Here is a 136,868-nt window from a genome sequence, read left to right as displayed (position 1 = left end):
AAGGAGGCGGACCCCGGAGCCATGCGGCCACAAGCCCAGGGACACCTGGGGCCACCAGCAGCTGGACAGATTGTCCCCTAGAGCCTTTAGGGAAAGTGGGTCCCGCCCACACCTTGATTCCAACTTCTAAATTACAGCACCGTGAGCAAAGATCTGTCCTGCTTGAGGCCACCAAGTAGGTGGCACTTTGCTACGGCCGCCCAGGACGTTCAGACACACCCCGGAGGGAGCAGAGGAAGTGGCCGCACCACGGGTGGCTGTCCTCCAGTTCATCAGGGAGGCGTGGACCCCCTCCTCCTGGAGACAAGCTGAGAGCAGGGCAGGGAGGGTTTGGGGCCACCTCGGGGGGTGGGGGGCTGCCGGGGACACCCTCAGAGGGCACCAGCGAGGGCAGCAGCCTCAGCGAGCCAAAGACTCTCCCAGTTCCGGGTGGGTCCCCCAGGACCCACGGGCAGGAAGCCCGGGCCCCACCCTGTTTCAGACACTCCCCGGCCCGGGTCCCGACTTCTGCTACAAGCAACCTCACAGATGTCCTCAGGCTGTCCCGCTGTGGGGAGCACTCCCCAGGGTGTGGGGCCACTGTCCAGAGCGGTGCTGACCCGAGAGAGGGGGACAGACAGGAGCGCGGAGAGCATGGGGCTTCCGAGGATGGCCGTGGCCGTGGCCTCGGGGCCGGTAGGGTGGGTGCCTGGTGCCCCTCCAGCCCCCACCCCAGGTGGGTCCCATTCCCCCCTCGCTGGGCTTCTGGGAGCCGGCAGATCCCGGGGCACCGCCCACGCGTCAGCACACTTTCCCTGGAGCAGCGAGGTGGCACCCACAGGGCTCTGTGACCCCGGGGGGACAGCTTCCCTCTGCAGGCCTGGCTCCGTCTCCTCCCACGGGAAGAGGCTGGACCAGACGCCCGGTGCTGTCTCTGGACCCCAAACAGTAGGGTTCTCTGGCCTCGAAAAGAAAGAGAAAGGGCCCCACCGCCTCCCAGGACCTACCAGATCTCAACCCTCAGACTCACCTCCGCACCCACCCCACACACACTGGCCCGGGTACGGCGGGTGCAGGGGGGAGCCGCGGGGCACGAGTCAGGTGTGGGCAGGGAGGAGCCCGGGCCCGCTCGGTCATTACTGGCCCCAGACTTGGTCACCGCCCATCCCTGCTCAAGGCCGCCCCGGGACACCGTCTGGGCCAGCCCAAGTGTGTTAATTCCACCCACGGTGTCACCTCGCGGAGGGAGAGCCTGGGGACAGAGCGGAAAGCGTTTAGTGTGACTAGAAATGTCAAGGATTGATGTTTTCACCAAAGACGGCGGGGAGGGCGTCCACGGCGGGTCCTGGGCACCGCGAGCTGAGTGAGCGTGTAGGCAGGTAGGTAGGCACAGTGGCTCCAAAGCCATCGGGCCTTCTGCTGGTGCCAGAAAGGCAGACGCTTCCCGACGGGGTCAAGGCTCCCTGGAGGGGACTCACTGCCCTGCCTGAAGACCCATCGGAACCCAGGTCATGGACCCTTCCCGCAGAACAGCCCCTCAGCCGGGCACCCGCCACCCGCTGAACGGGCTGCGCCCCCGCTCGGCCACAGGCACTCTCGGGCTCCAGGACAGACCAGAGGCTCCTCTGAGAAGAGGCTCCCAGTGCGTCTTCAGAGACCGTCCATGCCGCGGAAAAGGACGGGCCCTTACCTGGTCCACCAGGGAGGCTTCCGGAAACCCCCAGATGCCCAGAGAGGAGCTGGTCCTGCCGGGGCTCCACATGCCCCCCTGCAGCTGCACACCCGCCCGTCAGGGAGGCCGTTTCTCCTCTGCTTTGCAGGAACTCCAGTATTCGGACAGCGCTTCCCAAACGGGGTTCCGGCACGTCGGGGCTGGACTGAGGCTGGGTGTGGATTCCCTGGTTCTCTCCTCACCATGTAGCTGGGAGCCGGGTGCCGTTAAAGGCCCTATGGCAGAGCTCAGGGCATGGAGGCTCAGAGAGGTTGAGGGGTTGTGCCAGAGTCACACAGCCAGGCAGAGCTGGGCCGCGAGTTGAGCCAGGTAGGCTTCCAGGATCAGGGCCCTTCCAGGCCGGGTGAGTCCTCTCACCTCGGGAGCCGGTGCACAGGCAGGCCTCCTCCCCGGGGGTGCATCCGAAGTCCCCGGGCAAGCCGGGGCAGTGACAGATGAGGGCAGCCCGGACCCCCCGCCGGGCTCATTACCCGCCAGCCAGGGAGCTGCCTCCAGCCTCATGCTGATGCTGACGGGCTCATCGAATATGCACGACTCCATCAGCATGGCAGGAGACGGCCCCCCGGAGGCCCCGCACCATGAAACTTTAAGCAGAAATCAAAACCAGCTCTAGGAGGGACCGCCTGGGCCAGACTGGCTGGTGAAGGCGGGACCAGGAGCCAGGAGTCCCCTCCCGGGAGCTGCCCCACGGCTGCCCTGATGGCCCCACGGACGGCGAGGTCCAAGGAGGGCTGGCCTGGGGCCCGGTTACACCCCTCCAGCTCCCCGCGCCTGGGAACGCGTGGGCGCCCGGACCCTGTGAGCTCTAGTTACAAGGCACCCCCACCCCAGGAAGATACCACGAGGCACCTCTGGTCCTTGGGGACCCAGGTCTTTGTCCCCTAACTCTCACAGGGTCAGTGGGTGCCTCTGCACACGACCCAGTGTCCCTTTCTCCTCGGTCACCTCACAGCGACATCTGTCACAAGCCACCGCCTCCTGTGGTTTGGGCTCCACCCCCACTCTCCTGGGCCTGCCCGCTGGCCTCTTCCTGTGGGGCCCCAGGACCCAGACTCATACCGTCTCCATCCATACGGCCCCACCCAGGCCCGGTTCCAGAGCCCATCCGTGGGCACGACCCCGGTTTTGGGGGCCAGCCCGCCCACCTGAGCCCCGCTGGCCTCCACGGCCTCCGCGTCGGGTATCTGCTGGCCTGAGTCAGGGCTCTGGCCCCCATCACCCGCATCTAGGCAGGGTTCACCCCCCCAACACTGTCCTCAGGGCAGAACAGGAGACAGGAGGGGCTCCTCCACTGTCTGCCTGATTTGGGACCCCCCGGAGTCTCCCCACCGTGTCTTCCTCCTCATACACGCCCCCGAAGAGCCCTCAGGACCTGAACCCTGCAGCCCTCCGACCCCCCCAGTGGGCCCGACCCCACCTGTACCAGCCGCAGCCCCAGGAAGTGGCTTGGGACCAGAGAGAAAAGCTGGGGTGAGGACAGGAAGCCCCGCCCCGACGTTGGACGCAGATGGGCCCCCAGACCACCTCCCCCTGGCCTGAGAGTGTGGGGGCCGAGGGAACGTTCCGGCCACTGCCCAGCTCTGGGCCTCTGAGCGGGGTCCTTGACATACCGCTGGCCACACCGGGGAAATGGCCTCGGGGCACCATGGCGGTTCCGCCTGGACCAGCTCCTTGCACTGTCCTACTATGTACCGACGACGTCCCCGGGCACTGGCCTGTCTGTGGGGGAGGTGGCTTCTGGAGGGAGGGGGGAGCCTGGGGGTAGCTTTTCTGCGTCCATTCCCAGGTCACTTCTGCTTCCAGTTCTACCTCCCTCTAGACCCTCCGGCCACACACCCCCACACCCAGTTCCAGCGGTGGCAGTGTCTGCCCCCAAGTCTGGTGTCTGGGGACACTCCAGAGTGACTGGCACCCTTAAGGTGGCCCCTCTGTGAGTCATGGCCTTACGTGAGCCGTCCCCTGGCATGAAGCACAGCTGGAGCCTAGGATGTGACAGAGGTGACGGTGGTGACAGAGGTGACGGTGCAGTCACCCCCAATTCGGTCACATTAGGCAAGAAGGACGCATGTGAGCCTGAGCAACAGTCCCCTGCAGGCCCTGGAGCAGGGCGCCGCTGTGCTGGGAGAGGCCCACGGGGCAGGGGGCTCTGGGTGGCTTCCACGAGTGACCCCTGGTCAAGAAACGAGGACGTTTGCCTATAACCACAGAGAAAAAATTACTGCCAGCAGCTCAGTGGGCTTGGAAGTGGGTCCCTCCCCCAGCCGAGCCCACAGATGAGAACACAGCCCGGCAGACAGGTCCCCGCAGCCTGGTGACCCAGGGAAGCCATTCCTGGAGCCGGGGCCTCTGGAGACTCTGAGACACTGAATGTGTTGTCTGAAGCCACCAAGAGGGAGGCGATTGCTACACGTTAGGCCAAGTGATACAAAGAGAAGGCAGTGGGGGGCGGGGGGCGGGGGTGGGCACCGGGTGCAGCCCACGACAGACTTCCTTCCCCCGAGAGTCTCAGAGCACGCCCCCCCCCCCCGTTACCCTCCAGGGGGCAGAGTGGCCGCCTCCGCTGACCCACTGTGCCTGGTGCGGGGCCCAGCCCGGCTCACGTGCTCTGTGGAGGGCCACGGGGGCGTTGTCCTGGAGGCTGAGCGGTGCCCCCCCACCCCCCCACCATCCACCAGGCTGCCCACCACTCTGCCCAGCCGTCTGCCTGTCCCGTCCTCGCTCGGGCTCGCAGCCGCGGGTCTGCGTCTGCCGTGTCTCCCACGGGAACACCGCCCGCCCACCGCCACCGGCCGAGGGCCGCTCCTCCTGCCGGGTCCCCCGGTTGCTGCCTCACCTCCGGAGCCCGTATGGCCTCAGCTGCCCAGTGTGCCCCGCACTCAGGACGGGCAGTCCCCACAGCCCAGAGCGGACGGGCCTGTCCCATACTTGGGGGAGGGGCCCTTGCTCCCACGCGGGCAGAGGGGGGGCTGGAGACTCTGGGGCAGCATCCGAACAGGCGGCAAAGGCCAGCCAGCTGGCTGTGCCAGGAGTGAGGGAAGGAGCCCTGCGGGGACACGGGGGACACGGCGCCATCCACGGGCCGGGCCATCAGGACTGCGGGCCGCCGTGGAACTAGGGCGGGCTGGGACCACCCCCCTCCCCAGAGGCCCTGGCGGCCGGCCAAGACTGCGGCCTGGTGTCTCCAAGGGCGTGGCCAGTTCCTGAGGACAGCTGAGCGGTCCGGCCAGCGTGGGGCAGTGCAGAGGTGACAGTCAGCAGGGGGAGGAGTGGGCAGACGCTGGGAGCCCGGCCTCCCGGAGGGGTCGCTCCCCTGCCCCCACTATGGTCACCTAGTACCCCAGGCAAAGGCTGCGGGGAGCCCCTCTCCCAGGGGTCCTACGGTGCAATGGGGTGGGGGAGGGAGGCTGCCCCACGGGCCAATGGGACACCCCTCACTGGAGGGGACGGTGGGCACTTTTCAGACAAGACCTGTCCGCGCACCTTCGGATTAAGCTGAAGCCCCTGCCATCCTGCTGGGGGAGGGGTGGAGACACCCTCTCCCCAAATGACACTCCTCAAAGGGCATCTCCACCTGTCCCCCCAGCACCGGGCTGGCCCGGGGAACAGGCAGGGGGCAGCGGGGCCATCTGTCTCCTGGCTTTCTGAAACCCTGGGCAGTGAGTCCCATGGGGACTGAGACCAGCACTGACCTCGGGGGCCACAGAGTCCAAAGGGAGGCCGGGCCACTGCCCGCCCAGGACAGACAGCCAGGCCACAGCACCCCTGCCTCCCCCCGACCCTGGGCTGGTGCTGGGGCCCTGTGTGAGCAGGCCCCTGGGACACCTTGACATGTGGATGTGTGGGATTGTGGTGAGCAGCATGTCACGGGAGGGGGGCCGGAGCAGGCCGGGCTGGGGGAGTACCCCTCATCCAGGATGGGGAGATGATAAGAGATTGGCGTTCTGTCCCCTTCTCCTCCCCCACCGCTCCGTCCCCCCATCTGCCCCTCCCCCCTCCTGCCCCTCCTCAGCACCCACCTCCCCCCGCCCCGCCCAGCAGGGTGACACTAACCGGGAGGGGCTGCAGGGGCGCCAGGAGGGGTCCCTTCCGGCCCTGGCACAAGCGTGGGGAGAAAACAGCAGGTGAGGGCTGGATTAGGGGGAGACGCTGTGGTGGGGGCTCCGAGCCCAAGTGCTGCGGCGGGCCTGGAGGGGGGACCACGCAGGAGGACAGCGCAGGACGTACAGGCGACAGGACGGCCCAACGTTTGGCTGGGTCAGCAGGTGGCCGCACAGAAAATGAGTCCCCGGGGCGGCAATAATTGTAAGTGTCAGGGAAAAGTCAAGGTCTCGGTAGCCCTGGTCTGTGACGACTTCTGACCACAAACAAATATATTTGAAAGTGATCGCCCCGGGCGCCAGCGCTGATGCGCGAGAAGGCTTAACCCCCGAGTGTCCGGGCGGCCAGGGCAGTGGGGCCCAGAGCGGCAGCCCTCCCCGAGATGGCTCAGGGGCTGTGCCTTCCAGGGGCACACAGGCACAGTCTCCCAAATGCCCCCACGCCCGTCTGGAGACCCCCACCCTGCCCAGGGCAGTGCCTGCCTCGCAGACACAACGGCCCCCCAGCCTCAGCTCCCGGGAGGAACCAGGCTGTGCAGGGGGGGTGTCGCTCCGGGAGTTAAAGACAAACAGCCCAGGGATGGGGGCGGGCTCCCTGCGTGTGGCAATCCTGCCCCCCTTATGCCCACTGAGATGCCCCGACACAGCAAGCAGATGGTGCTGTCGCTAAAAATGCAGGGGTCTCCATGAGCATTCACAGAGGTCACCTGCCCGTGGCCTCCAAGCGGCGTCCAGAGTAATGAGCTCAAAGACCACTGGGCCGGGGGTGGGGGTAGCAGGTCACTACCATGGTTATTTATTAGTGTGTTCATTTACCCCCTGCTCAGTTCCACCAAGATTTAGGACAGTGGCCGCCGTGCACATGTGTGTATCATAATGGATGCAGCTCGCACGTGGTCCCGTGGTCCCCGCGCAGGCCCCGCGGCACTCGGCTCCAGGACAGTGCCCTCTGGGGCTAGCTGGTGTCCTTCTGCACACAATTCGCTGCCCGTGTCTCTCCGAGGGAAGAGCCCCGGCCTCCTATCACCCTGACGTCCTTCCTCGGCTGGCTGCTCGGGGAGAATAAGGAAACACTTCCCACAGACGGACAGGTTGACCGGGGTCCCCCCAAGTTCGTCTACCCCGCACTCTAGAACGAGATCTTACTGGGGAGTAGGGTCTTACAGGTATAATTAGCTAAGGATCTCAAGATGAAGTCTTCCTGGGTTTAGGGAGGGCCCCAGTGCCACCGCTGGTGTCCTGGGAGAGGAGGAGACACAGGAAGCAGGCGGCCACGTGACCACAGAGCAGAGGCCGGAGGGTCACCTGGAGCCCCCGGAGCCGGCAGAGGTGGGCACGAGCCTCCCTGAGCTCCGGAGGGAGGGCGTCCTGCCGACACCCGGGCTTTTGGCCTGCTGGCTGTGGGGGAGTCCACCTCCGTAGGGCTGTGGGACTTTGTCCCCGCAGCCCAGGACGGCCCTACCCAGGCCTCCCTGTGCACCTGCGTGGCCCCGTGAGTTCCCCCTGGCATCAGGGTTCCCTCGAGCCCCCCGGTCACAGGCCACACAGCAGCCCCACCCGGCCCCTCACACAGAAATCAGCAAAGACCCGTGGAATATTTTTGACGGAAACTCGTCTACCCAGTGCCCAAAACAGACCCGCCCTGCTCCTGTTCCCCCGAACACAGGGCTCCCCTTTGCTATGCTCGTTTGCTGTGCTGCATCCTGGAGGGCCCCTCGCAGCGTGGTTCCAGCTCCTGAGAGGGGACCGTGCATCTGTTCCCGGACTCACAAATGCACAGCACGCATTGGTCACAAAGACAGGAGCCCTGGGGTTTCGGGAGGGGCCAGCCACCGCGGCCACCCCATCACCTCCCAGCGGCCGGGAAGTCACGCACGATGCTCATTCCGTTTTCCCACAGGTGGACCCGAGGCCGCGGCCACGCTCTGCCTCCCTGAGCGCGACACCTTCCTGTGTCCTGTCCCTGCTGGGGGACACCGATTGCAAGTGAAACCGCGAGTCTGAGCTGGAACACTGTTTTCCATAATGGCTTCTTCTCAACCTTGAAACTACTTTGTGTTTTGAAAATTATCTGACATCTAAAAATAAGCCACGTTTGAGGACAAACGCTGGCCAGTGTCCCCAAGACTGAGGGACCGTGAGCAAATAAATGAGTTTTGGGTCTGCTGATCCGGCTGTGAAGCTGGACTGCTCTCCAGATGTGTCTGTGTGCCTGCCCCTGCTCAAAAGCCTGCCATGGCTGCCACCACCCCCACCTTGACCACGTGGACCAGGAAGCCACATTCTGGGGCCACTGACCTCCGGAAGCAAAGACAGACCCCCACCGGTGACGGCCCCAGGTCCAGGAGTCAGGCAGCAGGGGATTCCTTGAGGGTGACTTTAACTGCCCTGGGTCATAGCCTGTGATGGGCACACGTGGGCATGCATAGGCACGTGTCTAGGACACACGGGACACGCAGAGTTCCAAGACCAGCTCTGAGGCCTGAAGGGGCCGATGAGCCAACCCCACCGTGGCCCGGAATGCGAGGAGGGCAGCTTTGTCTGTCCCCAGTCGGAGCCCAGGAGCTGGAGCCTTTAGGGCTCTGGGCTCAGCGCGTGGAAAGGAGCAACATGAGCCTTAAAGGCGTGGAACAGCAGAGCCGAGTGTTCACGGGCTCTGTCCCGCCTCTACTCAGACCTTGGCCACGTGGCTGGCCAAGAGGGCCTGTCCTGTCCCACGGAGAGGGGCCCAGCCATTCAGGGCAGCCTGGCCCCCGCCCGAGAGGGTCCCTCGGGGGCTCTGCAGACGGGTGAGGCGCTGACAACAACCAGACAGCGGGACACACGGGCGGCGCCCACCCTGGGAGCCCAGCCTGCCGTCAGCAGCGTGGGGACAGAGGGACACCAGAGTTTCCACGGTGGCCGTGCAAAGCTGAGTCCCAGCTCCAGCCGCTCCCATGAGAGTGGCCCCCGGGGCACCAGAGACACGGGGGACACACGTCCCCGGGGGTCCAGAACTGCGGCGCCCGGGTCGGGGTCCCGAACGCGGGCCCACCGGGCCCGACTGGCTGCTGGCCGTGTCCGCCTGGTCGCGCACAGGCTGGGCGGCCACTTGCTATTTTGAGTTGAGGGGCGCAGCGGCCGAGGCACTCAATGTCACCGGGAGCCGGGCGGGGGGAGCAGGGCAGAACCTTCAGAACTAATGTCAATTTTCTGCATCAAATATTTTGATAATTAAACAAAGCTGATCAAGGGAGGCGAGCGGCGCGGCTCTGAGCTCAGGAAGCAGCCCATTAAATAGAGGGCCCGGAGCGCCCGCGGCGGCAGCCCCAGATTAATGACTCGGCGGTAATAGATTTTCCCAGCTCAGCCGCACGGGGCAGCTCCGGCCAGGGAGGGGCTCGCCGCCCGCGCCCGGAGGAGGCCGTTAAAGGGGCAGGGACGGTAAATCAAGGTGCCCACGGTGGACCAGCTGGACGGCCACAGGCCGTGACCTGCCTGCCCGCCGCCGACCCTAGGTGTCCCCCTCCCCCGGGGTGACAGGGGTCCGCCGCCCAGGCGCTCTGGGAGGCCCCCCTCGGACCAGCTGGAGATGTAGTTCCAGCTCACATGGATGCACGGCCAGAGGGACGGGTTCGAGGGGGACAGTCCCCCCCCCCGCCCCCACCGTCAGGGCTCTCTCCTTCCGGGCGCCTGGCCCTCGGTGGTGCGTCGGGGCCGCCTCACCCCACAGCGCCCCGCCGGCCGGCCCCTGGTCTGGCCGGAGGAGGGCCGGGCTGGATGGCGCTGACCGGGTTCTGTCCCCAGACCTCGTCCACCTGACTCCTGCTCACGCCCACACAGCTGGGAAGCACGGAAACCAGATGAACGAGGCGTGTTTTCAGCCGCAGAGGCCTGATACGATCACACGGCAGGGATGGGTTACTTTGGAGGTATTTTCCAGGGGGGGCACTCGGGGGTAATGAAACCCAGGGCTGCCGACCCGGGAGCACGGGATGTGCGTTCGGGGCAGGCGCCCACGCCGCCCTGGTCCTCCGTGGGGAGGCCCACCCTGACCGCTGCGGGACAGAGCAGACCTAGTGGGCCCCACGAACCCCCCACGGGGCTTAGGAGCCCCTCAGTGACGTGCGGTGCCAGCACGTGGAGGGCACCGTGTGCTCTGGGAGGTCCCGTCCCTGCAGACTCACGGGGTGCCCTCTGCCCTTGACGTCTTGGTGGGACGTTCCACACACAAGGGACGAAGATATGTCGCTCTTGGTTCTTTCATTCCACAAACGTACTGGGTAACTGTGGCCAGGCTAGGAAGACGGCAGGGGCCTGGGGGACCCTGCTCTGAGGCTCGTCTGCTCGGACCGGCCAAGAGAAGCCTGGCACCGGCCGCCGGCCCCGGGCCCCAGTACGCGGCCCCAGCAGAAAGGGGGCTGGGGTGCACGCCCCCAAGTCCTGGAAACCCTGGCCCCTCGGAGCCCCCAGCAAGGCGGCCTCAGCAGAGACCTCCCTGAGGTCAACAGGGTCAAAGCGGGGTCCTTGCTGGGTGTCCCAGAGCCTCCCGGCTGCTCGTGCTTAGCCTGGGGTGGAGAAGGCCTCCCCGGGAGCGGCCGGCAAGTCCGCGGTCCCTGCCTTGGGGCCAGGGCGGGGGGAATGTCCCCCACCAGGCTCAGTCCTCACGAGCCCGGGCAGTGGGACCGGCCGGGGGTGCCTGGACCTCGCCAGGGGGCCCAGCTGTCCGGCTGCAGCTCCCCTGGGGACACTTGACTCTCTCCCCTTCAGCTGCTTTCCCACCTTGCTCCCGGGATGCGGGACGGGAGGCCTGAGAGGGTGGGTGTCCTTGCTTGCCGCCCGGCCGGGACCCCATCCGTGCAGCCCCTGCCAGCCGCTGCCCGCAACGCCCACCGTCCCTGCTGGACACAAATGCCGACCAAGTCATCACGTGGCCTTCTCGGTGTTGTTCCAGAAGCCGGGGTCCGGCCACTCAAATAGCTCGGTCCCTTCTGTTTCCCCCTTAAGGAGCAGAGCTGCCGGTGACCCTCTGGGTACGATTTCTCTCCGTGGAGACGCACGCGATTCCCTGTACGACGATCTACCCGGAACACACCCCAGTGTGTAACCCGCGCACACGGGTTGCAGCCGGCACAGGCTGGGGGCGCTGCAAGACAGAGATGTCGGCGGCAGGGGTGGGGCGGGGGGGAGGGCTGCGCGCATCAACACCACCCTGTGTTTGCACCGCGTGCGTGCACGAGCGTGTGCTTCCAGAGTGGTTGTGTGTGCACAAGTGTGCGTGTGTACAAGGGTGCACACGTGGTGATGTGTGCCCCCCTGAGTGTGCGTGCATGAGTATGGGCGGCTGTGTGCCTGCGGTTGTGTGCGTGCACAAGTATACCAAGGGTGCCGTGTGCACGAGCATGTGCATGTGTGTGCATGGTGCTCACATGAGTGTGAGCGTGGGTGCCTGCACGAGCATTCGCTCGTGTTTGTGTGTGAACGCGTGTGTTCGTACAAGGGTTTGTGCGTGTGCCGCCACGGTTGTGTGCGCATTGATATTCGTGTCTGCTCAACTGGAGCCTGGGGCCTGGCACCCTAGAAAGAGCCAGCTTCCGGAACCGCCCAGATGGCGAGGAGGTCACATGGCCTCCGGCAGGGCTGCCTTATCCCGTGTCATCTGTGCGTCCAGCAAACACTTATTTGGCACCTACTGTAGCCCCAGGATTTCCCTGCTGGACGTGCACATCCGGTCACTGTCTCTCTGGCCCACTGTGGCGTCTCATGGGCCAGAGGGGAACGGGGCAGAGCGGCCGAGAATTCACCCAGTGTGACCGTCTAGGCAGAGGGCAGCCTCCGGCCCCCCCCCCCAGGCCCTGCCCCGCTCCCCCAGCTCACAGCTCTGCCTGGCCCACCCGCCGGCCTCCCCCAACCTTAGCCTGGCACCGCGCTGGTATGTGAGGCCACTGTCACCCTGCACCCTTCCAGGCACCGTCCCCTCTGCCCCCAGACGTCTGTCCTTCCTGATTCACCCCCACATCAGCTTCTACTCACCCTCGGGACCTGAGAGCCGGCAGCTCCCCCATGGAGACCCTGGCCCCAGGCCTCACTGCCCTTCTGCCCCGGGGGCTGCCTTGGGGCTCAACTGTCCTGGCCCGTGTCTCCTTGGACCTAGAGCCCAGAGCAGGTGCTGTCCCCGCCCACCAGGAGCCACGGCGGGGGGTCTGGGGGAGGCACGGCCCAGGGTCTGCCCTGTGAGTGAGCTGCCCCGTGGACAGAGGTCACCCCAGCACCCCTGCCCCACCTGGCACAGCCTGGGTGCCAGCTGCACGCCTCCCCCCCCCCCCCCCCCCCCCCCCCGCCAACAGGGCTTCCGCTCGAGCCTGGATCCGACCCTAGAAAAGCTGCTCTCCCGCCCCTTCCCGCCTCTTCCCTCCACAGCAGCTACGGGGGGTTCCCGACCCTCCGTTACCCCTTCCGCACAGTCAGTCATGGTAGGCCTGCTGAGGAGGGGGCTGCCTGCATCCGGGCCACAGCTGGGTTCTCCCCGCGAGTCCCGTGGGGGCACAGAAGGCACAGAGGGGCCTCCTGGGTGAGATGCGGCTTCTCCCTCACCCACCGGCACCCGGCTGGGCACTTGGCCCCGGACACCCGGGGGCACAAGAAATCTGTGGCCTCCAGGGTCCCCGCATCCCACCACCTCGTCCCCAGAGCGGCCCGTTCGGCTTGGGGAGCAAATCGGTACAGCCCCACGCAGGCTTTGCTGGGATTCCGGGCTCCAAGGATCCGCGCTGGTTCCAGACCAGCTACCGCAACCACGCAGAGGGGTCGTGCGGGGCACCCCCGGCCAGTGCCCACCATCCCCGGCGACAAGAGACACATGGACAGCAGTAGGTGTGGCTTTGGAGCCTAGGGACCTTCACCGTGAGCCCCTCAATTCAAGATGGTGTTCGTGGCAATCAAGGACCCAGAAGGGCCCAGGGCTCGGAACGAAGGGCGGCAGAAACCCATCGGCAGATGACGCAAGGCAGGACTCCTGCAGAGCGGCTGGACAAGAAGCAGGTCAGGGAGACAGCGGAGAGGAGAAAGGGAGGGCCAGGCTCCCGTGACCAGAGCCCCACCTGGAGGGGGGGGGGGTCCGACAAGTGGCCAAAAATTATGGGCCAGAGGGACAAGGGGGGCATGTTGGTTGGGGGGCAGGACTGGGGAGCCCTGTCTTCACTCAAACCCACACCTTAGCCTCCAGGAGCCCAGGGACCCAGCCGTCCCCTGAGCCAGGTCCCCCAACCCCCCCTGAGTCAGGTGCAGCCCCCACAACCGGGCTGCCGCCTGAAGACCCCACATTCCAGTCACCCCAGCCCTGGATGCCCCACGGGGCCACCGAGACGCGGCCCCCATTTGTGTTGGGGGGGGTCCCTGCTGCGGTCACAGGCCCTGTTCAAGGTCAAGAGCGGCCCTGTGAGGTCTGCCGAGGGGGGACCGTGGCGCATCTGGCCACGCGAGTGTCGCCCATACATCACGCGTGTTCCCCTCACGGCTGTCACGGTAACTACAGTGACGCGGGCAAGGCCATATTTCTATTGGTAACGACAGCAGAGATAAATCTGCCCCGGCCAACCCAGCGCGGGCAGCGGGCCGTATCGGAGAAGGTGGTGGCCAGTGGAGGGCGGGTGCGATGGGGCCAAAGACCCGCAGCATGGGGGCGGGGGTGGGGGGGCGTGGGGCGCGACCTTGTGGCCGCTGTCACTGACGGAGCCCGCTTCCTTCCCGCCGCCCGTCCTGCCCCAGCAGCAACGCCTATGTGGGGTGGGACTCGGGCCCCTGGAGCCCTGTCTTAGATGTCACTTTCTGGCTGTGTGTCCCGAGGCCGGTCACTCACCCTCTCTGGGCCTCCTTTTTCTCACTTTGTGCCCGGCTCTGCTCTGCGGGTCACGCCCCACATGGGAACCCCGTGACCCTCCAGAGGCCGATTGACGCCAGCCCCCACTGCTCACGCCCCCCCCCCACGGGGTCTCTCGGCACCCCCGGCCTACCTCCTCTCCTGCCCGGCCACCCCTTACCGGCCCCTGAGAAGCAGCACCTGCCGTGTCCGGACCCCCAGCGGCACCCCGAGGGTGGGCCACACAGCCGGGCGGGCGGGCCGGAGCCGCCCCCGCTGTTGGGGGGTGGATGGCGGGTGCCATGGGGTCCTCTGCATCTCTGAGGCTCCCCGAGCTCCGGGCTCTGCACCCCCACAGAGGTTTGCCGAACAACCACAGGAGCCGGGGTGCCCCCTGTCCGGTCCCGGGGTCCCCCCACCTCCCCGGTGGCTCGAAGCACCGGGTGTCTGCAGCCCGCTCAGGGGCGCCCCACATGTCCTCCCGCCTCCCCGGCAGTCAACGGGACCCGTGCCGAGGCCTCGGGGTCTGCAGGACCTTCGGCATTGCAAGGGAGCAGACCCCGGGTGCAGTGCCTGGCCAGCTCGGCCCCGTCCTCACAACTTGTCCCCGACTCTGCCTCATCGACACCATCACACCTCCGTCCTTCCCCGTGTCCCTGAACCCGGTCTTCCCCCCCTCCACACCACCTTTGTTTTCCTGGATGGTCCCCCCACACGGCCCTTCTCCCCGTCACCCGACCCTGCCCCTGGCCCGGTCAGCCGGACCAGCCTCCCCACGTCACCTCTGGGTCCAGCTCAGGAAACCCCCGGGTCCCAGCAGTGAGGACCCCGGTGTGTGGGGCGGGATCTGCTCAGGCCTCAGCACAACGCACCTGAAATGTGTCCTTGGACGGACAGAAAATGCCTAGGAGGGCCACAGGTGGCCTTCTGGTCAGCTGACCAGGACGTGTGCACAGAGCCAGGATTGGGACTCGTTTACTGAAAAGACTGCAGGAGAGGGGGAGGTGACGTGAGAACCATGTTTTAAAGACTATGCTGTAAATACCAAGGATGACACCCAATTCATCAGGCAAAACCACTCAAAATGAAAGGAAGTCCCCCCACGGAGGCGGGGCCCATCGCCTTCCACACGCCAGCCTCCCTCTGGATCTCAGGCAGCCAGGACCCCCAGGATGGAGGTCCCCCGCCCCCCGTAAAGGTGCGCCTGTAGCCAGGGAGGGGCCCAGGACCTTGGTCACCTGTGCATCCTCCCACACAGCCCAGACACGGCTGTTCCCCGAGACTCAAGCTCCGAGGCCACGGGGGCGGGAGTGCCTGCATCCGTGGGCACGTCGGCAGTGGGCACAGCGGCCAGGTGCGAGCCCGCGGCCCCGGGGCCGTGGGGACCCACAGGCCGACAGTCCGCCCAGCCTCTCCGGCGGGAGCAGGGCTCTCGGGGCCCGTGGGCAGCGGCTGGTGGTGATACTCACGCCGCTCCGGCAAGGAAAGCGGCAAACCTTCCCCGGCGGCTGGCGAAGGGGCGGGCAGGGCGCCCGCTGGGCTCCAGCCCCTTCCTCGTGCCCTCGTTCGGCGGGACTGACCTGGCTGACCCCCGCCCCCCCCCCCCCGCCTCGCCGGGAGACAGGGCCACATCCACTCCCATCTGTGCCCGTGCGGACACGCTCTGGCCCCTCCCCATCCTTGATAGATAATGGTTTAATAAGCGATCTGGTTTTTATTTAAAGGGTCGGCAGTAAAACCCAGATCACATTTCTCACTTGGTGGGTCAAGAAACCGCTTACGCTCATTTCTGCCATGTAAAGCGACACTCTATCAAATCAAACATTTCCAGATGCGCCCAGCTTGCTCGCAGGAGCCGGCCGGCAGGCACGGGCCGCAGCGCCCGGAAAGCAGGCCGGGAACACCACCTACTGGCCGCCCGCTCCGTCCGGGCTGCCTCCCGCCGCACGCACGGCTGCGTAGGCCCCGCGGACGGATTCCTGTGGGGTCGGACCGGAGGACTAGCCTCCCATCAACACCGCCCCCGGCGAGGGGAGGGAGCAGCCCGCCGTCTGTGGGGCCCGGCCTCCTCGCTGCCGCCGGCCTGGCCTCCCTGGCCACCTTCTGCCGCCCGCGGGCCACCCCAGGCCGTGCCAGCCCCAGGGGGACCTGGCGTCCGCTCTCCCAGGGGAGTCTGGATGTGGGTCGGTACCGACACCGAATGGTGTTCCGCGATCATCCAAAGAACCAGAAGGAAGGAGGAATCCAGAGGGACTCGCACAGCCCTGCTGCTGAGCCCGAGCCCCATCCCGACGCCCAGCAGGCCCGGGGCCCGGCCCTGCACCCCGACTCTGCTCTAAGGAGACAGTGGGGGTGTAGAGACACCCCTCTCCGCCATAGAGATGCAGACAAACTCCCAGAAAGCTCGGCTCCTGTTCAGGACGGGTCTGGAGCCCAGCAGCCGGCCCGGCCCCAGCGGGCGGTGACCACCTCTCAGGCTCCCGGCCTCGGCACCGAGAACAGGGCGGCTCCCTTCACAGCATCGAAACCCCCCGAGAGCGGTGGCGACCGGACTGGGGCTGCACCCCCGGCCGCCCAGAGCAGCAGAAGCCCCAGTGAAGCTGCCCGAGCGCTTCTGGGCGAGGGGCTCCGGAAAGCCCGCAGTCGGGGTCTCCCGGACCCACCTGGGCCGTGTCCCGGGGAGGGACCCCTGGAGACACGCCTGCTGGCAGTGGCCCGAAAACGCATTCCGCCAGCCCCCCCACAGAATGCGTTTTCACTCCGAATTAAAACCGCGGCCAACTTTAAATTTAATAATAGAGTTATAAACGCTTGAAAGTGTATGGATGGCCGACCGACCCCAGAGAGAAGGGGAGGCTCTATAAATAGAGGTCCTTGTAAGCAAATTTCGGGATCTGGTCCAGAGTTTGTTGAATTACCTTTTGTGAAAACTCCGTGTGTCTGTGTGGGTCACGGGTGGGGCTGGGTGGCCGGGGATGCCGGCCTGCCCCCCCACCACACCCCGAAAGCAGCCCCGCCCTGCGGGCCCTGCCAGGCCGTTCCTCCCAGAGGGTCCCCACCCCAGAGCACAGACACCCACGGAGGCCCAGGGCCCACGCCAATCTCTGCACCGTGACAAAAGGCAGGGATGGGGGCACGGGAAGCAGAGGACAGACGACAGACGGGAGCCAGCTGGTCTGGAAAGCACTGTCCTGCCTCCAGCCGTGAGACAGACCGCCCCCACCAGCCTGGGGTGGACTGGGGGGAGGGGGGACCCAGCCAGGGCAGCAGGAAGGGCCACCCCGCCTTCGCCCAAGACCAGCCCCTTCCGGCTGCCCCACGAATGTGAATGACGGGGAAACCGTCGGGGGTGGGGGGTTCCCTGGGAGCAGAAAGTCTCCCGGTCCCCTGATGGGTCCCCGCCCCGTCTCTGTAATGTTGAGTCTGCAGGACGCAGGCAGGCTGGTGGCTGTCACTCACTGGTCACCCCCAGGAACGTCCGGAAACCAGGGTGTCACGGGAGCGCAAAAGCGAGGCCCTGGGAATGCCTCACCCCTCCGCCCCGCCATCCCTCACTCGTCCTGGTCCTATAAACCCCGACCGTGGGCCTGGGACATCCGTGCCACCCCGCCCTGGCTCCTGCTCCAACAGAATGGCCAGACGGGCGCCTCCCTCCGCCTTCCTCACCGCATCTCGGAGCTTTGCCCCAGGGCAGCGAGGGGCCCTCCCCCTGCACGCTGGGCTTAAATGTTCTGAGGAAGGAGATACAGCACGCATTGTACAAGTGACACTCCAGGCTGCGCCTGAGCTCAATGCCACCTCCTCCGAGAAGCCTCCCGGGTGTCATACTCCCAGTCCTGACCACTGCCTGACTACTCTGTGTTTTATTCACCTGTTGCCCCTACAGCCCGCCACCGTCACCCCCCCCACACACCCCCAGCCCCCAGCACACAGAAGGAGCCTTTCAAGGGGCCTTGTCTGAAATGACTCAGGATCAATGTTTCTGCCCTTGTCACAAATGAAGCTGACCCTTTACACGAGTTCTGCTGAGCCTCCCCTCACCCCGACACAGAGCCTGTCGCCCCCATGCAGAGCTGGGCGGGCACACCTGGCTGGCCACGTCCTGGCTCTCGGGGTCTCCCGCAAACTCAGCAGCGGGGGCCGCCCTCGCCTCTGCCTTCTGAGGTGTGTGCCCGCCTCCCTCGGACTCACATCAGGACTCTTATCGGCTGCCTCCAGCACGGCTCCCCGGGGGCCGGCGGTGCAGAGCAAGGCCTCCGAGTCCCCGTCGGTGACAAGGGGGTGACAGCACCTGCCTTCGGGATTAAATGGGGCGGTGGGGTCCTAACACGCCCCACGTGCAGCGCCCGCTCAAGGGCACATGACTGAGCCCCACCACAGGTATGGGTGAGTCACTGGCCCCGTGAGCCACCCAGGCTCACATCCCCCGGTCGCCCCTCCACGCTCGTACTCGGCCTGTGGGGTACAGAGGCTGGGGGACTGGACGTGTGTGGTGGCCCCGTCCCCCTGACCAGGGCGGCCTAGAGGGGGCAAGGAGCAGGGCGACCCTCACACAGGAGAGAACACCGTGGCCCTTCAGGGACTCGGGAAGGAGATCTGGTCCAGTCTCGGGGATTCCGAGAGGGCTTCCTGGAGGAGGTGTCCCCGCAGGGACAATCTTCCTGGGGTAGGATGCCTGAGAACCTCCTCCAGACACCTCCAGGACAGGGAGAACCTCCAACCTCAGGCTCTGACCCGGACAGAGGGACCGGCAGACAGATGGACAGACAGACAGCAAGCATTGGGCCAGGGTGGGGCCGGGCCGCCAGAGGAACTGCCAAGGTCCGGCCAAGGCATGGGGATGGGGCGATGGGGGGGCGTCCCCGAGCTCTTCCCAGGATGGAGTCACAGCCTGGAAGCTGAGGTCCCACATGCCATGCCACCTCGTAAACGGAGCTGCGGTTTGGGACGCCACATTCTTTAGCACGATAAACCCCCGCAGCCAGGGGAGTGTTGCAGGGACATCAAGTTTGTGCTCGGTGGTGGGCGGGGTGAGGCCGGCTCCAGGGTCGGCCCTGGCGCCTGGGAGGGGACGGGAGCGTTCCCCAAGCAAACACGGGGACGGCTGGGCTTGGCCTTGACCCTTCCTTCCCTCCAGCCAGGGCCTGAGAAGGAAGACCGTGTCCCTGGGCCCACGGTGCCCCGTCTGCACCCGGCAGAGGTCGCAGGCCCTGAGAGGGACGACCTCCAATTGGGGAAATGGGGCGCAGGGGCTAACAGCACCCACGGGGAGCCACACTCAGCAGTATCAGGAGAAACTGGGGCCCGGGCCCCTGGTTTACTGACAAGGTACCTGTGCAGATACGTTCTCCTCCCCGAGTGCCTGGCGTCCCAGCCTGGCCGCGGGCTCCCGCCCTGGGGGCTTCCCTGCGAGAACCCACCCGCCTGGCTCCTCGGGCCTTGTCCCCAGAAGCCTGTGACGCGTAGACAGGAAAGGGACCTTGCGAGGCCTCGGCCAGCCCTCTCTGCCCCTGCCCATCCTCGCGAGAAACCCCAGGCCGTGACCAGGCTGAGGGTCCCCCCACCCACCCAGAAAAGCTTATGCAGGACAGGTGTCTTGTAAGAGGGGAAGACCCTATAATGTCTTGGGGATGTCACGGGACTGACTCGCCCTCGTGAGATCAGGGAAGGCTTCTTGGAGGAAGAGGCGTTTATTTAATTGGAAGCGGGAGAACAGCCGGCTGGGACACAGGAGCGGGGCAGGTGGGAGGGCAGATAGGACACAGCATCCGGAAGACCCCAAAACCCCGAGAGGGCCAGAGCCGGAGGCAGCTGAAGGTGGGGGACAGGCGGGGGGGTCCAAGCCGGGCCCTACTGCCTCCTCGCAGGTGAGGGCCGGGGCCTCGCCTCCTCTGGAAAGGGGCGCTAGCCCAGGGTGGGGCAGAGCTGAGCCCAGCAGGCAGCGGGTGCCTGAAGAGCGTTGGTGGAAGTTGGGGCAACAGAGACCCCCCAGGGTGAGAGCCAGGAGCTTCACACACGGAGAAGGGGCTCTCGGTCCCCATTCGCAGGGTCCTGTTCCCAAGGCCCTTGGTACCCCATGCCCTCCTTCTCCCCCCCCCCCCCGCCCCGCAGGTGCCCGCCTGCTCCTCTGGGCGGCGGGCTGGGCTCTCCGTGTGGCACAGGCACGAATGCTGGGCCAAGCCCTCCCTGGGTTCTGAGGACGGAGCCCTGAGCTGCCCCTCCCGGCCCAGCGAGGAGAGGAGGCTGGGACCCCCTGTTGATGGGCCCCGAGCTCCCCAGAGCCCCCTGCCCCAGGGAATGTCCCTCCCACTGCCATTTTCCTGGGGCAGGGGGGGTGTCGTAGCGAGGGCTGAGGTGACAGCTACTGGGAAGGTCTCGGCCGAGAGGGCAGAGAGCCGCGGGAGGAAGGGGCTCCTCCTGCCCGTGGGCGCCAAGGGGACAGCACCGCCCCCGCTGGGCCAGCCAGGACCCCGGAAGCTCACCCAGCTCCCAGGAAAAGTGGGTGGGTTTGGAGACAGGGGCTCCAGGGGACCCTCACCCCCAGTTCTCAGCCACTGAGCTCTTGCTCTGCACCAGGCTCAGTTCTGGGTGCTGAGAAGTCACAGAGAAGCAGGGAAGGTGGCCCTGGGCAAGGGGACGTCGTGGGGTCGGAGGGACCCTGCTGGCCTCTGCACCTTCTCCCGGCTCCGCCCGGCACCCCTTCTTCCGGTCTTCAGTGGCTCCCTTGGGCTCGGGCCAAGAGCCCGCCTCCTCTTCCCCCTGCACCCAGACGCCCATCCCCCACTGCCCTGTGACATCCCTGTCCCCTGCTGGCCCTTCCACTCACCCAGATCCAGCCTCCCCACGCCATGCTCCCCGGAACACCCCCCCCCAACCCCGCTTCTTGACTCCAGGCTTCCGTTCACACTGAGCCCCTGCCTGGACACGCCGCCTTCCTCGGCCCCGGGGGAGAAGCAGGCCCCGTCGGGCAGGAGGCCTCCACCCCTGGCCCACAAGGGAGGAGCTGGCCAAGGACCACCGAGGCGGGTCCAGGTCGAGACACAGGGACAGCGATGCCCCGTCCAGGGGCACAGCCGCAGCGCCTCCCACCCCCACCCCCACCCCCCTGCACGGGCCGCCTTCTCCCCGGGGCCGCTCCCCCTGCCCGCCGGTGCCGGCCGGAGGGGCCGGGGTCCCGGGCTTTGTCGATGAGCCGCTCTGGAAACTCAGCAAGCTCTGTCAAAATATTTTTAGCATTTGTGCTGTTTAAAAACCCTGAGGTATTAGAGTGCACTAATCTTTAAAAAGGTTAATTTATTCATAGAGATTTTGACAGAGATGTATGGCACCGTGCAGCCTCAGCCCCTTCCCGGGGGGAGCGTGCTCCGGGGCGGGGGAGCCCCTGCACAGGCGGGCCGGACGGCGCCCGCCGGGACCTGGCCTGCCCGCCCACCCCGGCGCTGGCAGGACCCCCGTTCGCTGGCCGACCTCCGCCCCACTCAGGGGGAGGGACTCAGTCAGCATCCCCTGCAGGCCCGGCTGAATCTCAGGCCCGGGGGCTTACTTGTGACCCGAGGGCCACCCCTTCTCCGCCAGCCCCCAGGGCCTGGGGCAGCCGTACCCACGTCGTCGTGCTGGGGGTGAGCTCTGCCTGTGGGCCCCACCAGGGTATTCATAGCACATGGGGGGGGGTGGTGGAAGCCAGTCTTCTCCCCGGCCAGACGCCAGGGGGCCCAGGGCAGCCAGGAGTGGGAGGGGGTCCTTGGGGACCCCACAGGCAGGCTGAACTCCGTCACCCAGTGATGACCAACCCAGTGGGAGCGCCCACCCATCAGGCACTGGGAAGGTGGCTCTGGGCTCGGCGTGTCGTTAACACTTTGGGGGAAACAAAGGCGCTGTTCCTCCAGCAGCAAGAGGGGTCCCACGCAAGGCTTTCGTACCTCTGCCTGGAACTCCTGCCCAGACTTCCCGGTGCACAGAGGCCCAGCCCAGAGCCCGGGGCGCCCGGCGAGCTCAGTCGTGAGATGCGTGGGGGCCTCTGTCAACCCCCTTGCCGGGCCCCCACCCACAGTTCCTTCCCCCCCGACGGGTGAGGCCGGGAAGGGGGTGCAGGTGACAAGTCCCCTCCTGCTGCTCGTGGGGCGCCCTGGGGCCTGGCCCGCACCCCAGATCCAGAAGGGGGCCGCGTGTGCAGCCCCAGCCGAGCTCGACCCCCGGGCGCCCCCCTTTGGAAACCTCTCCGCCGTCCTTGAACCGAAGGGCAGCGGCCGCGGTGCTGCGGGAGACAGATGTGCTCCAAGCCGCCGTAAACAAGGCAGGAGAGGGCGGGGATTGGGTTACGCCGGTGAAACATCGTAAAATAAATACAAGGACGGTTGGTATACTTCAGGTAAATTAGCCTGATTCAAGCTGTCAGCTTTAGGAAAAGTCTAAATAAACAGGGCTTGCCGTCTCTTCCCGGCATAGGAAGGGGCGAGGACGCCGAGCCAGGCCACGCAGCCCGGCTAATCCGTCAACCTGCAGGCGGGCGGGCGAGTGGCCTTGGCCCAGAGGGCTGTGGGCACAGCAGCCTCCCGCCACGGAGGCGCCCGCGCAGGGGGAGCCCGCCCCGGGGTGTGCAGAAGGGGGCCCCCAGGAGCATCAGGGCGCCTCCCTGAGCCGCCACCTTCCCCTCTGCCGGTGGGCGGGGGCTGTGCAGGGGGTCGGGTCGGGTGCGGCCTTCCCTCTGAGGCAGCCCGGCCACGGTCGCCATCACGATGGTCACCACGGCCGCCAGCGCTCGAGAGAACCCGCGAGACTGCCCCCGGGGGGCCAGCTGGACTCGAGCAGGGCAGGCCCGGCCGAGGCCTCCAGACACCTTCCCACCTCACCACCACCTCCCAGCACTGAGACGCGGGGCCTGCCTTTCCACGACGGCCGTCTCCCCGGAGGAACCTGTCCGGAGCCCCAGCCGCAGCCCCAGACGGGGCGGGAGAAGCCCAGGGGCCGGGGACCTGATCGAGGGTCTTTGAACCACCCTCTGGGGCAGTGTCCTCCCCTGCCCTCTGTCTCTCTCTGTCTCTCCCTGCCCCCGTCTCTGTCGCCCCCAGATCACAGGCATGCCCCCACTTCCTGTGCCCATCGGCAGCGGGCACACCCGGGTTGAAGGCCAGCCTGGCACCACCCCCCTCTTTCTCGTGGGTAACCCGTGAGCTGGTCTCCCGTGCACACAGCCCCTCCCAGGGCCAGTCGGGGAAGACCCCGTGTCCCCCATTCTCCCGGGGCCTCCGTTGGTGACCGTTCAGCCCTTTCCTCACCGCGGCCTGTCCACACGGCCCCCCAGGTGGGAACCGCAAGCCCCCTGCCCACACTGGCAACACGGGTCCAGGGGCACCTCTCCGTCCTTCGTCCTTCTCACGACCCAAGGCCCCGGAGGGAGCCCGGCAGCCTTACGTACGACGCGCCCCCTGTCCCCAGAGCTCCACCACAGAGACGGGGCCTGGCTTTGCCAAGCTCGACTCGGCCCCTCGCGCCACAGGGACCCCTGACAGCAGCAGCGTCCTCGGGAGGCTCGCGGTTTGATGTCCTCTGCACTCCACACTCGCTGGCCTTCTGAGCGGGGCCCTGATGGGTGATGTTAAGAGCTGTGCCCCGCAGCCCCAGAGGAGACAAGCTGACTTTAGGGAGAAAATCCGAGTCTCCCGGCTTCAGAACCCAGCGGGTCTGAGCTGAGCCGGCCGGACCCTCGGGAGCCACGCGCTGGGGGCACAGAAGGCTGTGCCCGGGGACCACGTCAAACCCCACAGCGCGGGGTGCCGAGGGCGGGGCTCAGAACCACAGCCGCGCTTGGCCGGGCGTTTCCAGAGGCCCCTGATGGAGGCGGCCCTGGTCCCCGTGGGCTCCTCACCTGGACCCCAGAGACTGGCAGGCTGGCCCGGCCCCCCTCACCCACCACCCTCGAGCAGGGCTGAGACGCTAGGGGGACGCAGGCTGGGGGCTGGGGGCAGGGGCCGGTCAGAGGATTCGAGACATCCTTGGGGCCGGCGGGAGGAAGCAGTTTGATCTTCGGGTGGAAGTTTGTTGATATCCATTTCCCGTCCTGGAGAAAGCGCAGTCCGTCTGAATTCAGGGAAACAGGCTGGAGCCAGCAGCCGGGCCCCCGCCCCCCAAGTGGTTCAAAGCCGAGATGGTGGGGCTCCGGGTGAGGAGCAGGAAGGCCCCTGTACGAGACCCCAGGGCCTTGCCCACCTCGGCGGGCCCAATTAAGCTTCAGTGGGGCCCCACCCTGGCCCCCCGCCCGGCCCCGCCCATGCCCGGCTAAGGCCCAGCTCCCCCGGGCGCCCCGAGCCCTCCTACACAGCTGCCCTTTTACGTTGGCATTTGGCTCCCAAACCGGTTCAGAGCCCCTGCCCCCCGTGCCCCCAGCACTTGGATCCTGTTGTCCAGTCCCATCCAGACCCGAGGGAGCGCTGTCTGCTGGGTCCCGGCTGCCCCACACCCCCCTCCCTGCTGGCTGTCCAACTGAAGAAAGCCGGTCGCAATCAGGTGGCCTGGCCAAAGACCACGCACCTGGCCTGGGTCAGGCCACAGCTCGAGGGAGGGGTGTCCCTGGGGACGGGGTCCCCGAGGACAGGCGTTCTGTGGTCCCGGCCCCACCTCTGGTTTGGGTTTGTGGCCACTTCACCTTGGCCGAAGGAGGCAGAGAAAAGGGTGCAGAGAAGGTAGTCTGGGCTCGGGCTGTCCCCCACTGCCTGGTGGCCGAACCGAACATGTCCTCTGTACAAGTCACAAACGCACTGGAACCTTGGGGAACACCACACGGGACACAGATGAGTGGGGACGCTGTGTGGCTCCCTGATGCAGGGCCCCGACGCTCCTGGAACCCAAGCCCGGGCTGGTCCTCCCCGGGAGCTGCCCACCCGTTTGTCTCACAGATGGGGGACCGCCACCAGAAAGAAAGTTAGGGAGGGGCCCAAAGCGCTGCCTCCCGCTGGTAAACTAGTTTCCCGCAAAGGGTCTGAGCCCCAGCCCGACAGGAAGCCACCTCCCTAACCACCCCCACACACACCCCCCACCGCCGACAGCCTGGGGCGTCCCCTCCCCCAGGAAGCTGGGGTGACCACCAGCTGACCACCCAGCCGCCTGGTGGTGAGACGCTGGAGCACAGGACCTGCCCCGCCAGACGAGGGATGGGGCCCGCCCTTCAGGCTGCCGCTAACCCAGTGAACATTACTGCATTTTCCAGAAAGAATTTGCAGCTCAAACTCTGAGGCACTGTTGTTCCAGCCCCGAACGAACAGAACCTTTAAAATCGCTGATCGATCGCACCTGAAAGTTGACAGCAAATTTAACAAATGAACCCTGCCGCAGCCCGGTGCGCCCGCGGACGGCCAGGACCCCCGTGCCAGCGACAAGACCCACAGGCCGACAGGACCCACAGGCGCGTCCGGGCCACCCCGCCCTCAGACGTCCGCGGGTGTCACTCGGGGCACGGAGCCCAGCACAGATCGCCCCAGCGGGAGGCACTCGGATCTCGTTTCTGCCCGATAAAGAATTCGACCTCCCTCCATGTGGACGCGACGCTGGATGGAGCCCACAGAGGAGGCAGCCCCAGCCTCTGGGGGGACGTTTACGGAGAGACGAACGTGGGTTTGTCGCCCCAGAAAACATCTGTCCCGAAGGCCCTGTGCCCGTGTCCTCTGAGCCGTGCGCAGACACGGGCAGGCCCCCTGCTCCCTGCGGCCCACGCCCAGCTGCCTCCAACTGGGCCCCACGTAGGGAGCAGCAGGTGGGGGGCGGGGGTCTACGTCTAGGGTCACCCGCCATCCGGCTGGCCCCCAGCTGGGACAAGATGCACCTCGATGGTCCTGGGATGGGGGTGAGTGACAGCTGGCCGGCCGGGTGGGTCAGAGGACGGGCCCCGCCCACACTTTCTTCACTTCCTTCCACGGGGGGGGGGGAGGGGGGGTGGCGCGGGGGGGGGGGTGGCGGGGGATTTGCTGACACTGCTCCTCTCTGGCGGCTTTGACTTTCAGAAGGAGTAAGGTCTTCAGCCTGAGGAGGGGCTCCAGGGAGCCAGAGCCCCTGAGAGCACCAACCTCCACCCAGTGCGGTGGGCGGGGGGGCTTCCTGGGCCTGGACGTGACCCCCAGAAGAAAGGGCCACTGTCACTGAATATCTAGGGGTCTGGACCTCACAGAGCCCGTCTCTGGAAACCCCACGCCTCCCTCCAGTTGACCTCTCCCAGGCCCCGGGGCGATCACCCCGGAGATTCCCCTGCGCCCTGCCAGAGTGGGAAGTTCCTGAGCACCTGCCCACCCGGCTCCCCCCCTCCTTCCCCCCCCCCCCTCCCCGCAGCCACTCCTGGGCTCAAGGCCTCGGTGTCAGATTCCCCCTCCCCCAACCTCCTCTGGGTGGGAAACAGCCCGGGGACAAAACATGCTGCCTGTGCCCACCGGGTAGCACGTGAGAGAAGAAAGAGAAGCCACACTGTTTGTCATGGAGAGATGGTGACGACTGGGGGACCGTCTGTGTCCCAAACTCAGAGAGCACCAGACTGGTTTGGTTTATTTTTAAGGTCTCTGAGGAAGAAGCTCTGAGACCGCGCTTCTCCGGTCAGCCGGGAGGGGGCAGTGCTCCCTGAGCGGCCGGTCGGACCTGGGTCTCTCGCTCCCGGCTCGAGAGGCAGACCCCGGGTCAGTGGGCAAGCCCCTCCGGCCTCCTCGTCCCACCGTCCCTGCGTCCTGGCCCCACCGCCGGGAGAGCTCTGAGGGAGCTATGTCCCCCTGGTTTGGGGTGGAAGATGTGCTTCTGATGATTTTCCCAGACACAGGAATAAACCTGCAGATAAGCGTGTGCATCCAACAGTGAGTGTCCCCGCTGTCCCCACTCGTCCTGGGAGAGAGGCAGACAGTGAGTGGGGGGCGTGCTGGGGCCGAGGCTCCACTGTCTCCGTTCCCAGCCGTGTGGCTGTCACCCCCAGGACCCTTCCTAGGGCTGGACGGAGTGGACGGTGGGAACCAGTCTGTCCAGGACCCCAGGCTGGATGGTGTGGATGGGGAGAACCAGCCTTCCCAGGACCCCGTCGCTGTGTAGACCGGTCCCTCCTCAGACAAAGGTGGGAAACACCTTCACTCTCTTTGCAAAACAGCTGCTGACCATCATTATGTGACACAAAGAACACCATCAGCGACCGGTTGTTCTGCCCCCTGCTGTGCCCCTCCCCCCCCCCCCCCCCCCCCCGCTGCCTGGCTGTGGCCGGACGAGCACTATCATCCCATCTCGTGGATGCGCAAATGGGGGCAAAGACATCCCGCGGCTCATGCGGGGCCACCCAGGGCACAAGCGGCCGGCCGGGGCCCCAGGTGAGGTCCCTGACCCAGGACACTACGCCCTGCCCTGCATTCGGCGGGCCCTGGGTCCTGGGGACACTCATCACAGGCCGGGCCAGCCCTGCGGGGTGCTGCCCCTCACACAGGAAACCCACGAGGGGCAGACACCGAGGTTGGAGCTTCTGTTGGAGGAAACAGCCGGAGCCCTGTGGTCCGCGGCAGGACGGGGGCGGAGGGACGGCCAGACCGCCCGCTGCGTGACCCCAGCCAGGCGGCTCTGTGTCCGTGGCCTGGTGGCAGTGGCGGCACCTGTCAGAGGAAACGGCCCCGCGGGGCCGTGCCCGCCTGGGTGCCCGGGGCCACACTGTGAACAGCTTTCAAGTTTGCAGACTGCGGCCATCCTTGCTGGGTGGGGGGGGGGCAGGGCGAGGCCGGTGAGGCAGGTGGGCAGGGGCCCGAGTTCCCGGCCGCCCGAGGAGGCCAGCACAAGCCGGGGCCACCGCCTGTCGCCCCCCTGCCACTTACGGGGCCCCGGGGGCTCCGGGCGCTGAGGACCAGCCCCCGGCCTCCGGGCAGCCTGAGTCTGACGCTCTGTCTCTACAGGAAGCTCCTTTCTTTCTTCCGCCCTGCGGGGCCGGTGAGGAGCCTGTCGTCTCCTGTCTCAGCCCCTGTCCCGGCCACCAGCTGTCCCCCAAGACCAGGGGCCATGCCTGGTGTGGGACATGCTGAGGAAAGTACAGGGCAGCTCTCTGGCCCGTGTGTCCCACCCCCCACACTCGGGTTCCATCAACATCCAGTTCATCTCCCAGAAGGGTCCGCTCCCTGACCTCCCCCCCGAAGTTCTTCCTGGTCCTGGCCCTCCCTGCCCCCCGAATCCCCGCCACACTCGCCCCTCCCACCCCAGCGTAAACCCACCGCCTGCAAAGTCACCCCTGGCTCCCTGACCCCACAGGGCCTCCCCACCCGGCACCCCGTTACGCCGCTTGCCCCCAGCTGTCTCTCTGTGCAGGTGCAAACCTCCCTCATGGACCCTTGAAGCCCCCCCCGACCCGGCCCCGGCAGCCACAGATCCGTGCGTATTCACAGGTTAGTATGCACACGTCTGTATACACGGGTCCAAACACACGTATATACCAGTTAGTACGCGAACGCGTGTACGCGGTTCGTCAACACACATACGACTTTGTGACCACACACACGCGTGTACGCGGATTGGCGTGCACGCACGTCTTCCCCGGTTCCGTCCCCCGAGAGGCACGGCCGCGGCAAGCACACCGGGTGCCCGGTTCGCGGTTTCTAATTCCATTTGCCAATGAAGGAAGCAGGAATGCTTGAGGCCGCGGCGGGGAAATGCGAGATGCGCCCGGGACAGCCGGCAGTGAGGAGGGAAGAAGGGACACACGGGTCAGCGTGAGCGGGGGACAAAACGCAAATAACGTAGTAGGGACTAGAACTCAAACGTGAGATAAATACCCATGAGCTCGTGCGGGTACCGATGAAGGATGGAAGGGAGGACAGACCGGGCGGGGGGGGCGGTGGAGGGACACATCTTCCTTGTTGAGAAACTGCTGTGTGGACACCCCTACAGAAGGCGTGGCTGCATCTTCCCAGCCGCCGAGGAGCCCTACAGAGGTGACACCTGATGGACACCGCCTCCACCGGGTGACCCGGCTCGGCAGCCCGTGTGATGTCATGCAGACCTCAGGTGCCCTCCAATGACGCGACGGAGGGGAGCCTCACCCCAGAGTCGCTCTTTCCTCCACCCACGACCCAAGTCTACCCGTAAGAAACACATCAGACAAGCCTGGAATGGGGACGTTCTCCAGGACCCCTGGCCAGTCGCCCTCAAGACCGCCAGGGTCGGAAAACACGAGGAAAGACGGACGCTATCGCGGCCCAGAGGAGAGCAGGGCCGTCGTGCCGTGGGGTCCCAGGACGGGACCCTGGGGCCGAAGGACATTAACAGCGCCTGGACACAGAGGAGCGCGGGTCCCGGGCCACACCCTCCCGTGTCTTCTGGCCGCACGCGGCCGAGGTGATGCTAACAACCAAGGTGCTGGCAGGGGGTGTGAGGACGGCCTCCAGGAGAACTGGCTGGGGGTCCCGGAGAAGATCCCGGGTCTGGGTTTGTCTGACGTTTGTCTCAAGATGACCCTGCAGTTACAGGGCTTGGGAAAGAGTCCGGAGGAGGAGACGGTGTAGGAACGCTCCGTTCTCTTTCTGCAGCTTTTCTGCTCACCGGGAATTATCCCCAAATAAAACGTTGATTTTCAAAAGTCACCCCAGCACAGTGCCTTCATGCAGCCAATGCTCAAGTCTAGAAGTTGGCCGGCCGGGGGCCCGTCACTGATTCGTTCCCTCTACTCTCTGAGAACCTGGCAAGGGCCAGGCACCTTGCTCCCCGGGGAGACCGAGGTCAGAGACTGTAATCGCTGTGAGGCCAGGACCCACGATGGCCCTGGACTCAAAGGACACTGAGGCTCCTGGCCCCGTGTCTGCGGAGCATGACCACAGACACCAGGACAGGGAGGGCCCTCCCTGCTGTCCCCTGATGGGCGACCAGATGTCACCCGGACCACATCCCTTGGCTCCCGAGACAGAGGTGCCCCTCCGCTGTGGGGCGGTGTGGGGGGGGGTCCCTCAAAACCAGAGCCCCACACACACCCAAGCAAAGTGACCTCGAGGTGGCCTTCGGTGAGTGCAGCCCTCTGCCCCCAGCAAGGAGGCTCCCCAAGTGTGGTGTCGAGATGGATGAGCGGCCCCGTTTCAAACGAATCCCACTAATGACTGTTTCGCACGCCCATAAGTTCCCCAACAAAACTCAGCCTGCGAATCCCCGACGAGGCTGGGTCCTTGATTAATGCTAATGGCTTTTCTCACCAGCTGTGAAAATGCATTTTCCGTAATTTAGCTGTCATTACAATGGGAAGGATTTATAAAACACACGAGCACACTACGTGCTTGAGGGGCCTGGAGGGGAACGGCCCGAGGAGGTGCCAGGAAGCAGCTGGCCCTGCCCCCCACGGGCAGGCTTGGGCACCTTGGCCACACCTGGGCACCTACCTGCCTCTGGCTCCCAGACCTGCACGCAGGGCCGGACACAGGCCCAGGGTCCACCTTGGAGCACAGCTGAAGGACAGAACAGTGACCCACTGGCTGGGATCGGGATGCCCACCTTCTCTGGGAAGGAAGGAAGGAAGGAAGGAAGGAAGGAAGGAAGGAGGAATGAAGGAGGGAAGGAAGGAAGAGAGGGAGGGAGTGAGGAAGGAAGGAGGGGGAAGGAAGGAAGGAAGGAAGGAAGGAGGCTGGAAGGAGGGAAGGCGGGCAGGCCGGCACAGCCCCTGTGCTTGGGGTCCTGGTACAGCACCAATGGTCCGGGCACGCGGGGTCTGAGCCCCGGGAGGACACGGGGTGCTCCATCCAGGCTCAGCAGCACCCACAAAGCCCTTTTAAAGCTCCCGAGTGAAAGCTCTCTGGGGCCAGGCGGGGGGAGGACCAGCACCGACTGCGGCCAGAAGTGACCCCGACACCTGGGCCTGGGTCACACGGTGGCACCGGCCGAGGACAAGAGCCCCGGGTGAGGCGGCCGGCGAGGGCGAGCCACTGCCCCCCCAGCCCCCCCCCCCGAGATCTGGAAAGGCCTTGGGGTGGCGGGGTTGGGGGGGAGGACGGCCGGGGAGGGCCCGAAGCAGAGCCAGCGACGAATCAATTAACGCGCGTCCTTCCGAGCGGCCCGCGCTCGCTTCGCTTCAATTAGTGGCTCTCGCGGCCGCTGCGGGCCCAGAGCCACCGCCGCCGAGACTTTCTCCTTCTTGTTTTAATCTTGCACCGAGGCCGGCCTTTCGCCTCCAGCCCGTCTAATTGAAACTAATCTTCGCGGGCAAGGCCTGTCTCTTCCCCCTAATCCCCCTCGGAGGAAGTTCACATGGTCCCAATTACGGCCACACCGGCCCCTTTTATTCCCGGCCGCGTCTCCCTCTGCCAGCCTCCTTTTTTGAAAGTCTGCATTATTAACTCCATGCTTGCGAGTTCCTGCCTGTCACGGGGCCGCGAGATGCTATCGCTGGCTGCCGTGGATAAGGTTACCACGAAAGCATTTTATGGATTACATTTCTCACAAAGGCGATAGAGGGCATGATAGCTCAGAACCGGTGAGCTCGGCGGGCAGGGGGGGGTGGGCGGAGGGTGCTGGCCGGGGGCCCGGGCTCTCCTGCTGGCAGCCCACAGGCCAGGGTCCGGGGGGGGGGGGTTCTGGAAGCTTCTGGAGGGCGGAGGGGAGAAGAAGGGGAGCCGGGCCGCCCCACGGGGCAGGAGTCCCCGCTGCCCACACCGTGGGGGGGGGCCCCGACGAGGGCGGCTCAGGGCGGGAGATTTGGGGGGGGGGCCCGGAGCTGGCCTCGGTGCCGCCACAGGCCAAACGGAAATCCGACATTTCCAGGCTGCGGAGAACGTCAGGTTTCCGCGCTTGGGGCAGGAACCCCATCACCGCCGGGGGCACGCTGGCTGTTGTGGCCAGTCAGACCCCCAACTGGCAGTGGCGATGTCTCCGATCAATTCTTTTAGACAGAAACTGAAACGATCACTCCTTGAAGAAGGGGGGGGTGTGTTTTAAGCCCCCGAACTCGGGGACTAGAGCAGAAAAACCAGGCCAAGGCCACACTGCCGGTGACCAGGCAGGGAGGAGGCCAGGAGAGACGGGCCCCACCTGTCCCCCACCAGCTGGGGCCCAGGCTCAGCCAGACCCCAAGACGCGGGTCCAGTCGCCAAGCGCCTCCTGCCACCTCGCAGGGCCTCTGGCAAGGGTCTGCCGCTCCCGGCCTGGACTCACGGCCTGCTTGCAGAGTTCGGGGCTTAAAGCGAGAGACGCGTGAACCACTCACCTCCGCCCACCATGCACACTAGCCAGCAACACAGCTTTTCCAGAACAGTCCACGTGGGGGGGAGGGGGGGGGGACTCTCCACTGGAGAGTCCCAACCTAGACGCCACTGAGTGGAGCCCTCCCTCCACGCACGCCCCCCGGAGACTCGACACACCTCTGTCCCCCTGAGGCAGGACGCAGAGGCCTGGGTCACAGGAGGCGGCTTGGGTCAGCGCCTCGAAGTTCTGGCTCCCGGACGGAGCTGTGGGGCAGCCACGGGGGTGAGTCCCGGCCAGGCGACATGCCGTCACAGAGACCCTCCTCGCTGGCTCTCAGGTGCTCGTGGTGCTGCCCCCGCGGGCCCTGGACCCCAGACCCCGTGAGCTGACTCCACGTGCTCCCCACACGCACACAGCCCCTCCCAGAAGCCCGCGTGCTGGCCGCTCCCGGCCTGGCCCCCACCCCCAACCTGTGATGTGAAGCTGTCCCTCCCAGCCGGGAAAGTCAAAGGCTGGGTCAGAGAATGTCAGCCCTGGGCCCGAGTGGGAGGTGCACCATCCAAGGAAGTTGCCCCCTCCCCCTATGTCTGTCAGAGGCCTCTGAGGCCTCCGGGTTCAGCATCATCCCCGCCTCCTCCGGGCAGCCCCTTGAGAACCAGTGCGGAGTCCCAGCTCCCAGCAGGGTGTGAGCCCCGGACAGCAGGACCAGATCCCGGCCTCACAGCCCCCGGGCCTCTGGCATCGAGCAGACACCTCCACCCAAGCCAGAACCTTCCAGGCCTGGAGGGGCGGTGGCGGGGGGGGGGGGGGCGGTGCAGATAAAGAAAAGCAGGAGGCCACAGAGATCCTGCTCCAAAGCAGAAGGAAAAAAATACGGGGAAATACAATGACGTCAGGCCGGCTCAACTCAAAGAGCCTGGGGATGCCCAGTACTGAGGAGGGTATGGGGCCACTGGGACTGAGCGCAGCGCGGCACAGCCTTTCTGGAAAAACCTAAACTCACCATAGACCCAGCTATCCTGCCTCTAGGCATTTACCCCAGAAACGGAAACGCCTGTCCACCCAGGGATGCGTCAGTGAATGCCCCAAGCAACTGTATTCGTGGGAACCCCACGGCGCGAGCCACCCAGGAGTCCGTCGCCGGGGGCACGGGGGACCCCCAGAGTTCCGCCCTGCACGGCCGACCCCGACCGACGCGGGCTTGAACCGTGCGGGTCCCCTTAAATGCTGATTTTTTCCTATAAATACAGTGCAATGCCAGAAATGTATTTTCCCTTCCCTGTGATTTCCTCAGTAATGTTTTCCTTCCTCTAACCGACTTTACTGTGAGATTATATGATACGCATCACACGCAAGATAGATGTTCACCGACTGTGTTACCGGTAAGGCTGCCTGTCAACAGTAGGCTGTTGGTTAAGTTTGGAGGGAGTCCAAAGTCACACAGATTTTCAACTGTGTGGGACGGCTGGCGCCCCTAACGCCTGCCTCGTTCAAGGGCCAACTGTAATGGATATAAAGTATCAATACACACAGTAGGTGAGCTGGAAGATACAGCCTATGCGTGTGTGCTCCAGGTACAATGCACGCACGATGTATCACAAAGGTTTGTGCGATAGTTATAATGCATTGATGGATGGATGCGATTGGTACAAATGTGTCAATATTTAATGGGTACATGTGATTGATACAATGTGTTAATATATACAGTTGATACGTGGGGTTAATAAGGTATTAATATGTAACGGAGGCATCGACGTTTATAATATCGATACATACGACGGATACATGGGATGAATACCATGGAGGGATCCTACTCAGAATACTGCCCAGCAGTAGAGAGGGGACAGCATGGATGTTCCCAAAAGAAATATGCTGAGAGAAAGGAGCCAGGCCAGAAGACGACGTAGCCGTATTCTACACTCCGATCGTATCCGTCGTGCTAGGAATCAGACCCAGGCTTGCCCGGGGTGGAGGCTGAGGGGGGGTTGCCTGCAAAGGAGAGGGGAGAGCTTTCCAGGGGGTGGCAGGGCATTCTGACTTGCTCTGGGAGGTGGTTACACGATGGATTACACATTTGCCGAAAGCCGCCCAACTGGACACTTTAACTGGGTACGTTTTCTAATGGCGGTCAAACATACGCGACGTAAAACACACTCTTTTAACCGTTCGGTATACAGCTCAGTGTCATTAAACACACACGCCTGGTTGTGCAACCATCACCACGATTCGCCGCCGGAACTCTCCGCCTTCCCAAGCTACAGTTCCGTCGCCACTCGGCGCTAACCTGCACCCCCTCCCCCAGCCCTGGCGCCCTCTCTTCTGTTTTCTGTTTCTGTGCATTCGCTGCCTCCGGGGGCCTCCTAAGAATAGGATCGGGCAGGATTTGTCTTTCTGTGACGGGCCGACCTCACTCCGTGCGACGTCCTCAAGGTCCGTCCGCGTCGCGGCCCGTGTCACAATTTCCTTCCCGTTCGGGGACAAGTGACGCGCGGTTGTCCGGACGGTCCACGCCGGTGCGTCCATCCACCCGTCGGCGGCCACTTCCGTGGCTCCCGCGTCATCGCTCTTGTGCACAAGGCTGCGTGAACATGGGCGTGTGCAGACACCTGTTCGAGTCCCAGCTTTGAAGCCTCTGAGGACGCACCCAGAGGCGGAAGGGCTGGCTCACGCGGTAATTGGGTATTTAAGTTTTCGAGGAGCTGCCACGCTGTTTAGCACGGCGGCCGCACCTGGTCACCAGGGCCCCACAGATGGAGAGACGCCTTCTCCACGCCTGACACACGGGGCAAAGGGCAGCACCTCGGACCCCACGGCATCTGAAACAGAGCACCATGGGGTCGCCGAACGCGTCTGCCCGTAAATGAACGACGACGCCCACGGCCTCTGTGCGCAAACACAATGGCAGCGTTTGGCAGACGTGGTGAGCCTTGTCCCGGGGAAGCCCAGACTTGCTCCACGGGCACCCCAGGAGGGGAACCGGGTGGCGGGGGAGGGAGGACCAGCGGCAGCTGGGGCGATGTCTCTGCCCCGGGCAAACGTGAAGATGCCCGCGACCGCCCGCCTGCTTCGTCACAACCGTCACAGAGCTGCGACGACCCAGATGTCAGGGGCACAGGCTGCAGAAGCCTCTGCAGGAGAGGGCGGGCTTCAGGAGCCACAGCGGTGGGACCTTGTGGATCTTCTGCTTAAGGTCTCCCCTAAAGAGCCACGTCTAGGTGCTTTTTCAGTTGTAGAGCAGACCAAAGCCTGACACGTATTGCTTGATTTTTGCCACCGAGGACGTGCGTTCTGACAGCTCGACCATGTCTCTGACGTGTGTTACCAGCCCGCTAGCTCCACGGCAAAGTTCTTGGACATTTATTCCCTCACAGTCTGGAGGCTGGAGGTCCGAGGCCCAGGGGTCGGCAGGGCCATGTCCTCCCAAGCCTCTCTCTCTGGCGGGTGGACGGCCGTCCTGTCCCCGTGTCCTCATGTGGTCATCCCTCCATTCGTGTCTGTGTCCCCAGCCCCCCTCTATATAAGGACAGCTGTCCTCTTGGATTAGGACCCACCCTCGTGACCTCATTCTAACTTCATGACCCCTGTAAAGACCCGGCCTCCAAACACAGTCACATCCAGAAGTGCTGGGGATTAGGACTCCAAACCCTGAATATGGGGTGGTGGTCACAGTTCAGCCCATATCTTTTTTTATTTATGTTTATTTATTTTTGAGAGAGAGACAGAGCACGAGCAGGGGAGGGGCAGAGAGGGAGGGAGACACAGAATCCGAAGCAGGCTCCAGGCTCCGAGCCATCAGCACAGAGCCCAAAGTGGGGCTTGAACTCACAGACCGCGAGATCATGACCTGAGCCGAAGTCGGACGCTCAACCGACTGAGCCACCCAGGCTCCCCTTTTTAATTTTTTTAAATGTTTATTTTTGAGAGAGAGACAGAGCACGAGCAGGGGAGGGGCAGAGAGGGAGGGAGACACAGAATCTGAAGCAGGCTCCAGGCTCCGAGCCGTCAGCACAGAGCCCGACGCGGGGCTCGAACCCACAAACCGTGAGATCATGACCTGAGCCGAAGTCGGACGCGCGATCGACTGAGCCCCCCAGACACCCCCAGTTCAGCCCATACCTTGACGAACATGGTTTTTCTCCTTCTTCCGGAGCCTGGAGACTTGCCCTCTCCCCTCCTCACTGCCGCACGTGTATATCACCGAAGCCGGCACAGCAGCTCTTTCCGTGTTAAAAAGCTCAAACCAAACGGCGGCAGAAACTATCGCTCGTCCCCAAGCATCCCATCCCGTGACCGCCATCTCCCAGCCCACGGACAGCGTGGTCACATGACCGGGTCCCACCAACAGAAACCCAAGTGGTATGAGGCCGTTAGGAGGGGTTGGTACCTCTGTCCCCTCCTCAGGGCCATGCGCTGGAAGCAAAGGGCCGCGTGTGGCGGAAAGAATCAGCCCGGGTCCCCGACACACCAGCTGGGAACACCCACCCAGGACAGCCCCCAAATCTCATAGGACTGTGACATGAACAAGAACCAAACGGGAGCTGTGGTGAACCATGAGAGTTTCGGGCTTTTTTCCCTTAATCTTGGGTAGGCAGCCGGTCCAGAAGGATTATACAAACTTCAGCTTCACATTTAACAAAAAAAGGAGGAAGAGAAACGTTGAAGGATTCTTCTCAACCAGCTCTGAGATTAGACCCTAGATGCTGCTTCCCTGCGCTGGACGTTTCTGGAAGCATCATGGCGGAGAATCTGGGTCTCCTCAGCTCAGGCTGGAAAGAAAGTGGCCCGTGTGAGCTGAAAACCAAGCCCCACGTGGGACTGTCTCTGGGGATTCGGTGTCAGCTCTGTTCTCCACGACACAAATTCCTATGTCTAGACCTCAAAGCTCTCATGTGCTCGGAACTCTTGCTAAAGTAGAATGATAAGTGAGAGGTGAAGTCATTAGTGGAGCGGGTGTGGAGGGGGGAGGCCGGAGGGGCGGGGCCGTGGTCACCAAGAGCCAGCCCGGGGGGATATTGCTGGTGCTTTCCCAGGACAGCCCTGGCTGGAGGCACCAGTCAGGGCCTTACCTGGTTTTTGTCTTTATTTCCACCGAATCAGAAATTCGTCCTCAGCCTGCACTTGGGGTTCCAAAGGAAAGTTCTGGATATTCAATTTTGCCGAAGCTGTTGGCAAACGTCTACGGAGTGCTTACCAGGTGTCAACCCCCCTGTTCTACAGACGCCTCGCACACACACTTCCTCCCCGCAAGAGCCCCATGAGGTCGGGGCCATCACCACTGAGGAAGCTGATGTGTAGGTCAGTCGCGCAGCGGAGGCCGTGGCGTCCAGGCCCCGGAGCCCCCTCTCATGGCCACACCGTGCGTCTGACGAGGGAGGTGGGTGAGGTGGTTGCCAACCCCCCTCAGTCCCGGAGGCTCTCCGAGTGACTCTCCGTGCTGTGCTGCAGAATGCATCTGTACTTCTAGAATATGCTCAATAACTTGTCGGGAACTCATTTCTCAAACAATTGACGACAAGGAAAAAGATCGACCTTCGGCACTTGAATCATTTGTACCACGGTTCAACTCTGTAAAGAAATGACTATTCCATACTCAGCATTCAAGTAAGTTTTATTTTATTAGACAATCACTATACGTTATGATACCCCTCCCCTTCCGCTGCGGCTTACGGCAGGCCAATCCTCCTGCTGTATAACGGAAAACGCTGGAACGTATGGATCCCGGACGCACAAGAACAAGATGAGGAGGCCACATGACTATGGAAACAGAGATCGGCGGGAAGGTTGGAGCCACCAGAAGCTGAAGTGGACAAGGAACGAACTCTCCCTTAGGGCCACCCTGCCAGCACCTTGATTTTGGACTTCTGGCCTCCAAAGGAAGGAGATCCTGTCCTCGTAAGCCCCCAGTTTGAGGTGATCTGTTACAGCAGCCACAGGACACTGAGACACACGGCCAACCAGAAGGCGAGAAACAAGCACAGACAATAGAAACAGACCCACAGGTGACACGCGTATTAGAGGCCTCAGAAAAGGCTTAACAAGGCGTCTTTCAGAAAATGGAGAGTTTCGCCAGAAATTTGGAATCTGTGGAAAGTAATAAATGGAAACTTCGGAACTGAAAAATGTCCTTGAAATAGCAGTAAGACAGAAACAACAGAAGCCAAAGGCGACGTGGTGTTCTCTTTCAGGTCCTGAAATAAAATAACTCCCGACTTGGAATTCTGACCCAAGGGGCAAACCTCACAAGTAAAGGCCAACACTTCCTTAAAAAGTGAAACATGGACCATGTGTATGACCCCACAGTTCCACTGCCAGGTGAACACCCGGCAGAAATGAAAACATGTGTCCACACAAAAACTGCCCAGACAAACATTTATAGCGGCCTTACACCCAAAAGCCAAAAAGAAGAGACTGCTCAAATGCCCATCAACCGTTGAATGATAAACAAAATGTGGAAGATCCAGACAGTGGGATATTAAGCCATAAAAGTACCAGTTCAGGCTCCAACATGGATAAGCCTCGGAAACCTTACTGAAAACACCAAACACGGAAGGGCCTGTGTCATGATACAAGATGCCCAAGAAGTCAAATGTGTAGACACACACGGAAGACCAGCTGTCGCCTGAGGCGGGGGTGGGGAACGAGGGGTGGTGGCGGCGGTTGTATAATCCTACAAATACACTAAAACTCATTCACACCATGAATTTAATGGTGTGTAAATAAAGCTTAATAAAGTTGTTTTCAAAGAAAGCCGAAAACAACACTTGCAGACAAATAAAAACTAAGAAAACTGACGTAGCGGCAACACACACACACACACACACACACAGACGCAGTATCACACACATGACATCACACACACCATTACACACACACACACACACACGCATACACAAATATTAAAAAGAGTTCTCAGACAGAAAGAAAACTGTTCCAAACTGGAGAAATGAAATGCATGAGACCATTAAATGCACAGAAAAGATAACTAGGTGAATAAATATAAATGAATCTTGACTATACAAAACAATAATAATGTCTTACGGAGTTTTATTTATATTTAGGATTAACACATATCGTAGCAATAACACAAAATGCAAGGGGGGATAAATGGAGTTAAAATACTCTAAGCTGCTTCCATGGTCTTAGAAGTGAGAAGTCATCAACTATGGCAGAGTTGCATGTTTTAATTTTTAGGGTAAAGACTAAAAGAAGAAAATATCTACGTGTCTAACAAGTTAACAGAGAGAAAAGAAGAAAACAGGAAATAAGAAAGAAAGAGAAACTAGATGTCTTCAATAGAAAAGCATAGTCACATGGTAGATTTAAACCCCAAAATATCAGTAATTATATGTAAAAGTACTAAGTGTTCCAATTAAAAGATAAAAACTGTCATCGTGTATTTTAAAAAAACAACAACTGGGGCGCCTGGATGGCTCAGTCGGTTAAGGTCCGACTTCGACTCAGGTCACGATCTCGCGGTCCGTGAGTTCGAGCCGCACGTCGGGCTCTGTGCTGACAGCTCAGAGCCTGGAGCCTGTTTCAGGTTCTGTGTCTCCCCCTCTCTCTGCCCCTCCCCTGTTCATGCTCTGTCTCTCTCTGTCTCAAAAATTAAAAAAACGTTAAAAAAAATAAAAATAAAAAAACAACTATATGCTGCTTGTGATACACTTTAGCTGTAAAGACATACAAAAATTGAAACAAAAAGTATGGAAAAATCTGTGCCCTATACAACCAGCCAAAAGGACATTCAAGTTTTGATACACTAACGTCAAACAATGCAAGAAGCTGTGCTAGAGATCACGGAGATGCTCAGTGAAGGCAGAGTGGTCACCTTTTCAGGAAAACACAATAATTTTAAACTTATATGCACCTAATAATATAACCTCAAAACATATAGGGCAAAAGTTGACAGATATAAAGGGAGAAGAGAACAAAATTATAACCATAATGGCAAAATTTTCACCTATCTCAGCCTGAAACGGAAAGAACCAGTAAGTAGAATTTCAGTAAGAACATGGTTTGGAAATGTAATTAGAAAGGGACCTGGTTTACAGATACGCACCACTGTATCCAACAACTGCAGGTACACAAGGAATATTAACCAAAGTTTATCATATTCAGAGATAGAAAACACCCCAGAAATGTCAAGGGAGGGCCAGGATGAGGGTGACTCAAGATGAGGCTTCCAAGACACAAGATATGAGGGGACACTGGCTTCCAGTTTCTTGGAAGTACAGATCACAGTGGAATTAAGCTAGAAACCAATTAACTAAAGATACTAGAACGCAGAGTAGTTCCTGGGTGGCATAGCTGTTGAGCGTCTGACTCTTGATTTTGGCTCAGGTCACTCATGATCTCATGGTTGGAATTACCTGAGAGGCTAATGTTTAAAACGGTTCATTTTATCCACAGATAAATTACTATATGATCAAATAAATGCAGGGGCACCTAGGTGGCTCAGTCGGTTAAGCGTCCGACTTCAGGTCAGGTCACGATCTCACGGTTCGTGGGTTTGAGCCCCATGTCGGGCTCTGTGCTGCCAGCTCAGAGCCTGGAGCCTGCTTCGGATTCTGTGTCTCCCTCTCTCTCTGCCCCTCCCCTGCTCATGCTCTGTCCCTCTCTGTCTCAAAAATAAATAAAAACACTAAACAATTTAAAAAAAATAAATTCAGTAAGTGACTGGATATGAGGTCAATATATGAAAGTCAATGATGTTCGTATATGCCAGTGTTATAGCCACCGCACACAAGGAACAAGATCGATCACCCCACCCCATATAAAATTTGGTTCAGATGCTGATACCGATAACCACATATACCCCCCCCCCAAGAAAATGAGAAGGTTTATGGCTCCCACAGTGAGGCTCCGGGGAGAGGGCAGTGCTGGCTCATCTTGTCCGAAAATGACTTGAAGGGGCTTGGAAAGGAGACGGGTCTGGGTTTTTATGGTGGTTTGGGAGTGGACGGGGTGAGGGCTCCCACATGCTGGCCAGGAATCAGATGGACAACGGACAATTGAGGGGCACCTGGGAGGCTGAGTCGGTTCAGCGTCTGACTTCGACTCAGGTCATGATCTCGCGGTTTGTGAGTTCGAGTCCTGCATCAGGCTCTGTGCTGACAGCTCGGAGCCTAGAGCCTGCTTCAGATTCTGTGTGTGTGTGTGTGTGTGTGTGTGTGTGTGTGTGTCTGCCCCTCCCCTGCTTGTGCTCTCTCTCTCTCTCTCTCAAAAAAAATAAGATAAAATCTCTCTCTCTGTCTCTCAAAAAATAAGATAAAATGTTTTAAAAAATTAAAATTAAAAAAAAACACCCAAAGTGAAATATCAGTAACATTTAAAAAATCAAATACCTAAGAATAAATTTAAAATGTGCAGCTCCTCTCAAAAACACAGTGACGCAGAACCTAAATAAATGGGGGACCACACCACGTTCGTGTACCGAAAATACAGCATTGAAAGATGCCAAGTGTCTCCAAATCAACACACGGGTTCAATGCTCATCTTAAAATTCCAGGAGGCTTTCATTGGTGGGAGGCAAGATGCCAGTCTTGAGGTGCCCGTGAAAATGGCAAGGATCAGGAAGAGGCAGGACAATGTCACAGGAGACCAAAGTGGAAGGACCCTTTCTTACGAAGCTACAGCCAGGGGACTGCGGTCTCGGCCTTGGCACCAGGACAGACAAAGAGGCCCATGAAACAGACGTACACATAGATGGTCCCTTGGTGTAGGACAAAGGCCACACTGCAGTATGGCAGGGGGAGTCCAACCTTTTTGGGAAATGGTGCCTGATACCCTATGGAAAAGAAATCCGGATCTCTCCATCGCACCCACACACATCAGCTCCTAGGACAACACGAATCTAAATACGAGACGTAAAACAGCAAAACTCCCGGAAGGTGACGCAGGAGAAAATCCACACACCTTGGAGGGAGGCAGACTTCTTAAGTAGAATACGCAAACACGGACCGGAAGACAAGAAAGTTAAAACGCAAACCGTGGACCGAAAGCAAATATATCTGGTAACAGACTCGTACCCAAAATATATACTGACCATCTGCAAATCGGCAAGAACCGAAGACCAACAATCAAAGTGTCCAACAATCAAAGAGTAAGGAGAAGACTTGAACAGGCATTTCGTAAGTTATCCTATAAACAATTGGGGGTGGGAGGTGCTCCGTGTCATTGCTCAGCAGGGAAATGCAGATTAACCTCCCAGTGAGACCTGCCTACCAAAATGACTGAAGTTGAAGTCTGGCTTCCCCAGCGCTGGGGAGAAGGCCGCCCTGCCCACGTGCCCCGGACGGCACGCACAACGGCATTCACGCAACGCACTCGGCGGGAGCCCCGGGGTGGACGCAATCTGGTGTCCATCCAGTGGGATGGCAAACGGTGCTCTAGGCAGGACGGGAGACTGTGGCTGAAAATCACAGCCCCGCGTGTTGTGGGTTCGTGTCACCAGCAACGCTGAGAGGACGGAGCCAGACACAGAAGAGGCCACGCGTGTGACTCCAGGCGTGTCAAGTTCAGAAAGAGGCAAACCCCGTGCGTGCCGTGGGAAGTCTCCAGGGAGGCGTGCGGACATGTGACTGGGAGTGGACACGGGCCCGGGTGGGGGGGACACTCTGTCTCCTGGTCTGGGTGCTCGCTCCTCGAGTGCATTCGGGGCCACCGTTTGGCCTGCTGCACACACGTGTGCCCCAACGTGCACTAGCGGAGGCAGGAAGAAAGCTGTCCTATTGTCCCCCTCGTGCTCGGTCCACCAAGCCACACCCGAGGATCACGGGAATCAGGTTTACTTACGTGACTGGGGTCGTGGATACACTTTTGTCCCGTCCCTCACTCCCCACTGGCTCCTCCCCTGTGGGTGTGGGTGAGCTGAATGCCGTGTGACTTTGTGTGTCTTTGAGCGTCAGGCCAAAGAGCTCAGCACCTCATTAGCACAGCGTGGTCCCCGTTGGCCTTTTCAGACACGTGGTCAACTCCGCAGCAAGACCAGAAGGGGTCTTGAGTCGCGAGTCTCCTGCGACGACAAAGGTCAGGAAGCGCTCCTGGGCAGTGAGGCCAGCCGGGCCCCAGCTCAGAGTGAGGCCGCCACGGGGACGCTCCGCGCGCCCCTCTGCCCCTTCCTTGGCCGGCGCCTACGTTCGCTTTGTGGTTTGTCCCGCGACCTCCTTGGGGCCAGGGCAGCGGACTTAACCGTATGCAGCCTTGATTTCTTCTCAGCCTTTAGCAACAAAATCTTACACTTAAATCTGAAAACGCTTTGCAGTTGTTCTGGGGAAAGAAACACACACACACACACACACACGCACGCACGCACGCACGCGCGCACGCGGTTGGTTTTATCCAGAGGTCCCCGAGCTTTCTTTGGAAAAGGTGCAAACGCATTAGGGCTCCGTGCCTGTATCTGACAAAGTCTCATAACAGATAATGCCCTGGGGGTCGGGGAGTTGGATCTCTGGACCCTGCAGGCCTCGAGGCTCCTGCAGAAGAAAATGATTATTATTTGCATAATGGGATTTCTGTGGAAGTCATGACTAATCTTCAATCTCATATTAGTGAATGCGTGTGGACTTTATGCTTCCCCACCGTTTGGTCCGATGCACCCCACACCGCCTGAAGACCCCTTAAGGTGGCCGAGCCGCCGGTGGCCCGTGGCCCGGGCTCCAGGAAGCCCAGGAGACAGGGCAGAGGCTGGCGGGGGACAGGGGGAGGGCGCTGGTGGCGGGGGCGGGGGGGGTGGCGAGACTGGGTTTTGTATGCAGGGCCCGAGGTGGCCGAGCCGGCTGGGAGGGGACAGCGGGGCCAGGTGTGGGACCACAGCGTCTGAGCAACGACCTGGAAACCACCTCCCCTGGTTTTCATGACCCCGGGGGGACATGGAAAGGGGCTGAGGGCGCTGCATCCGTTCTGGATGTGCCCGCTGATTTTTCCCAGATGACCTCACAGGCTCTTTGGGGACACTCCTGGCCCACCACCCCGGGCACAGGAGCTAGACTAGCTCCTGCTCTGTCCCACTCCCCCAGGCACCACTCAGGCCCCCCTGGGGCTTGGCCTTAAAACCTGGACTCCAAACCCTGGCTCAGAATCCCTGGCTCCCCCGGGCCTCACGCCCCAGCCACACGGCCGGGCCAGGAGGCGGCCGCCGAGCTTCTGGAAGGCTCCAGGTGGTGGGATGCAGGGTGGGAGCCACGTGCTGCCAGGGCGGGGCGGCGCCGGGCTTGGGGAGAGGGCTGTGCACAAAGCCCCCATTCTCCTCTCCCTCCCTTCCCCCCCCCCAACCGGAGAGCCAGCCAGATTTCCAGGGAAGGTTTTCTGTCCCTGCTCTGGCCCCTCCCCCAGCAAAGCCTCTTTGTCCCCTGCTTCCTGGCCTGCCACCATCTATAAACACCTCCAGCCTCTGAGGTCTGGGGTCCTGCCCCAGCCTGCAGACCCGGGGGACCCTCCACCTCCTCCCCACTCTCTGTGCCCAGGACAGCCTGGCATTTGGGGGAAGCAGAGACCGATCGGGCCTGGAGAGGGTTCCCCACGGCCCCAGACTTGACCCCTCTGTCCCCACCCGAAGATGGAGTAAAGTCGCCTCCTCGGAAGCCTCCCGAGGGCCCACTGAGGCTGCTCCACGGGGCTCCTGGCCTGGGGCGGGGGGAGGGGTGACGGCTCTGCTGGACAAAGGTCACGGCACGGCAGCCCAGGCCCGGTCCCCTTGTGGCCTTTGTCTTTTGCTGGAGGCACGGGGACTCCTGAGTGGCCCAGGCCCCCGCCGGTCACCCCAGACGCGCCACATCTTGGGGAGGCCCCGGGGGCACAAGTGACACTGACTGGGGCTCGGGGGTGGCAGTGAGCAGTCAGGAAGACAGGCAGGCATGGAGGGAGGGCGGCTTCCCCCGCACAGGCCTGAGAGGGATCAATGCCATGTCCCTGGACGGCCCCCGGCTGCACTGTCCATCCTAGCCAATGTCAGGGGTCCCCGCGCTCTCTCGACAGCCCCAGTGTGGACAAACGATTCTCAGCAGCCCCACGATGGGCAGCGGCTCAGCAGGCAGCGTGGCTACAGCATGGGGGTCGGGAGGGGGAGGTGCAGGGGGCCTCCCCGGAGGTGAACTCAGGACAGTGACACCCCCCCCCCGCCTCACTCCCCACCGGAGGCCGCCGCCCTGCTCACCCATGCAGAGCCTGGCGGAAGCCGGCAGGAGCCTGGTGCTGCGAGGGGAGAGAGGGGCCAGCGGACGCCCCCGGTGCTGCCCCCACACCCGGCCCGGCGGGCAGAGAGCAGAGGACGGTCACCCGGGGGCCATCTTCCCGCTGGCTCGCCCCCAGCCTCGGCTGGCTCTATTAGGGAGGGAATGTTTTATTAATATTGGATATTAAAGTTTAATAGTGTGATTACAGCGGAAAAATGGGACTTCACCTTCGAGGAGCATTAGAGGATCCCGAGGAGAGCCTGTGAGTGAGAGGGACATTTGTCACGGCCTCGCAGGACGGTCGCCTCCATCCATCACGCCCCGGGCGCGCCTCCGCGGCTGGTTGGCGGGCCTCGCCGTGACCGCCCTGTGGTGCCAGCTTCCACCCAGGGGCTCGGAGGCCACCAGGGAGGACCGGAGGGTGATGCGGAGGCCCCGAGACCCCCAAAGAGGGTGCTTCCGCTCAGCCCCCTGCACCTCTCTGCCCGACCCTGGCCACCTTCCCCGGGCTGAGGGGAGGCCAGACACCCCTCCTCAGCTCTCTGTGGATGAAGGAGGCCTGGCCAGCCCTCCCGGGCCCCTCGGACACCTCTCCGGTGCCCCTTCCATGGGTGTCACGGCCAGAGGGCAGGGTGGGTGGCGGGGCCGCGGACGAGGGGTCTGGGAGGGGAAGGCACTGCCGAGCACCCGGTTCCCTCCCTCCCTGCACCCAGGGCAGAGGCATTGGGGCGCAGACCAATGAGGCACAGGGGCTCGTCAGCCCAGTGCCGTCCAGACAACTCCACGCGTCCGTCCACAAACCCAAAGGCTCCCTCCTGCCTCCGGGCTCCCCACACCCACTGGGGGCACCTGCTGCCGCCCAGCCCCGCCCATGCGTCCCCCTCCTTGACCCGGGACCCCCAGCCCACCCCACCCCACACAGCCGCACTTCCTTCTGCGGACGCTGACGGGTGCATGCCGTGGGGCGGGGAGCATTAACGCACATTTTGGGAAGAAGCCACAGGTAATGGAAAGGCCTGGTGACCCAGGGACAGGCCCCGGGGCGGGGATCCCAACGGCACCCGTGCTCGAACACGCAAGGGCCCCGCAGGCTGAGAAGCGGCGACGCGGAGGGTGGATGCCGACCGCCGGGGCTCACTCTCCGGCCCACGAAAGACGCCGCCGACCAGCCGCCCCCGACCCAGGCAGCCAGGGGTGATCAGTGACACTTGAAGGAAACCTGGCCAGGCGGCTGACACCCCAGACGCAGCGCAGGGTGGGGCAGCCTGGGGTCCTCGGTCCCCTGGGAAAGAACACAGATTTCACACAGAGCCTGGCGCTCGGCGGAGCTCATGCGCCCCACCCCAGGCCTCAGGGGCCCGCACAGGCCTGGCATACAGCAGGTGTTTAATAAGTGAGCCCGGAAGACCACTCCGAACCAGGCAGACCCCTTTGGGCCCAGGTCCCGAGAAAGCAAGGAAAAGTGGCTACAATGAGGAATCCCCCCACTCCCACCCCCCCCCCCGCCCGGTGCCCCTGGGAGCTAAGCCTCCCCGGGGGACAGGAGTGGCTCATCCGGGCTCCTCTGGAGAGGATTCGGGGCCCGGCCGATGACAAGCCGCCTGGAAGCCTTGCAGACGGGAACCATTATGTGCGGCCACCGGGCCCTCCCTGGGAAGCAGTTAGTGTAAAAAAGTAGCAGAAACAGTGAATGGAAACATCCTCCCGGCAAAGTGGCCCCACGGGGAGTGACCTCACCCGGAGGTGACCACTCGGCCACAGTGCACGGACAGGTGGAGACCCCACCGGGGGGCGGGGCGGGGGGGCGGCCCGCTCCCAGCCGGGAGGGTCCTGAGAGCCGAGGCCGTCAAGGCGGAGCCAAGAGGGGTCGGGAAAGCTGGGGGGCAGAGGAGGGCACCCTCGGTGTCACGTTCCCAGGAGCGTGGGGCAGGGAGCCCGGGGATCCCCCAGCACCTCTCCACTGCGGAACAGCCCGTGGCCTCCATCAGCCCTGGTGGGGACCCCACAGCCCAGCAGCTCAGAGGCAGAGAGAACGGGGGCGCACGCCCAGGAATGCACAGAGAAACCCCCTGAGGCCTTGGTCTGTGTCCCCCTCCTGGGAGTCCACCCACGGGGGTCACAGGCACACGTGGACGGGGGTGGTAGCTGACGACGTGACTGTTCTTTGGTCACAGGAAACTCAGCAGCTGCAGCAGGTGCCTGACCCCCCGTGGGGACCCCCACCCCTTCACTGAGACTCTCAGGGATCAAGAGGAACCCCCAGGGGTGGGGGCGGCTGGCAGCCGGGCGGGGGGACCTTGATTCGTCCCAGACGCCGTTGTGCACTCTGAACTTTATATTATGTTAAAATTTTTTGATTAAAAATAAAAGTCGAGGGCGCCCGGGTGATTCCTTTGGTTAAACATCCGACTTTAGCTCAGGTCACGATCTCACGGTTCGTGAGTTCGAGCCCCGCGTCCGGCTCCGTGCTGATGGCTCGGAGCCTGGAGCCGGCTTCCGATTCTGTGTCTCCCTCTCTCTCGGCCCCTCCCCCGCTCACCCTCTGTCTCTCAAAAATGAATAAATGGTTAAAAAAATTTTTTTCTTTAATAGAATAAAAATAAATGTCCTCATGCTTGTCTGGTTGAATTTATCTCTCACCCAAGAAATGCTATTTCCCCCCCCCAAAACTGAGGACAGGGTGTGTATTACGGAGACACGGAGGCCTCCTCTCTCTGTGTTGAAGACTGTTACACGTGAAGATGTCACCAGAATTTCAAAGACTCCTGTGCAATGTGGCAGCCACCAGCCAGAGTGACAATTTCAATTTAGATTAATGAAAATAAATAAAACTGAAAATTCAGCCCCCGAGTCACACTAGCTCCGTCTCAAAGGCTCAACATCTACACGCGGCCACCCATTCCTGGCATCGTGGCCACCGAGGCAGGCTGCACTGTGGTCCCCCCCCCCGCCCCCCCGCCGGGACCTCCTAGGCCTCCCCGGCGCACCGTAGGAGCTCAGTAAATACCGCGCCCTCATTCACACCCAGAGCCGACGCAGGGAGTGGGATGTGCGAAGGAGGGGGCTGGTCAGGGAGGGCTTCCTGGAAGAAGCGGAGCTTCGGGCATCGGGAGGATGGAGGACCCGATGGATGCTTAGGGAGGACGGTGGAGGCCCCTGGTCAGAGACCACAGCACAAACCTGGGAGGAGGCAGGACCCCTGCTGGAGGACTGGCACGCAGGGCTCTGACCCCAGGGGCACAGACTCTGATGAACCGTCTTGACGGCCCCGAGCTTCCGGGCCGGCAGCCTTACCGATGATTCTGGTGGGCGGAAACCCTTTCTGCAGGGCCGTCTAGACCCCACGGAAGTGAGAGGGGAGGGTCTGGGACAGACTCGGCGCTGTCTGCACCCCGTGGGGCCGTGCACGCCGCGCGCTGCACGGATGGGAGACCCCGGCTGGCTGCTGCTGTCCTTGCCCGGCCCCCCGGAGCCCCGGACACAACCCCCACGGCCTGGCGTCCTCTTTCCCGCCTGAGCCTAGTGACCGCCACTCACATCTCGAAGGAGAAAATAACGCACCTACGGAAACCCCTTTCCTTGTGTTGTGTTTTTTATTTAATTTTCCAACGAGCACGCTCTTTTATCATCCAAAACCGTGAAAGTAAATTAAGGAGAAATGGGTTTCTTTCAATTAGGCTCAGCGTTGCTTTGAGTAACTGCCTATAATTCTATTTAATGAAAAAATAAAATCATTATTCCACGTCTCCCCCTGCCCTGTCACAAGCCCACAGACGGGCCCCATTAGCGTGCACCGTAGATTTATTTAATTAGAAAAATATTTTGTTTTCTCTGATTCTTTGGGAAAAGAAGAAAAAAAAACCCTCCAGGCACAAAATTAATCAAATCTGTTACCTGGCGGTTAATGGCTCCCGCACGCGGGCACCTCTGTGTCCGCACGGTTGCTCCCACCCCCGGATTTCCACCCGAATTTGGGCGCATACCGCCAACGGGCGGCCACCACGCCCGCCTGGCTGTGTCTGGCAAGCTCCAATGCCAAGACCCTCGCTGTGGGGTGGGGCCCCCATGGCAGGCACGTGGGGAAAGCGGCCAAGTTGTTCATTGCCAAATGCCCGTCCTCGGGGCGCGCGCGTGATGTGCAGGAAGCCGGAGCCCGGGCCGCGCACGTGCTGCTGGTTAGACCAGGGCCCCTGTGACGGCCTCATCCGGCCCCCAGGTTCCCGAGCGGGGTCCAGGGTGGCCAGGGGAGTGGGGACAGGGACCAGCCTGCCATCAACAAGAAGCTCCTGTTTCTGGGATTCCGGCCCCGATGACCCACCTCACAGGGTGACATCGGGTGACCCCCACCCGCACCTCAGTGCTCTCGGCTGCCCAGCCGAGCACACCCTGGGGGATGTGTCCCTCCCCTGCCCTCGTTTCTTCCTTCTTTCTCCTTCCGGATCCCCGTGGAAATCGTCAGTAGAACAGGGGCGGGTAAGCAGGGAACTTGATTTAGAGGGACTGTGTGGCACCTGCTTTGCCGTGGGGACCTGGAACCCCGCGTGTGTGAGCACAGGGCCCCCGAGGGAATCAGAGAGAAGCCACTATCCCGCCTCCTCCCTGTGGCCGTGTGGTCCCCGCTCATCCCGCGATGTGGACGTGCGTCCCCGGCCTCGTCAAACCCTGATTTGTTCCTTCAACAGCGCTGAGGATTCAGAGGCGAGTTTTGTCTTTGCTTTTGCTTCCGTTCCTTTTTCCAAGAAGAGGAGCTTAGCTTTGCTGCAGGGAAACCAGGGAGGAGCGAGGGAGGGTCTCCATGGCGACCCCCAGGTCCCGAGGGGGGCAGCCCGGTCCCACGTCTGTCTTGAGTTCTGCTCAGGAACCACGGGCTTCATTTTGCCAATAGTCACCGAGGCTGCAGAGGTCCCACCCCTTGGCTGGGGTCTCCGTCAGGCCAAGTCCAGCAGCCTGACCTGCGACCCTCACTCCCACGTGCAGCCTCTGACCCCAGGTCCCAGGGTCGCTGGGGCACAAGCCCTTGGTGTCCGCCCGCACTCAGCCCCCGAGGGCTGCCCCAGCACAGCGGCTCAACGGAATAGAAGCAGGTGACTATCAGCGTGTCCCCCGCTGTCGAGACCCTGGACCCAGGAGGCCCCACCAGGCGTGTGCTCGGCTGGCCCCTGGCCTGAGCTTCGCGGGGAGGGCTGAGCTGCACGGAGCCACGGGCTCAGAGGGACAGGCCCCAGCTCCCTGTCCCAGGCGCCCGGCTGACCCTCCCTTGCCCTCCCTGCGACCCAAGATGCTCCCGGGCAGAGCAGACCACGCCGACTTCAGAGATCCGGCCACAGGCCTGGGGAGCCTCAGTTCGGGGGAGCTCTGAACTCCCAGGCCCGAGGCTAGCCCACCGGGCCCTCCCAGGCTCTGCCTTCCCTCTCTGCTAGGATGTGTGATTTGCACTTAATCTCCCCGTTGAGACAGAAAAGGCTGGAAACAGACACGTTGAAACAGACGGCTCTCGCCCGGAGCCTCCAGAAGGAACATAGCCCTGCCTGTGCCTTGATGTTAGGACTCTGGTCCCCAGAAGGCTAACACAACAAATTAGCGTTGTTTTTAGCCACTAAGTTGGAGGTAATTTGTTACAGCAGCCGCCGGGAGCTAATACAGGTGCCCTGTTTTGTTTCTTCTTGCCCGCGAGTTTTGTTAGCCGCAGAGGGTTCGTGTTCGGGCCCCACAGCAACTGTCCCGTGTCAAACACATCTGGCGTCGTAAACGCCGCTGTGACGGCCATCTGGGACCCCCGCACTCACGACGCTTCACGTCACGTCCTCTGCGTGGATCCCACACAGACCCACCGGTTCCAGACGTTTCTAAGGCCGCGGCCACAGCGCTCTCCTCAAGCGTCGTCCCGGCCCGACCCCATCAGCGGTGGACAGGGGCGCTCAGGCTCGCTCTCCGCGAGGCGTCCCTGCCAGCTTCGAAGGGAGGCTTGCTTCAGCCTCGGCCGTACGTGGGCAGGGGGCTGTCCCTCCCTCGAGGCCCTGCACCAGCGTCTGTGAGGCCTCGGGGCCCCTGCCCTTCGCATAGACTCTTGCGCCTCACAGGGCTCCGGCTTCTCAAGACTGATGTGCCCGGCCCAGTGCCCGCTCTGCGGGGCCACCTCCCGGGCTCTGCCTGCTCTGAGCTCCCAGCCAGGAGCGATGTGGGCCCCAATCGTGGAACTCTGGTTCCTGCAAAGACACCCGTGTGATCGGAAAGAGACAGGGCAGAAAACCGGTCTCTGTGGGTGTTAATAGTCAGGACCGCCTCTCCATCCCTGGACCTCCCTGCGCGCCCCCCCTCCCCCCGCCTTTGTGAGCCTGAGGGCCCAGCCTCCCTGCTTCCTGAAGGCACCTGGGAGGGAGTCTTTCCCGCAAAAGGCCCGGCTCTGCGTGGAGCGCGGCCTCCCTCTGCTGGCGCCCATGTGCAATGACCTCAGGAGGTAATCCCAGGAGGCCGCCTCCAGGATGGCTCGGGATCCTGGGGCCACAGGCCCTGGATGGTGGGGGCCCGTGGGGGCCGAGAAGGCAGACGCCCTCCACTCAGTCGGGGCTGCAGGCCTGGCCCCAGGGCGGAGCCAGCATCCGCTGAGCACGCGCTGTGAGTCGGCAGGTGCCAGGCCGCCCCAGACGGCAGCCTCCCTGATCCCCTGTGGGCTCAGAGCAGATACCACGAAACTGTTTCTTCAGGAAGGAAACTGAGGCCCAGGCACGGACAGTGATCCGTAGGTGAGGCCGTGCTAGGGTAAGAGCCCTGTCTCTCCAGAGGTCACTGCCCACCCTGGGGGGACAGCCAGCCTAAAGACGATCCGGCCACCCTCCCCCACTGCCCAGACGGAATCACGGAGGCACGGGACGCCCTCCGGCCCGTCCTGGAGTGTTCCCTCTGCAGGCTGCCTGGCTGGGGCCGCCTTGACCTTGACTGGGCAGCCCTAGAGGGTGGGGCCCAGGGACAGGAGGGGCTGGGGCCCGGCCGCTGCCCTCCCACCCCACAAGACTTCCTCCCAAAACGACTGGGGGCAGGAGGCCAGGAGGGGCGGTGAGTGAGAGGCGCCAGCTGCCAGGCATCTGGGGTTGGGCCAGACCCCAGGGCCCCTCCCTGCCCGGGGCTGAGCCTCTCCCTGAAGCCTGGCTCCCCGCCCTGCCCACCCTCCGGTCAGCTCAAGGCCTGACCCCACCGGAGCCCAGCGCCCGCGCCCCGACGCCCGGCCCCCGCCCCGAGAGGCCATTGGAAGCCCCAGCACCATCCCGGTCCCCCTGGGCCTGGCTCACAGGTTACAGCTTCCCGGGCCCTCCCCGCCACCACCCCCCAGACGCCCGGGCGCAGCGGCACTCGCGGCCCAGGCAGATGAAGGGCTTCTCTCATCACCGTCGTGAGCGGCTCCCCTGGCTCCAGAGAGAGGGGCCTGGCGGGCTCAGCAGGAATAAACAGCAGGCTGACTGTTTATCTGCCCTGACGGCGAAAGCTGGGACATTTCTGTCCACCGGCCCGTCGCTCCTGGGGGCCTGGGGGCCTGGGGGGCTGGGGGGGGCTGGGGCAGGAAGCCGGCTGGAGCTGGGCCAGACCCAGAATCCAAGACTGAGCTCGCCTCGGCCCCTCCCAGAGGCCCGGCTCACTGGGAGCAGGGGGTCATCACCCTGCAGGGGTCCCGGCCCCCTGACCGCCCGCCAGCCCCCAGCCCCCGGTCCCAGCCAGAGGGCCTGCCCTCCAGAGAGATGTCGATGTCGAAGGATGGCACGGTGCAGCCTCCACTTGTGACCCACACCGCTCCCCATTCCCGGGCTCCTCTGGGCCTCAGCTCCTCCGCCGGGAGATGGGGGCAGGGGAGGCCCAGGGCTCGCGGGGCCTGAAGCTTCTCGGTGTGGGGTCCACTCTGCAGAGAGAGTATCAAGTTAGGCCCAGGGCCTCGGGGACACCCTGAAGCTAGCTCTCCCCGTCTGCCCCAGCGGGGCGGGCACAGCCCCTCGGAGGCACACGGCAGGGTCGGGCAAACGAGCCCGCACGTAGTCAGGGCTGGGCAGGCGCTGGCGTTACTGAGTGCCTGGGGCACATGCCCACACGCGCGCTGTTTTGCACGTGTGCACCCACGTGGATACGCACCTATGTGCGCAAAGAGCTTTCGTATTTGTGGTACTCTGAGAAGCTCGGGGCGTCCTGGGGAGGAGGCAGGAACGGGGCTCACGGGGCGGAGTGGGAGCTGCGGAGCCTGGTGGGGGCAGGCCCGAGTCGGGGGCGCCCTGTACCCAGGTGCCTGCATTCCCGGAGCACCCCCAGGAGGGAGGGCCGCAGAGAGAGGCTGTGGGTGGGCCTGGGTCTCTGTGGCGGTCAGAGCCCCAGCCAGCACCCCAGGGCCGGTCGGAGCACGGGGGCAGCAGCGAGTGTGGCCCCAGCCCAGGCCCACGGCCCTCGCGCCGCTCACGAAGGGCCTGGAGGCAGCAGGGGGCCCCCCCGTACCACCTCCGAGGGAGGGAAGTCCCAGAGGACCCGGGCCCTGAGGCCCCCACCAGCCCAGATGAGAGGGAGGAGGTCGTTCTGTTTGAGCCCAAGAATAAAAGGCATTCAGATGATTCCGGCACAACCCGGTGTCGTGGGATCAAGGTCAGAGCCGCCACAGCAGGCCGCGGGGCCTCCGTGGGGAGTACGGGCCTTGTCCCGGGGGCCGTGGGAAGGCACTGGACGGGGCTTCTCTGGGGGGGCAACATCCCGCAGGGCGGGGGCTTCGTGGACCCACGGGCTCAGCCCAAGCAAGCCAACCCTACTTTCCAGGACATCCCACGGTCCTGGCATCCCATAACACCACGCTATTTTTAAGGACAAGACCCTGGAAGGTGTGCTCGTGTGCGGCCAGGGTGCCAGTATGTTTCAAAAATCCAGAACTCATCTTTGACGTCGTCGGCTCAGACTTTGACATCGTCATCGTCAGACAGAACCCGCACGGAGCTGCCCGGAGGCCAAGGCGGCCCGTCCCACCTGCCGCTTCTAAAGGTCCCGTGCAGGAGCCTTTCCAGCCCCCATCCAAAGGGTTTCCAGAAAGATGAAGGGTGTGCTTGCTGGTAGGGGGATGAGAAGTTTATCACCGTGTTAGGACGGGGACAGCCTGCTACGGGGACAAAAAGGGCAGTCAGTCCCTTAAAAAATTAGTTAGAGCATCTCAAAGTCCAGAGTGACAGCACAGCAGGGAACGATCCTTCGCCCCTCGCCTCCCTCGCGTCGTTTGCACGGCAGTGTTGCACGCGCCCTGCAGGAAGGGACGGGGGAGATCTCTGAATCCGCGCCGACCCGCGGAACACGGCAGCGTGCGGCTCCAAGGGTCCGGCGTTTCGTGTTTTCTCTCCGAACGAACTCAAGCCGGCCCGTCACAGGTGAGACCCCAGCCGCCCCAGCCCACGGCCGGCCCCCAGACACGGGAAGACCGTCCCTGACCCGCTGCTGACCAAGGACATGTGAACAATTACCAGCACTGAGTGGTTTAAGACCCTGGGGTGGCTTGTTCCGCGGCTGTAGCTAACTGAGGCGGACGGCATCGGGGTCAGAGACAAATATTTCGTCAGAACATCCTCACTATCTGCTAAAATATCGAGACTCAGAAAGAGCTTTCGTTTTATCACATGATGTTTCACTGTTGTCTGCAATACTTTCGGGGGGGAACCAAGGTGTCTGCTAATACGGAATTTTACGATAACGGCGTATGTGGGTTTGGTTCTGCAAACTTGCATTTTCTGCTCGCTTTTGTAATATGCGTCAACGTTTGTATCCCTCGAACGCGGAAAACATCGCACTTCTTCGATTTTGCTAAATGAAACGTGGACGCCACTAACACACTAGGCTATTTTGGCAATGCAGGAAATCAATACCGAGACCACAGAACTGCCCTTCTGCTGTGGCTCTGCAGCCACGGCTGTCACGGGCAGGACAGTCCTCCCAATGGGGAACAAATCCCTGGCTGGGGCTCCGTCCGATCCCAGACCCCTGTCCCTCGCCTGGCAGGGAGGCTCGGCTGCACCGGCACTGCTGGGGTCTGAGCTGCGTGACTGGACCCATTCATCTGACCTCGGGGCGGACAGAAGCCCAGGACAGGCTGGCAAGGGAAGGGTCAGCCACGGCTTGCAGTCCAGAGAGCCAGAAGCAACCTGGTTCCGGGCGCAGGCACCTGCCGCCAGCTTCCCCGACTCAGGAAACCTGTCTCCTGCCCGCTGGCCCCCCAGTCCCTCTTGCTTCCCAGGGACCTTGCCCCCGCTAAACTTTCAAACCCCGTTCTTCCTTAAGCTCTTGATCACAGAGAAATCGTACTATTCTTGTTCTGATTTTAAAATCGCAACCACGGGGGCGCCTGGGTGGCTCAGTCAGTGAACCGTCCAACCCTTCGTCTCGGCTCAGGTCATGATCTCACGGTTTTGTGAGTCCGGGCCCCGCGACGAGCTCTGCCCTGACAGCCCGGAGCCTGCTCGGGATTCTCTCTCTCCCTCTCGCTCTGCCCCTCCCCTGCTCTCTCTCTGTCTCTCTCAAAATAAATAAACTAAAAAAGTTAAAATCGCAACCATCGTTTTCCAAAGGAGGAAGAGCGATTACATGCACGTCAACATTTTAGACATTTACAAGGAAACAAATTTTTCGTATTTAAGTGCTTCCGTTTTCTGATAAGACAAACCTCCCTGAAGACTTGTTGAACTCTCATAAGTCCAACGAATTAAACTGTTAAATATCGACAAATCTTTAAAGTCTCTCCAAATTCCAGGGCTGTTCACAAACTCACTAAAGTCCTATTCAACTTAAAATTATAAATCTGGGGACGACCGGGTGGCTCAGCCAGCTAGGCTTCTGACTCCTAATTTCATCTCAGGTCACGATCTCACAGTTCAGGGGTCCGAGCCCTGCGCTGGGCTTTGTGCTGACAGTGTGGAGCCTGCCTGAGACTCTCTCTCTCTCCCTCTCTCTCTGCCCCTCCCTCATTCATGTGCATGCGCGCTCTCTCTCTCAAAAATAAATAAGCTAACTGAAAAAAATTACAAATCCGGATCAGTCATTAAAGTTTTAAACTAGAAGCATAAGGCTAGTCCATTGGATGATCTAATACGCCAAACTCTTTTAAATACATAGCGAGTACCAACATACCAAGCCCACGGCGCTGGTTTCTAAATTTAACAACACGATATGCATAGGAGAGTCCTGCTTTCTAGTGTCATCGCTTTGCTCGGTCCCCATGCTCGAGGGGACAGAGATGGTTACTCACCAGGGAAATGAGGGGTTGTGACACCCCACCTCCCTGCAAGTGCCCTTTCTCACGATCTACCCAGCCAAGCTTTTTATAACCACCGTGCGATGGCCTCCAGACCTAAAAAGGGCCGCTCTCACAGTCCGCGCCTGTGGGTTTAGATCCGGTCGGCATTCGGGGCCCCTCGGGAGGGCCGCCACCCACGCTCAGGCCGGAGCCGCAGAGCCCAGGGAGGCCGCGGCCAGCCGCCAGTCCTCAGGCAACGTGGCCAAGAGGTGGCTGTCGCGAGCCACCGGGAGCCTGGGCTTGTCTGCTTCCGCTCGCCTCTCGTTGCTGGAAACGTCTTCCCAGCGGGCGCGGCAGACGCCCGAACGCCGTCCACACCGCAGGTCGGCCCCGCGCGGCCCTCGAATGTGGGGCCTTCCCCTCCGCCCGCCTGGGGGTGGGACCACAGCCACAGGCAGCAGCGGGCATCGAGTTCCGCCTCTGCCCTTGGCCCGAAGCCGGGCGGAACTTAGCCACACACAGTACGTGGGTACAAGCATGTGAGTCACTACACAATCGATCCCGAACTCGCTCACGTGACGCGGTGAGACACGGGGTCCTAAGGGCCGGGGGTCGGCTTCCCATCGGAGGCGTTGGGACCGGCTCTGCTCGGGAGTCGCAGCACATCAGCCCAGCGACGCTTGGAGAGGTCCCACACGGAGCGTGTTTCCCAAGCAGGTCACGTTGTGCCCGCGTGACCCTGCTGAGGACTGTATGGTTTGGGTCACGACCCCCGTTTGCTCCCCTCCTTGCCCAGCCCCCCAGGAGTCAGAGCTCCGCCACCCTCCCGACTTGGGGCTGCGGCTGGCCAGATGGCTTTGCCGTGCTCTGGGGAGGGCGGCCCCTGCCCCCCAGCACCAGCAGTCCCCCGCGTACCGTGACCAGGAAGGGGCCTGCTGGGAGACACCGCCACGCCGGGCTCTCGGCTCCTGCAGCCAAAGCCGACCGACACAGAAACCGGAACCAGAAGCGGGTCCCGCCCCAGCGATGACGGCACGGCGACATCGGCTTCGGTGGAGAGAAAGTTCTGGGGGGCCGGAAGCATGTCATGTCACGACACAGCAGAATATTTCCTAAACGATGCCCGAGACAACCGGGACCGCAGGTCTGCGGGGAGGCAGCGTGTGGCTCCGGGGAGGACGCTCTGAGGCGGGTCCGAGGTGGACAGCGGGCTTCGGCCGGTTGCCTGGGAAACACGGTGCTCGGAGAGCTGATGGCCCGTCCCAAGCGGACACGGCGGGGGAAGGGGCATCCAGAAATCCCCGGACTGCACGGTCAGAAGATGAAATTCTTCCTCATGGGTAAAAGTAGAAGATTCCAGATTAAGACCCAGCCTGGGGACAAAGCCCGAATCGGGGGACGGGCCTCATGCCTTCCGGGGGGACCACTGGTGGGGCAGGGATGGCTGGGGCCAAGTCTAAAGAGGCAGCACAGGGGCGCCTGGGTGGCTCAGTAGGTTGACCATCCGACTCTTGATTTCGGCTCAGGTCTCTATCTCAGGGCCATGGGATTGAGTCCCGAGGCCGGCTCTTCCTTGACCGTAGAGCCTGCTTGGGACTCTCTCTCTCCCTCTCTGTCTCTGTTCTCCCCACCCCCAAATAAATTTAAAAAGTTATCTTAAATCTGAAGAGGGAACACACCTAGGAAAGAGCGATGGGTGTGGCTTTGGGAACATGGAACTGTGTCAACTCAAATATATATATATTTTTAGGATTTAAGACAGTAGAACTGGCCGGAGAGCCACCAGCCTGGATTGACTGCTAAGGATAGAAAACAACCGTTGGCCCCAACCTGTCCACAGTCGGGGGGGCAGGCAGAGGAGGCTCCTCAGCCACCGGAGACGTGATCTTCTCAAGGCCCCCGCAGATGTGTCCAGGAAGATGCCGGAAACAGGGGCATCTCCCCGGGAGTGGGACCAGGAGCCCGCAGTGCACGGGTCGTGGCTCCGCCGCGGCACCGGGACCGCCGGGGTCCCATCACTCAGCTCCGTGGTCCGGAAGCCACGTCCAGACATAACGCGCATCACAAGAGCCTGGATTTTGAGCTTGATGCCTTTCAGGGGCTGGAGCGTCTTGCGTGTGTCAGAGGAGCGTTTGTGACCAAATGTTGGCACAGGCGGTGTTCCCACCGTCACTCGCTCCCTCCCACCCGCGCCCTGCTTCCCTGCGGGAGAGCCCCCTGGCCCGGACTACGGGACGCGGTGGGGGGTGGGGGCGGGGCAGGGGGAGCAGAGCCGCCCTCAGCCCCAGCGGACGCAGGTGACGCACACGTGCAGGATTGGTCTGTCCCTCCGGTCGCTTCCCCCTCCATTAGTCTCCTGAGGCTGCTGCCAAAGTGGTCACAAACCTAGTGGCTTAAAACAACCGAAATGTGTCCTCTCACTGTCCTGGAGGCCAGAAGTCCGATCTGGGTGTCACGGGGCTAAAACCAAGGTGCTGGCAGGGCCGGGTCCCTCTGGAGGGAGAGGCGTCTGCGTCCCCGGCGTGCGGCCCCACCTCGGTCACCACAGCCGGCAGCAGCTGCTCTCTCCTCTGACTCGACCCCTGCTGACCCCTGACGACGTGGCCCCACGAGGAGAAGCCAAGTGGCAGCCACATCCGCAAGGAATCGGGGCTGGTGCGGAGGCCAGGCTGCGTCCTCCTGGGCCTCCCGCGGCGATGGCACCTTCTGGAACCATGCGGGGCTCCCCACGGCCCGCTGCCCCCACCCTTGCCCCCCACAGCCCTCCCCGCTGGGCACGGGGCCACAAGCAGGTGGCGCTCATGCCCCCCCCACGCCTGTGGCTCATCACTGGCTCCCAGGGGGCTTTGCAGGGACGGGGTGGCAAAGCCCGCACGACGTGCTGGAGAGAGAATACGAGGGCGTCCCGCTGCCCGCTCAGCACAGACAACGGAAGCCCCCTCTGCGGTCCCCATGCTCCCGGGGGCCCGCTCTCTGCTCTGAGGACCCTCCGCGACCCAGCACTCCGGCCCTGCCCCCCCCCATTAGACACCGGGCCTCGTTTTCAGCGGGGTCTGCCCTGGAAAGGGGTGGGGATCCGGCCCCAACCATCACAGAGGCTGCCGGCTGCCCGGTCGGAGGCTCGTCCAGGGTCACACCTCAAGTAGCGTCACCGCCGACAGCGCAGCCAGGGTGACGAGGAGACCCCGCCACCATCCATCAGCACCGTGCCAGCGGCTCGGCCGACGCTCCGGCCAAACGGGACGCGTGGGAACCAGCGAGGAGGAAGAAAAGCCACGTTGCTTCCAGCCGGCACGACCCCGGGCCGTGAAAATGCACTGGTATCAGCTGTAAGGCCGTTCCAAGCCCCGGGAAACATCAGTCCGTGACTGGGGACGGAATGAACGTGGAGAAACCCAGAGCCGTCACGGGCCCAAACGACACGTCCCCGTGTGGTAAGATGTCCGTGTAATAGGGAAAAAGGTGAAGTAGGTAGGAGCGACTCAGAAGTGAGGAAGGTCTGCAAATGACAAACCTTCCTAAATTAATCAATAAATGTAAGAAAACTTCTAAAATATGTCGCACAGCTTTTTATGGGAACCAATCAGATTCTAAAATTTGTTTTAGTGTTTATTTATCTTTGAGAGAGAAAGAGAGAGAGAGAGACAGAGCACAAGCAGGGGAGGGGCAGAGAGAGAGGGGGACCCAGAATCCGAAGCACCTCCGGGCCGCGAGCTGTCCGCACAGAGCCCGACGCGGGGCTCGATCCCCCGAAACCTCGAGACCACGACCTGAGCCGAAGTCGGACGCTCAGCCGACTGAGCCACCCAGGCGCCCCTGGAACCGATCAGATTCTGAAATCCGTGTGCAAAAGACAACCTGAAGGAGGGGCCAACGCCGGCCCTGAGCTGGTTGCACAGCCCGGGAGCTGACACAGGTGTCTTCACTTCGCGGTGGCCGGAAAATGTCAACAGACTTGTCTTTTGTGACCCCTGGAAATGGCGGGACGTAACTGTTCGCAGCCATTAGTGAAGTCTTGTGGGCACGGGCTCCCGCCGTGGGTGGTGAGGACGTGGGACAGAGCCAGCCTGGCCGGAAGTGACCATTCCTCCCGGGGCCAGCCCTGTTCTGGGGCGGCGCGCGGCCACGCTTAACCCCACCCCCCCCGGGGCTCGCCGAGTCCGGCTGAGCGCACTGGAAGGCGGTGCTCAAGGTGCTGGGTCCCTGCTCCGGTCCGCTGACATCCCAGCCGGGGACGCGGACGGTCAAGGGCACGAAGGGGGGCGTCTCGGATGGGGTGGCCGGAGCGCGCCTCTGCAGAGGAGACTCGGAACGGAGGCCCGAGCGTCGCCAGCGCCTGGAGGGAAGGTGGGAGAGGAGAGGCCAAGGCCGCGGGACAGGAAGCACCCGGGTCCGGTGCGGTCAGAGAGGCGACCCAGGGCTCAGCAGACACCACAGCCACCCCCCTCACGGGGCTGTTCTGCAGGGGTGTGGGGGGGGGGGGGGTGTGAGGCAGGGGAAGCCGGCGCAGAGCCCGGCACATGGCAGGAGCCGAATGAAAGTCCCCTCTTTCGAGGAGTGAGACCCGATGTTCGGCCGAGCTGCTGCGGGTCCACGAGACGAGCAGGTGCAAACACAGATACTTTGCACTTGGCGACGAACTTCGGGGGGGGGGGGCGCTCGGAGCCCCCCCACCCCCGCACGGGCCCCACCCTCAGCCTGCAAGGTGCCGCGGAGTCGTTTGGCCAGAAGCCCCCTCCCCCGATGGCTACTCTTGTTGTCTCCCCCCCCCCGCACCGAGTGCCCCCGGCCCCGTCCCCGCTGGTAGCTGCTCCTGTCGGGGCGGCCTCCAGGCTTGGCTGCGCCTCTGTCCCCCCCTCCCCCGGTGTCGCCCAGCCGGGCCGGATTCCCGGCTCCTCCCGTCCACCCCGAGCCCACCGCCCAAGGAGGGGGGCGGGAAGTGTCCATCCAGGGCCGGTGTCGACGGCCTGAGTCTCGGGGGGACGGCTCGCGGGGGCACCCCGCCCTTCGTGCAGCACTGCAGCCAGCCCCGTGTCAACCCCTAATCGCGCCCTGCTGGTGCACGTCACCGGGGCCACGAGGCCGCTGCGTGGAGGGCACCCCTGCCCCAGGAGGGGCAGGTCCGCCCGACTTCATTAATCTGACACCGGCTCGAGTGTCAAAGTGCACGCGATTTCTTGTAAAAATGATCTGGTTGCTAATTAGGCTGTTTATAACTTGTTCCCTGGTCACTAATGATAATTAACATGCAAATTAGCTCGGGGAGGGGAGGCTCTGGGGCCCCAGTTCATTACCCCGTTAATTACTGTTTGCATACTTAGACAGCACAGATATAAATGGCGGCGGTTAACATAACGGGCAGGATGATAATTACACCAACGACATCTCGAAAAGTCATCTCGTTGTGTTATTTCTCTGCGTGATTAATGATTCCGTGCCTGCTTGATAGACTTCGTTTATTCAAACCAGGATACGTTCTGTGCACAAACCAGCCAGCAGGCCCATTAACCCCCGCGCCCCTCCCCTGCCGGCTCCCAAGTCCCGGAGGAAGGGGAAGGCAGAGGAGAGAGTTGAGTGGCTTTGGGGGAGGAACTTTCCAAACTTTCCCCTTCCTTCCTCCTTCCTCCCTTCCCCTCTCCCTCCTTTCCTTCCTTCCTCCCTCCCTCCGTCCTTCCTTCTTTTGTCCTTCCTTCCTTCCTCCCTCCTTCCCTCCCTCCTTCCTCACTTCCCCCCTCCCTCCTTTCTTCATTCCTTCCTCCCTCCCTCCTTCCTTCCCTCCTTCCTTCCATCCTTCCTTCCTTTCTTCCTTGCATCCTTCCCTCCCTCCTTCCTCACTTCCCCTCTCCCTCCATTCTTCCTTCCTCCCTCCCTCCCTCCCTCCATCGTTCCTTCCTTCCTTCCCTCCTTCCTTCCCTCCTTCCTTCCATCCTTCCTTCCTTCCTTCCTTACATCCTTCCCTCCTTCCCTCCCTCCTTCCTCACTTCCCCCCCCTCCATTCTTCCTTCTTCCTTCCTTCCTTCCTTCCTTCCTTCCTTCTTTCCCTCCCTCCTTCATCCCCCACCTGTCAGGTACCTGCTGGACAACTGTAGCCCAACCTTGCTCTTCGGGAGCCAACATCCCAAGGAAAAAAGCCAACATCAGGCAAGCACACTGTGCCAGGTGGCAAAGCAGATGAGGCGGCAGGGGGGAAGAGGGAGCTGCTTTAGATGCAGGGGTCGGGGGGAGGGATGGTCAGGGAAGGTCTCTGTAAGGAGGAACAATTGAGCCCAGACCTGAAAGAAGCGAGAGAGGAAGTGTCAGGGAAGAGGAGCAGGCAATGCAAAGGCCCTGGGGCAGGACAGGCTCCTGGAGAAACCGGTGGGGTTGGGGACCTCGAGGGAGCCAGGACGGCTGGGCTGAGTGACTGGCGGGGGCAGGGGCAGTCCCATGGGCAGGAGCTGTTAGTTCAGGGGAGCCCCAGAAGCCTCCTTGATAAAAACACCTCCCATGTTTAGCTGTCTCCACTGGCGCCTAAACCGAGGCTTCACCCACAACAGCGCCCCTGACGCAGAGACGGCCTTCAGCCAACCGCCAGACCTGTAATTGAGACTGAAACACGCAGAGCGACAGGTGGGCGGGTGGGTGAGGGGAAGGTGGGGGCGCCCCTCCCCCGTTGCATTATTGATGGGGAGGAGCCGCCCCGTGACAGGTGTGGCCTCCGCCTGCCAGGCTGAGGGACAAGGGACAGGGCCAGGCCTGGGGGTGGTGCCCCGCGAGGAGGAAGCCCCAGGAGGAGAGGGCCTCCCCGCAGGCTCCAGGCTCCAGAGGACACCGACACCCCCTGCATCTTGCCTGTTTGGCCGCAGGGACCAGAAGCTGAAATTTCATCTGGTGACGACCAGGTCCCCACCCACTGCCGTCCCCGGATCCCTGCCGGTGTCCAGCCACTGTGGCCACAGGTAAGCCCCTCAGGGTGAAGTAGGGGCTGCTCAGAGTCCCGAGGGCGTCCTGAGCCTGGCAGCCAGGGGGGCCCCCGGGCGGCTCACACGCCCTCAGACAGCACCCCGGGGCTCACGGGATGCTGGATGGATTCTGAGCCCAGAGAAAGAACGGAGCCTCGAATGGCCGCCCGGCCAGGAAGCAGCCCTGAGCGAGCCCAGAGTCACCTGTTAGGGGCCCAGGAGCACCCTGCCCACCCGCCTGACACGAGGCGAAAGCCATAGAACTGTGAGGTCAATCCCAAGGCCACAACCAGCAGTCCGCATCCCTAAACCACTTCTGCTTCCAACTTCCCTGCCATGCTTCTGCTCACACCGAAGAAAATTCTGGTGACGGGGCTCAGAGCTCCCTTTCCAGCTGGTGGGTCTTTATCCCCGAGTCGGCCATGACCGGGACGGCATCCAGAGCGGGGACCACGTGCCCCCGCGGGGGGTCACGACATGGGTGCCCGTGTCCCTCGGAGCTGCCACTCCGTGGCTGTTTCAGGGACAACAAGGAGTCCTGCAGGAGACCCCCTCCCTCCCTCTCCGGGCCGGGTCTGATAAGCCCGGGGCGCCTCTGGCGACCGGGAGGGACAGCCCCTGCGGCCCCTGTTCCCACCAGGCTCGTGATCCACACAGCGCTTGTGGGCTCCTCACCGCGAAACCCCGTTTCCCCTAAAGCTGGGGATGAGCCGTGGCCACCTGTCCTGTCCTGTCCTGTTCTAGAGGACACAGCGGCACAAGGGCTCCACCTGACGCTGGTCAGGGAGTCAGCTTCCTGTCGAATTCGGGTCAGCCCACGCATACGTGACACCTGCTCACGGTCCTGCCTCCTGAGCCCCCCGCCCGGTGGCAGGAGGCAGGGGCCCTGGGCTTATCCGCCAAGTGTATGGCTCTGAGGCCGGGGGGCCGTGGCCACGGCTCGTGGTCCACTGAGATCACCGGGATCGTCTGGCCTGCGCCTGCAGGCGTGCGGGCTCCATGTGCAGGGCGGAGAGGCAGGGGGCCCATCAGAGCTGACGTGCTGGTGAAAGGCCTGCCGCCTGTGCGCCCCGGGCCCCGCACGGCCCCATGTGGCGGCCCCACTCTATTATGGCTTTTGCCTAATTAGGGTAATTTAAGTGAGAGTAATCAAAGCGACGGGAGAGCTCTTCATAAACTGTCACCACCGCGTTCGTTCGCGGCTCGGGGGCTCTGCCCTTGTGAAAGTCGGGGGGACGGGGCCCTGCCAGCCACGCCCCCCCGCCCACCGCACATCTGGATCCCAGACTCTGCCTCTGCCCGTGGTGCCCTCCCTGATGGGCCGACAGGCCACATCCCAGGAGCGGGATCCCCGGGAAGGACGTCGGAGATGCGACGGCCCCCACTCCCAGGGCCCCCACCGCCCTGCCTCATGGCACCTGTGTCGCCCCCCCACTCCGCCAGAGGCACCCCCGCCTGTTTCCCTGAGCCCCGCAGAGGAACCTGGGTTTACCTGGCATCTGAGCAACCTGAACTGGGAGGGGCCTCGCCCAAAGCAAGAGGATCTCTCCAGGGACATGCAAATCACCGACTCCCCCCCCCACCCTCCCTCCACCAGCCACCTGGGCAGGGCTCAACATCTCAGAGCCTTGCTGCTACCTCCTGCTGGGGTAGGGAGGGCAGGAGGTGGCGGGGTCCCTAAAAAAGCACCTTCCTCAGCTGCAGTCAGGTTGACCCTGGGCCAGCAGGCTGAGGTCGCTGCTCCTTAGAGCCGCTGGACCTCTCCCCAAGCAAGGGCAGGCCCTCTGCTCAGCACGGGTTGTCTGGGCCGGACCCAGGAAGTCAGCAGAAAGGGGCTGGATGTGCAGATAAGGGTCCACCTGCAGGGTGTTGGGAACAGCCCGCGGGAACACCCACAGGAGCCCACGTGGAGGGGGTGGCCCGAGAGCCGGCTTCCACGGAAGCAACCCGCGGGAAGAGGGGCCGGTGGGGGAGGGGCCCCGAGGCAGCCAAGGCAGAGATCTGGGCGGCCAGGCCTCAGGCTCTTCTCCGTAGAGCTCCCTCCTCCTCGGTGAGGACGGTGAGGATGCGGTGAGTGCTGGTCCCGGTCCCCAGTGGCCCGAGCCCCACCTCCCGCAAACTCGGGGTTCTCTGCTCGGAGGCTGCCCAGACCCTGGCCCTGCAGGGCCGCTCAGCCCTCCTCCCCCCCGGACCCTTCCCGGGCCAGGGCCTGGGGGCGGGCGGTGTCTGGGGTGGAGCGGGGGCCCAGGGCGGGGCCAGGGCCTGGGGGCGGGGCGGGGCGGGGCGGGGCGGGGCGCGCCCGGCCGCTGGGGGCGCCGCTGAGCAGCCGGGATGCCGGGTGTTGACTTTCTCCCGGGAAACGGACCCGGCGACGCAGCCCACCCCCCCCACCCCTCCATGAGGCTGCGCGCGCCCCGCTCAGCCACGGAGCACAGGCGAGTGTGCGTGTCTGCGCGCACAGGCGGGTGCGAGTGAGCGTGTGTGCATGCGTGTGTGCCTGGGTGAGTGTGCGCGCGTGTGTTCTGTGTCGCAGGGTGCTTGCGCGGGTGTCCGTGTGTTGGACAGCGTGTATTGGGTGGGGCTTGTGTGCAGGCGCTCTGGGACCCGAGAGAGAATGTCCCCGAGTACTGTCGTTAGGACTTCAGGTCGGGTTTGGCAAGGGAGGGAGGGGACTGGCAGGGGCTAGTCCCCGGGAACCGACCTCAGAACTGACCCCCTGGCCTGGGCCACCGAGGCTCCCCACCCCCACCCAGGAGCCAGGCAAGTGCCCCTCACCTCCCCAGCTGCCCAGGGCACCCACGTGGAATGGTGGACCGGGGAGGTGGGCAGAGGTGTGGCCCTGAGTTTGGGCGGGTCTCTGCAGATTCAGACCGCTGAGAAGGTGGCCCCTGTGACCAGGACAGGGAGGGGGTCGGGTGTTCCACCTTCCTGAGGGGTCCTCCGCCTGGGTGGGAGGGAGGCAAGGGCCTAGAGTCCCTGACCCCGCAGGCCCTGACACTGGGGTCTCAGTGGGGAGGGTTGCGGACTAACCACACAACCCCCCCCCCACCCTAGGTGCCCGTGAGGACCGGACACGGGCCCTTCGTGGGCACTGCGTGATGTCGGCCCAAGAGCTCGTGGCCTGCCTCTGCCGGGAGGGAGACCGGCACCTGGCCCTGGGAGAGCCCCCGTTGGCCACCGCCTTCTACCTGGCTGCCTTCAGCTGCCACGCCCCCTCGGCCGTGCGGAGCGTCCGCGCTGCCCTGGCGGAGGCACGGGGGGCGCCGGTGGTGGCCACGCTCGAGGCCTGGTGCCGGGGCGACAGCCAGATCCCGCCCATCCACTGGGACGGTATGGCAGTTGTGTCCCTCACGGGGACCCTGGCCTCCGCGTTCCTGGCCGCCCTCTGCCCGGACCACCCGGCCACGGTCCTGCACTCCCTGGCCGGCCTGCTGGCACACGGGCACCACGAGGAAGTGGTGCGGCGCTGCGGCAGCCTGCTGGATGCCCATGGCCAGCAGGCCCTGGAGCTACAGCTGACCCGCGCCCTGGCCCGCGTCCTGTCCGGGCTGCAGGCGGACGCGGGCGCGGTCGACTATCTGCAGGCCTTTGCCTCGAACGCAGACCGGACCGTGGCCTTCGTTCGAACCCACCAGAAGCCCTACCTCCCCGTGCTGATCGGCACCCTCCAGGACTACATCTCAGGGCGCCAGGAGGCAGAGGACGGCACCGGCCTGCAGGAGACCGCCTGCCGGGGACTCCTGGCAGCCCTGGACCCCGGGGGCACCTGGAGCCACGCCCTGTCACCGGAAGCCCTGCTGCGCAGCGGCAGGTATGAGGACTGCCGGGCAGCGTGCAGCCGGGCCCTGGAGTCTGACCTGGTGGGCAGCGGCCCCCAAGGTAAGAGTGTGACTCTTGTCCCCTACGTGCCGGGTGGAAGTCGCCCAGCCAAGCCTTCACAGCGTGCTTCAGGGCTGGTTACGGTGCAGTGGCAGGGGGTGGGGGGTTGTTCCCGGAGTGAGGACAGCACAGTGACCAGATGGACAAGCCCCTGCCCTTACAAAGCATCCAAGAAAAGGAACAAATAAAAAATGTGCTTAGAAAAATGGACCGTGCAAGGTGCCACTCTGGCTGGGTGGTCAGCGGGGGGCTTCTTGGAGGAGGTATCATTTGAGTTAATACTGAAGGGTGCCAGGCAGCAGAAGACAGAACATGGCAGGTCCCTAAGAGAGACAGAACTTGGGGTGTCCGTGCCACTGAATGGAGCCGTAGTAGCCGTCAGGGGGCAGGAGCAGAGGGAGAAGGGAGGCCCTGAAGAGATAGCTGTGGCTCAGCCCTGCTGGCCCTGAAAGGACTTTGGACTTTACCCCCAGAGCAGCAAGGAACCATAGAAGAGTTTTAAACTACGGAGAGATGTGCTCTCGGCTGCATTTCTAGTTTCTTCTGTCTGCCGTGTGCAGAATGTGCCGAGGGAGCCAGAGTGATCACAGAAGATGCTAAGAGGCTGGGAGGCTGGGAGGAGGACCAGGCTGGGGGGAGGACTAGGGTAGGAGGAGGACCAGGTTAGAAGGAGGATCAGATCGGGAGGAGGACCGGGCTGGGGGAGGACCAGGTTAGAAGGAGGACCAGATCGGGAGGAGGACCGGGAGCGGATGGGAAAGGGGGCCATGGGGGACTTAGGCACCCCCAGTTTGAGATACTGCTCCTCTCTGGTCCGTTTACTGGGTCCTCCTCCGGTGGGGGGCTGGGACAGAGCGTGGGTCAGTGGGTGAAGTCCCAGGAGCCCCACACCACCCTACCACAAACCCTCTAAGATCCTTCCCGGCCACGCGGCCTCTCCCACCCTTCCCCATGTGCACGTGGGGCTGGTGGCTGCACTGGCCTCTGAAGCTCGCTGTTGCGGTTCAGTGAAAATATGTGTCCAACCTTTAAAATGGTGTCACCCATTAAGTACTCAAAAACATGTCCCTTGTGCCAGTCATGTGGACATGTCATTCGGCGGCTGAGCACATGAGCCTTGAGATGAGAGGGAGCTTGGTTTTAGGAAGAGGTTTCAGAATCCAACACACAAAGAAGGGGTTCAGAGTTAAGGGTCTAGACAGGGAGACGGGGGCAGCCGGGCACCTAGAGATGGGGAAAGGCAGTGCCAGCCGCCTTCCCCTGAACGCTAGGTGGGCAAACCCGTTTTAAGGTTTGACGTGCATCCTCACTGAACGCACACAGCAAGCGTCGGGGGTGATCCAGCCACACCCCCGGGGCCGTGAAGTTAGACCAGTGAGCCACGGGGCACACGGAGAGGGAGGCTCCACCAGGCCACCACCAAGGCCCCGGGCCTGGGAGTGAGGCCACCTTACACCTCCCTGCCCAGGCAAGCCACCAGATGACTGTAGACGTGAGGGAGCCCAGGTGAGATCACCAGAACTGCCCACCTCCACCCAAGTAGCCCAAACTGAGAATGAATCATGGGCTCTTCTGGTTGTTGAAACGGTCATTGTTTTAAGCCACTAAGTTTCGGGGTAGTTTGTCACACAGCAGTAGTAACCAATACAATTGCCGACTCACGGCAACAGGCTTTGATGCGTGTTTCAGCCAAAACTCAGTGAAATAATAGAGGAGTTACAATTTCACGTGTCCACGATCATATTATTCACTACCTTCATTAATGGAAGGAGAGCGTATGATCGTCGCAAGGAACTCAGGAAAAGCAGTTTGGAATATTTTTAACACAATTTTGACAAATTTCCGCAAAGAATAGAAGGGAACGTCCTTCGCTGAGAAAGATGCTATCAACACCTGACCCAAATGCCAACTTAACGGTTGGGAGAAGTCTTCCGTTTAACGTCAAGAATGTGGTGGCTCCCCGCCTCCCCTGGGTCCATGATTGTACTAGAGATACTAGCCAATGCAACAAGATAAAAATAAACAAATGTCGGACTAGAAAGGAAGAAACAACGTTATTCCAGACAATGTGATTAGCTACGCAGAAAGCCAACAGATACAGCAAAAAGGTATTAGGTATAGGGACACAATTTAAGTGGAGGTACAGAAAGCACTTACATGTATAGACACGAGCAACAAACATAAACTTCATCATTTGAAAATATACCGCTGACTGTAGCGACGGAAAATAATTGGTTTCAAAGAGCTGTAAAACTTTGTGGAGAAAATTATAAAACTTTATTTAAAAACAATAAAGAATACCCATATAAGTAGATATCCAATGTCCATTGTTAGAAAGGGTTGGTATTACAATAGAAGGGCAAAAAACAATAGCAGACAAGACAAAGAAGAAGAAGAAGAAGGGGAGGGAGACGAGCAGGAGGTGGGGGGGAGAGGGGGAGGGGAGAGAGAAGGAGAAAACGGAGTGGAAGACAGTGGTATAAAGATTTCCCCTACCAGTCGATACAAGGCTATACTAACCAATACCAAAGGTTACTGACTTCAGGGACAGATGGAAAGGGCAACAAAACAAATTCGAAAGGCCAGACACAGACCTGTGGGCATCCAGAAGTTAATATGTGAGAGTGAGCATCACAGGTCTATAGGGAAAGACGACGACCATTATTTAGCGGGTGCTGCTGATTCTGCAAAAAAATAAAAATAAAAATAAATCAATTCCAGGTGGATTATGTGATAGCTACGTTGTAGACTTTCTAAAAGAAAATGTAAGAGAATGCCACTCTGATTTCTGTGGATGGCTGGACTTCTTAAGACACAGAAAGTGGAAACAAAGGGAAATTTGTTGTGTTTGATTAAATTTAAGATTTTAAGCTTCCATTTTGCCCACAACTAGAGGAAATTAAAGGAAAATCGACATCCGAGAGAAAATACTTGCAAAATATACAATGGGCAAAAGATGACTACTGAGAGTATTTGGAGAATTCCTACATATCAATAAGAAAACACATTCAATATGAGAATCGGCAAAAGCATTTCCCATAAGAGAAAACACAGATGGCAGAGAAATACGAAAAATGTTCGCCATCATGGTAATGAGATGAATGCAAATTAAAACAATGAGATACCACTTTCCACCCACCCCATTGGAGAAAATAATTAAGATTTTAAAAATTGGCCTCGCTAGTAATCAGGAAAATTAAGATTAAAGCAACAGTGGAATAGCATTTATATCCCCCCATGTTGTCGAAATGTTTAAGTCTCACAGTAGAAGCGTCTGGCTTCCATAATGGTGGACTCGCTTGACTGCACTGTGTCCCACAGGTAACAGTGATCAAATTCGGCCAAAATATAAACTGCAATCCTTTGAAGGCACTGAACGGTGACCAAATGCACACCATGCGAGAGGCACAGGCTTGCAGCTTTTTGCCAGAGGAAGCCCCCTCCGTCCGCGTGTTAGCCAAGTAAAACAGGAAGCTGCCGTTGTATTGGCTTGAGAGGTTGCAGGACAGAGTTCAGGCTGAGAAAAGTGGCTGGAAAGCTTAGAAGGAAAGTCCTGAAGAGGGGGGAGCCACCGAGGGGGTTAGACCCCAAATCTGTGTATTAAATCCACTTGAATCCCTGATGGGCCACCAAACTGCGCATCCGTGCGAGAGACTGGGTGGTCTGAAAGAGCAGCTGCTGGGAGCTTCAAGGACTCACCAGAGATTTTAGCTGGGCCCAGCAAAGAGAAGACGGAACCTGGGGGTTGATCCTGTCCACTGTAACTGCCTGCTGACACAAAATCCCCTTCGGAGGAACATAACTGAATCCAGAGTCTCTACAAAACACCAACCGGACATGCAAAGAAACTGGGAAATGAAATGGAAGCCACAGTCAGGAGACAAAGAAGTCAATAGAAACTGAGCCCAAGATGATCCAGGTGCTGAACTTAGCCGACTAAGGACTTGAAAGGAACTATTCCAGATCGATTCAAGAACCAAAGGAAAATACGGTTACAATGAATGAACAGATGTGGAATCTGAGCCGGTAAATGGACACTGGTTTTAAAAAGAATGAAACGGAGATTCTAGATTTGAAAAATGCAGAGCGTATTGGAGAAAGCAGAAGAGTCAGTCAAGTTGAAGATAGAAATTATCCGGTATGAAGAACACGAGAAAAATGAGCAGAATCTTGGTGACGTGTGGGACAGTGTCTGGAAGTCTGATTGGGTAACTGGAGCCTCAGAAGAACAGAGAACACACTTCCACGTGGGTAAATAGGTAGCAGATCCCCACGGGCCCCAAGGGCTCTCCGCCTACCGCAACTCCCTAGGACGTGAAGTATTGTAAAACTCAGCATAGAATGGTTTTGTTCAGGAACGAGTAAAGGACAGGAAAGGCCCAAAGCATCCTACTTTGCCACCAAGACTAGACACGGTGACCTTGTTGGTTGGTTGATCTCAGGGTGCGAGATTTTTCTTTTTTTTTTTTTAATTTTTTTTTTACATTTATTTATTTTTGATAGACAGAGAGAGACAGAGCATGAGTGGGGGAGGGTCAGAGAGAGAGGGAGACACAGAATCCGAAGCAGGCTCCAGGCTCCGAGCTGTCAGCACAGAGCCCGATGTGGGGCTGAGCCAAAGTTGGAGGCTCCGCTGACTGAGCCACCCAGGCGCCCCGAGTGTAGACCATTTTAACCCCATTATAAAGCAGAAAAGGAAACTGAGGCACAGCGAGATTCGGTAAATAGCCCAAGGCCCCCACTGTGTAAGCAGCACTGGGTGTATCCATCCTCTACTCGTTGGCCCTGACCTGGGGCTCGGCTCCAGAGGGAGGCGCTGGGTCCCAACCCAGCCCAAAGGAGGCCAGCAGCAGAATGCTGAAGTTCCAGCCATCCCCTACAAGGTCACAGGGTCAAGAACCTCAGCATTGACCCCGGGGGGTGGCCTGATCCCAGAGAGGGAACTCAATCCCCAAATCCATCGTTAAAAAGTAAAGAAGTTTTCTAACTAAATTTCCCTGTGGGCTGAGTGGTGAGACTGGATTTGAACCCACGGGCAGAGAACACTGCCGGATAGGCACCCCGGCTGTCCCACCGGATTCTGCCCTGTCACTAACGCTCCATCTTCGGGATGCGATGTCCTGGGCTACTGGGACACTTTCAGGAGATGCCACGAGGTGCTCCAGAGGGTCCAAAGCGCCGCACGGTCGGGGGCTATAGGTGACACCCCGGAGGATGTGGCCCAACAGGCAGGCCCAGTGCCTCTGTTTCTCTCCCCAGGTGAGCGTCTGGCCGCCCTGCTGGTCACCCGTGCGGCCGCGGCCTTATTCCTGGACGGTGGGGCCCGGGACTTGCTTCGGGACCTGCACGAGGCTTTCCGCCAGAGCCCCTCGGGGGCGCGGAGGCAGTTCGAGGCGGTGCTCTCCGCTGGGGACCGAGAGCGCGTGCGGGCCCGGGCGCAGGAGGCGGCGGATGTGGGCTTCGCCCACTTCCAGGAGGCCGTGCGGGGCCGCGCTGAGCTCCGCGAAAACTCGGGCCGCGAGCTGCTGGCCCCGGTGACCCGCGCGCTCCGTGTCCTGCTGCGCATTGCGCCGCCCGGGGAGCGCCCGGCCCTGGGCGCTCGCTTGGCTGAGTGCCTCCTGCTGGCCGGGGACACGGCGGGCTCCCGGACGCTGTGCGAGCGCTGGCTGCGGCCTGCGCGCCCCGGGGACCGCGCCGACCGCGCCGGGGACCGAGCGCCCCTGTTGGCGCTGCGGGGCTTCTGCGCGCTGCACGCCGGCGACGCGCGGCGCGCCCGGGAGGACTTCCAGGAGGTGGTGGAGCACGGAACGCCGCACCTGGGCAGCTGCGTGCGCGCGCTGTGCGGCCGAGGGCTGCTGCGCGTGCTGACGGGTAGCGCGTTCCTGGGCGCGCTGGACTATGTCACCGCCAGCCGGCTGCAACCCGAGGAGGCCTTGCTCGTCGCCAAGGCCTACGTACCCTGGAACCAGCGGGGCCTGCTGCTGACCGTGCTGCGGGAGGAGGGCCGCAAGATGCTGCAGCGGAGACCAGACCCCGGACACATGGGCGCACCGGGCCGCCGGAGGAAGGCCGCCGAGATGCACAGCCCCGCCGCGCAGGAAGGGTAAAAACTAGCCAGGTGCACCCCCCGGGGCTGCTGCTTCTTTCTGGTCTCCTGCGAGGTAGCTAGGGTTTGTGCGTCTTCCCATTTTACGGATGAGTAAACTGAGGCAGGAAGCAGCCGCGGGCGGGTGGGGGGGGGGGGGGGTCCCTAAATCACGGATGGCAGCTTCAGCGCAGAGCCCGGCCGGGTCTTAGGACTCTCAGTCTCAAACGATGTGATGCTTTGTGGGCCTAATGGCCCTAGAAATTTAAGAACTCAAAAATGGGAATGGGAATGTACGACTTGCCCACCACCGCACCGATAACGTTCCCTTCTAGTTGTTTCCCCGGTGCACACACAAAATAGAATTCACCAGAGTGTGTGCTCTGTGTGCAATTTTTAGCCCACTGCTTTTTATTCAGCAGCTCCTGAACGTTTCCTTGGCCCCTAGATTCCTTCTGGGGCAGCTGGATAGCGCACCCCGGGAACACTCCCCGCGCGTTCCTAGAGCTTTTGCCCTTTGTTATGACGCAACCATCTCCACGATGCTCCTTCCGCCCCGAGAATGCGCGCGGAGGTGGGGTTTCTGAGTCCCGGTGCACGGCCCCCTGGGAGGCCCTTGAGCCCAGGAGCCGCCTGCCTGCCCGTTCAGCCCCACACCCCCGCCCTGATGTTTGTTTTGCAGATGTTTTGCGGGTTTGTTCAGTCAGTGGGTGAATCTGCAGCTGTTTTGACTTGCAATTCTGTTTGCTGAGAGGGGGCAGGAACGTGTTTCCGCAAAGCTAAGAGCAGGGAGCTGGGAGCCTCCTGGGGGGGGGCAGGGAGTGTTTGAGGTCAGCTCCACTGCCACCCCACGTGTGTGAGGGGCCTTCTGGCAGGAACCAGGCCTCTGTAGTCCGGTGGGAAGGGAGGTGCGCGGACCAGGTGCCGGGGGTAGAACTTGCCCGTGGCCCGCCTCCCTGGGCAGGTGAAAGGGGCGCAGCTCTCCCCCGCTACTCTCTCCACAGCGACGCCCACGGCGTGTACCAGCTGGCCATGCTCCTCACGGAGCTGGACAGGGGAGACGAGGCTTCGGGCCTCCTGGGGGCCGATGCCCTGTACCGCCTGGGCCGCCTGGACGACGCCCACAAGGCCCTGCTGGTGGCCCTCTCCCAGAGGCCCCGGGCGGCCCCCGTGCTGGCCAGACTGGCCTTGCTGCAGCTGAGGAGGGGATTTTTCCATGACGCCCACCAGGTGAGGAGGCCCCACTGGGCCACGGCCCCCTGGAGGGCACCAGGCCCTCTGGCCTCGCTCTGCAATCCTCAGCCTGGACTCCGGAGCGGGCAGAACTTGTCCCAGTCCCGGGCTCTGCCGCCTCGGGCAAGGCCCCTGGCCTCTGTGACCCTCAGTCTCTTCATCCGTGCCCTGGTCTTACGGGTTTTTGCTGAACAGCCAGAGCAGGTGCCCAGGGCCCAGCAGGTCTCCGGCATGTAGTAGGTGCCTCATAGTTGCTTTCGTTGTGTTATGAAGGAAAAGGGCCAAGAGTCAGGTGTAGACGGAGCTTCATCCCAAGTCTTCCAAGTGAACTAGGCTTGGAGGTGACCCTGCTCAGGGAGGGGGATGGCAGAGGTGCTGCTGGCCCCGCCTCTCTCCGACACTGCTCTGCTCCCAGGAAGAGCAGGACTTCACCTCCCTCAGGTGGCATGAGGGCTTCCCGTTGGAACCGGGTCCGAGGTCATGTTCCAGGGGAAGGTGTCAGGCTTTGGGTCAGACATTCGGGTTCCCTGTCTCCCTGCGCTGGGCCACGCGGGTGGGCGGGGAGGATGCCCGGGACCTTCCGCTCTGGGACCTGGGTCTTCAGCGAGCGGCCGGCAGGGGCAGCAGCGGGTCTCTCTGTGGGACCGAGCGGCTCCGAGAGCCGCGGCCACGCCCACCCGGGTCTCGCTCCGCCCGGAACTGGCTCCGGTCCCAGGGCATTTGCTCCTCGCCTTCCGAAGGACTCCGGTGCCTCTGTCCCCTTAGGACTTGAGAGCCCCCTTTCCCCGCGCTTCCCGTTTGGACCTGCAGCGTGTGGGCCTCCGTGGCTCGGAGGAGGAGGTGCGGCTCGGGGACACTGGGACCCCCGCCCCCACGGCGAGCAGCCCAGTGCGCCCCGCTTCCCGGCGCTCTCGGGGCCCGGGACTCGCCGACCCCGCCCGGGAGCCGGTCCCCTTAGCCCCGCCCCTGGAAGCTCCCGCTCGTGGGCCACGCCCCTGCCCCCCTGCGAGGAGACCTGGGGGAGGAGGGGTCTGGGCATACGGCGCAGGGGGGAGGGGGCACCCGGTGACTGCCCTGCCCTGCAGCTGGTGAAGAAGGTGGTCCAGTCCGGAGACACGGCCTGCCTCCAGCCCACCCTGGACGTCTTCAGCCACGAGGACCGGCAGCTGCTGCGGGGTCACTGCCACGCTCGGGCCCTGGCCATCCTGCGGGCGCGGCCCAGCGGGGCCGAGGGCGCGGCCCACACCAGGGAGGCCATCGCCTACCTCTCTCTGGCCATCTTCGCTGCAGGTAGGAGCTGCCCGCCCGCCCCGGGGTTCCCATCCTGTGCCGGGTACGTAGGGGCAAGATGAGCCACGCGGGGGTAGGGGGTCAGAGACCTGAGGGATCCCAGCACGCTCTCGGTTCACGCCTTGCCCTAGCCCCTAGCCGTCCAGGCGAGCATGCTAAAAAGCCTGGAAGACCGGCCAGACCGGCTGGGACCTGAGCTGGGACCCCCCAACACACACACCCTGGACCCTGGGTAGGGCCCCCAACACACACACCCTGGGTAGGAGGGAATAAGGCCATTCCCCCAGCTTGGCCCCCTCCCTCCAACCGGGAAGAGTCCTGGCCCCCTTCAGCCCTTCCTGGAAACAGTGGGGGTGTGTCTGTAGGAGTGAGCCTGCTGTCACCTTCTGCCCAGCCAGCGCCATCCTGGGCGACGGGGCCTCTTGGAGTGGGGCCTTCTCGATGCGGTGGCATAGGGCGCGCATGCTGGAGGGGAGAGGCTTCCCCAAGGACGCGCCTCAAATCCCTGGGGTGCGTGGAGATTCAAAGTGCGGACTTTGGATCAGGTGGTCAGGTGGATTCCTGGCTCTGCACTTACTAAGCATCTCCTCGTTTTCATCTTCTCAAAGTGGGTGATGGAGACGCCGGGGTGAGGGGCCGGGGTGGTGAGGACTGGACGGCAGGGCTCACGGCCTGCGCGCACTAGTGGGGAAGGGGACGTGAGCCAGAGCATCCTGCAGGGCCCGGTGTGCTGTTCCCTGTGCCCATCGCTGGACAGACGACCAGAGGGAGTGGTGGTGGTCTCCTCGGGGAGGGGCCCAAGAACTCAGAGCGCTCCTCCCTGCCCACCTGGCACCTTCCCATTTCCAGCTGTTCCAGCCCCAAGGACCCGTCTGCCTCCGGGACCCTCGGCTGGCCTCACCTCAGACGCAGACCCGGTGCCCCCTCCTCTTGGGACCCCTGTCGGACTGTCCACCAGCCCTCCCGGATGCCACTCTTATGGCTGGGCTCCCTGTGCCCCACAGCCAGTGCCCCCAGTCAACCCAGACACAAGATCGTGTCTTGGTGCCCAGGGGTCCGTGAGCTCCCCACGGTGGCCCCGAAGCTGGTGCGCCCCTGCCCTGCCCCACTGCTGGGCACCAGCAGATGCTGGATGGGGGCAGATGCTGTACCCCCCCCCCCCCCCGCCCAGGCCCAACAGCGGCCACGTCCTGATGCCACAACCCCCTTCCTCCAGGGAGTCAAGCAGTGGAGTCCCTGCTCATCCGGGCCCACTGTTATGGGCTCCTGGGCCAGAAGAAGACCGCCATGTTTGATTTCAATTCAGTGCTGCGGGCTGAGCCGAAGAACGTGCAGGCTCTGTGCGGCCGGGCGCTTCTGGCCCTGGCCCTGGACCGGCAGAAGGTACCAGGCCCTCCCCTCCCCGCCTGGGACTGGGCAAGCGGGGTTAGGGGAACAGTGCTTTAGGGGAGGGCCACCCGGGAGGAACGGGGACACCGCTTTCCTTCTCGGGCCCAAGGGGAGAGGGAGCAGGGCCAGACCGTCCTGAGCGTAAGACGCCCCTTAAAACTCCTCCTGCACGTGGGCTCCTGGGACACTCATCATCACGTTCCCATCATCCCAGGTTTCAGGAAGTCTGTCCCTTTCATCTGAAGAGTCCCCGTGCCTCCCAGCCTCAGTGAGCACAGGATGTGCAAGCCCTCGGGGCTACTAGACCCCCCCCCCTTCAGCTTAACATAACAAGACCGCAGCTGCCTTCTTGGGAACCACCCCGAGCTGTCTGCACAAAACCCAAGGATTCGGGTGGTCAGCATGCAGGGACAGAGGTGGGAGGGGATGCCCTGGCAGACCCAGGACGGGGGCTTTTCCCAGAGAAAACCTGTACGCAGGCAGCCACAGCTGAACAGCCCTGGACACCGGCACCTCTCAGCCAAGAGCAACGTCACAGCCCGGTGGTTGAAGCTGGGTGGCCGCCCTGAGGCGCTGCAGCCCAGAGGTGGCCTGCCTGCCAGGGTTCCTAACTGTGTAAGGGCCGTGTGCTCGGAGGCAAGGAGAGATGGTCCCAGACGCTGAGTTGAGAGCCTCTAGAGACGGTGCTGGCGTCTGCCCCTCGGGAGTCCTGAGTCTCCCGCAAGGGCGCTGGCAGCCTGGCTTCCGTTCCAGCCTGTGGCGGGCTCTTCCTCGGTGTGCCCTCCCTGGTGCCAGCCATCCCTCCCCTTCCGGAACCCCAGCATCCTGGCCGCAGCTCCCCATGCTCTGCTCTGTGCGGCTCGCCGGCCGGGCCGTCCTATCGTGCAAAGCCAGCAACCCTGCTACGTGCCCCTTCTGGCATGGCGAGAGCCCAGGCCCTGGGAGAACACTTGACAAACGCCCGCGGGGACGCCTTCTGCCCCCGCTCTCCCCACAGGAGGCCGTGGACGACATCCTCTTGGCTCTGAAGCTTGATGCGAGGACAGCGGTCCCTGAGATCCGCTCTCTGAAGCCAGAGGCCCAGGCCCTCGTCACCCGGGGCCTCTCCTCCCGCTGCCGGGCCCTCCTGAGCCAGGCGTCGGACGCCGGGGTCCCCCTCAGCGACGAGGACGCCCAGGGCCTCATTGCGGCCGGGGAGGCGCTGGTCGAAATCGATGGCGGGCAGCCGGGCTGGTACATCCTGCTGGCGGACGTGCTCACGGCAGCGGGTACGCTCAGCCCGGGTTCGGGGCACGCGGGTGTCCGGCTCCCGTCACTCCTGGTGCTGTTCTGTTAAATGAAAGGGTTCGGCGCCTCCTGGGGTCCTTTCCACCCCAGACCTCGGCCCTGTGACCCGGTCCCCGCGTGGGGCCTGGGGTGTAAGCGTCCAGAGCTCTCAGTCACCACCAGGGCCCCCTGCAGGGAGGAGAAACAAAGGAGCGGTTTGGGTTTTCACAGAAGGACCGCAACACCGCGGCCTCCTCGGCAGCTCGCCCACGCGGGGCAAAATCCTGAAGCTGTTCGAGCACTAACGTGAAAGGGGACAGCTGTCTGCAGCCTGCCTTTCCCTGGCCTGTCACTGTCCCCCCCAAGCCTGTGAGGTGCCCTCCTCAAGGCCTAGACCGCCCTGCAGTAGAGTATAAATTCCTGCAAGTGCTCAGGAGGGACCCTCCAGGTGACCACTGTGAGGCTCAGAGCCATGCCAGGGGCTTTCGTGACCCCCCCCCCCACCCCAAGTGGGGAGGATCGGGCCAACAGGGAAGCTGCGACTGGCACGGTGTCGGCGTCTCCTGTTCCCGGAGCCGAGCCCCTCCGTCGTCTGGCCTCTCCCTGGGCCGGCACTGAGCAAGAGAGGCTGTGGCCAGCTTCCCACCTCTCTCTCCCGTCCCCCGTCCCCGCCCCACCGTGACCGTCCCTCCCTGATCGCTGACAGGCAGCTACGAGGAGGCTGGCGCCTGCCTGCAGAAAGCCCCGCGGGCCACCCCCCTGTCGGCGGCGGCCCGGGCCCGGTGGGGCCTGCTCCAGCTCAAGAAGGGAGACGTGCCAGCCGCCGCGCGGGATCTTCAGTGCCTGGCAGAGGCGGACGCCCAGGAACTCGGCTTCCTGCTGCAACTCCTAGAGGCCTCGGAGCGGCAGAGCCTCACCCAGGTGCGCCCCACGGAGCCCCCGCCTGGCGCCCCGGCCCCTCGCCCCGGGCGGCTCTGCCCTCCCCGTCTGCCTGACTTCAGTTGCGGTGGGGGGGGGGGGTGATGGGATGGGGACACAAGCCAGTCTGGCCAGCGACCCCAGCAACCTCCCTCGTATGCATGAGACATATGAGCCACAAGTGACAGGGCCGGGGAGAGAGAGGGGACCCCTCGTCGGAGCCGGCCGAGCCAGCCAGGAGCAGCGGCCCTCGCAGGAAGCCCGCTCCAACCCCAGGGAAAGAGCGGCACGTCCCTCCCAGTGAGAGCCTGGCAGGAAGGCGGGCTCCTGCAGGCCGGGAGCTGACGGGGCACCGCGGCGGGGCGGTGGGCTGGGGTCACCGCCTCTGGCTGGCTGATTTTCCGTTTGCTTGTCTAGTCGACGAGAAGACACCGAGCGCCTTCCAGCAGCGCTGTGGGCCTCGTCTCTCAGGGGAGGCAGCGGGAGGGTTCACTCTCGAGAGTACCGGGATTGAAAAGACCCTGAGACAGGGCCGTGGGGTTAACAAGGTGGCACTGGAGGCGAAACCATGAGGGGACAGACAGGCCAAGGCCAAGGCGTGGAGATAGGAAAGTGTTCAGAAAGTTCACAAAAACCACAAAACGGGTGGTCAGTGCAGCTCGTGTGGATGGAGAAGGAGGGGGTTGGGGGAGGGTGAGAGGCTTCAGGGCCGAGGGCTAGTGGGGGCCAGTCTGACGGAAGAGCCAGCGGGGCGGGGGCAGAGGGAAGGGGCTGCCCCATCCACAGGCTGGGGGCAGGAGCCCTGGCGCGGGGGGGGGGGGGGGGGGGGGGGGGGACACTGGGCTGGGGAACAGACGCTGCGAGCAGACCCCCGGAAGTGGCTGAATTGCACCTGTGGGGAGGGGAGGGAGGTGAAGGGACCGCCTGGAAGGGGAGGCCAAGAGCACAAGCGGACCGGAGTCCCAGGGACTACCAATTCAAGCGCCCTGCCACCTGGGGCAGGTACCCCACGTCCTCACGCCTGCTGTGCCCAGCACTCTAGTGGGTTCTAGTTCTCGGGGTCCGGCAGCAGAACGGAAACCCTACCGGGGGCTTCAGCCAGGGGGCTTAAGAGAGGAAGTGGCTGCAGAGGCATTAGGGGTGGAAACAGCGAAGAGACGCAGGAGCTGCCACCTGGGGCGGGGGGGGGGGTCCCGTCTTCAGGACCTGGAGCCCCCAGGGAATCTCTGAGACGGGTCTGGCTGGGGTCTCAGCACGGAGGAGACTGGTCTGGGCCGGTTCGTAGGAGGGAGCTGGGTGGTCTCTGGGCTCCCCTGAGGGGTCTGGGGGGAGGGTGTCTCTGAGATGGGAGGAGGGGGGACGGGAAGGGGTGTCCGACTCCCTGGCGGAGATGGTGCCAGGCGGGAACGGGATGGGATCTCCGAGCGGGAAGGGGGCCAGGGGGGCTCTCCGAGCGGGAAGGGGGTCCGGGATAGGGGCTCCGAGCGGGAAAAGGATGGGGGGGAGGGGCTCTCCGAGCAGGAAGGGGATGGGGGGGCTCCGAGCGGGAAGGGTGTCCAGGGGAGGGTCTCCGAGCGGGAAGGAGTGGGGGGGGGTCTCCGAGCGGGAAGGGGGCCCAGGGGGGGCTCCGAACAGGAACAGGGGGCGCAGAGGGGCGGCCGGCAGGCTGCTTGCGGCTCCGGGGCGCAGACCGCCCGCATGAGCGCCTGCGCGACGCTGGGCCGACGCGGAAGTGACCCCGAGAGGTGGGGCCCGCTTCCGGCGCGCGCCCCGACCCCCGGCGGCCCGGCGCCTGCTCCGCAGCGGCCCCTGTCGGCCGCCGGGACCCGAGCCTCGAGGTTCCCGGCAGGTGCCGCCTCCCGCGGGCTCGCGCCCCCGGGCTGCCGGGAAGGCGGCGCCCGGGCAGCGTCGCTCGGACCCCGGATCCCGGGCCGGGCCGCCCCCTCCCAGGCCGACGGCGTCCGTGCGGGCCCCGCGATGCTCGGCGCCTCTTCGGGGGGCCGGCTCGGCTGCACCCCGCCGCGGGGCGGAGGGAGAGGGGCGGCGGGAAGGGCCGGCCCCGGGGGCGCCGTCTTCTCCAGCGGGAGCCGCTGTGGGTTCCTGGGAGAGGGGTTCATCCCAGGGGGCGCTGGGGGAGCCGGAGCGCGTGGGGACAGGCTTTGAGAATGGGCTTCATCGGCACCCACGTCGGCTCAGAAAATGAGCGGGGGGGGGCGCAATCTCCAGCCGGGCCCCCCCCAGCCCCCCCCCCCAGCTGTACCCGGCGGGGGGGAGGGGGCAGGGCTAGGTTGGACGGTGCCCGCTGACCTCTGGCCCCGCCCTCCTCACGACACCACTACCAGTCCCGGGGGGCGGGGCAAGCACAGTGAACCCAGCCCCCGGAGGTCACGGTGGCCGATGCGGGAGCAAATGCAGTAGTTTCTCCGCGTTGAGTCTGGCTCTGCCGGAGCGGCTCGTGGACCAGAGGGAGAAACCCACCAATGCCCAGCGGCCGCCTTCCTGACCTCGGGCAGAGGAGGGGGCTCGGGGACGGAGCTGGGCAGAGGCCGCGCTCCCGAGGGTCCTCAGGGCCAGCGCAGCCGCGGGAAAGTGGGCAGTGTGGGATCCGTGGGCCCGTCGTCGGGAAGGTGACCGCAGAGAGGGGCTGAGGCAGGGAGGAATGAGGGAGGAGTCCACCAGATGGCAGAAGCAGCGGGGCTGTGAGGAAGGGGAGGACCAGTGAGGAGAAGGGAGTCCAGGGGGACCCCTCTGGGCGGGGTTGCAAGGTGGAGGGCTTGCAGCCCACGTCCCCTCCCCTGTACTTCCCCTCCCGAAGCTGCCAGCCCTCTGGCAGGTCAGGAGCAGAGGCCAGGCGTGTAGGGCTGGTGAGGGGCCCGCAGCTTCCTGGACCGACCCGCCCTGTGTCCCTCTGTCCCCTCTGTGCAGGCTGCAGCCCGGGAAGCCCACGCCCTCCTGAACTCAGGGCAGCCGGGGCGAGCGCTGGGCTACTGCTCGCTGGCCGTCCTCGCGGGAGGCAGCGATGCCCGTCACCTGCGCCTGAGGGCCACCTGTCTGGCTGAGCTGCAGGAGTTCGAGCGGGCACTTGAGGACCTGGACCGTGTGCTCCGGGAGGATGGGAGGGACGGTGGCCTCCCGACGCAGGTGGAGGATTTGTGCTCCCGGGGACGCCTGCTGCTGAGCCTGGGAGATGAGGCCAGGGCCACGGGCGCCTTCACCCGGGCCCTCGAGCTGGCGCCCGCGCTGGCCCAGAGCAGCCTGTGGGAGCGGCCAGGCCGGGACCCCACTGCCCAAGTGTTCCTGCATCAGGGCCAGACCTTGATGGAGGAGCAGCGCTACGCAGAGGCCTGGACAGCCGCGGAGAATGGCCTCCTGGTAGACCCCGAGCACAGTGGCCTGAAGAGGCTGAAGGCGAGGGTCCGGAGGGAGGCCTCCTTGGGCTGCCGGCTCCACTGACCCCGTGCTCTCCGGGCCCGGGGCACGGGTCGCCCTGTCGCCCCCCGCCTGGGGCTCCTGAGCAGCAGGATACCGTGGGCCTCACCCATGTAGATCAGACTCAGCTGGGAAGTGAGAGTCTACAGGATCACCACGTTTCAGGTTAGCGAGGAGACGTTCGTGATAGCGCATGGATAGTGTTACGTCATCGCAAGATGACAAAGCTGGAATGGGCAGGCCCCAAGGAGATTACTAAGCAATGAAAAGAAAACGAAGTACGTGTTCCATTCAAGGAGTCAGAAAAAGACAGTAAAACAAGGGAAGTCAGGAGCTAGGAATCAAGGACAAAAGCAGAAGTTAATAAATTAGGAACAGAAGAATAGAAGAATCAATAAACCTAAAACACGGTTTCTCAAAAATAAAGCAGGTGAACCAACAGCTAACTTAGCGGAGAAAGCCCAGGGTCCCTCCGCTGGGCCGTCCTGCTGCTGTCAACTCCAAAGGTCTTTAAAGTCGTTCATGCCAACAAAAAGAAGAAAAGCTTTCGAGTTCATCGTTGAAGAAAGCATAACCTCAACCCAAAGAACGCTACAAACCAATTGAATTACCAGTTCCAGAATCCTAAATGTCATGCTCGGCTCGGCAGCACACGAACTGAAATTGGAACGAGACAGATTAGCGTGGCCCCTGCACGCACTTGCCTTGCAAAAATCCTAAACATCAACAAGCCCAAGTCCAGCGGCGCGTTCACACTACACCTCGAGCAACGTACGCGGCAATACGAGGACGGTTCAAGGTGGGGGACGCTGCGGTCTATCGTAGTAACCGGGCTACGGGGACACAAGTCCCGTGGCCCTTCTTGGGGGCTGCAGGGGGCAGGGTGTATGGTCACACTGGACAGATCCTACGCCTTTGGATTCTTTCTGTTGTCCTCGGGAAGTCCTGGCATCTCGTCTTCCTTCACTAGAGACCACGAGTGAGGGTTGCCCTCAGCCACGGGGACTGGCAAAACCACCGGGCACACCGTCTCCAGCGTCTGGGGGGGGGGGGGCGGCGTGCCCACGGCCTTAGCGCCGACCCAGCCCAGAGCTGTGTTCCCTCCGCCGTGGCCTAACACCCTCAGACTCCGTTCCCACGCAGAATTCCCCGGGTCCCCTGTGTGAATTAGCGCAATCTTGCAATTATCGGGGCGCATATGCTATTTCCTCCAGGATTAGACATTGTACCCGCCCCCTCCCCCAGGATGCTGAGATCAGACCCCATTTATGGGTCTAGAGTCCCTGGGTGAGGGAGGGGGTCATGGAGGTTGAAGAGAATGAGCATCCTTCTTTCTGGGCCCCTGACGCCCATGAGGCTCTCAGGGTTGATGATGAAAACAAGGCTCGTCTCCTCCCACACGAAGATGGGCTGCACCCCTGGAAAGGGGCTCGGGGACTTGGGGTTCAAAGTTCTCAGCTTCATCTGAGCCCCCTTCCTACTTCCAGGGTCCATCCCTTCGCAATCAGCGCCCCGATTTCTCACAAGAAAGTTGACGTGTCTGTAAATGCGACCAACTTTGTAATTACACGGCTCACGGGATTACCCGTCACGTTTGACATTTAGCAGCACTGGCCTGTGCTCGTAACCGGGTCCTCTCAGCTCCGGGACGCTCAGGAGAGCCCACCCCCTGCCACAGTCCCTGCGGCCACCATCACTGCAGGAACGGCCACGCGCCACAGCGCCTGGGCTCCCACGCCCCCTGATTCAGTGGGTGCGTCACAACCACCACGGTGACCGCTCCGTCACCATCAGTCGTGAAGCCCCTGCACACCACAAGTCTCCCTTCCCGACGAGCCTGGCCGTGCAGACAGGCCCAAGGACACAACCGAGCCAGGCCCCAGATCTGTCTTCGTGGGTCTGGTGGCAGGGACCGCTCTTGGTACCAATTTACGTATCAGTCAGGGTCCACTCGAGACGGAAACCACACCAGTGATCGCAATGGCGAGGGTTTAATATAAAGAATCGCTAATTAGCTAAGGAGGTGGCAGTTATGTAACGGGCAGAACCCTAGGGGCCGTGGAAGCAGCAACCACAGAGTTCAAGACGGACGAGCAGCCTCTCCGAACAGGCTGCCGTCGGTCACCCACAACCCCCCGCTGGGTGACCGAGCTCCCCTGCGCGTGCCCCGTGCCCCGTATGCTATTTGCCGGCCACACCTCTGCGCCTGGCACGGACCATCCGTTCTCTCAGACTCTGTGACGGCTCTTCTAGGTGAGGGGACTGGCTTGGTGGCTCAGTGACAGAGACCAGGGGCAGTCAGACCCCGGCCCCTTCCCTCCTATAGGGGGACCCAAGGCCTGTTGTCAGGAAGCAGCTGCCAGGGAGCGTGTGGGGGTGCTCCCACAGGCCGGGCTCTCACCGCAGCTTTGTGAGTGCTCCGGGAATGTCCTCAACTTCCTCCAGCCCGATTGTCTTCTCTGAGCAGGGCGCCTCGCGCCTGTCCACAGCACGGGTGGGCAGACCCGCGGGGAGATCCGATCCCTGCCCTGCAGAGGCCCAGAGACACCTGCCAGGTGGGGCCGGGCTTCGTGCAGAGGACAGGAGCTGCCCCAGACGATCCTGCTGGAGAGCAGGGGTGGCGACAGTCAAGGGCAGGTCTTAGACCTGCCCTCGTCCCAGGGCCGATGAGGGAGGTGGTGCCCACCCCTCCCCCCATGGGAGCCTGGGTCTCCAACCCCCCATCTCCCATCGTTTGCCCAAGATACAGGCAGGGGTGAGCAGGGAGCCCCCACTGACCCCCGAGCTCACCTAGGAAAAAGGCTTAAATCCACCCTCCAGACTGTCCTGGGCACGATAAGATGGGGCTGGGACTCTGCACCCAGGACCTGGCCAGGCTGGGGGATCTGTAGCTCCCTGCCCCGTGGAGCCGTGGCTTCCCTTGGCTGCCAGGTACCCGAGCACCGCCTTGCCGGGCCCGCCAGATGGTGTCGGCCTCAGCACCACGCCCCGCTGGCCCCTGGCTCACAGCTTCTGGACGGCTGCAGACAGAACCCATGAACCGGCAGCTTGGGTGGGAACGGCGGGCTGGGCTCCGGCCAGCAGCCAGCGTCTGCATCCCGGCGGCCTTGGTGGCGGGGTAAGAGGTGGTACTCTGGCTGGACCGTGTCACCTGTGGGGTCCCCAGGGCCGTCATGCTCTGGGAAGGAGCTTCGAGCTGGCCGAGCTGGCCCCCGGCCCGCCTCAAGGCCCCCGGGATGGGCAGTCCCCCGGCGGCTCACTCCCCTGACCTTGACCTTGTGCCCTTCCAGGCCAGCAGCCCAGGTGCCCCAGGCTGCCGGCTCCTCGCTCTGCCTGGGTTTCCGGCCTTCAGATGGGGTGGGTGCCGGGAGACAGACCAGACAGGGGGGTGAGGAGAGCCTCGCCTGGGCAGTGGGGGTGGGGTCGGCTATCAGCCCCCCTCCCCCAGTGCTGCCCTCCTCCGGGGGGGGGGGGTGGCAAGCAGAGAGCTACCCCAAAAGGGCGTGCCACCTCCCAGCAGGGCCCAGCATGGGCGGCCCTGCCCAGACACGGTTCCAGAGTCCCAGGGGCCTGGGGGACCGCTTGTTCCGTGGGGTTCTGAAGCAGGAGCAGAACCGTGCTGGCATCCGAGTGGGGCCCGAGGAACGGAAGCCTGGGTTGTGGCTGGACCTGCTCCGCCCGGAGCCCCCGGCCTCCGTCAGCCGGGCGACTGGTTCACGCTCGGAAGCACTGGCGTGCCCCTGTCAAGTCCAGAAGCCTCTCCCGTTCCCCTAGCCAGGACCGACTGCCCCTCAAGAGTCCCCAGGGGCAGAGGGAGGCCGCTGAGCCCCAAGCTGGCGGAACGTGGGTGTCTCGGGTAGGGAGCGACACCTCCCTTTATACCTGGCGAGGCCCCCAGAACCCACCAATCTCACTGGAGACTAAGGGGCAGAGCCCCACGGCGGGGCCTTGGCAAACCCCACTGCCAGTGAGGGTCTCTGGTCCCCGCCTCTCAGGCAGGGCGGGGGGAGGGCCTGGCCTTCCTTCCCGGCAGCCCCCGCAGCCCCCTCAGGACGGTGGGGTCGAGGAGGGAGGAGGAAGCAGGACGCAGGGCCAGAGGCCCGCAAAGGGACCCTCGCTCGGCCGGGAGCTGCTCTCGGCCCCTCCCCCACACCAGACCCAGACGGAACCCCCTGCCGGTGAGTGGGAGATGGTCCCGCCTCCAGGGAACCCTCGCCTGCGTCACAAAGGAGGCCCGGAAGCCTCAGTGGAACCCCACCTGAAGCCACTGCTCTCCGGCCCTGGGAGCCCTCCCACCTGGCCCCAGCTCACGGGAGCTCTAGGCCAGCCCGACCCAGCCTTCTGAGACCTGCCCCTGGGACGCGGCCGCCCCCGAGGGACCTGAAGGTGAGCCGAGGGAGGGGGCCTGCCTGCCAGGGCCGGCTTTCCTGGGCAGCACGGAGGGAGCACCCTAGCAGCGCCCGGCCCGTCTCCCAGGGGCCGGGCAGAGCATTCTGTGAGCACGCCCACACCGTTCCCCTCCGACGAGCCCCATTTCCTTGGCTGGCCACCATAGCCCGGAGAGGCCTGCTCTGATTCCCGAGCACTTGGCTTTGCCCTTAGCCCTCAATATGAAAGTCTGTGTGCACTTTTCTGCCAAACCGAGTTCCTGGAAGCGAGCGGCACAGAAGGAGAGGACGCATTCGCTAGTTCTGACCTAAGACAAAAGCCATTGGAGAGGCCGGAGCCACAGACCCTAGGCCAAGGCGCGGACCCGTCCAGCCGAACCCGTTCCTTCGTTCATCGTTCAGCAGACGTTGGTTGATGCCTCTGGGGTCGTGGGTACCAGAGTGGGTGCTGGGGACCCAGGCAGACGGAGCCCCGCGCCCCCATGGTGCCGACATTTCCCGTGGGGAGGGGGACCATGGAAACGGAAGTCAGGGGCATCGAGCCTGAATCGCACATCTGGTGGCAAAACAGAAATCAGGTCCGGGGGTCAGGCTGGTGAAGACGGACCCAGGGAAGGCTCCACTGGGAAGATGGCCTTGAGCAGGGGCTTTTGGGGAGTGAGGGGGTGGGGGGAGGGTCTGGGGGAAGGGCAAAGCCTCCGAGGAGGGGTCTGGAGGAGGGGTCTGCCGGGCGCTGAGGGCGGAGGACCACATGGGGTGCGCAGAGAGGTGACGGGCGGGGGCTGCGGAGGATGCTGAGATCAGAGCAGGCCTGGCTTCTCTCCATTTGGGTCATGGAGCAGGTGAGGCCCGGGGAGAGTAAGACCCGCCTAGGGCCACCCACCCACCCCTGCCCCCGCCCCCGCCCCCACCCAGAGCGGGAGACAGAACTCAGGCAGACCCCTGGGCATTGGCAGGTAGGGACACCTGCGCCAGCCCCAGCGTGTCTCAGCAGCCGCGCTTGCCCGCCCACGGGCCCGACTGGCATGGTCTTCCTCAGGCTTTTCCCGAACTCACGGCCATGCCTCGTGCAGCGTGGGCACTGGTGCGGGGCTCGGCTGTGTCACGGTGTTTGAGGACCGGGAGTCTGACGCACAGGCCAGCGGCCAGCTGTTCCCAGCTGCACAGCCGTCCCAGGGGCAGGGCTGTGCGCGCCAGCAAAGAGGGGCGTGTGCATGCCCACTTGCCAAAGGGAGAGCAGACCTCAGAGCCCTCGGGGTCTGCTGTCCCCGCCTGTCCCCAGGCAGCGCGCCCTCTCCTGTCTGCCACAGCCCTGACGGTCCTCCACCGCTGCCCACCCCTGGAGTGGCGGGGGCAGGGGAGGGTGGGGAAGGGGGACACAGGGACGCACGCCGGCCAGGTGGCTGCTGGGGCTGGCCTTCATGGTCACTGCCTGCGTGGGCGCCCGTCCTTCTGGTCTCCCTAGGGTTCACTCCTGGGCTCCTGGCGGGAAAGGTGGGCAGGAAGCCCAGTGGCCCACGCCACCTCCCAGAGGGTTTTCAGGGCCCGTAGCTCCAGGACCCCCTCCCCAGCCCCGGGGAAGTAGGGCCCCAGGCCGGCTCCGCTGCCCTAGCCCCTTGGCAAGCATGGGGAGCTGGGCCTGCTGGGTCCCTGGTGCCCACCCCCAGCTGTGAGCAGAGTGGTCCCTGGACGACCCCTGCTGGAGAGCGGGCTTGGAGAAGCCGACCTTGGGGAGAGGTTGCCACCATGGCCCGCGGGCCGCACCGCCCCCACCCCCCACCGGCGCCTCGGGCCCTCAGAGGCTCTGGCCTGGGGAGACCGGCTAGCGAGACACAGGCCGAGAGCCGGCTGTGGACCGGGCAGTGGGGACAGGAGCCCCGTGTCCTGAAGGGACCGGCACCAGCCTCCCAGCCTCGGGCAGGGCCCCAGGGCTCCACCCTGGCCGGACACACAGCCCTTGCCCTTGGCCTTGGACTTTCTCAGCTGTGCACTTTCCCCCGTCTAGAGACTTGGCGATGGGGAAGCCCGAGAGCCCGGTAGGGATGGTGGAGATTGCCGGCTGGTCCGGACAGAAGCGCCCGGGCCTCCTGGAGGGGGGGCTGCTGCTGCTGCTGCTGCTGCTGAGTGTCGCCCTGGTGGCCCTGGGCCTCCTCTACGCCGCCCGCGGCGGAGGTGAGTGAAGGCGCCCCCCGCCCACCCACCCCGATGCGCCCGTCTTGTCGACGGGGCAGGCGGGGGCCCAGGGTCCCCACCTGGCACGAACCTGCAGGGCGCCGGCGGCCCCTTCCAGAAGGCTCTGCCCAGGGCCGGCCGCCCCGGCCGGTTCCGCAGGCTCCGCGCAGCCCCCTCCCCTCCCGCACTGCGGTCCCGGCCGGCGGGCGGCGGGAGCCGCGCTCTTCCCCTGCGCTCACCTGTGTCTCAGGGAGGCGGCTGCCGGCCTCCTTCTCCCCCGCCCTGCAGAAGTCGTGACCCCCAGACAGGCTCCCCTGGGTGCAAGACGGTGGGAGGGGTCAGACTGGGCTCCCGGGGGTGCAGCCGGGGCTGCTGTGCAAGGACACTCCTCTTCTGGTTCCCCCTCCGCGTGGATAGGGAGGGGCTGTCCCCGACTTGGGTGGGGGGCCTGGCGGGGGTGGGGCTCACGTGTCTGCACCTGGGCTGCACCCCGCTGCTCACAGGCGCCACCCCAGCCCGGATGTGGGTGCTGACCCCACCCCCCACCCCCAGGGCAGCGGGCACGGGACTCCGGAGAGGGGCTCACAGTAGGGCATCACGGCCTTTGCCACTAGAATGACACTGGCCTGGCCCTGGCCCCGTGCACCGCAGGGAAGCAGCCATCCATTGCTAGACGAGGCTATTTCTGGGGACCAGAAGTGGGCGCAGCCTGTGGATGTGATGGGCGTCCCCGCCCAGCGCTGCTCCCAGCCTGTCCAGGCGCCCGGAGGGCCCCTGCCAGCTGCTCTGGTCTCTGGCCCCTCTGGGACCCCCGCCAGGGTGGGGGCACTGCCAGCTCCAGGGGCAGGGGCCAGGGGAGGAGCCTCTGGCTGCAGAGAGAGCCCTGGGGAGCCCAGACCTCGAGGAGCCTAGTTCGGGGCTCGCTGGGCTGGAAACACCTGATTCAGAGGCTTCCAGAGGACGGGACTGTCCCCCCCGGCCCCCACCCCCCAGCTGATCTCGGCCTCAGGCCCTTTGAGTCCGCGGAAGAATTTACATGCAGTGTTACTGGGTATTTCTCAGTGCTTTCTCATTTCCACGATGATTTTTTTCCTGGATTCCTGAGTTATTTCGAAATTTTTTTTTTCCTTTTTAATTTCCAGACGCACGGAGATTTGACCAGTTACCTTTTCTCGTTGGCTTCTCGCTTAACTGCATTGTGGTCAGAAACCAGGGTTTACGCGGTGCTGATTCTCGGGTGTTGGCTGAGGCTCGCTTTGGGACTGCCACGTGGTCAGTTTTGCAAACAATCCACGCGTGTTCGTGGAAGACACCCAATCACTAACCGTTAGATGAAATTGGAGATACAGATATATCCACACCAATCGAATCTTCTATATATTTGGGGTTTTTTTTTTTCAATTTTCTTGTGTGAGAGCCACCAGTTTTCCTCGTATTTATGCCAAATATTAATTTGCCTATTTTAAGGCTACGTTATCATGTGAAGACAAGGTTAGAAATAGTGTCTTCACACAGCCAATCATTGCACAATGACACCTTCTATCTTAATATCTTTTGCCTAAAGTTCTGTTCTGCACGATGTGAATATCACCACTCGGCCCGTTTTCTTCCATTCTTTCTCTGTCAGACCTCTTGTGTCTTTCGCCTTCGATGTGTCTCTTGCAACCGTACGAATCTGGATTGGATTGGGGTCTTTGTCTCTTACCCGGAGAATTCAGCCTTACTGGCCTTCGTTATGGTTGCCGTCCGCCTTCTTTTGGGTGGCTCTGGTATTTTTTCCTCCTCTATTTTCCCTCAGCTAGCTTGCAGGTTTTCGATCACTGTCCATTTACGGGTTCTTGTTGATTTTTTGTCTGAACAGTTGTTTTAAAAGTTACGGACAAGTGCTTTTCGGGAAATCACACGCGTTTTTATAGAAATTACAGTAGGAGGGGCGCCTGGGTGGCTCGGTCGGTTAAGCGTCCCACTTCGGCTCAGGTCATGATCTCACGGTCCGTGAGTTCGAGCCCCGCGTCGGGCTCTGTACTGACGGCTCAGAGCCTGGAGCCTGTTTCGGATTCTGTGTCTCCCTCTCTCTCTGCCCCTCCCCTGTTCATGCTCTGTCTCTCTCTGTCTCAAAAAGAAATAAACGTTAAAAAAAAAATTAAAAAAAAAAAAAAAAAGAAATTACAGTAGGAGATGAAGCCCCATGTCCGCGGTCCTGCCCCTCCTGGAATCCTGCCCCTACAAAGCAGCCACATTCACTTTCCAGCGTGGAAGCCAGCAAACTCTGGCCCGGCTTTTGTAAATAAAGTTTTATTGGAACACAGCTGGGCCCACTCATGTATGTATCGTCTGTGGATGTTTTCCTGCTATAAGAGCTAAGTTGAACTGGTCAGACAGAGTCTGTGTGTGGCCCACAAAGCCTAAAATATTTATTGCCCGGCCCCTGACAGGAAACTATTGCCAACCCTTGGACTGAGGTGGCTTTCCGTATCTAAACCTTGACTTTGAACCTCTTTTACTGTCAGTGTTGGGTCGTGAGGAGGCGTTATAAGGTTGTGGTTAATGCCCAGGCCTGGCGAGGCGTGCCGGCCCCCCGCCCCAGATCCTACTGCGTGACCTTGGCAGGTTTCTTCCGTGCCTCTGCGCCTCAGTTTCTCCGTCTGTGAAATGGAACATAACATAGTACACACACGAGAGGCTTACTTGAGGGCCCAGGATTTAATGCATCAGTAACACTTAGAAAAATGCCTACGTCTGTCATGGTGTTCGTGAGCAGATTTAATGGCAAAGTGGCCGATTTGTCATTTACCCACTACCAGTATGGTTATCGACGTGCCGAAGGGAAGGCAGATTCAGCTCCCTACACAACCCAGACCCTGCCCTCGCAATACAGACGTGTCCGTGCTTTGTGGTAAAGACTGAGGGTCATACACAGCTGAGCTATGAAGAAAAGTTGGGTCGCGTCTCCTCTCTCTGCCGTTATCTGGTTTCCTTGTCGTTAATAGCTACCTCGTTCCAGAGGCTTCCTTTTCTTCGGTCACATTATTTCATTACCAGCCCGTCTGCCTCTCAGATGTCACCCTCTTGGTCCTAAGATAGATTTTCGTGGATTGCGGGATGGGGCTTGAGTACCCAGTACTGATGGTTCCCCAACAGTGAATCACTTTGGTGTGAGTCCCTTCAAAATGACATTTCTAGGGGCGCCTGGGTGGCTCAGGCGGTTGAGCGTCCGACTTGGGCTCAGGTCGTGATCTCGCGGTTCGTGGGTTCGAGCCCCGCGTCGGGCTCTGTGCTGACAGCTCGGAGCCTGGAGCCTGTTTCCGATTCTGTGTCTCCCTCTCTCTCGGCCCCTCCCCCGCTCATGCTCTGTCTCTCTCAAAATTAAACAAACATTTTTTAAAAAATGACATTTCTAAATCTGCCAGTTCTGTTCCCAACCTCTCTGATCTTCCCTCCAAAGAATTTTTCAATGCAGCTCAAGGAGCTACCCCTGCGGTCTCCTGCACGAAAAGGTCCTTCGGACGGTTTGTAAACTGAGACGCAGCTGGCTCACTCCGCCTGGCCTCAGGTTCCGCTCCTTCAACAAGAGGCCAGATCGCTGGGGTCCTGTTCATGTCGAGGAAAGCCAAAGAATCCGTCATTCTGCGTTCCACGTATCAATTATTAGGTGGTTATGAGGCGTGGTAATACGGGTTGAGCCTGCACAAATATACGGTATACAGTTATCTTTCCTGAATCCCACGGATCCCGGGTCTGGGGGAGCCTTGCCAGGCTCACCTACTTGTTCTTGTTGTAAGAAGAAAAGCCATCTGGAGTTCTCCGTTCTTTTTTCTTTCCGGCTGGACCCATTTGCCTCCTTCCTGGAGACCCTCCGTCAGGACTTAGCCCAGGCAGGTGTGCTGGAAACGGACTTCCTCAGCTTCTGCTTCTCTGAAAAAGCCTTTCCTTCCCCTGCGTGTTGAAAGATTTTTATCTCTGAGTAGAGAATCCTCGGTTGAGCGTTTGGCTCTTCCCTCAGTCACTCCGTTGCCTTCTGGCTCAGACGGCTGCTGCGGGAAAGGCCGCCATGACTCCCGTCTCTGTTGCTTCCATCTGTAACGTTTCTCCTCTTTCCGTTGCCCTCGAGATTTTTCTCGCTGACCTCGGCTGCGGTGTGGCCGGGGGAAGCGCGGGCGCGGTTCAGTGTTTTCGGATTCGTGCCGCGCGTGTTCTTTGGAATCTGGGGTTTTACTTTCTTCGACTCATCTTGGGAAACTCTCAGCCATTATCTTTTCAAATATTTCTTCTGACCCCTTTCTCTCTCTCTCTCTCTCTCTCTCTCTCTCTCTCTCTCTCTCTCTCTCTTCTTCTCTTGACGGTTTGCTGCTGCCCCGCAATATTTGGATGGCCTGTTCAGTGTTTCTCACCCTTTTAGTCTTTGTGCTGCGGATTAAAGAGTCTGACCCGAACTAGTCTCCACGTTCGCCGCGTCTTTCCTCGGCTGGATCCAGCGTGCTGGGCAGCCAGTCAGGAAAATCCTCCACCTGTAATAATACGCTTTTTATTTCTGGTATTTCCACACGACTCCTTCTTATAGTTTCTACCTCTTTGCTGAAATGTCATATCTGTTCAAGCATGCCGTCCTCCTTTTTCATTAAATCCTTTAACGTATCACCCATAGTTGTGTTAAAGTTCAGCTCTGATGGTGCCAGCATTTGGGCACTCCCTGAATCTAGTTGTTGTTTTTTTTAAGTTTTTTTTTAATGTTTATTTCCTATCGAAAGAGAGTCAGAGCATGAGCAGGGGAGGGGCAGAGGGAGACACAGAATCCGAAGCAGCTCCAGGCTCCGAGCTGTCAGCACAGAGCCCGACGCGGGGCTCGACCCCACAAACCGCGAGATCGTGACCTGAGCCGAAATCAAGAGTCGGGCGTTCAACCAGCCGAGCCCCGCAGGCGCCCCTCTGGGAATCGAGTTCAGCCAATTATTTGGTAGCAGCGGACCGCTCGACCGCTTTTCTGGCCTTTGCCTGTGTGTGTCTCACGCACCTTCGCCGAATCCTGAACGCCACGTGGGGAAGAGGAGAGACCGAGGCACATCGTGTTTGTGGCTGGAAACGGGGACATGTGTCCTGCCAGTCTGTTGGTGTGTGGGCTCGACTCAGCTAGTCAGGAGTCACCCTCGGGGCGCCACGGATTCGAATTCCTCCAGCAACCCGGCTGCCGTTACCTCCCGTTTTCCCCTCGGCCCTGCCTCAGCCTCACTGGCAGCGGCCCCCGGATGCCGGTGACACAGAGGGGCCTCTCTCCGCGCCTCAGTCCCTCCACAAAGGGTAGGTGGTCAGTGCTCGGCTCGCGCCGGGGGGCACGCGATCCCTGATGCACCGGCCACGTCTGGTCTTCAGCCGCCCTGGGCCCTGGACCGGAGCATCCCTGTGCTGGTCCCCTCGTCCACCAAAGTTTGCTCCACCCCTGAGTTTCCCGCCCTTGCTCTAGAGGCAGCAGACGTCAGCTTGATGTCATGCTAAGATCCTGGGGCCACAGGGGGCTCCTGTCCCTGTCCCACGGGCAGAGGATTTTTGGTTCTGACCCTCCTCCAGACCGGTGGGCTTTTGCCTGACCCCTGGAGGTGCGAGCTTTACTGCCTTTTCCCCAGCGGCTCAGGCCCTTGCTCCCGACGAGAGGAAGGCGCGGGCAAGCAGGGCAACCTGGTGCGTGTGCCTCAGCGGAAGCGGATGACGTCTGGCCTGGGCCCCTGAGGGGGCTCTCTCTGGCCTTCTGATGGCTGCCCCCAGTGTCTCTCGTCAGCACCTGCCGAAGACCCCCGGCCAGAACACGCGAGTGAGGCAGCGTTCCCTCCCGGCTGTTCCAAACCAGCGAGCCAACGCGCGGGTGGCCTCTAAGAACGCGCGAAGATTGCGCCTCCCTCCGTCCCTCTTACCCACTTGCGTGGTGACCAGTCTCACTCCTGGGTCCCGTCAGAGGGCGGACGCTGTCGTCCCTCCTTCGAGGGGCTCCTCGCGCTCTGAAACTGTTTCCCGAGCTGCTCTCTGACCCCAGGCCCTAGACGGGGCTCTCGAGAAGCTGTGACGTCTGCGGACGATCTAGACTTCTCTTGTCGTTAGGACGGGCAGGGTACTGTCGTGGCTGCTGACGTTCCAAGCAGGAAGCAGACCCCTTCTACCTCAGACGTGCGCGTGCCTGGTTAGCTAGTGAGGCGGTTGATGGACACCTCCGTTCTGCTTCCCGACACGCGAGGATTTAGAGCCGTTCGAGCCTCTCCCGTGCCGGCTCCGTGTGGTCGCGGGCGAGACTCGGTTCTCTCTCTCTCCGGTCTCTCACGGAGGCAGCGTTAGTGAATACAGCCGGGCTCATTGGGCTCATCGCACACCCCGCGAGCTTTCCTCGTCCTCCCGTCTCCCAGCTCAGGATGTCCTTTCGAAATCATCTTTCTTCTCTCCAAAGCACGTGCTTCCGGAGCCTCCTATTCAAGGTGTGGGTTGCGGACCAGGGGGTGGCAGCCTCACCCGCCTCTTCTCAGGAGCTGGGCCCCACCCTGATGACTTCATTCAATCTTTATCACCTCCTCGGGCAGGCCCACCGGGAGCCAGGACCTTGGCCTGTGAACTGGGGTGAAGCCACGTTCGGTCCACAATAGGCCTCAACCTCTGTACTATGATGGACACTTGAGGCCCTTCTTGTGACCAGGCAAGTGTGGGGACCGCCGCGGTAACAATTTTTCCGCGGCAGGGACGCCTGGGTGGCTCAGTCGGTTAAACGTCTGACTCCCGGTTTTGGCTCAGGTCACGATCCCAGGGTTATAGGATCGAGCCCTGCGTTGGGCTCCATGTTGAGCTTGGAGCCTGCTTGTGACTCTCTCTCTCTCTCTCTCTCTCTCTCTCTCCCCCCACCTTTGCCCATCCTTCAGTGATAGTTCGATGAGACAAATCTGGACCCCGTTCTCCCTCGATGGCTTAAAGATTTAGTCTCGCGGTCTCCTGGCTTCTGCAGCCGCTGTGCAGAAATCTGGGCCCGTCTAACTGTGGTTCTTTGTCGGGTGAACGTTCTTTCCCTCCGAGCTGTGTTTCCTTTGTCTCTGGTATCTTCTCACTTTTACCATGAGGCATCTGGCTGCGAACATTTGTTTCGTTTATTCTGCTTTGGGTAGGTCGTGAGTTCCCGGATCTCCGCATCAATACCGTGTATTCGTTGTGGGAAGTCGTGCACTATCTTTCTGAACGCTGTGTCTCCCTCACGACCGCTCTTCTCCCGCTCTAAAACTCTGATTACGCGTGTCCTCAGTCCTCCTCGCTCTATCCTCCAAGTGTCTCTGGGAAGGTTCCGTCTCTGACTTTGTCCTGCCTCCTGGGTAGATTCTTTTGGGCTATATTCCAACTCACTAACCCTCTCTTCACCTGTGTTAGATCTGCAGAAATTCTGCCCTAATTAGCCTGCGATAACTCGGAATACATGCCCTTCAGGACGCTGACTTCCCTCGGGTGTGAATTAAAATGTTGGCTGCATTCTGCAGAATGTTGATTCTCCAAAAATATATCTGAATATGCCTGTACCTGCAGTGCAGTAAAGATTCCATGGAACCCTGGAATTTGTGACACATTGTCACTTAGGTTTCAATTAGCAAAATAAACAGTGCAGCCCGGAGGGAAACATCCAGAAATGTGATCTTGGCAACCACGTTCTTTCGTGTGTCTAGAATTTACAATTTATTCTTTCACTCACTGATTCTTTTTAAATGTTTCTTGCCCTTGTTTTTAGTGTTTTCTTTTACTTCTCCAAACATACTCGGACTCGTTGCTGCATCAGCCGGGTTATTGCTTCCTCACAAACTGCCCTGGTGCTCGGGGGTTAAAGTAACGTTCGTCTGTTGGGACGCGCACACAGGCGCACAGCCACGGCCAAGTCGGCCCGCCCAGGCTGGACTCTGTTCAGCCCCCCCCTCCAGGGGGTTCTCGCACCCCCTACGAGGACCAGCAGGCGGGCCTGGGCAGAGTGGAGGAGGACGGCTTGAAGCCCCCAGGCCCCCTAGGGCCTGGGCTCAGGACCGGAGCAGGCATCCTTTCCACCACATTCTGTTGGCCCAAGCAAGCCACGGGGCCAGCCCACAGACGAGCGGGAGAAAACGTCCTCCGGCCACAGCATGGGGGCAGAGAGGAGTCGAGATTGGGGGCCCGTGATGCCCCAGACATTTGGGATCGGAGAGTCCCAGAATACAAAATCCTCGGGGTTCACGGTTCTGCCATGTGCTGGTCACACCCGTGGAAGCTTCTCGCCGTGTTGGAGTGAATCTGTGCTCGCACTGGCTTTACCTGTGGGGACCCTGTGTCTCTTGGGCCGAGAAGTTTCCCTGTTGTTTGTTTCCATCAGGCACCTGGGGAGGCCACCTGCTTAAAACGCACGTCTCAGCTTGAGGTTTCCTTGGCCACACGGTCAAGCTCGTACGCGCACCTGCCTGACGACCAGCCCGTGCTCATTCTCCAGGGAGGAAGGTTGTTTTCCACCCTCTGAGATTTCTGTGGCCTTTTTTTCCAGAGAGAGAGAGACACAGGACGTGGTGACAGACAGAGAGAGGGAATATAAATCATTCAAGTCAAGGCCAACCTGTATTATTTTTTTTAATGTTTATTTTGTGAGGGCGAGAGAGTGGGGGAGGGGCAGAGAGAGAGGCAGGAGGAGGACGGAGGATCTGGAACAGGCTCTGGGCTCTCAGCACAGACGCGGGGCTCGAACTCACGAGCCGCGAGATCACGACGTGAGCCGAAGTCGGACGCTTAACCGACCGAGCCACCCAGGCGCCCCATTTGCCAATGACTGTTAAGTAGGTCTACACTTTCTCCAGATCTCCTCTGTTCCTCCCTCATGTCCTGTTCTGTCCCAGGATCCTACGGGATGCCACGGAGCATTATTCATCAAACCCCCGTAGGCGACTCTCGGCTGTGATGGTTTCTCAGACTTCCCTTGTTTTTATGATCTGGACAGTTTTGAGGTGTCCTGGCGCCATATTTTGTAGAACGTCTCTCAGGCGGGACTTGTCACATGTTTTTCTCATGGTTGGATGTGTTTTGGGGAGGAAGGCCCGTAAACGAAGGGTACGTACTTATAATGACTCGTCACTGTCGTTGACCGTGACCACGTGGCTCCGGCATATAACGTTCGTTGGCTTTCTCTACCATAAAGTTACCTTTCCCCTCGCTTTCCATACTGTCCCCTTGGAAAGGAAGCCACCGTGGACAGCTCACGCCCAAGGGGCGGGGGGGAGTTGGAATCCACATCTCTCCGGGCAGAGCACCTCCGTAAACGATTTGGAGTTCTTCTATATGGGGGGTTTTTCTATTTCCCCCATTTATGTATTTACTCGGTGATGTATTTATGTCGGCATGGACTCGTGGATGTGAATTTCATACTTTGGACTGGGATCCAGAACTAGTTTATTGTGTTCAAATCGCCCCAGCTTTGACCTTAGGGGCTCTGTCGTGGCTTTGGTGCTCCTCTGACAATCCCCCGTCACTGTGGCTTTGGGACTCTGGAGGGGAGGGGAGCACTTCCTTCCTTTCTAGCCTTGTGAGTTGTTCCAGGCCCGTCTTGTATGTTTTCTGCCCCCGTTAGAGAACCCAGCGTTTCTCCAAGGACCCCTGGCTCCCTGCACGGGGCGACGGTGTCAGAAGCCACGCTCGGGTTCCTAGATGTGAGCATTGCTGGCGGGTCATTGCTTCCGGCCGCTCTCAGCCGAGGGCGTGCTCAGCCCCGTGTGTGCACCGTCTGTGTCTATGTCGGGCTAAATACGAGCTTCCTTCCAGCACCCTGCCCTTGCCGACCTGCCCTCCCCCTGCAGCGGTGAGGAGTCTGGACTCCCGCCCTCCCCTGCTTACTTAATCCCAATCATGGTCTCAGAACTGCCAACCTGCATTCCCGTGGGGACCAATTTCACCGACTACACCGCCGCGCTGACGGTCAGCTCCTTTTGCCTTTTTTGGTTTATTTTTGAGAGAGAGAGAGAGAGAGAGAGAGAGAGAGACAGCACAAGCTAGGGAGGGGCAGAGAGAGAGGGAGACGCAGAATCCGAAGCAGGCTCCAGGCTCCGAGCTGTCGGCACAGAGCCCGAAACGGGGCTCGAACCCACGAACCGCGAGATCGTGACCTGAGCCGAAGTCAGCTGCTTCACCGACTGAGCCACCCAGGCGCCCCTCGCTTACTTCTTTTCATTGCTTCATAATAATTCCACCGTGTGGCTGTAATACGGTTTATTTCTTCGTGGCTCTGTGGCGGGACACCATGGTTGCAGAACCACAAACAAAAACACCCTCCGCACCTGCTATAAAATTCACAGTCCGGCTTCCGTGTGGGCGTGGGCTTTCCAACCACCTGGGGAAACACGCAGGAGTGGACTTGCGGGGTCGCCTTGTAAGGCCGCGTTTGGCTCTGTAAGAAGTTGCCAAGCCGGCTTTCGAGGTGGCTGCCCCACCGGGGGTTCTGCGGGCTCTCCTCTGCTCTGTTCTGTGTGTTTTGTGTCTCTCTCTGTGCGTTGGCCTGGATAACTTCCGTTGACACAGATTCCTTCCAGTGCAGACGCAGCTTGTCGTGAAGCCCGCAAAACAGATTCTTTGCTTCGGTTCTTTCCGACCGTGTCCGTGTATTTGGCGATGCGCACCACGTATCTGTCTACGCGTTTCCCGTCTTTTGTACCAGATCCTTTAATCTCGTGATCCTAATCGCTGAAGACTCTGTCCCCTAACTCTGACAGCTGGTCCCCGGGTCCACTTCTTTGGACTCTGTTGGGTTTTTCTCGATGATGGGCCACGTTGGCCTGTATCTTCACGCACGGGGATTTCTCGCTGCTTTCCTGCCCCGCCCGTGCCCTCGGGGAGGCCCCGGAACAAGGACCTGGCCCGTGGGGGAGCGGTGTGGGACCCCGTCCCTCGCACCAGCCCCAATGCTGGTGGCCTTACTGGCTCCTCCAGCCCGAAGCCCCCTTTGTGCAAGACCGCCTTCTTCGTGCCGTGGCTCCCAAGGCGGTCATAGGTCCCTGTTGTCCAGGGAGGGCGCATGCCTTTCTGGAATTTGGTTCTGCGGGTTTCCTGTCCGCAGCTCTCGGATGGGTGTTTACAGACTCCCCCGACTCCTTCTCCCGGCTGGGGAGGGAACCAGAGTCGCTTTCAACTTTCCGCGTCCTCATCAGAAGCCAAAATCCCTTCTCCTCCTCGTCATGTCTTTGGCTGGAGCTCAGATGGCCTTGTCCACTGTCACTGAGCGTCACTGAGGGCGTGGCCCTTTGGGGTCCGAGGTCCGGCTCTTGTCCCAAGGGCCTGGGTTAACGACCCTGACAGACCCCCTGGGGCAGCCATGCCTTCGTGCCCTCTCGCCACTGCATTTTTGCTTCTGATCGGCATCGCCGTCCTGTCCCCACGGGCCGGGGCTCCCTGAGGCAGGGCCCGTGCCGGACTCGTATCTGAACGCTCAGGGCCCGGCACCGGGGCAGGCTTGTCACAGTCGGCAAAGGTTGGACTCATGGGTGCACAAACGGTGGGCACAAAGAGCGGCAGCCACAGGTGGGGGGAGAAACGCCCCCAACCCCACACTTCATAAGCAGGTCTTCCCATGGCCAGGGCCCCAGGGAGCACCCAACACTCCGGGAGCTTTCTGCACCCTCTGCGGCCTCTGACCTGCGTGAGGTCCCTCTTTCCCGCCAGGTCTCCGTGCGCCTCCGTAGTGGGGACACTAGGCCACAAGCCAGGTCTGTAGGGGGCCAGGCCCAGCAGGCCTTCTCCCTGCACCTCGCCCCTGCCCCACCCCCTTCCGGGCAGGGTCCCCACCCTCCCGGAAGCTCCCCATGCTGACCGGGTGATGCCCCTGCCCCATGCAGCGGATGGATGCAGGGAAGGTGGCCGGTGAGTCAGACAGCGAAAGTGGCCTCCCGTCCCCCTACACAAACCTATTGTTCCTGCCTCGGCTGGACCCTAGGAGCTGCCCACCTTGCGTGGGTGCGGCCCATGACCTTGAGATCGAAGAGGAAGGTCAAAGGGGACTTCCGACTCAGGAGCCCTCTGGACCCGGGCAGATGGGGGTGGGTCTGGACAGTGGGGGTGGGCAAGCCAGGGGAGCCCCCTCGCCCTCCCCCTCCCCTCCGAGGTAAGTTCCGCTGGGCTCCCTGGTGACCCGGCCTGGCTGTGGGGAGGCAGGCAGCCCCCCGGAGAGCCCCGGACCCCAGCGCTGCAGGGAAATGGCAAGGCTGCCCCCAGCAAGCCCCGAGGGGCCCCAGCAGGGGGAGGCAGGGGGCTGAGTGCTGTGTTTCTCCCCAGGGAGGCAGCCCCCGGCCTTTCGTAGCCGGCTGTGCTTCTCAGAGGACGAGAAGACCCTTGTAAAACGAAAACCCCGAGGTAGCTTTGCCTTCCCTTCCAAAACATGACCCAAGCAGGTGGGCTGGAGACGGGGCCCCCGGTGGGTGGGGTGCAGCAGGGGCGCGGGGCCCCGCCCAGGGCCCCCAGAGTCCCGCGGAAAGCCAGGGCAGCGGCAGGGACACAGCACCTGCTGCAAGCAGGGTGTTCCCTGCTCCCCGGCTTGGGGCGCCGTCCCTCAGACCAGGCAGGTGCACACCTATACAACCAGCTGGGGCCCGGCAGGGGGGCCAGGGGGGCGGCGGTGTGCAGAGACCAGCAGCACGGGCGCCCTGCCTGGAGGAGGTGACCCTGACAGGGGCGAGAGCCGGCTGGCAGAGAGGCAGGAAGGCAGAACCACCAGCTTCAGTCCTGGGGCCCCGGGGGCCCCGGGGGGGTCAGTGGAGGCAGAGGGTGCGTCCGCGGAAGAGGCTCCGGGGTTACGGAAGCGTTCAAGCCGGCGTGGGGCTCGCCCTCACGTAAGCCCCCGCCCTGGGCCACCTGGGGAGGACCCCAGGTTGGACTGCCCCCGGGGGCTGGGGGCGGTCTGAGGCCTGGCCCTGCCGGCCCCAGCAGACGCACCTCACCCGTGCCACATCCCACTCTGCGTCCCGACTCGCTCACGCCGCGTCTTGCCCACAGCCGTCCAACGGCCCCCGGTGATGGGTGAAATCTGCACCACCCCTGGCTGCGTGATAGCAGGTAAGCCCCTTCCCCACACCTCCCAGAGCCCTGCCCCGGGGCGCGGGGCCTCCCAAGGCCAAGGGGAGCCACCTCCAGACACGGCATGGGGGCCGGTGGGCAGTCCCTGGCCCCGCCTGCAGGCGGGGTCTCTGCAGTGGGTGAGGAAAGCGGGTCTGCTCCCTCTTCCCAGCCCTGTGCCCCCAGGAAGAGGCCCCTGTGATGGGGAGGAAGGTAGTCCGGGGACAGGGGCTCTTTCCTGCAGTCACAGAGAGAAAGGTCACATGAACATACAAGCTTCCTCCCACGAATTTGTCTAAAAATTGGGGACCACACGCTGCCATTCGCAGACTGAAAACAGTGAGAACGGTCTGAAGAAACATCAGGAAAAATCTCAGACCTGAGATTTTCCTGCCCACGCTGGGGTCGTGGACGAGCGTCCGTGGTCGGTGCTTGCCGCGAGGCCCCGGCCAAGTGGGACAGAGGGCGAGGGAGGGTCCCGGGCTGGGGGTTCCAAGTGGGGAATCCAACTGAGAGCCTTTGGCCGGGGACCCCCGACCAGTGACGCGGCACATTCTGGTGCTGGGGTGACACCGTCTCCTCTAACAGCACACAGACTCCCTGTGGCGACCCAGAGCACCCCCACCCCCACCCCCGCTGCAGACACTCTGATGAGTGAGGGGGCTCCAGGGGCAGCAGACTGCCTCCTGGGAGCCGGGCAGTCCTGGCCGTTGCCCCAGCGCCGGACCGTGGGTGTCCTGGCAGAGGTCACGGGATCCCAGGTCATGTGGCTAATAAGTCGTAGCCCTAGAACTTGAATTCCTGCTTCCGACCTCGCCGAGGCTCAGAGAGGGTGACTCACGCTGCCGAGGGCACACAGCCATGATGGAATGTCGAACGGTCCGCGGCCACCCGCGACTGGGTCCCCCCTCTCCCTCCCCACCCCTGCGGGCGAGCAGCCGCCAGGATCCTCCGGAACATGGACCCGTCCGGGGAACCGTGTGACGACTTCTACCAGTACGCGTGCGGAGGCTGGCTGCAGCATCACGTGATCCCCGAGACCAACTCCCGGTACAGCGTCTTTGACGTCCTTCGAGACGAGCTGGAGATCATCCTCAAAGGTGAGAGCCGCCATGACCTTGGGGGTGGAGCTGGGCAAGGCCGTACGTCTGCCCCACTCGAGGGTGGCCGTGGGGCCCGCAGAGAAGAAACCCCCTGGAATAAAGGCCCCGCAGGGACAGGGGGGCCTCCTCTCACTAAAGAGGGACGGGTGACACCAGGACCTTTGACCTGGCTCTCCCGGTGGCCGCCTCAGGCCTCTGTCCAGCCCCCTCCTCTGCCCACAGGAGTGCTGGAGAATTCCACCGCCAAGGACAGGCCGGCTGTGCAGAAAGCCAAAATGCTGTACCGCTCCTGCATGAACGAGAGTGAGTGGGGGGTCCGGGACCCCACAGTCCCCGCAGCAGTGCGTGGCAGCTGGACGCCACTCAGGACTCACGGCCACGGGGGCTGTGCCCCCACCTGGCCGCCGGGCCCAGGCTGCCCCGGGGGCAGGGACTTACTGCCAGCTGCCCGTGATTCTGTTTACACCCTGACCCCAGCCCGGGCCACACCGTCCGGGCAGAAGGACAATGCTGAGGGGCGCACCTGGAAGCCCCAGGGAAGGCGCACACGCGCGTGTGTCTGTGTGTCCGCGAGTGTCCACACGTGTACCCGGGTGCTGCTACGGGACTGCCCTGTGCTCGGGCTCCTAGGAATGGCTCCCCCACACCCCGCGCCCCTCTGGCCCGTCTCCCCTCGTGTCCCTGCCTGGGGGTCTGCAAGCCCAGCTTGGGGTGTCGGCTGCTCTGTGGGGAGCACCCCCCCCCCCGCTTAGTACCGAGGGCTCATTGTTTTGTCCCCGCATCCGACTCCGGAGCAGCCAGAGGAAGCCGCCAGCTTCTGGCTCGTGCCTCCCGAAACCCCGGCCCCCATCTGGGCTCGCCCGGAACCTTCCCTCTTTCCACCATGAGGCTCCCCCATGCCCCTGCCTCCCTGTGAGTCTCCGCCAAACCGAGTGACCTGGCGCCCCGCCACCGGACCCTCACCTTCACCTGACGTGTGACCCCAGTTCCCGAGCTCCCTGCTGGACCTCCGCTGCCCTGCACAAGTTGTCCACGTCCGGTCCAGAGTGTTCGGCCGGCCATGGTGCTGGGCCCCCCACCCGTGCAGCACCCCCGGGCCGCAGGGGCTCCCTCGGCCTGGCTCCCCCACCTGTCCCCCTCCCACGCCTGTCCCCCTCCCACGCCCCGTGTCCTGCCGGCGCGTCTGCTTCGGTCGCCCCCCGGGGCCCCTCACACCTGCGTCCGTCTCTGCTCCTCCCGGGCCCTTCCCCGTCCCCGTCCCCGTGTGACGGGGGCCTGGCTTTGTGCCGGGCGTGCAGCGTCCTCACGGCCCGTGTGAAGGTGGGTGGCGGGGAGGCGAGTGACCCTCCTTCCCTCGCAGGCGTGATAGAAAAACGAGACTCGCAGCCCCTGCTGAACATCTTGGATCTGATGGGCGGCTGGCCGGTGGCCATGGACAAGTGGAACGAGGGCGTAGGTAAGGCCGGGGCCTGCGGCAGCCTCGCTCGGCACGCGGGTGTCACCGCCCGGGGCTCCCTGGAGCCGAGCCCTCGCGGGCTCAGGCTGGCGAGTCCGCACCCGCTGCCGGTGGGCTCCCCAGCCCTGCGGAGGGCGACCCTGCCAGGCCCCTGGGGGGGACTCACCTCCCAGACCCGGGGCGTGGGGGCGGGGCACGGGGGCACCAGGTGCCCGGCAATCCCTGGCCCTGTTGTCCCGCAGCGGGTCCTCAGCGCCGGGGCCAAAAGGTGTGCTTGCCACCACGATGTCCCCCGAGCTCTGGGGCTTAGGGGGCTGGGGTCCGCTGTCCGACGAGGGCCTGGCCCGGGACCCCCGGGAGCGCAGCCGGTCTCCAGCGTGAGGCGCTGACCCCCCAGGCCCCAAGTGGGAACTGGAGCAGCAGCTGGCCCTGATGAACGCGCAGTTCAACAGGCGCGTCCTCATCGACCTGTTCATCTGGAACGACGACCAGAACTCCAGCCGGCACATCATCTACGTACGAGCCGCGCCGGGGGGCCGGGGTAGGCCGGGCCCCTGGTGCCTGGCTGGGGGCGCCCGCAGGGCCGTGGCCAGGGGGCGGGTGAGCCCCGGGGGCGTTCCCGGGGCCCCGCCCTTGTCCACGTCCCGCCCGGGGCGCCGGCTGCCGGGGGGACCGGGTCCTAGTCAGAGGAGCCGCCCGTGTGCCGTCCGTCCGGGCCTCGGGCTCCAGGGCAGGAAAACCGACCTCAGAAAGCCACCGCCGGCCACAGCGAGCCCGCGCCACGCAGGGAGGGCGAGGGCGCCGTGAGGCCCTGCACGTGGCCCGCACCCCTTGGGTCACCCGGTCAGCGGACCCTGCAGCGCGTCCCCCGGGGCCCTCCGGCTGTCACTCGCAGAGCAGCGCCGGGGCGCGTCCCCCTTCCGGGCGGAGCCCACGTTCCCGCTGGGCGCAGTTCGGGGGGAGTCGAGAGAGCTGCTGTCCTCCCCAGCCAGGCTGTGGGGACCCCGGCTCGTTGCCCAGGGTCACACCCTCTGTGTCTCCAGATAGACCAGCCCACCTTGGGCATGCCGTCCCGAGAATACTATTTCGACGAAGGCAACAACCACAAGGTGAGTCCGGCCGGCCCGGCCCCTCAGGCACTTTGCTGCCCCCCCTCCCCGGCAGCTCTAGGGCCCCCCTGCGGCCGGCCTGCCTGTGGTCCCCCTGACCCCGCCCCCCACGGCTAGCCTTTGTGAACGCCTGCGGGGCGCTGAGAGCTGCGGACAAGCTAAGCACAGCCTTCGTCCTCACGGTCGAAGGGACCGTCCCTAAACACCACGTGCCACGTATGGGGACAGGCTCAGCTGAGCCGGTGGCCCCGAGGCCCACGCCCTTCACCCCCGTCTCACCGGTGAGGACTGCGGTCCACACTGCCGGTCTACCGCGTAGGGCCCGTCGAGATCTGAACTCAGGCCACCTGAGCGCGGGGCTCTCGTAACCACTGGGTTCCTGGTCCAGGGGGGAGCGAGGCAAGGAGCAGACAGTGGGGAGCCGGGCCAGAGGGAAGAGCTGGGAGCCGGCTGTGGGAGGTGCAATTGTGAAATAGCCCTCGGCCAGGAAGCAGGATGGTGGGCCTCCTGGCGGAGGCGGGCTGTGAGCCGGGCCATGAAGGACGGTCCAGCCAGGGGCAGAGACGAGTGTGGCTGACAGAAGGAGCCACGGGTGGGCTAGCGGAGCGGAGACTGCCAGGCCAAGGGCGTCGACGGGTCTGACACCGGAGGTGTGGCCTCTGCGGACCCTGCCTGGGAGGAAAGCCCCTCCCAGGATGAGGCGCAAAGAAGGCAGGTCCAGGAAGGGCATCGACCCTCCGGACCCAGTGCCTGACCCCCTGGCGGAGTCCAGCCTCGCTAAGGGCAGCCCACCCTGGACCCTGGCATCTGACAGCCCTGGCCGGCCCCGGGGCCTTTACGGGGCACCCGCTAGGCGCCCAGCCCTTTGTAGGCAAACCACGGAGACAGAACAGGTCTCTCCGTCCCGCGCAAGCCCAGGGACGTGGGGGATGGGGCGGAAGCGTAGCCCCGAGCCGTCGGGGCGTGACCTCAGCGTGTGGCTCCCCACGCAGGTCCGGGGCAGCAGGCCACTCACGCGGAGCCCGCGGCCGCTGCACCCGCTTGTCCGCGAGTGCGAGTGGCGGCTGCGGCCCGGCCCGGGAGGGCGCGGACGGTCTGGAGCGCCCCGTCCCGCCGCCGGCCGGCCGAGGTTGGCCCCCGGAGCATCCTGGGGGTCCGCTTCGTGTCCTACGCCCACCCCCGCCCCCACAGAGAGCTCCATGGGGGCCGCGGGGGCCGAGGCCGCCAGACCGAGTCCTGCCTCCCTCGGCCCAGGTGCGGGAAGCATACCTGCAGTTCATGGTGTCGGTGGCCGCGATGCTGCGGGCGGACATGAACCTCCCCGAGAACGGCTACCTGGTGCGGGAGGACATGGCGCAGGTGCTGGAGCTCGAGACGCAGCTGGCAAACGTGAGGCCGCGGGGCGGTGGGGGGGGGTCCCGGCCGCCCCGCCCGGGGGTCCCGGTCCCGGCCGCCCCGCCCCCGGTGTGACCCCCCGGCCCCCGGTGCAGGCCACGGCCCCGCAGGAGGAGAGGCATGACGTCACCAGTCTGTACCACAGGATGGGCCTGGAGGAGCTCCAGAACAAGTTTGGCCTCAAGGCAAGTCCCCGCCCCCCGACCGGCCCCGGCCCCGCCCCCCGACCGGCCCCGCCTCCGCGGGCCAAGCCGCAGAAACACGCCACGCGCGCAGAGGTCACCCGGACAGGGACACTCTCGCACTGGGACGGCAGGTGCAGGCGGGCCGTCCAGGCACGCAGGGCCACCCCATCTGTGAGGTGGATACCGCGAGGACCCCGCTTTCTTGAACAGGAGGCCAGCCGGGAGAGGTCGCCGACTCACCAGAGCGACCCTCGCCCAGGGCACTGCGTCCCTGGGGCCTGTTCTGAGCCCCTGCATGACCCGGCCCCGCCCCGCCAGACCCTCAGGCCCGCCCTCCCTGCTGGCCAGGCCTGACCGCAGGGGGCTGGGGAGGAGCAGCCCAGGCCAGACAGAGGGGAGCCGGGTTTTGCACCCCACCCAACCCCGAACTCAGGTGGCCGGTACCCTGAGCCGCAGACTTGTCTGGGGCCTCCCCTCAGGAGGGACAGAAATGCAGTGGTAGCCAGGCCAGCCTTACAACCAAAGCCCGAGTCGGGACAGAGGGCAGGGGTGGGACAGACACTACAGCTCCTAACTCCTGACCAGAAAACGGGAGGGTCTGGAGCCAGAGAACAAAGCAGGAGAACTCCGGAGACTCCTGCCCAGGTGTTCCAGAAGGCTCTTGGTGTTCCAGAAGGCTCTATGGCCCCTGGAGCCTGCCCTCTTCCTTGGCACCTGCTCCCAGTGGTGATCTGCTTCGACCGGCCCCTCAACACAACCCAACAGCTGCCCCCCCCCACCCCCACCACAGCGGGCACTGTGGGGGACAAGGCCCCCCTCTGGCTCGGGCAAGCGGGCAACCCCCGCCTCGTGTCTACACTGCAGCCCAGGCGGGGAGGCCTGCGTGCAGAGAGCAGGGAGGCGGTGGGACAATGCAGCCAGGAAGGGCTGCACCACGAAGCTGATGCAGGAGAGAAGTCTCGGAAAGAGGGACCGTCTGGGGTGTGTGGTCCAAACAAAGGGGCAGCCAAGGGCCAGGTCCTGAGGCAGGGGCTGCAGGGTGACCGGAGGTCAGACGAGGCACCGGCGGTGAAGGGGTGGACGATGCCAGGCCTCCAGGGCACGTGAGAGGGCCTGGGGCACAGACTTGACTCACACTGAGGACCAGGCGGTGAACGCTGGCAGGTGGAGACGCTAGCCGACGTGGCGAGAGGGGTGGTTTCTGACCCACTTGGAAGATAGAGCCAGCAGGATCTGCAAACGTACTAACGGTGGGAAGAGGAGAGAGAGAAGAGAACGCCCACGGCCTGCAGATGCCGTGCCGCGGAGATGGCGAAGAAGCTTGGGGGAACGTGCTAGAAGCCAGGCGTTGGGCTGTCTGCCGTAGAATGCGTTTATAACGCTTAGACTTGCCTCCGAGTGTGCACATCCGCACGGCCCGTCCCCAAGGCCCCCACCCCGACTTCTCCCTCCACAAGACGGGCCGTCGGACCCAGACAGTTCACTCACCTGCACTGGGTTGTCTTGTCCTACGTTTTGTAGGTGAGACAACATCTCACCGTCACTACACCCCATCTCACCGGGCCAGCCGTGCTGACGGCCACACAGTCAAGTTTGAGAACACAGCAGTTTGCGCCCCCGCTGCACTCTTTTTTTTTGTTTGTTTTTTTTTTTTTTACATTTTATTTATTTTTGATAGAGGGAGACAGAGCACAAGTGGGGGAGGGGCAGAGAGAGACGGAGACACAGAATCCGAAGCAGGCTCCGGGCTCCGAGCTGTCAGCACAGAGCCCGATGCGGGTTTCGAACCCACGAGCTGTGAGATCACCACCTGAGCTGAAGTCGGACGCTCAACCGACTGAGCCCCCCGGGCGCCCCAAGCCCCTCGGTTTCTGACACTGGCACGAAAGGTCTTACTGTGTGATGTATCTTCGGATTCTTTGTTGCTCCTGTGCAGAGGCTCTGACCTCGGACACGGCAGTTTTATTCCGCGCACGCACTCGTTCCAATCCTCTACGTATCTGCAGTTCCTTTCAGGTTTTATGCACGTGAAATCAGGTCCTTTGTGAATGACAAGTTTTATTTCTTCCCTTTCAAACCCTTACTGATTTTCTGTCATTTACTTGTGTTGTTGAGCTGGCAGGGACCCTCAGTCACGATAGTAGATGTCCCGTTTCCTCCCTCAGTTTTGACGTTTGCTGTGGGCGGTTTTGTTTTCGGGGTTGCTGCTGCTGTATGTGGATTCCCCTCACCGGACTGTTGAATTTGCCATCTAGCTCTAGTCCGCTAGGACTTCTTGTCATGAACAGACGGCAAAGTTCATTAAACACCTTTCTTCCTGCATCCATTGAAATTACGATGTGATCGGGGCGCCTGGGTGGCTTAGTCGGTTAAGCGTCCGACTTCAGCTCAGGTCGCGATCTCACGGTTCGTGGGTTCGGGCCCCGCATCGAGCTCTGTGCTGACAGGTCAGAGCCTGGATCCTGCTTCGGATTCCGTGTCTCCCTCTCTCTCTGCCCCTCCCCTGACTTCGGCTCAGGTCTTGATCTCACAGTTCATGGGTTCAAGCCCCATGTCCGGCTCTGGGCTGACAGCTCGGAGCCTGGAGCCTGCTTCGGATTCTGTGTCTCCTTCTCTCTCTGTTCCTCCCCCATTCACCCTCTGTCTCTCTCTCTCTCTCTCTCTCTCTCAAAAATAAACATTAAAAAAAATTTTTTAATAAAAGAAAAGAAATTAGGATGTGATTATCCTGCTTTATCTAGTTATCACCGTGAGTTACTTGATTCGATTTTCAAATTTTACACACCAAACTTGAATTCTTGAATAAATCAAATTTGGCTGTGATGTATTATCCATATTATGTAGCTGTGGATAAATCCTAATTGCTAATATTTTCTACAGGATTTTTTTTGTCTATGATCATAAACGACACTAGCCTGTTACCTTCTTTCCTTGTGATATCCTTATTTGGGGATTCAAGTTTTTCTTGGCCTCATAAATCAGATTGAGAAGATTTTTCTCTTCCTCTCTCCTCTGGAAAGTTGAGCAGGACTGGCAGTATGTCTTCCACAAATGTCAGATCGCATCCACTGGAAAAGGCAGATGGTTCTAGAAATTTCCATGTGGGAATATTTCAAATGAAAGATCAACTTATTCCCTATAAGACTATATTTCTACTATTCTTATATTTATTAGATATATACTCTATAGATCGTATTGCTAAACTCCTTTCAGGAATTTTTCCATCATGCTCAAGTTTTCAAATACGTTGGCGTGATCTCTTTCCACAGTCTGTAGGCTCTGTGGTGATGTCACCCACCCTCACCCTGACTCTGATCATCTGTGCCTTCCCTCTGATTCCCCAGATATTCTCTGGTGGGGGCTGGGTTTCTTGGATGCCCACGAGCTGTGTCTACCCACCTCTCTGTTCTCTCCCTCTTTCTCCGCACGCCCGCCTTCCCAGGGGTTTAACTGGACCCTCTTCATACAATCTGTGCTGTCCTCTGTCAAAATCAAACTGCTGCCAGATGAGGAAGTCGTGGTGTATGGCATCCCCTACCTCCGGAACCTTGAAGACATCATCGATGTCTACTCAGCCAGGTGAGGCCCCGGGAAGGTCCCCAGAGGCCTCGGCATCTCGGCCTCTGCACCCCGCCCCCCACGTCTCCTCATGGGAGAGCACCCCAGGGAGCATCTTCTCTGGGCAGATAAATATTAGTGGCCGATAGAACCTTAGTGAGAGATGCGAACCCTCCCTGGGACTTTTCGGGCATCTAGGAGCAGACAGGCTGTATCTGGAGGTTGTCCCAGAGGCTTTCTCCACCACCCTGCTTGGGGCGAGCGCCTGTTCGTCGCAGAAGCCGTTGACCAAGGGCCCACAAGCCCGATCCCCACTCTGGGCAAACTCCACGTGCCTGTCCTATGCCCCGCCCTCTGCCTCCTGCCCACAGGACCATGCAGAACTACCTGGCCTGGCGCCTGGTGCTGGACCGCATTAGTAGCCTGAGCCAGCGATTCAAGGATGCGCGAGCTAACTACCGTAAGGTGAGTGGGGCCCCACGCAGGTGGCTCCTATCCCTGGCCTGTCATTTGTTCACTTAGCTCATGGTGCTGGGCACCTGCTCTGGGCCAAACACCAAGGTCCACGCCGGGGGCAGAGCCATGCAAGAGGCTGACAACGCCTGCCCTCTTGGGACAGTCGCCAAACCGGAGAGCCACTCTTTCAAAGCAACAAGTAGGACATGACAGGAAGGTATGGGACAGAGATGGCCTTTCTGTGAGGGTGACACTGGAGACCTCCAGGCAAGAATGACCCAGACACGAAGAGGCTGGGGGCAGATTCCCAAGGCAGGACACCCCCGGGCCACGTGGTGGGAAGGAAGGAGACGGGGTCGGGGAGAGAGGTGGGGGCCCGCAATCGTGGGACTGAGCCGAACGTGGATTCCACGTGCCTTGAAAGCCGCCAGGGTGTTCAGAGCGGGAACCACAGCCTAGCGTCCTGCTTGTGTGGTCATTCTGGCTGCTGGGGGTGGGGGTGCGGGCAGGGCAGAGGCAGGGGACCCACTGGGAAGGCCTGTGGTCATGGTGGCTGTTCCAAGGCCTCGATCAGAGGGGGCGTGGGGTCAGAGTGCAGACACACGTTGTCCGGGGGGGGTGACGGGTTGGACCAGGGCCTCAGGAGCAGACGCAAGTGTGGACAACAGACAGTTGAGGTACGAGCAGGGGGCTGAGGGGCAGGGGAGTCAGGCGGACCCCCAGGTTCCTCGCTAGAGAAATGGGACGGACAGAAGCCCTCCAGCGCATCGGGAAAGTTGGGGCAAGTCGGGGCGTCTGCCTTGGCGGGTTGGGTGGAGACACTACCGGCCAAGCGTCTCCACTCTGGTGATGGGAAAACCCACTGGGGGCCGGAGAGCCGGTGGCTTACGGCTGAGCTGGATGTGGCCCCCAGGGCCCCCAGAGTCAACACCAGCCTGTGCTTCGGTGGGGGGCTGGAGTCCAAGAGGTCAGAGTCGGGCTGGCCAGCCAGGCCAGGGCGGCGAGAACAGGGGGCAAGGTGGCACTTGGGGCTGAGCAGGGTCTTACCCCTGTCCCGGGGCAGAGGCCAGACTTCCAGCCCGGGTGGGGAGCCCTTCCCTGAAAAGCGCACACGCCGTCCTGCCCACGGCCACGGCCAGCACTCCCAGGGGAGGTCAGAGTTCATCGGTGCCCCGCTCTGGCCGCTGGGCGCTTGGGCTGAGGACAGGGAGGCAGCAGTGCGTGAATGGGCGCTCTACGCGGCAGGTGCTCTACGGCACGACCGTGGAGGAGGTGCGCTGGCGAGAATGTGTCAGCTACGTCAACAGCAACATGGAGAGCGCCGTGGGCTCCCTCTACGTCAGGGAGGCCTTTCCCAGAGACAGCAAGGATGCGGTGGGTGCCCTGTGCTCAGTCTGTCTGTGGCCCCTCCCCACAGGGACGCTGCCCGTGGTGGGTGGGGGCACGGGTCACAGCCCCCCCCCCCACAGGGTGACTCCGGGCTCCCAGTGCCAGGACCCTGCTGGCCCCCCAGCAGCCCGTGTGTGCCCAGGGGATACCGGGGAGCACACGTTTGCCTGGTGCCCCGTCACATGGGGAGGCCAGAGGCCCCACCCCCAACCCTACAGGCCTGTCTGGGAAAGGCCTACGGGCCATACAGGCTGTGAGTCCAGGGGCGGGCAGGCCCTAGGCTCACCCAGGAGAACGCCCAGCAGTCAGGACCCCTGTCCTGGAAGGGGGGGAGCATTCCACACCCCCAGCCCCAACATCACAGCAGGGACGAGGCTTTGGACGGACCCCTGCAGAGACCCCAATGCTGGACACACAGGATGAGAGCCATGTGTCCTCCCAGGTCAGAGAGCTCATTGACAAGGTGCGGGCGGTATTCGTGGAGACCCTGGATGAGCTGGGCTGGATGGACGAGGCATCCAAGAAGAAGGCCCAGGAGAAGGTGCGCAGGTGGCTGGAGCCCCACGGTCAGGGCATCCTGCCTGGAGAGGGCAGCCCCAGCACGGGGACACAGGGCGACCGTCGTCGCACCCGCTTCAGAGATGAAGACACTGGGTCTGGGTGTGGCTTGCTCAGAGGCGGAACTAGAAGCCAAGTGTGGGAGACCCTCCCGGCACCCTTGCGAACGAGTAGGGGTGGCCTCGGAGCAAGCCCCCTCTGGGCCAGGATGTCAAGTGGAAACCGTCCCACTGCACCCAGCCCTCGCCCCATCTGACCCCTGGCTGGCTGTGAGGCTGAGCCGGTCCTCACCTGTCCCCATTAAACCTCCCCATGGCTTGCAAGGGGGGGGGGGGTCGAGTCCCTCAGCCCCTGAGCCACGCGGCAATGAGCGAGGGGCAGAGCTGGGGTTCCCACAGTGGGGCAGTCACCGACCGGCCCCAATGTCGTCCCTAGGCCATGAGCATCCGGGAGCAGATCGGGTACCCAGACTACATCCTGGAGGAGAGGAACAAGCACCTGGACGAGGAGTATTCCAACGTGCGCCCCACCCCCGGCCAAGGGGGCCCCGAGAACTTCACCTGCCCCCTCACCCCCGACCCGATCCGCCCCTGAACCAGCCCTGTGAACCATAAGCCTTCAATTTCCTGGCAGGTGGTGCCGTCTCGGCCACCTCGCTGGGTGGGCAGCTCTCCAGAGTTCCCCCTGTTACAGATGGGGAAACTGAGGTCGGGAGGGAGAAGGAATGTGCTCAGTGGCACGAAGGCCCAGAGCCGGCACCGGCCCCCCAACCCCACCACCCGCACCCACCGCCCGTCGGCCTCATGCAGGACTGCCCAGCCAGTCCCAAGGCCGGTCCCCAGCCACTGCCGACCCCCTGCCTGCGTACCCGGCAGTGACCACCCCTGTCCCGTAGCTGAACTTCTCGGAGGACCAGTACTTTGAAAATGGTCTTCAGAACCTCAAGGCTGGTGCCCAGCGGAGCCTCAAGAAGCTTCGGGAGAAAGTGGACCAGAACCTGTGAGTGGCGGCACGCGGGAACCAGCGGGCCGGGAAGGGCGGCCGGGGTCTGACCCGGAGCCCCGGGTTCAGGGAGGATTCAGATCTGTGGATTGCCCAGACCCGGCCCTGGCTGCGGGCAATGCTGGTCTCGCGGCACGGCCACTGTGATGGGGGCCCTAAGGGTGGGGGCTCTGGTCAGCCGGGAGGGGACCTGGAGGGAAGGGTCCAGGAGACGGGCTCCAAGTGACCGGCCCGTCTATCACAGCTGGATCATCGGGGCGGCCGTGGTTAATGCATTCTACTCCCCAAACCGAAACCAGATAGGTACGTGCGACCCCTCCGTGACTGAGCCCAGCCCCTCCAGTGCCAGAGAAGAGCCCTGCCCTCCCTCCTGGGGGGCACCTCCAGCCTCTTCTCGGGAGGAGAGAACCTCTCCCCACTTGTAGGGACTTCACCCCTCTCCCCACCTGCTGGGAAGTTCCTCACCTCTGTCTGAGTGGTAGGGCCGGGTTTAGAGACTGGGGAGCAGACCCCAGTCCCGAGGGCAGCAGAGAATGAGGGGGGGCAGGAGAGCTTGGGTCTGCCGCATGCTGGCCCCGGCCTCTCACCTCCGGGCCCTGTATTCTCTGGTCTGTAACGTGGAGGGCGGGGGGAGTCACAACCCTGCCCCCCAGGCCGTGCGGTTTGATGCAGGAGCCCCAGGGGTGCCTGCCCAGGGCCTGGCCCGTGGGAGGGTTGTTCACGGACATGTCTCCACCCCCGTCTCCGGGCAGTATTCCCCGCTGGGATCCTGCAGCCCCCCTTCTTCAGCAAGGAGCAGCCACAGGCCTTGAACTTCGGGGGCATTGGGATGGTGATCGGGCATGAGATCACTCACGGCTTTGACGACAACGGTAGGGAAGCTGCGTGGGGGGTGGTCAGAGCTACACGGCCTCCTTCCCTCTCCACTGAGCAGCAGTCCCGGGAGGGGACCAGGGGACAGGGGGCCTTGGAGCTGTCCATCCAACCCCTTCACAATTTAGGTGGGGACACTGACACCCAGGCAGAGAGGACTTGCTGGGTTCCCAGGGGAGCTATGGTGGCAGAGAGGTCTTGAATGGCAGGCTCGGCCCCGGTCCGGCACCCTTGCTCTGGGCAGAGACATGGAGAAGAGGGTGTGAGGGCTCGAGGGCCAGATCCTGACTCCACCTAACGGGCCGCTCTTCCCTGGGCCCGTGAACCGGCGATAGTGACACTACCCCGGGCGTTTCTGAAGCTCCAGGTCCTGGCCTGGCATCACCCCAGGGCAGCCAGCCTCCTCCGGCCCAGAGATGTGCTGACCCGATGTCCCCACCTCCCATCCCAGGGTGCGGCCCCTGCCTGCTCTAGTGGCCTGTGACCACGCACGGGGGCCCTAGCTGGCTTTCCCACAGGGCTTGACCATCGGGACCTTCTGAGGGCAGCCTCGTGGCCCCCAGGACCACGTGCTCCCCTTACCTGGGGCTCACAGAGTTTGGACATCACGGCGAGGGGCATTAAGCCACGGTGCCCCCGGGCCCCGAAACCCCAGGCTCTGACCTCGGGGGTGGGATGGTAGGCCACCAGAGCCCCCTCCCGGGCCTCAGCAGCCCGATGACCTTGTGCCAACCCTTCAGGGGCCCGTCCCCTGCCCCCATGAGCTCTAGATACTGGGGCTTCTGGGAGGACGTGCCGGTGAGGCTGGCACTGGGCAGGCAGGGCCATGAGGGCAGCCCCCTCTGCCCACCAGGCCGGAACTTCGACAAGAACGGCAACATGCTCGATTGGTGGACCAACTTCTCAGCACAGCACTTCCAGGAGCAGTCGGAGTGCATGGTCCACCAGTACGGGAACTACTCCTGGGACCTGGCCGACCACCAAAACGTGAGCAGGCCATCAGCAGCGCCGCCACCGCCGGGGACCGGCTCCCCAGCCCTGGCCCCCGGGGGGTGCAGGGGAGCCCGGCCGCCCTACCGTCCCGCGTCCTGTGTGCAGGTGAACGGGTTCAGCACCCTCGGGGAAAACATCGCTGACAACGGAGGAGTGCGGCAGGCATATAAGGTGGGTCCAAGCAGGGGCCCCTCAAGGGCGCAGGGGAACAGGTGCCTCGGTGAGGCAGAGACCGTGCCCTGCGCAGGCCGAGGCACCCCTGGAGCCCTTCTCCATCCGTCCCGGAAAGCAGCTGTGCCCTGGGGGAGCCAGCCTGGCTGCGGGTGAATGGGCACCTGGCTGTGCTGCCCACATTTTGCCCTGACCTCACCTGAGCCTTCGGACCCCAGGGGAGCCACTGACTCTCCCCCGGTGAGATAGTGGCGCTCGCCACGTCCCCACCAGCCGTGGCATCGTCCCTGCACCTGCAGCCTGAGGCACCGGGCCTCGGAGCTCCTTCTAGGTGGGCGCTGCGTGGCAGCCTGAGCAGGGATCCTCCCCCCCCACCACCCCCCCGCCCCCCAGCCCCCCCACCCCGGCCCCAGGGCCAGGGCCCATCTGCTGTAGCACGGAGATGAGCACCAGGCCGTCAGGGCAGGAGCGCCGTCCCTGGGGTGCTCGAAGGGCCGTCAGGTGCTGAGGCAGGACCGTGGAGCCAGACCTCCATTCTGCCCGGGCCCCAGGCCGGTGCGGACCCCAGGAGCAAGGACAGGCCCGGGCCCAGCACCTGTTTGGCGTCTGCAGGCTTACCTAAAGTGGATGGCAGACGGGGGCAAGGACAAGCAGCTGCCGGGACTGGAACTGACCTACGACCAGCTTTTCTTCATCAACTATGCCCAGGTAGGAGCCACAGTCCCCACCCTGCCTGCCGCCTCAGCCGCTGGGCACCGGTTGCCCACCAGGTTTTTGGAAGGCCTCCACCGAGGGGTACTTCCGGGGCCACGCTGAGAGGGCAGGCCGGGCAGAAGCAGACTCGCCAGCCTGGAAGGCTTCCTGGAGGAAAAGGAAGCAGAGGATTGGAGCTGGGGGGCTTCAGGTGTAGCTGGGCCAGTTGCGGAGGGGAGGCTGGCTTCCCTCCCCCACCCAAGAAGGGACGGCCTGGGACAGGACAGGCGGGACTCCCTTGTGCCCGGAAAGAAGTGAGAGCACACGCGTGTCCCTGCCCCCCTAGGCCCGCCCCACGCCCGCCTGGATGCCCTCAGGGCCCCCCTGATTCCTGCGTCCCATCCCCCCAGGCCCGCCCCTCCCCCCCACAGCCACGCCCCTCACGCCCCCACAGGTGTGGTGCGGGTCTTACCGGCCTGAGTTCGCCGTACAGTCTATCAAGACCGACGTCCACAGCCCCCTGAAGTACAGGCGAGTAGCCCCCTGCATCCGTGCACGCCACCCCCATCCCGCCCCCCGCCCCCGCCCCCCAGCGCCCACCCCCGGGGCCCAGGCCAGCTGGCTCAGGCCCCTGGCCGCCCGCAGGGTGCTGGGCTCGCTGCAGAACCTGGCGGCTTTCGCGGACGCCTTCCACTGTGCCCAGGGCACCCCCATGCACCCGCGGGAGCGATGCCGCGTCTGGTAGCCGTCGCCGGCCGCACTGTGGCCACGCCCACCCGCCGCGGGAGGCCAGGCGGCCCTCGCACGTGCAGCTGGAGCCGCGGGCAAGGCCAAGGCGCACACACGGCCGGCCCCGCGCGGGGCCTGGAGCGCAGCCGCGGCCCCAGCACCCAGGGCAAGCGGTGACTGCCCGGCGCCCTCCGTGCCTGCGGTGAGGGGCACGGTGCCCCAGCCCTGTAGACGCGTTTACCTGTCTGCACCCTCTCCAAACATCCCAGTCAGCTGTCCATGAGCTTCAGACTTGAGCTAAGTAAACGCTTCAAAGAAGCCATCTGCCTTGTCTGTTGGGGGGGGGGGGGGGGGGGGAGAGGGGGGTGGCCGAGCCCCTGTCTGTACGCACCGCTGACTGTTCGGGGACAGCATCTGGCTCGGCGCTGACTGCTGGTGGCCTTGGGCAAAACAGAAGCCAGACAGGGAAACAGCAGGGCACCCTGCAGAGGGAGGACCACGCCTGGTGAGCCCTCCAGGGTCTCTGTGCCAGGACGCCCCCAAACACTGGCCCTCAGGGACCACCGGTTCAGATGGGAAGAGGGGCCACTGACTCAGGAGCTGGCTGAGGTCAGGAGGTGGGCCGAGGGAACCGGGGAGCCATAGATCAGAATCTACGCTTCGGGGTTTATGTAACTAGAGGCCAGTGGCGGGGTTAAACCACAAAGGGACACTGTCACCTGCTCTGATGTTTTAAAGACCCCCGAGAGCAGTACCAAACAGGGCAGGGGGGGAAGGTGGGAGGAAGTTGGGAGGCCAGCTAGGAGGCCGCTGTGGTCATCCTGGCCAAGGCGAGGGGGGCGGGTAGAGGAGTGGTGCTGAGGTCATCTGAACGCACCCAGACCAAAGAGCCCCAGGCACAGTGGGCAGGGGCAGGTTTCTGCTCTGGACACTAGGTTCCAGGTGCCTGTCACATCCCCCCAAGGAATGGTGTGGGGGGTGGTGGCGGAGCTGGACGAACCAGCTGGGCCAGGCCAGCCACCCCAGTCGGTGCAAATGACAGATCTCATCGGAGAAGGTCCTTCCAGCCGACTAGCCCCCTCCCTAAGCCTCACTGTCCACCGTGCCCAGCAGCTGCGGGGCAACATCTCCCTGGACACCCACCCAGTATGAGCTCTGACCTGACCATATCCTCATCTCCCGCACCCTGCGCGGTCCTCCGACCCCTGACCCTCCTGTGCCAAAGGCCTGAGGCCCTCGGGGAGGCTGCAGGGCCATTTCCTCCCCTCTGCCGGCCCCTCCCAAGGAAGCTTGCAGGCCCACGTCCCCTGCGAGGACGGCGGGATCAGAGCCAATGAAGATAAACGCCGCCCAGAAACGAGTTTAATGCTCATTGTCACAGAGGCCCAGGCAGAGTTTGGTGCCCCAGTCCAGAGATTCCAGAAAGATTCTTCACATCCAGCTCCCAGTGTTCAAGGCAGCAGACGCCTCCCAGGCCCTCGGAGGCCTTGGTCTTCACCTTGTGCACGCCCCCTCAGCACACTGTGGACACAGCAGGGTCCCCGTCAGGCCAGCCGCACTCCCCAGAGTCCAAAGCAGCTGGTCCCACCCACCAGCAGTCTGGGGCCCAAGTGCTAGAAAATCCCCTCTATTCGGGACACAGGAGGTCAGCCACCAGGACCACCCTAACACTGGCTGTGGTCACCTTGGGCAAACTGTGACCCTCCCCAGGCTGAGAGGACGGGCAGCCCCTGCCCTCTGGGGAGAGCCCTGCTGTGCCAGGCCGTCTGGCCACGCTTGCTCCTGGTTCCCCACTGTCCTCAGCCTGCTTCCCCCTGCACAGTGGGGTGACAGTGACATCCTGGGCTGCCATGAGCGCAGAAGAACGTCAACCCTGCAGGTGCAGCCTGGCACCTGGTCGTACCCAGCACTCAACCCAGGGGAGCTGCTGCCCTTAGCGGGCGGCGTGCTCCCCAGGCCCAAGCTCACCTGGGGCGCCTCGCTGGCACAGCCCTCCGCCGGGATGCCCAGGGCCTGCAAGATGCTCTCCCGGGGGACATAGTCTCCCGGAGACTTCTGGACGAAGTGCAGCAACACTCTGTCACCACCTACAGCGGTGGGGAGGCGGTCAGGATGCCCCTGCGTGCTGGGAGGAGGGAGACACCCCTCGCTGTCCGAGACTCCACCTGGTTACCCTGACAAGGGAGCCGTCCTGGCCGCAGCCCACCCAGCACAGAGAAGACTTGACAAGGTCAGGAAGCCAGAGGAAGGGAGGCAGAGAGGGTCGGGACATGCCACCAAGTTCAGCCAGACCTTCCCAGCCCAGGATGTGACCTCGGCCCCCCATGCAACCAGGCATCGGCCTCTGACACCCCTTTCCCAGCCCACCTTTGGTGACCACCAGGAGCCCTCCACTCTGCAGCAAGTCCCCGGACAGGTTCCCCTGGATGCCAGCAGCTTTGGCCTGGAAGGAGGGAGGCAGGTCCGGGTCAGCCCTACAGGGAAGCCCCACCACCTCAAGTCCCACCCGCCCTTGGCCATCACAAACCTTGAGGGCCACATCGCGCACGGGCTTCCCCAGGGCGGCCGGCAGGATGCTCAGGCTGTTGTACCTGTGAAGACACAGCTGGCTAGTCCGGGCCCCGGCTCTTCGGCGAAGACTTGCCCAGCAATTCTATCCCCAGTCTCTACAAGATACACCCACCAGATTCTCACAAGCATCTCACCAGGGACTCGGGGCAGGGCTGGCGGGGGGGGGGGGGGGCGCGCGCATGGGGCAGCCAGCCTGGGGGCCGGTAGGCCTGGGGCCCCGCAGAAGATTTGGGGAGTGTGGGCTGGACCCCCGGCTGGGTGAGCCCAGAGATCTGACTCAGCTGGGCCCCGCTAGTCAGGCCAGGCAGCCAGCCTACGACACAGGCACCCAAGGTGGCCGGAAAGGGGGTAGATCTTGGGTGAGAGGCCTAACCAACAGCCGTAACGGACACCCAGCACCCAAGAGAGAGTCCTTAGAAGGACTGACCGAGCAGTGGATGCCCCCAGAGCCTCATGCCCAGGAAGAGGGCAGCAGGGGGAAGAGGAATGAGAAGAGGCGGCTGCCCCGCCCGCTCACCGCTTGAAGCCCAGCTCCTTGTAGAAGCGCTTGCTCTCATCCAGGTAGAGCTCTGGAAAGCAGAAGCCACAGGTGTGCACTCACCACCGCCCCCCCCCCCGGCTCACCTGCCTGCATCCAGCCCCCCGCTCCCCTGGCTTGCCCACCCAGGACGTAGGAGCAGAGGACTGAGTGTCCCCACTGTTAGCGGAGGGGCAGAGGCCCAGAGGTGGCAGGAAAAGGGAGGCACGGGGCTGGCCTGGACTCTGCCACCAGGCCCGGGGCTCTGGGAGGGCATATCCTGAGTGCCAGGGAGAGGGGTCTAGCAGGGTGGGCTCCTGTTCCAGCCGTACTCTTTCAGGCTCCTGGGAAGGCAGGGTCTTGCTGCCACCCAGTAGAGACCCTCAGGGATTCGAGGCCAGCATCACTGCTGGGCCCTGCCTCTGTCCAAGGTGGGAGGGACATCGTGCCTGAGGGACACAGGTAGGGGCAACAGGTGGAGAGCCCCAGAGACATGACTGGAGCTCCAGGAGACAGAAGGGTCAGGCCTGGGCAAGGAGGGGATGGCCACTGCCCAGGGCTTGGGGAAGGGTCTCGAAGTAGCTGGTGGGGCTACAGTGGGAGGAGGGGAGGGGAGCACAAGCACCTCCCGCGAAGTAGCCGCCTTCCAGGAACTCCTGCAGGCCCAGGGCCTCGGGCCCCACGCCCACCAGACGCACGCCGTGCTGGTCCAGTAGCCCCCTGAGGCTGCTGAGGTCCCGGGCGATCCAGCGACACACCGAGCAGCCGAAGCGCCGCAGGCCAGCCACCACGCACGCCTGCTCCAGCCACAGACTCCGCAGCTCCACTGCCTGCGCGGGGCGGGCGAGGGGCGCCGATGGACCACCTCCCACGCGCGTCCGTGCCCCCAGCCCCGCACCGCGGAAGCCCGGACTGCGCCCCCAGCCCCACGACCCGAAGCCCGCCGCGCATGCCACTGCCAGGGCCCCTGGGCTGGTGCCAGGGGCCCACCCACCGCCCTGCGCTCGTCCGGCCTCACCTCCCCGGTCACCGCATGCTTCAGGACACACGCGCCCACGCGGGCAAGGTCCACCGCGCTCATGTCCACTTGCTACCGTGCTCTTCGGCTGCGCGCCCCGCTCCCAGCCGGCTTGGCCACGCCCCGCCCGTGCCCCGCCCCCCTGCGGCTTCTCGTCCAGGCCGCGCCCCCAGGTCACCTCTCCTCTGCCGGCCCCGCCCCCAGGCCGCCTCTCCTCTGCCGGCCCCGCCCCCAGACGCCCGTTCCTCTGCCGGCCCCGCCCCCAGGCCGCCTCTCCTCTGCCGGCCCCGCCCCCAGGCCTCCTCTCCGCTACCGGCCCCGCCCCCAGGCCGCCTCTCCGCTACCGGCCCCGCCCCCAGGCCGCCTCTCCGCTGCCGGCCCCGCCCCCAGGCCACCTCTCCGCCACCGCCCACAGCAGCGGCCCGGGCGGCACTTTGTCACTTGTTTTGCATATGCATAAGCCTGTCGGCCAATGGCGTCCCTGCTCTGGCTGCCAGAGAAGCTGGGCGGTTGGGCAGCGGACACGTGGTGCGCCTGCGCACAGCGCTGCCCCACGTCGGGCTGGCTCCGTTTTGCCCCGCCAGGTGCAGAGCCGGAGAGCGACCGGAGTCCCCTGATCCTAGGTCCCGAGTTTGGGGTCCGGGGCGGGCGGGAAGGCGGGAGCGCGAGCGGGACAGCGGCTGCCTAGTGTCCGGTTTGCAGGGCAGGGTTAAGGTGAGTGCGGTTAGCACTCGAGTCCCGGCTCCGGGGCCCGGGCCTCGTCCTATAGGCAGAGGAGCCCAAGGGCTTAGCATTTACCCTTATCTTATTTCAGCTTTAAAATCCACGCGAATGCTTCGCTTTCTCAATTAGATATCTGCGTTGGCTTTAATCATAATGCTGGTAATTTCTTAAAGCAACGTCTTCTTTTAGCCCCCAGACTTTGGGTAAAATAGACCTGAAAGAAGTAAGAGCAGTTTACTACGTGCTTTGCGACTTTGTTTATTGCTCACCGCAGTCTTGTGACACCTGCGATCACCCGGTTTTACCGATAAAGGCCCGAGACGTTGGCGTGAGAAATGAAGCCAAGACTTAACCTGGATAATGGGACACGCAGATCTGTCTGGGCCCCAGCCCTCAGCCTCACTCCCCAGGTCCCACAGAGAGCCCCTGGACCAGGCTGGAGACCTCGGAGTCTCCCAGGTTCGGGAGAGTCATTTAAGGCGTTAAATGTGTGGTAGGTGGTGTTAATCATCCCGTAGACTGTTTTGTTTAGTAAGCAATCAGGTAATTGGTAAGAGGCACTTTCGCGGCAACAGAAAAGAGAGTAATGGTTAGAGCAAATTAGAAACCCAGTGTCTGAGTCTTGCGTGCTGCCAGTGAGACGTGCAGATGTCAAGCTTGGAGTGGGAACAGGCAGGAATCAGATGGATTTGTCTCGTTTGTAACCCAAATGCCTCTGGAGGTCCTTGTGAATGGCCCACCGAGCAACGGGCACAAAGATTGTATGTGAGCCTTCTGGCAGTTTCTCTGAAGTTTACCTCAAGGGGTCCAGCTTTGGCAAACAGCAGACACTTAAAGGCAGCCAGGAGTTTAACGTCTGCAAAGATGTGTTACTGAAACATAATTTTTCTCTCCCAAATCACCCTTTTTTCCAGAGATAGCCAGATCAAGACTAATTTGTTTGTAGAACGAGTCCAGTTTTAGCAAACTTGGCCTAATTATTTACATACGCTCAGCAAGCAGAGCAGATTGATAATATAAATCTTTTAAAATTTGCTGTGCTGGAACTTTTTATAGGAAATCTCAGCTGAACTTCCGGTAACCTCTCGAGGCCGAAGCCAAGCCAAATACTTACTATCAGACAGGCCTGCGATACCTGTAGATTTGGGTAGATTCGTCTTCACGAGGTCCCCAAGATCTCCTGAGGTTCCGGCACCTGCCAGGAGGTGACCTTCTTTACTCACCCGGTGAGGCTGCTGGGAACTCTAAGCGAAGTGTCAGGCCAACATTTCCGTGTTTCGTGAAGTCAACCTCAATTCCTTCAAGCTGTTTGGTCATATCTGAGTCTATGCATCTCTCTCTGAAATATGACTTTCCGGTTGCATTTGTTTAAGAAGTCCAAGAGGACTTTTATCATAAAGATACACGTCTCTTTGAAGATGAAACTCATTTGGTAAATTGCAAAAGACAAAGGCAGTTGACAAGGGAATTCAGTTATTTCTGCAACATAACATTTCACCAGTTAGAATGTTAAGGGATGACCTTATTATCAACACAAATTAAAACGGCAGGAATTTCATATAGTATATTTGAAGTTCTAGCACTTACCCAGGCAATACAACCTAAGATTTGTCATTATTTGTTTGACAGGGCTTTCCAAGTAACTTAACATACCAAATAAACAAGCCCAATTGGTCAAAAGGACTTCATTTACAACTTAAATCTTGGGGAAGTTTGTTAAAAACTTCAGAAAATTATGAAGCACGTGCCTAGATAGGATTACAGATCATTATAAAACTTAAAACTTTTATTTATTTATTTAACCAAGGTGGCAATAAGAGATTCCAAAGGCAAATACGTAGGGTTGGATAGTGGTTAGCAAAACTCAGCTCCTTTAATATTGATGAGTTTTAGTTCTTAAGTAACCAAAGACTCAATGAAGACAGAGCATAAAAACCTTGATTTTCCAGGGAGACAAAAGAGAAAAAAACCCTTGGGGCGCCTGGGTGTCTCAGTCGGTTAAGCGTCCGACTTCAGCTCGGGTCACGATCTCACGGTTCGTGAGTTCGAGCCCCGCGTCGGGCTCTGTGCTGACAGCTCGGAGCCTGGAGCCTGTTTCAGATTCTGTGTCTCCCTCTCTCTCTGCCCCTCCCCCGCTCACACTCTGTCTCTCTCTCTCTCAAAAATAAAAATTAAAACATCTTAATAAATAAGAGAGAAAAAAATCCTTTTATTACATTTTTTTAATCAAGAGCAGACCAACAATCCAAGAAAACTTTGTCTTTAAACAGAGAGAAAAGCAGAATTTTAATGTTATACCGGTGTACTTTTATTTTTGTAATATTTATTTATTTTGAGAGAGAGAGGGAGAGAGCTCAAGTGCGGGAGGGGCAGAGAGAGGGGGAGAGAAAGAAGCCCGAGCAGGCTCCACAGGCTGTCAGCACAGAGCCCGACCACGTGGGGCTCAACCCCTGAGCTGTGAGATCATGACCTGAGCGGAGATCAAGAGTTGGGCGCTTAACCGAGTGAGCCACCCCGGCGCCCCCTACCAGTATCCTTTTAAAATATATTTAGGGGCAAAATGAACCGTCATTTCAAGGAATCCCTTCGCCAACAATTTGCGACAGAGAGAACACGAGGTTATTTGACCTCCGGTAAACCTAGGTAGAAAAATTTTCATGTTTATGTTGATGACTCTAAAGACATGTCTGTCAGAATCGAGCCAACCAATTAGTGTAAATGCCAAATGTGTTCCACCTGTGTGTCCCCCGCTGTCGAGTTTTCCCTGGGGCTCCCGTAAAGGGGGTGCCCTTCGCTCCTGGACACCGAGGAGGAGGGGCCGGTGGCCCCCGAGGCACCCAGAATTGTACAGGAGCCGGCTATGCAGGCCGCACCCAAGGCGGTGCACAGACAGGAGGAGGGGGAGGGGAAGGGGGAAGAGGTGGGGTGCAGGAATGCTGGAAGCTGGAAAAAGCCCAGAGGACAGAGAAAGAGGCCTCCCGGTCCCCAAGCCTGTCAGCTCGGACACATGAGCGGACGCAGATTATTTTTTCGTCCACGAGCAAGTGGAAATGGGCAGTCGTGCCGGACCAGAGAAGACGGGGAGCTTCCCTGAAACAAAAGGGGTTTCAGCAGCTGCTTGGGAATTTTCCATAAAGTCCCTGTCCCTGGATAGACTAACCGGAGCCAATTGGCTCCAGTTATCACACTCAATAACCCCGGGAATGAAGGAGGGAGAGGCCCCCACACACAGCTAGAGTAACCTGAGTCTGTCAGGAGGAACAGTGATAGTGTCAGAGTCCCTTCCGTTAGGGATGGCCTGTGCTTCCTCCAGCAACCTGGGTTTTTCCAGATGAGGCCTGTTTAGACAACCATCCAGTATATCAGGAGGGAGTTCATCAGCCTGGTTAGTGGCCAAACACATTCTGCAAGAGGCCCTTCGATCAGGGTCGTGATTTAGGGCCATGCAGGGCTGGACACAGGGTGCCTCGGACCATTTGCCCCGTTTCCTGCAGAAGAGATCTAACTGATAAGTCGTACTGAAGCTTTAAAAGTCCCGTTAATGGGCTATTTTTTCTTGTCTCCTCAGGAGTACTGAGGCCGTGCAGTTTGACAGAAGACCTTTTTTGAATCTTGCGATCTGTATTGATTCCAGTGGATTAAAAGGCATCCCAAGGGAGAGACCTTGGGGACCAAGGAAGAAGCCTAGGGGTTCATTACCAAGAATCCCCCCTGGCCCGACTCCCGGGTGACGTCTCGTGCGGAATATGTTACAGGTTCCCGGTGTCAGAGCGACTGGAGGGGTCCCTCAAACAAAATCACTGTGATCACTGGGCAGCTGAAAAGGCCCCCCTCTCCCCGACGCATGCTAGACTGCAAAATGGGTGTCTGCACATGGACCAAAACACTGCGCTGCGCCTTGCCATGAAGGCCGTGCCATTTTTCACCCATGGCAAACACCAGAAGAGCTTTATAAGGGGAAATTATCCAATTTTGTAATTTTAGTAGTCAGTAGGGGACACTGATGAAAAAATAGTAAAGAGCGAAATCCATCACAGTGTAAGCAACATTCCAGCATATGTAGACTTTTACAGCGAACTTCTCTAGGAAGCCATCCCCAGTGGGGCTTTGATTCAATCGAGTGCTGGTTTCGGCCCACCCTGAGCCTAAGTCTTGCAGCCAGAAGCGGCTAGACCAGGGATGTGGAGGGGATCACATTAGACCAATGAGGAGGAAACTTCACGTGAGAGTCTTTAAGATTAGCAGCCATCCTGGGGACTTAGGTGGCTGTCCTAACTCCCAAAAGACAACTCTATATAAGAATAGGAATAAAGAGGGGCACCTGGGTGGGTCAGTTGGTTAAGCGTCTGACCCTTGGTTTTGGCCAAGGTCATGATCTCACAGTTTGTGAGTTTGAACCCCGATTTCTCTCTCCCTCTCTACCCCTCCTGTCTCTCTCTTGCTCTCTTTCTCACTCACAAGATAAACATTAAAAATAAAAAAAAAAAAATAGGAATAAAGAGAGGGCATCGAGTTTCTGGGTCTTCTTACCATTCCGGCCAGGGGACTAACTTCCAGCTTCCTCCTCCCTGTAGAGCAGCCATTGGCTAGAGGATTGCAGCCTGAGCAATTGACACGAAAGTGTCCCAATAAGAAGGAGTGAATGACTACATACTTTTTAATTACTGAGGGTTATGGACAGTGCAGTCTCTAAGGAATTTGGAAGCAAGGCTTTCAGGACCTTGAGGGGCTAGCTGCTGTTAAGATAAGGTTACTTTTAGCCTGTAATAAGACATAAATATTAAGGCACTAATGCAGCCATGAATTCCTCGAGGAAGGTCACCTTTGGCATGTTTCAGGTGTCTGTCAGTGGGCAGCAAGCTGTAAGGAGATTTTAATTTAAGCCACATTTCTCTTGCCTTTGTTTCCCTCATCAGCATAGGGTTAGTTTTTCTTGGTAGTTGTCTTATTCATTTAAAATATAATTGTTTTTCATTATTTGAGTTTCAATTCTATTTTACAGGTTTGCACCGGACCCTGTTGATTAGATCCTTTGTTAGCCTTAAAAAATTACACTGCCAGTTACTTTACCAGCAAAAAAATGGTTTTATTTGGGAATAGCAGAGAATTGCAATCCAGCATGCAATTGCAGACAGCAAGGCAGAGGAAAGCCGGGCAGAGGTTCCTTCATAGAGCGCAGAGGGAGCTGGGATAGGCTGTTAACTTCACTGGAATAAGAGCTTGAAGTGTAGTGGCTTCTCATTGGCTGGCCTGTGACAGTCTCTCATTGGCTGAGCTGTGAGAGGCTCTCATTGGTTAGCTTGTGACTGTTTCTCATTGGCTGGGCTGCTAGCATATGACTGTTTCTCATTGGCTGGGCTGTGACTGTTTCTCACTGGCTGAGCTGTGAGAGGCTCTCATCGGCTGGACTGTTGCTGGGTAGTAGGAAGCTTTCCTTCCTCCCACCGAGGCAGTGAAGAGTAGCATCCTCCTGCAAGGCCGGCCTTCTCCTGCGGGGTGCTGCCCGGGTCAAGGAGAGTTCTAGGATGTGACCACCAGGGCACTTGTCCACTGTCCGCCACACCTGGACCTGGAGTTCTGAAAGATGCGTGAAGACTGCCTGCGTGCCTGGTAAGACCTCCTGATCAGGGTCCGGGATGCCCACCGAGACCCGGACTGCTCTCCTGCCTCCTGGCCCCTGGGCAGGGGGAGCCCCGTGGGTCACAGTGCCGGGTTCGGCAAGAAGCCCTCCCTTGGGCACCAGGACCCCTGCCCTCAGAACCCAGAGCTGCCTGAGGAGAGCACACTGACCGAGGACATGGGGTTCAGTGTCCCTCCCCCACCCCCAGCACTGGAAACCAGCCCGCATGGGGCTCCTTGTGCCCTGGAGGGAAGCATGGGGCCGGTGAAGAGCTACCCAGGAAGTGAGCCAAGGGTGCGGTGAGCCGTAGGGGAGGCTGCTGACCTAGGGGCCCGGAGGTCCACGGAAGAGAGCCGTCAGGGGAAGGGAAGGGCTCGGGACCCCGCCAGGGACTGAGAGAGCAGGGGGGCATGGACCCTGGTTCCCCAAGGTTGAGGTGCAGCTCCAACATCAGGGCTCCTTCAAGGAGATGCCTGCCTGTCCCCACCCCCCACCCCCAGTTCACCTGCAGAGAAAGGACCCACCAGGCCAGCAAGGCCCCAGCCTCCTGCCGGCCAGAGGGAAGGGTGCTGGTGGCAGAAAACAGCTCCTCCCGATGGACGCAGGGTTGCTGGCCTGAGTGGCCCTGCTCCGCTCCCTCGAGACCCTGGGCGGAGGCAGGAGCCGAGGGGATAGAGGTGGAGGCAGAGACAGACGCAGGGGTGAAGTGGTCACGGGGGTGGGGTTTGCAGAGGGGGAGCAGGCTCAGGCCTTCGGTGGGCAGCCACTGAGGACTCAGGGCCGTGTGCGCTGCAGGAGAAGGGAGGGACGGGGAGGGGCTTGCGAGGGCTGGGAGGTGGGCCCGGCAGCCAGGACCTGGTGATGCTGTGTGTTGAGTCCCTCTGAGCAGGGACCAGCCTGTCCTAACCTGTCCCATGGCTTCCCTCTGGAAACCTCTAACTCGTTCAACCCCCAGACTGGCAAAGGGGGGGCCACTCTCAGCACAAAATAAACACAGCAGTTAAAGAGCCCGTGAATGCCTGTATCCTCCTGTATTTCTGAGCTCCTGTGTGAGGCTCTGGGCTGGTCTCTGGGATCCTATGGGCATCTTCTTCATGGCAGTGTTTCTAAAAAAAAAAAAGGGGGGGGGGGCGCCTGGATGGCTCAGTCAGTTGAGCGACCGACTTCAGCTCAGGTCATGATCTCACGGTTTGTGAGTTCGAGCCTTAAGTCGGGCTCTGTGCTGACAGCTCAGAGCCTGGAGCCTGCTTCGGATTCTGTGTCTCCCTCTCTCTCTGCCCCTCCCCTGCTCATGCTCTGTCTCTGTCTCAGAAATAAATAAACATAAAAAAAAGGTGCCTAATAGAAAATAGAATCGGGGCAAAAAACATCCCGAAAGACAAAAAAAAAAGCCTAAAATGGCCCAGTGAGGGGTCGGAGCCGGTCCATTGCACGTGCTGTCTGTAACCATGTGTTCTGGGAGATGTTACCTCTTGAATTCTGCGGTGCTTTCGAAGGTTCTGACACACCCGTGATGTGCAAACATCTCACTGGAGAGCTAGCACCTCGCTAACGCTCTGGGTGGGATTTATAGTCTCCTTGGTGAGCTTGGCCGTCAGCCTGCACAGGTGAGCCCGAGGGCACCCTGGGCCTGGGGTGCTGGTCCAGAGGCACTGGGGGCTTCTGCTGATCCTTGCTGCCCCACCTGGCGCCGTTTAGGTGCTGGGATGAGGCCCTGTGGCCCGGTGGCCCCGGTGGCCGCGGGCAGGCAGGAAAGTGACCTGAGAGGACTCGGACGTGACCCCCAGGGGGACCTTCTGGGGGCGCTTTGGGCTGATGCACACTGAGTGGCCGCATCGAACGTTGTATGAAGGGAGGTTTCACGGTGAGCCTGTCACTCCCGAGGCCCCGGCCTGGGCCAGCCGTTCTAGGAGCAGCCTGGTGGTTTTGATGAAGAATGCTCTGGAAGCCGGTGTGTGGGTTGCTGAGCTCCTTGGATTCTCGGGAGACAGAGCAGGGGCTGTGCATCAGAAACGAGTCAAACAGCGTCTTGTAAGACAAATCTGGGACAACGTGTGCCTCAAAATAATGACAGTCATGTATCAGAATCTGCTGTCAAAGTAGGAAGCACGGGCCACCGTAGGGCCCGCAGGGGAAGCGCTCCGTCCACGGACGCTAACTCACTAGTGCACGAGGGGGAGTCACATCCCCGACTGGAAACCCTCACAATCACTTTTCAGGCAAAAATCGTCAGGGCGCTGGGGGGCTCAGTCGGATAAGCGTCTGACTTCGGCCCAGGTCACGATCTCGCGGTTCGTGGGTTCGAGCCCCACGTCGGGCTCTGTGCTGACAGCTCAGAGCCTTCTTGGGATTCTCTCTCTATGCCCCTCCCCCACACTCGCTGACTCTCTTTCTCTCTCTCTCAAAAATAAATAACCATTAAAAAAATTTTTAATAAAAAAAATCTTTTAAATCATCAGTGGATGAAAGTTTTGGGAGAAACAGGAGGTTTACATACTCTCAAAACATCCTTCCAAAATATACTTTTTAACGAGAAATTAAGAAGCAATTTTGTATTTGTTAAACAAACACCTCCAATTTAGAAATCACTTGCAAACGTGACAGTCACGTGTCGTGCCGTATTCGTGGTCCCTCCAGTGTCGCATTCGTGGTCCCTCCAGTGTCACATTCGTGGTCCCTCCAGTGTCGCCGCAGCTGTGAGGTAGGTGCGGGCAGGCCCATCCTACAGACGAGCTAGCCGAGGCCCAGAGGGGCTGGGAGTGAGCAGGGCTTGGAGCCAAGAGTGGTGGTGTCCTCACAGGGCTGGGTCTACACGTGGACAGCACAGGTGGCAGGGAGGCGGGCCCCCGCGAAGTTGATGGGAGGCGTGTGAGGTCCCCGAGCCCCCTGAGCGGCGGCCGGTATCCCTCTGCTGCGTCGAGTCTGAGGGCCCACAGTCTGCCCTCGGGGGCCTGGCGGCCTCGAGCGGGCACAGCCCGAGATGTCTCAGACGTCCGCCTCCTAGAGCCGTCGATCGGTGGGCTGGTCCCTCCCGGGAAACACGGATGCCGTCTCCTCCAAAGCCACTGTGGTGACGTCCGGCGGGGCCTGCGGGACCTGGGTGGACATGGCACGCCCTTCTGTGTCGCGATGGGGAATTTCCACACGAAGACCCGCCTGTACTGGGCCCCGCCCGTGGGCCTTGTGTTCGGGGTCTTCCTGGCTTTCTAAGGCGAGGAGGTGGCTTGGCCCGAAGGACCCAGGCCCCTCAGAGAACCGGGAGCCCCACCCACCCCGACGGCATCACCTCCAGTGGGTAGGGGCCGGGGAATGGTCCATAATACCTGTAAGAGTCTCCCCTTGGCGGGTCCGCCTGCAAAACAGAGACCCTGTGTCACATAGAGTCCACTCAGCATTGGGGGTTGGGGGGACCCAAGCTCCTGACTTCTCTCTGTGTGGCCTTCCCTGAGAGAAAGACCCTCCGGGAGATAGGCCGGACCCATGCAGACTTGTCCGCCAGGGAGCCCAGGACTCGTGACAACGTGGGGGCACTTCTGCCCGAGCCTCCAGCTGCCACACCCTGTCCCTAACGCACCCCGATGTGATGGTCATCCAGGGAAAGGGAGTGGACACTTCACAGGGGAGGGTCCCCCGGGGAACAGGCGCCCCCGAGTCGGGTGAGAAAGAACACCGGCCACTGGGCGGCCCGCTCAGAGCCCGGGACCCTGAGGCCTGCCTGCGGCCTGGGGACCCTGGGGCGAGGGCCCAGCACGGACTAGCTGACAGCCTGAGAAGGTGGCTGACCTTCCCCGCTTGGACTCCTTGCCGAGCGCCCGCTCCCTGCTGGAGGCCAGAGCCGGGTCTGCGGGGCCGGGGCCGGGGCCGGGGCCCGGCCCAGATGTGGAGCCCGCAGCAGGGCAGATAAGCGGGCAGGGACCGAGCGAGTGAGCGAACGATGTGAGGCCTCTCGGGAGGACCCAGCCCTGCCCACGGCTCCTGCTGACCTCCCCCCAATGCACCTGCTGGGGCCCTGAGCCCTGATGGGACCACACCCCCTTGCTTACCAGGTGACCGTCTGGTTTTCATCCTTTTCCTCAGTAGCCAGACGACTATGGGTATTATGCCACCAAGCAGAAGTACGGAAAAGGTCAAGCCCACAAAAAGAGAAAGGCTCCAGGAGGAGCACTTGACATCGGAGCTGCTGGTCCCAGCATTTAAAAGGCTCTGAAAAGGGCCGTTGCACCTAGGAGACAGCAGTGTGGGGGCCTGATGCTCACTCGACCTGGGGGTGGGGGGTATCCCCGAGGCGCCGCCAGGCTCCGCGAGGTGGAGGCAACCGCCCCGTGGCAAGGCGCTCGGCGGCTCTGGGTGTGAACTCGGGTCCCTCTGCCTTTCCAGGCCTCGCTGCTACGAGGAGACGGGTCGGGGGAGAGGGCCGGGGAGAGGCAGCAAGACAGAGAGGCACGGGGTCGGAGGAGACAGGGCAGAGAGAGCCCTGGTCAGGGGGGCACGACCCTTAGAGCCGGCATGGCAGACAGACGGACAGACCCGAGGGAGGCAGGATGTCGCCCGCCAGCAGCCACATCTGGTCACCCCAGCCCCCCCTCCCCCCCCCCGCCCAGGGACACTGTGACTGTGAGGGCCCAGGTTAGCCCTGGGCTCCGGGGATGGTCGCAGGAAGAATGGAGCCCTCGCTTTGAGAACCTCCCTGACTCCAGATCCGCCGGGAGCCCCCATGGCCCCGATATCTGGGGACACCACAGAACCACAGGGGACTGGGAATCTGGCGGCAGCACCCCTCCAGACCTGCCCCAGGGAAGAAGGTCCGTCCTTGGCCTCCAGGAAGCTCGCGTCTACTGACTTTCAGTTCTCGGCTAATGTGATGGGGTGTGTGAGCCCCAGAGTCCAGGCAGGGGCTCTTCCGGAGGCTGGCACACGATAGGGAACAGCAGGGTGGGGCCTCATCTGCCAGGGGAGCTGGAGGAGCCCCTCCCAGGGACACAGGGCTCAGACCACCCCGCGATCATCTACCTGGTCCAGGGCTGGCACTCCTCCAGGGTCCCACTGGGCGAGAAGGTCTCTGGAGGGCAGTCCTCACACACCCTGTCCTGCCACTCGGTGCCTGAGAAGTGACAGGGCCAGGCAGAGAGGATACAGGGGATCAGGCCAGCGGGGCAGCTGGGCTTCCCCCCACCCCGGGCTTGGGTCTGGGGTCCGTCTCTTAGAGGGTGCTGGGGACCAGGAGGCCGGCTGCCCGCAGTCTGCCGCTCACCTCTCTGCTGTACCCTCTGGCCAGGTCTGCAGGCCGTGTGGGGACGGCACTCCGCACAGTCGTCCCCCGACTCACTAACGCAGAAGTGGCCCTGGTCACAGACGCACACGGTGTTCTCTGTTCTGGAGCACTGTCGCCTGGTCACCAGGCCCATGGCTGGGACCCAAGAGAAGGAGCTAAGAGCAGCTGCCGCGGGCAGTGCCGAGCGCCCCGTCCCAGGAGGAGGCCAAGCAGAGGCCCGGACGGCATCGCGGGCCTGAGGGCTCCCGCCTGGGGACAGGTTGGCGACAGGCCCCCAGCCCAGCGGCGCAGCCTGGTGCGTGTGTCTGGGGCCAGCTCTGCTCCCGCCAGAGGTCCCGCCGGGCACACTGCCCGCTCAGCCCGAACCCAGCACCTGCCGGGGAGCCGGCCTGGTGGGGAAACGGAGATCGGTGGCAGCAGGTGCACACAGGAAGTAGGAACCACAGTCAGCCACCGGCCCCAGCCCCGGGGCAGTCCCAGGAAGCAGGACCCGGCCCGCAACACCCACACCTGAAGACCCCGCCCCTCAGGCAGTCTATCAGGCTGGTCAGCCGGCAGCAACAGAGCAGTGAGAGCCCCCTCCCCCAGCTGGCAGTGGGGGGGAGGGGGGCGGGGATAGCGCTGGGCCTGGGCTCACCCCTGCACCCCTGCTGAGGGGCAGCCTCTGTGCCTCTGCACCCCAACCTCAGCCCGATAAGACAGGTGTTTTGTTCAGCGGCATCGCAGGATCTGTGGGTGAGCCCGAGGCTCCCAGCCCCTGACCCCACCTGGCTGGACCCAAATGCATTCCAGCCTCCACCTGTGCCCCTGTCTTTCCTCCTGGGGTCCCTCCACCCCAGACCACCTGGCAGGAAGAAGGTGAGGGTCAGAGCGCTGAGCCGCGAGTAGGGCCCGCCGCGGTGTGGTGTGGAGGCTGGGGGGGGCGGGGAGGTGGCGAGAACCCGCACGCTGCGAGTGGGCGAGGTCCAGACCCTCAGGACCCGTGCGCGGGGCAAGCGGTACGGGACCCTGGGGCTCCATCAGGGCTGGCCGCAGGCTCAGGTGTCCATGTGACCGAAGCGGTCCCTGAGCTCTGGAGGGCCTGGCTAACGGGGTTACAAAGGCACTGACCCCACTCCGGGGAGAGACAGGGGTGGACAGAGGCCCAAGGCTCCCTGAAGGATGTGCCTGCAGACCTCTGCCCCGGAGGCAGACCGGCCTGGCCCAGCACCTGGTCCGGTCACGTGGGCACGCCCCCCACAGCGGGATATGGGACGGGACGGAGGCGGGTAGCCTTTGGGGCCAGTGTTCTTACCTGGGTCACACACACGACACTGAAGACACTCGCTCAGGCCATTGAGGTGGGCCGTGTAGGTCCCCGGGTCGCAGGGGACACACAGCGTGCCGGTCAGCTCCCCGCAGGCCTCCTGCACCCGGTAACCTGCACCCCAGAGGCTCCGTGTCACTCGGGCCCGGGGAGGGCCCTGCGAGGGCTCACGCGTGCTGCCACCCGGAGGCCCCCAGCAGGTGTGACCACACCCCCAGGCCTGAAGGGCACCTGAGCTGCTCCCCACGCCACACACGGTGCCCTGCTGCCTCTCACCAGCGAGCCTGCTCGGAGGTGGGTAGGAATGCTCCAGAAGGAGGTGTGGGCATGACTCTGGAAGGAGGTGTGGGCATGGCCCAGCTCCTGGCCATGAATGGGCTGGCTGGGGCCCCCGGGCCCCATCCCTGTGCAGGAAGGGACCCCAGGGTCTCGGGAAAAAGAGTGGAAGAGGGGCTGAGGGGGCTTCACCCGCCCCTGCCTGTCCCCCTGCCCCCAGGCCTGCACATACCTGGGCCGCACTTCGGGCAGCACTCGGCCCCTACCGGATACTCCTCCTCTTTGCACGGGGCCGCGGCCAAGGAGCAGCGCAGGGGCCCCAGGAGGAGCAGGTACAGGGTCTGTGGAGACAGGGCACAGCTGGGGAGGCGAGGGAGGAGCTGCCAGGGCTGTCCCCGGGGCCCCGGGCTCACCCCCTGTGAAATGTGGGGGCAGCAGCCCTTGGGGAACCGCACGGACAGAGCAGGGACGCCCTGAGGAGTCACAGGCCGCGCAGGGGAGGCAGGCAGCTCTGGGCAGGGGGTGGGGAGGAGGGCTATCTGGGGGGCCCCGGTTCCCGGGCTGACTCAGCCCACAGCCACGGCGGGGGGGCCCTCCTGAGGAGTAACTGCCCCGGGGGCTAGCCGCCAGCCGCCAGCCTCCAGCCGGGCCAAGTCCCGGATCCCACCCTCTCTGTACAAACAAGGACTTTATCATGGGGCACCGGGCTGTGGCCGGTGGGTGGGGAGGAGTTCGTTGCTGGCCTGCTTTCCAGGAGCAGCGCCCTCCAGTGGGGGCGGGGGGTGCTGGCCCTGAGGCCCAGGAAAGGGTTGGGGGGGAAGGTGGACGGAGAGGAACACTGCTGCTTGGGGGGATGGCTTCCTGCCAGTCTGTTCACCAACCGCTGGTAGCAGGGGCCGAGTGCCGGGGCCTGAGTCAGCCCAAGAGCTAGGGCAGCTGGGGAACAAAAGCCTACAGGAGACAGGAAGTGGCTGTGGCCCAGGGCAGGTCCCCGGAGAGGGCTGGGACACACACACGCACACACACGCACACACACGCACGGGCTCAGAGGACTCACCAGGCTCATGTCATCAGCCTCGGGTGCCCGGCTCCAGGGGGGTGGCCCCCAGCCTCAGAGAGGCTCTGTGCTCCCCCTCAGGACCCTTCATTCCCCAGCCACGGCCCCAGGACCCCTGTCAGCAGATTCGACTATGTGCTCAGCCCGGAACCAGCCCTTTCGAAAGTAAAAGAAAAGTTGTTGTGGGCCAATGAGGAGGCGTGTCGTTTCTTAGAACTTTCCTAACTGCCCCGGGGAGCAGGGACTGGAGCCCACAGTGGAGGCTGGAGTGGGGTGCAGGAGACGGGAGGTGACCAGGCCGAGTGATGAGGTTTTTGGGGTGACAGTGGGGTTCGCGGCCAAGAAAGAATTCTTGAAGCCGTCTTTGGTGCATAAAAGGTAATTTTAGTAAAGACGGGGACCTGACCCCTGGGCAGGAAGCGCTGCCCCGGATTCAGGAGGAGACACTGGGCTCACAGCCAGCCCGGAGTCTGGAGTCAGGGGAGGTGAAGTCCAGGGGAAGTTTCCAGTGACACTTTCACATGCTAAAGACTCCCCGGGTCCTGGAGGCCTGGCTGCTGTCAGGCTAAGGTTGTTTTCCCAGTGGGGATTTTGT

At 62.2% G+C, this 136,868-nt stretch overlaps 4 protein-coding genes and 1 long non-coding RNA gene across 15 annotated transcripts; 3 read left to right on the top strand and 2 right to left on the bottom strand.

Moving 5' to 3' along the window:
* The first annotated feature begins 66,199 nt into the window (after positions 1-66,199).
* Positions 66,200-84,649, top strand: TTC34 (tetratricopeptide repeat domain 34). Its single transcript, XM_045034958.1, has 8 exons — positions 66,200-67,020; positions 72,280-73,123; positions 74,110-74,335; positions 75,424-75,628; positions 76,845-77,011; positions 78,015-78,285; positions 78,990-79,204; positions 82,127-84,649. The coding sequence occupies exons 1-8, from the start codon at positions 66,240-66,242 to the stop codon at positions 82,652-82,654; spliced, it is 3,237 nt and encodes a 1,078-aa protein (XP_044890893.1). The 5' UTR covers positions 66,200-66,239; the 3' UTR covers positions 82,655-84,649.
* A 1,693-nt stretch (positions 84,650-86,342) lies between these two features.
* On the top strand, positions 86,343-118,231 carry MMEL1 (membrane metalloendopeptidase like 1). 6 transcript variants are annotated; one of them, XM_045034955.1, is made up of 25 exons: positions 86,343-87,016; positions 87,233-87,425; positions 89,024-89,190; positions 101,467-101,544; positions 102,184-102,243; positions 103,182-103,343; positions 103,569-103,649; positions 104,707-104,802; positions 105,200-105,343; positions 105,850-105,911; positions 107,166-107,300; positions 107,402-107,491; positions 110,934-111,070; positions 111,421-111,514; positions 112,751-112,879; positions 113,337-113,435; positions 113,888-113,971; positions 114,348-114,451; positions 114,699-114,757; positions 115,207-115,326; positions 116,181-116,314; positions 116,426-116,491; positions 117,104-117,199; positions 117,639-117,715; positions 117,830-118,231. In XM_045034955.1, exons 3-25 carry the CDS (start codon positions 89,034-89,036, stop codon positions 117,927-117,929), a joined length of 2,364 nt encoding a protein of 787 aa, XP_044890890.1. In that variant the 5' UTR covers positions 86,343-87,016; positions 87,233-87,425; positions 89,024-89,033; the 3' UTR covers positions 117,930-118,231. The 6 variants fall into 6 exon arrangements, with proteins under 6 accessions (XP_044890890.1, XP_023113756.2, XP_023113753.2 ...); XM_023257988.2 differs by lacking the exon at positions 87,233-87,425 and having other exon boundaries at positions 105,255-105,343; positions 105,846-105,911; XM_023257985.2 differs by lacking the exon at positions 87,233-87,425 and having other exon boundaries at positions 105,200-105,318; positions 105,846-105,911.
* A 1,030-nt stretch (positions 118,232-119,261) lies between these two features.
* On the bottom strand, positions 119,262-122,153 carry PRXL2B (peroxiredoxin like 2B). 2 transcript variants are annotated; one of them, XM_023257983.2, is made up of 7 exons: positions 122,020-122,153; positions 121,627-121,831; positions 121,002-121,053; positions 120,441-120,504; positions 120,281-120,356; positions 119,882-120,000; positions 119,262-119,434 (listed from the first exon to the last, which is right to left on the bottom strand). In XM_023257983.2, exons 1-7 carry the CDS (start codon positions 122,080-122,082, stop codon positions 119,408-119,410), a joined length of 606 nt encoding a protein of 201 aa, XP_023113751.1. In that variant the 5' UTR covers positions 122,083-122,153; the 3' UTR covers positions 119,262-119,407. The 2 variants fall into 2 exon arrangements, with proteins under 2 accessions (XP_023113751.1, XP_023113752.1); XM_023257984.2 differs by lacking the exon at positions 119,262-119,434 and having other exon boundaries at positions 119,896-120,038.
* Positions 122,154-122,457: 304 nt separating this feature from the next.
* On the top strand, positions 122,458-129,378 carry LOC109502030. Its single transcript, XR_002160348.3, has 2 exons — positions 122,458-122,733; positions 126,311-129,378. It is a non-coding gene; the product is annotated as an uncharacterized LOC109502030 (long non-coding RNA).
* Positions 129,379-130,774: 1,396 nt separating this feature from the next.
* TNFRSF14 (TNF receptor superfamily member 14) lies at positions 130,775-136,564 on the bottom strand. 5 transcript variants are annotated; one of them, XM_006934232.5, is made up of 8 exons: positions 136,274-136,509; positions 135,449-135,557; positions 134,929-135,054; positions 133,614-133,769; positions 133,373-133,463; positions 132,406-132,584; positions 131,686-131,714; positions 131,212-131,458 (listed from the first exon to the last, which is right to left on the bottom strand). In XM_006934232.5, the coding sequence occupies exons 1-8, from the start codon at positions 136,280-136,282 to the stop codon at positions 131,363-131,365; spliced, it is 795 nt and encodes a 264-aa protein (XP_006934294.3). In that variant the 5' UTR covers positions 136,283-136,509; the 3' UTR covers positions 131,212-131,362. The 5 variants fall into 5 exon arrangements, with proteins under 5 accessions (XP_006934293.2, XP_006934294.3, XP_006934299.3 ...); XM_006934231.5 differs by lacking the exon at positions 132,406-132,584 and having other exon boundaries at positions 130,775-131,458; XM_006934237.5 differs by lacking the exons at positions 131,212-131,458; positions 131,686-131,714 and adding an exon at positions 133,148-133,269 and having other exon boundaries at positions 132,412-132,584; positions 136,274-136,531.
* Positions 136,565-136,868: the final 304 nt, after the last annotated feature.

Source organism: Felis catus, chromosome C1 (genome assembly GCF_018350175.1).
Source record: "Felis catus isolate Fca126 chromosome C1, F.catus_Fca126_mat1.0, whole genome shotgun sequence".
NCBI lineage: Eukaryota > Metazoa > Chordata > Mammalia > Carnivora > Felidae > Felis > Felis catus.
This window is presented reverse-complemented; position numbering and strand designations above follow the sequence as displayed.

Coding starts and splice junctions, on each gene's coding strand:
- TTC34 (XM_045034958.1), top strand. CDS start 66,240: ATGTCGGCCCAAGAGCTCGTGGCCTGCCTCTGCCGGGAGGGAGACCGG. Junction 73,124..74,109: donor AGCCCCGCCGCGCAGGAAGG/GTAAAAACTAGC, acceptor CTCTCTCCACAG/CGACGCCCACGGCGTGTACC. Junction 77,012..78,014: donor TGGCCCTGGACCGGCAGAAG/GTACCAGGCCCT, acceptor CTCTCCCCACAG/GAGGCCGTGGACGACATCCT.
- MMEL1 (XM_045034954.1), top strand. CDS start 89,034: ATGGGGAAGCCCGAGAGCCCGGTAGGGATGGTGGAGATTGCCGGCTGG. Junction 101,545..102,183: donor TGTAAAACGAAAACCCCGAG/GTAGCTTTGCCT, acceptor TCTTGCCCACAG/CCGTCCAACGGCCCCCGGTG. Junction 117,200..117,638: donor TCTTCATCAACTATGCCCAG/GTAGGAGCCACA, acceptor ACGCCCCCACAG/GTGTGGTGCGGGTCTTACCG.
- PRXL2B (XM_023257983.2), bottom strand. CDS start 122,082: ATGAGCGCGGTGGACCTTGCCCGCGTGGGCGCGTGTGTCCTGAAGCAT. Junction 121,054..121,626: donor AGGCGGCTACTTCGCGGGAG/GTGCTTGTGCTC, acceptor TCTGCTTTCCAG/AGCTCTACCTGGATGAGAGC. Junction 120,357..120,440: donor TGCGCGATGTGGCCCTCAAG/GTTTGTGATGGC, acceptor CCCTCCTTCCAG/GCCAAAGCTGCTGGCATCCA.
- TNFRSF14 (XM_006934231.5), bottom strand. Junction 135,055..135,448: donor CTGCCCGAAGTGCGGCCCAG/GTATGTGCAGGC, acceptor TCTGGGGTGCAG/GTTACCGGGTGCAGGAGGCC. Junction 133,770..134,928: donor GTGTCGTGTGTGTGACCCAG/GTAAGAACACTG, acceptor CTTGGGTCCCAG/CCATGGGCCTGGTGACCAGG.